Source organism: Pelobates fuscus, chromosome 1 (genome assembly GCF_036172605.1).
Source record: "Pelobates fuscus isolate aPelFus1 chromosome 1, aPelFus1.pri, whole genome shotgun sequence".
Classification (NCBI taxonomy): Eukaryota; Metazoa; Chordata; class Amphibia; order Anura; family Pelobatidae; genus Pelobates; species Pelobates fuscus.
This window is the reverse complement of record NC_086317.1, coordinates 288051319-288195497: the sequence shown is the minus strand read 5'-3', so window position 1 is coordinate 288195497 and position 144179 is coordinate 288051319. Positions and strand designations below refer to the sequence as shown.

The following is a 144179-nucleotide window of genomic DNA, read 5'->3' as shown; positions in this document are numbered from 1 at the left end:
CAGCCTTGCTGTTAACCCTCTCGGGCTGGTGAGGAGATCAGTGATCTCCCTCAGCAGCCCGCTGGCACTTAGTTCCAGCAGAGGGAGGGAAGAGCCTGGGAGGCTCTATGTTCCTCCCGCAGGAAGGCTGGTCAGAGCATTGCTGCGCGTAACCATGGCAATACATCGATACAGCCTGAAGAGATGCAAGTTAAAGTGAACATGCCACCACTGGACCACCAGGGCTTGCAGCATTATGTCCCCCCTCCCTGGTAAAAGGTAAGAAGCAGGGAGAGGGAGACATTAGGATAGATTTTCATATCTCACCCACTTACACACAAAAACATATACCCCTCACACATACACTACACCCATCTCACACACACACACAGACTTCCCCCTCACACACGCACTGCCCCCACACACGCACAGCCTTCTTCACACACGTTCAGCCCACACACACACGTTCTACCCCCTCACACACCCATAGCCCTCTTCACACACGCACTGTCCCTTCACACACGCAGAGCACCTTTCACACATGCACAGCACCCTTCACACACACACAGCACCCATCACACACACATCCTCACACAGTACCTCACAGACACACATAGAAAAAAGTGGAATAGAATATAGAAAAAAATAGATACATTTAAGTAAATATTTTTTTTAAAAGACCTCCTTTCCAAAAAAAAAAAATCAATTAAAAAAAACTTGTATTTGCGCTATAAAATTACTTGCTGCGGCACTGGTGGGTGGTAAGAAAATCCTACCATTAACAAATATACAAAAGTGGGTGGTATTACTTCTCCTGGATTAGATTAAAGAAAAAAAGCACAACCAGTAGCTATTGTATAAGTAGCTGTTGGGTTGTGCAAAAAAACAAAAAATCTGGCCAATGACAGTTCCTCTTTATAACAGCCAACCAATCATGAAATATAAAAAAAAATAACTTATGTTTACCATTATTTTTACATTCACAAAACAAAGCGTTATTTATTTCTGTTTCTTTATAGTACCGTACATTTCCCTGTAAATTCAGTACCATGTGAAATTTCCCTCCCCGTGGCTTCAACAAAAAGTACTTTATCATTCAGGATGAGTCTCTGGAAATTCTTGCTGGTCTGATTTTGCATTAGCAACGAAGAACTGCCCTGCAAGTGACAGTAGAAAGCACAATCATATTAGATCAAATCGACCAACACAAAGAGAACTGTCAGATTTTAAAACCAGGCTGTAATAAATAAATGGAATATGTAGCTAAAAGTGTTAAAAGGTACTTTAAGTTGTAGATGCATGTGAATACCTAATAGAGTGTTTGAATGCAGAATACAAAAAAATAAAAAAAATAAATATATATATATATATATATATATATATATAACATGCACCACCACTTTGAATTTTTTTTCCCAATAACTATCACAGTAAGAGATTCAGAGAAATTGATTAACTTTGTGTTGGTGATTTAAAAAATACATGGATTTATAAAAATATTTTTTGTAGATTTATGTCCTCTTAATAGAATGTGACGGCAGATAAGAACCATTCGGCCCATCTAGTCTGCCCAGTTTTCTAAATACTTTCATTAGTCCCTGGCCTCAGGGCCAGATTAAGAGCCCAGTGGGCCTGGTGCTGACAATTATGACGGGCCTAATTACAGAATCATATCGACCAAAAACAGTAAAACACTCCCAAGCGTCATGTATCTGATGGAGATGGTGCTGGAGAGAAAGAAAACAGCAGCTATAAGAAAACACATACCCTAGGCTAATCTCTCACTAATTTATGTTTTGATCTTTCAAGTAAATCCATAACCCCTAACAGCAGTGTCCAGTCAAGCAGGAAGTCAATGGGCGGGGTAAAAGGGTGGGCCACTGACACACATCACATAACCTGCCAAAAGGGGCGAACATGCCCAAAAAGAGGACATGTCTGCCCAAAGAATTAGAAGGCCAGCCTGGCATGAATGCATGTCAGGCTGCCTGCCAATCATGCAGCTGGCCAACTAAGGGCATACTATGCAGACAGCACCCTGAGCTTGGCATAAATGCATCTAATGATGCGCTCGCTCAACGCTTTCTAAGGACTGTCCCCTAGCACTCGCTGGTCCACTTACCTTTTTACTAGCAGGCAGAAGCTCCTGGTATAAAGTCTGGGACAGAGAAAAGCTGTATGTAGTGAGTGTAGAAGAAAGGGAACATGCCATAGTGTTAGAGAGACCAAAGGCAGCATTACCTTAAAGGATCACTTTAGGGTCAGGAACACAAACATGAATTCATGACTCTATAGTGTTAACACCACCATCTAGCCTCTTGGGCCCCTCATGCTTCCATAAGTATAGCAAAATCTTACTGTATTCAGGCCTGAAGCTGTAACTCTGCATGCTGTTAGACTCAGAAACACAAGCAGTCTGCTGACATCATTAGAAGTGGTGGCCTGATCCAATCACAGTGCTTCCCCATAGGATTGGCTGAGACTGACAAAGACGCAGATCAGGGGCAGAGTCAACATGATTCAAACACAGCCCTGGCCAATCAGCATCTCCTCATAGAGATGAATTGAATCAATGAATCTCTATGAGGAAAGTTCAGTGTCTGCATGCAGAGGGAGGAGTCACTGAATGTTTGGATGCATTTTAGGCAGCCATGACCCAGAAAGGATCTCTAACAGCCATCTAAGGAGTGGCCCTCACTAGGCTGTAATGTAAAGACTGAATTTTCTCTGAAAAGACAGTGTTTACAGCAAAAAGCCTGAAGGTAATGATTCTACTCACCAGAACAAATTCAATAAGCTGTAGTTGTTCTTGTGACTATAGTGTCGCTTTAACTATATTCATTTTCAGCCAGTCCACACAAGTTTTGTTCCCATACATCCCTCTTACATTTCCATACTTAAGTAAGAGTATGTGAAAAGTAGTTAGGGTTGCCACGTTTCTTGGAAAAACACACCGGCCTTACTAATTTGCATAATTTAATATGTATGGGTGACATCACATGATGTAAATCACAAGGAGTGACATAAGAGAAAATGCTGTAAAATCACCAAAAAACTACTTAGTTTGATTCTGCTGTATAGATGGATTCCTCCCAGTGCCCCCATGTCTCCCAGTGCCCTCATGACTCAGTGCCCCATGTGTCGATTACTCCAGGTCTCAGTGTTCCTATGTATCAGTGTCTCAGTGCCCCATGTCTTCCAGTATCCCCTAGAGTCGTGTCCCCAGTGATCCTATGTATCACAGTGTCTCAATGCCCCATGTCTCCCTGTGCCCCCATGTATCCCAGGGTCCCCATGTCACTAGGACACTAGGAAGACGGGGAGACCTGGGGACATGGGGAGACCTAGGGACACAGAGACACCAATGACAATGGGAGACTAGGGGACTCTGGCTGGGACACATGGGGACACTGGGAAAATAGGGGACACTTGAAGACATGGGGACACAGACACCAGGGACACATAGAAACATAGAATGTGACGGCAGATAAGAACCATTCGGCCCATCTAGTCTGCCCAGTTTTCTAAATACTTTCATTAGTCCCTGGCCTTATCTTATAGTTAGGATAGCCTTATGCCTATCCCACGACACTAGAGACACACAGACACTAGAGACACTGGCTGGGGGACATGGGGGCATTGGGAGACATGGGGACACTGAGACACCAGGGCCACAGACACTAGGGACACTAGCTTGGAGACATGTGGACATTGAGACACTTAAGGCACTAGTAGACATGGGGACAGTGAGGCACTGGAAGACTATGGGCACTGGGAGACTAGGGGTCACTGGGAGACTAGGGGGCACTGAGACACCAGGGACACTGGCTGGGAGACATGGGGACACTGTGTCCCCATGTGTCTGTGTCATAATGTCACCCAATGTCCCTTAGTGTCTCAGTGTATGTCTACTTGCAGCCTTCCCCCCCATTCCTTACTTCGCTGAGCTGTAGGCTGTCTCTGCAGGGTGGGAGTTGCTGTCTGGACTCTCTGTAGCTGCACCCCTGCAGATCAGTGAGTATAGATAGGCAGGGAGGGATATCCTGGAACTTCCTATCCCTGCCTGTCTCCACACACAGCGACCCCTACTGGCCAGTGCTGGTATTGCATAGTAATCTCTTGTTTATACTGAGAAAAATACCAGCATTTGTATTGCCAGTATCACTGCAATATTGGCACCAGCCAGGCAGTCTCAAATACTGGTTGTGCCAATAAAATAAAAGCCAGGTGGAATACCTAAGAATAGTGTAGAAAAAAAAAATGTAAAAAAAAAAAAATTTTTTTTTTTTTTTAAATCAATGGGCCTATTCCATGGGCCTGGGCCTGGAGCTGCAGCTCCATCAGCCCCTATGTTAATCCGGCCCTGCCTGGCCTTATCTTATAGTTAGGATAGCCTTATGTCTATCCCACGCATGCTTAAACTCCTTTACTGTGTTAAGCTCTACCACTTAATGAGTCGGGAACAGGTCAGCTTGCAACATAATGTAACTGATCTTACTGAAAAAATATAAATTTCCAAATATCAGTTAATTTAAAATATTCCATTGACAATATATTCTGTAGTGGTATAAATAAGATAACATGTTAATGTTTAGCTCTGCTTGTTTAACAGGTTGCATTATCTTCTCAATAACACAGCCAGTGTCTGGAGATAATAAATTAGGCTGTCCCTCCCATTCTTAATCATGAGACAATGTGACCTGGGAAAAACCCTTTGATTAAGGGAACAGTACATGACCTCATTCCCCTGATCAGGCTTCTTGTGAAAGTGAAACCAGAGGCCCAACGGTCTCATGCTTATCACCACCCCTGTAGTGTATGAGTCAGGGGGAACTGCAGATGATATCAGGAACATTCCAAAATAGACTGTTAGCAGTCATGATTATATTATAGTAACAGGACACAGCTGGACCTGCTCATAACTCAGATCCAGATCATGGATCTCAGATCAAATTAAATGAAAGTGCACACTGTGGCTATTAAAAATCTGTTTATAAAGATAGTGGAATAAAATTAACAGATGAGTAAGGAGTTTTACAGATTTTAAATGTGAAATGTATTTGCAATTATTATATATCATCTGTTGAGGTGGCTTCAAATAGGCAGTTCTCACTTAAAAAACAAAAGTATTTTAGTGTGTGTGTTGTGGTTGGATGGGAAACTACCCCTTTAGTCAGTTTTATGACGAAGTCATAAAAATAAACTACCATTATTTCCAATAGCAAAAGCCCCCTGCCTTGTGTGACAATGTGGGATTTTTTTTTTTTTTTTTAAAAATTCAAATGCTGAAAAGTCAATCATTCTACAGATCTATGTCTGCAGTGCAATGTCTGGTACATTCCTCCTTGACTGCAGTGTTCTGCTGTAATAATATGTAATTACAGAGGTGCTCTAATGATCAGGAATGATCTGCTCACAGTTGGACTGTGTGTCAGATCTCAGGAATGTGCCCATCCTTGTTCAGAGGAATAAACAGAGCCGTATGTACCGCAGTAAGGGGGAGAGAGAGCCTGGCAGCATAATCTCTTTCCAGAGAGAGACCAGTGAGACCCATGATGTGAGGGGAGGTGGGAGCAGGAGATGGTGCCAGCGATACGAGGAAGGTGAAGCAGCACATGCTGTGTTACGGCTCCAGATGTGAGCCAGCAGGGCATGGAAGTTACATGCTGCTTAAAAAAGCAATGCACAGCTTCCCCTGGTGAAACACCTGTTGCTACTGGCAATGCTGCCTAACCTCTCCTCTCAAACCGTGCATCGCTGCGGGCATCGGCAGCTGGAAATCAGGCACACCCGTAACATTACCCGAGGGGGGTTCGACAACTTAGAACCATCTTCATATGCTAGCTACAGCTACTGCCCCTGTGGTGCTAAACTTGAATAACTGTAAGGATGTGCTGTTACCACATCTCTCCGAATGCACACGAAGTTGTGTGAGGAGGGACAGGGGAGGGAAGTAGAGTGTGGCTGCTGAAAGTCCTGAAAGGTCAATAAATCATCCCTGCTGTTCTCCTCTACACTTAAAATCCTTAACCCTTTCTCCTTATAATCAACAAAAAGCAAGTCTGCAGTTTGTTCGAAGCAGATACAATTATCTGTCTTCTCTCTTTTACCATTCATTATCACCATCTGCAAATAATATATTCCCACTCCTTATATACTCTTGCTATATAATGTGTATTTATTAATCATTTCAGTTCTACTGAAATCACCACTTTCTGCCTTCCACATGGGACTGAAAGGCTTATTACATAGCACTTCTAATGACATCTCTGGAACTGAAAGGATTAATACAGGACTAATATACACACACTTTCACTGATGTGTCTTTAATAAAGAGTACATATAATGTCATGCTATACTTACCATTGATGAATTGCTCTTCAGATTTCATCTATATTTCTGTAAAAATATGGCTAAATTTGCATCCCACTCCCTCCTAGCAGACAGACTGTTGGCATAGACTCAATGCCAATTTCTGTCTGCCTGTGTACATGTCTCCCAGCTGTGTGTAGGCTGTTCTCATGGAGGTAGTGCTAACCGAGGAGCATGCCTATGAAGGTGGGATAGTGGCGGTGGCGGATCGGTTAGAGAGGAGGTGGGTATGCCACAAACTTCATGAAACTCAATAGAACTTCGAAGATTAATAACATTTAAAAAGTACATTTTTGGAAATATCACATAAGGAACGGGCTTAAACAAAGTGCAGTTTTCAATAACAGGTCACTTTAACCCTTTCATTCTCACAGGAGTCACTTAATTTTATCATCCTGATGGGACTGGAAGAGTTAATTGATGACCACTTTACATGGCATATCTGAGCATATTCTACAAATCTATACACATAACCAGTGCACACAGAGTGTATGCATGGCTTAGTGGGCAAACATGGTCTTCTGACCTCAATTAACAATATAATTACCGGTAACACATTAGATGGCTAGCCCACCAAGCCATTCATACTCTACATATAGAACAACAATGTGCATAGAATTGCATGATATAGTCTGTAGTATAGGGGTAATGTAAATTTAATGCATCTCTTATTATGCTCTGCTTGGGGAACACATGGACATATGAAGTGAGCATAATAACATTTTATCTAAGATATCCTTGAATCAACTATATTACACATTGGATGTTTCTATTGTTTTTATCTTCCCAGAGAGAAATTTCAACAAGAAATAGTGGTGGGATGCTGCCCTAAAAAGCATACCAGTCCAGTTTACAGAGCCAATAATATAGGCTCTTGAAAATATTTGTATGCAACGTATTCGATCCATAAAGATTCTGTGAAGTAATTCCTCAACATTTATAGCGCTCCACTTGAGGTATATATTAATTATACAGGGAGTGCAGAATTATTAGGCAAGTTGTATTTTTGAGGATTAATTTTATTATTGAACAACAACCATGTTCTCAATGAACCCCAAAAAACTCATTAATATCAAAGCTGAATATTTTTGGAAGTAGTTTTTAGTTTGTTTTAAGTTATAGCTATTTTAGGGGGATATCTGTGTGTGCAGGTGACTATTACTGTGCATAATTATTAGGCAACTTAACAAAAAACAAATATATACCCATTTCAATTATTTATTTTTACCAGTGAAACCAATATAACATCTCAACATTCACAAATATACATTTCTGACATTCAAAAACAAAACAAAAACAAATCAGTGACCAATATAGCCACCTTTCTTTGCAAGGACACTCAAAAGCCTGCCATCCATGGATTCTGTCAGTGTTTTGATCTGTTCACCATCAACATTGCGTGCAGCAGCAACCACAGCCTCCCAGACACTGTTCAGAGAGGTGTCCTGTTTTCCCTCCTTGTAAATCTCACATTTGATGATGGACCACAGGTTCTCAATGGGGTTCAGATCAGGTGAACAAGGAGGCCATGTCATTAGATTTTCTTCTTTTATACCCTTTCTTGCCAGCCACGCTGTGGAGTACTTGGACGCGTGTGATGGAGCATTGTCCTGCATGAAAATCATGTTTTTCTTGAAGGATGCAGACTTCTTCCTGTACCACTGCTTGAAGAAGGTGTCTTCCAGAAACTGGCAGTAGGACTGGGAGTTGAGCTTGACTCCATCCTCAACCCGAAAAGGCCCCACAAGCTCATATTTGATGATACCAGCCCAAACCAGTACTCCACCTCCACCTTGCTGGCGTCTGAGTTGGACTGGAGCTCTCTGCCCTTTACCAATCCAGCCACGGGCCCATCCATCTGGCCCATCAAGACTCACTCTCATTTCATCAGTCCATAAAACCTTAGAAAAATCAGTCTTGAGATATTTCTTGGCCCAGTCTTGACGTTTCAGCTTGTGTGTCTTGTTCAGTGGTGGTCGTCTTTCAGCCTTTCTTACCTTGGCCATGTCTCTGAGTATTGCACACCTTGTGCTTTTGGGCACTCCAGTGATGTTGCAGCTCTGAAATATGGCCAAACTGGTGGCAAGTGGCATCTTGGCAGCTGCACGCTTGACTTTTCTCAGTTCATGGGCAGTTATTTTGCGCCTTGGTTTCTCCACACGCTTCTTGCGACCCTGTTGACTATTTTGAATGAAACGCTTGATTGTTAGATGATCACGCTTCAGAAGCTTTTCAATTTTAAGAGTGCTGCATCCCTCTGCAAGACATCTCACTATTTTTGACTTTTCTGAGCCTGTCAAGTCCTTCTTTTGACCCATTTTGCCAAAGGAAAGGAAGTTGCCTAATAATTATGCACACCTGATATAGGGTGTTGATGTCATTAGACCACGCCCCTTCTCATTACAGAGATGCACATCACCTAATATGCTTAATTGGTAGTAGGTTTTCGAGCCTATACAGCTTGGAGTAAGACAACATGCATAAAGAGGATGATGTGGTCAAAATACTCATTTGCCTAATAATTCTGCACTCCCTGTATACCATACTCTTTTTTTTTCTATATTAATTGCATGTGGAATAAAGTGTAATCCACATTAGTGTACACAATTGTCACCACTAACACATCTGTTGTAGCACACATTCTCCCAAAAGGAGATTTTTGGTTTTATTTTCTAATAATATGATACTTATAATTTTGTGTCACTTGAGGTTCTAAATGCAGGTTAGCCCATCCAGACAGCATACAGTCTGTGTCTGAAACTAATATATTTATAAATGTATGGAATGAAAAGGGTAAGAGAGGTAATACATATTGTATTACCTGTAGTTTTGTGTTACTTGAGGTCCCAAGAGCAGGTTAGCCCTCCAACAATGCATGCACTCCATGTCGGCACAGAAAATGTGTATGAAATATGGTTGAGAGAACAGTGGTAATACCCACATTATATGTAATACATTTTTCCTATGACAGATCTGTAAAAAATGTTACCAGTAATTTTGGGTACTACATTGTGATGTAGTGGTTAAGGTGCCAGGAGTGCTCTGTCACCTTCCCAGGGCAAGTTGTCAAACTGTTTGCAAAAGGTTTAAAAACTTACCATGAATGGAAGCAGCCCTCTTACATCATACGGAGAAGCCCCTGCAGGATTACAAAAAATCAATAATGAGACACCTGATAAATGCAACCAAATCCCTAATCCCACTATACTGGAAGAAAGAGGACCCACCCACGACGGAACGCTGGACACGCAAAGTGGAGGAAATAAGAACGGCTGAAGCTAAGATAGCAGATCTTCAGGGAAGAGGAGAATGGCATACGGAGACCTGGAGGCCATGGCTCTTATACATAACGTAGTTGATGACGCACAGGTGGCAACGAAACGGAGCCCACATAGCGGAACGAGGAACGGGCCTGGGCGTGCCGAGGAGGAGAACCGCGCACCCAAGCCCCCACGGACACGCCAAACCCCCCCTTAACCCCCCTACCCCTCATCTTCCAACCGACCCCCCCCCCCACATCCCAGCCCACGCAGGGCCCGCACACGTACATCTGCACTCACGACACGGTACAAACCTCAGCAGAGAACGAAACACACGACACCGAGGTTACCTTGAAGGTAACTCGAGAGGAGACTTGAGACACAACAGGGGAACGACCCATGGCCTAGGTAGGTCCATCACAGACACGAAGGGCCACAACACCTCAACACGCCAAGAGAAGCTCAGGATACAGAGCACAATATAGGGGCACACGATCCACTATTGCCACACATAAGACTGGAGATAAGGACAACCACCGACACACATTGACCAACACAGGTGCGGACCGCTAGAAGATCGACAACATATCTATGGGATCCATCGAACACCCAAACTTAAACTTAACCTGATAGCCTCACTTGGAACCCCAATGGGCAACCACGCAACTGTTAGTCATGGCTACACACGACAACACTAGGCTTTGCTCGAAGGGGGGCCAATAATGACAGTACAAACTACAAGACGATAACGGCTGACACATGCTACTAGCAGTCAGAGACGAGGGGGAAGAGATCCCTGGGAATGGGAGTCACCTACAAAACTATGGAGGACTGAGTACACAATACTCAGGTAGCACATTACAACTAACGAATGCGAAACGAACACACATTAGACATCTTTTCGACGTGACGTTTCCCCGCAGTGCCAGTGAAGTTCCATAGTACGACACTAGCCCACGACCCTGTAAAGTGGTCATAAATCACGCATGGGAACAATACAACGACCTCACGTACCTCACGGTTGCTTATATAGAGCTCCCTAGCTTGCCAAAGGATGAAGCAACCTACCCTTGATAGACGACTCGTAGCACGAGGGACACGGGAATTCACAAGGGACAGCGGGACTGGATAAGATAATAGCCAAGATAGGGGTCGGAGGGGGCAGGAGAACCGCAAGGGAACCCACTACTAATGGAGCCAGCGAGCCCGTACAATGTTGTTATACCAGTTGCATTGTTGTATGCAAGCATACCTGAGACATGCGTGTCTCTCTGCTAAATCAATATGTTAACGCATATATGTTTTTCTGTCAATAAAAACCATATTTACAAAAAAAAAAACTTACCATGGAACTGGTCACTTTCTCCAGGCGTATCAGATGCTCCTGTGGGGAACTTCCATTATCCCTCCTAAAATAAGTCCTGCAGTGTAAGTTCAGCTCATTGGAGTTCATCAGCTGAGTGCTCAGAGCGTCAGCAAATCAGGCTAGCCCAGTGCCGAGAGCTTCTGACTCTCTCAGTACTTGGCTGACCCCAAGTTGGTTGTCCAACAATTCTCCAACCAACAAAGGGGTGTAGCATGCCCCAGCTCGCTAATGCTGCAAACCTCCCAGGATCCCAGACAGCAGCCGGAGCACTTCTACGGTTGATAACACATTACCCCGCACAGGGGTCCACCACCAAACATTTAAAAGAACCCCTTGTATCAGCATTGTACCGGAGACCTGCGCGTCTCTATTTACTGATTTGAGGATCTGCGTATCCAACCACTTACTTATGCTTAACTTTTGAAATGGGTACCTGTGTGTACCTCTTGACTTCACGTTCTCAATTTTTGTACTATTGAACTTCAAAAAACAAAAAATTACTTCTAAAAAACAGAAATTTACCCCAAAAAATACATCAGTGTAAGTTTCTATACATTAATCTTTTCAGTCTCAGAGATGTCATGTGAAGTGGTCATACATTAATACTTCCAGTTCCAAGGGGATGAGAAAATGTGGTCATTCCGTAGGACTGAAAGAGTTAAGAAAGACCCGCATTAATGAAAATGTGTGCATGTTGTTAACACTTTCACTCCCAAAGATGTCACATGAATTGGTCATGTAGTAATTTAGTCCTGGTAATTCAGATGGTAAGGTTGTGATTTTTGTGGGACTGAAAATGTTAATGAATGTTAATGTCAATTCATTTATTTGGTGATGTCATCCAACAGGTATGTTGGTTTGGAGTGTTTTGTTCCTAATTCAGAACCAGAAGGATAAGATGCAAGATTATCTGTAGCTCCTGTAATGGGTTATGGTCCCCTAAATAAAGAATATGGAAAACCCCTTAATTTATGCTTATGAAGAGACTGATGGTGAAGAAGAGTGTAGTAATAGACAGTGATAGCATATTTTGTACAATACAGAGTGAGGAAGAAGACGGATAAAGCCATCTTAGGCTGTCAACTGGAAACAATCACATCAGAAGTTTCCCTCATCCCCCACCTTACCAAAGGAAGAGATGAGTCTTTATATAACAGAGGTTTTGGAGAAACTAGCCAAAAGTACGGTTAGGGCATCCACTGAACATAACAACAAATTACTAAAGATTATTTCTGGTATCATACCAGTACCAGCTGGTGGGGAAGATTTAAATTTATGGAAGATAAATGCAACTGAAGCTATGAGAAAGTGGACTTGTACTGACGAGCAAGAAAGAAAGTCTACACAATGCTTACTGAGAGGAACATTAAGAGGAAAAGCTATGCCTAAAATAGGCAGCTACTGTTTAGCATGGAAAAGTAAAGCTTACCTCATACCTTGTCTGTTTGCAATTAATGCTGCCAAAGCTGTTTGAGAAAGTGATAATTGCTTCAGGCCAATTTGATGAGTATATGCAACCACAAGGTTTAAGGGGAACGCTACCTAGTAATCACACTCCATCAGCGTTGACCAGTTTTCTGCGAGCCAGAGGATTATTGGATTTCATAGAAATGATCAAGGAAGCAAAAGTCATAGAGAAACAGATTGACCAAATCGCCCAGCACAAATATACATTTCAGGGAAATCAGAAGGGGACTGGTTCTGAAACCAAATACTAAAAAAAAAAAAAAAAAGATCTTGGTGTTTATCAACTGGAGAAGAAGCAAGAGGTTAAATGTTTTAATTGTGGAAAGACTTGGTACATAGCAAACATATTTTCTATAAAAAAAAAAAAATATTTCAGTGTAGAAACACTGACCCTTGGCCTAGGCCCCAGAGCAGACAAGCATCAAAAGAAGAAACACAAGAAATTCATTAAAATAAGAAGTAAAAGCTCTCCTAATAAGAAACCTTGCATGCTTGGGAATCTTAGAACAGGCCCTAAATCACAAGCCTTATGATCGAAGAGATTTATGCTTTGGCCTTTTTTAGACACTGGGTCACAAGTAACTATAGTCTTTCTATTCTTTTATGATAAACACTTGAGTCACTTGCCAGTATCACCGGTAGATAATGTGAAATTGTGGGAATTTGGAATCTCAGGCTTACTCTGTCGAAAGGTTAAAGTTCAAATCATGATACCTCAATCGGATACTTTAATAGCATATCCCATGAATGTGGAAGCCTTGGTGTCCCTGAATCTAGGACATTTTGGGATTACCATAACATTGGGAACTACTACTCAGATAGTGCGGGATGTGCTTCGGGCCTACTTAAGAGGAGTTGGCAATTGCTTTTTAAATCAATTGGCAAAACTAGAATCTGCTCTATGGGATGAATTTTATCAATTTACATTGCAATCTAGAACTGATGAGTTCCTTTGGGACCCACAGCCAGTTGTTCTCCAGCTGGAGAAATTAGGTCTGTTACTGCATTAGCAGTCTTAAAGGAAGCATTATGTCTGTAGATTGTCTGTTTTGCCTAGAGTCACTTCCAGAGGAAGATTGCTGTAAAGGATGGATGATTATGGCAGAAGTAAAATACTGTAGAAACAGGAAAACTGATGTGTTTGGTGCAACTGTCTACAATAGATTGCCAATAGAAGTCTGCATAACTCACTGTCAGAAACTAGAGGTTTTAGGGAGAGATATCCCTTATATCCGACCATGACTCTAGAGATTAACCCCTTAAGGACCAAACTTCTGGAATAAAAGGGAATCATGACATGTCACACATGTCATGTGTCCTTAAGGGGTAGAGGCCTATAAAGAACTGAATTTTGACCTGAAAGGTTACAACTTGACAGAAGAATGGAAACAAAAGATTATTGCAAGCTCTCCACTCTTGAGAGGGAAATTTCTCTACAGGAGATATAGATGTAGGGTGTGCTAAATGTGCCATTCAGCTTTGTGACTCCTTTTCGAAAAAGATCTAGAAGAATAGCTCCGCAAGGCGTTGAATATGTGAGAAATATATTTCATGAAATGGAGGAAGCTGGGATCATTGAAGAGTCCATATGCCTCATCTATAGTAGTGGTGAGATAAATTAATGGTTCAGTAAGATTATGCATGAAAAGCAGTTATTGAAAATGCTAGATTGTTTGCAGAGAGAAGGCCTAAAATTGTCAATGGATAAGTGTAAATTTTCTCAGAATTCAGTAACATATGTTTAATACATTGTGTCAGCTGATGGTGTAGCCATGGGCCTTTCCAAGATCGAAGCAGTTGTCAACTGGCCTATGCCAAACAAAATTGAAGAGTTGCATTCATTTTTGGAGTTTTGTGGTTATTACCGTCGTTCTGTCTCTTACTCTAAGATAGCACAAAGCCTTTATGATCTTCTGAAAGTAGAACACTGCGGACTATATAGTGCAGAGGGGACCAGCAAACTCCATCTTCAGTTTCAGGCAGCTCCTCTCTCCAACTCTCGTGAACCCCAACCGTCAGAGCTTATCCGTGGGTTACCATGGCAAAGCTCTGTGTGAGCACGCAAGGTAGGCTCATGAGAGTTAGATAGAGGAGCTGCTGAAAACCACCGGACCACTAGACTGCCCCCCTTTCTGACTACAGGTAAGAGGCATGAAGAGGGGAATAAAATTACATTTATTAAAATGCATTTCAAAAAAAGAAGCTTTTTCCCTACAGATTGTGGCTCTTATGCTTCCCCACTTAAACATGCACTACATCCACTACACAAATGCACACTGCATACATAAACACACACTCGGCAATCCCTATATACACACAGCATCCATTACACAAACACACACACTGCATTCACTATACACACTGCATCCACTACACAAACACACATTATTTATCCATTGCATAAACTGCATACATTACACACTACATCTACTACACAAACACAATATGCATCCACTACATACACTGCATCCATTACACAAACATACAATCTACATTCACTATACAAACACAGATTCTGCGTGCACTATATACACTGTATCCTCTACACACACACTGCATTTACTACACACACTGCATCCACTTTACACACACACTCCTAACCGACTACACATCCTCCTTATCCACAACACATACACTCTAAATCCACTATACACATACTCTACCTTTGCTGGAGTGGATTCTTTACCTGGATTCCAGCGTAGGTGCTGGGCTGATTGGGTGGCTGCGCAGGCTCTTAGACTGATGTGCACAGCGAGCTGTAATCTTCCTGCTCAGCTTTCTTACGCGCCGCTTAGTGATGCCAGGAGCCAGAGTGACGTCAGGGAGCTGAGCAGAAAGAGCTCAGAGGAAAGCTCTCCCTCGCTGTCCGCCCACAATATTAGTAGCCACCTGTCTTGGGGGGGGGGGGGGCAGAGAGCCAGCTGTTAAGCCCCCCATGAAAGAGGCTAACAAGGCATGTGCCAGGGCGCTTAGGGCGGCATCTTTTTTTTTTAGTAATTAAGATTTTGATTTTTCAGTAGGTCAAAAGGGAGTGGTGGGTACAGAAGAAAGAGAAAAGGGGGGGTACATGGGAGGGTGGGAGTACATATCCAAAGCGGTATGGCACAACAAGGTCATGATATCTATACAACGTAGTACATGCAGTTTAATATACCAACATCTGTTTATAATGCGTCTGAGTTGTTCACACTAGTTGATACAATCTATAAGGAGAAATCCTGAGTTTTATGACAATTAACTGCAATCCAGTGTAGTAACATTTATGGAGTAAGGGAGCGATTAAGAGTTCTTACCATGAACTCTGCAGGTGGGTGTCATTTGTTTTACCCCTTAACGACGAGTGACGGACGAGGTCCGTCACTCAGGGGAATGCGTTAATGACGAGTGACGGACCTCGTCCGTCACGCGTTAAAATTAACGCCGCGATCGCGCAGTGCCGGCGATCGCGGGGTTAATGCTGTTGCTGGGTCCCTCCAAGTCAGGGGCAGACCAGCAGCAGCAAATCCAGATATCCCAGCCCATGTGATCGCTGTGACAGCCAGTCACAGCGGTCACAATGCTGCTGGGATATCTGATCCGCCTCCCTCCACCTCGTGTGGGTTTGTGAAGTGGAGAGAGACGGATCGGTGCTACATTGTGTCCCTGATTTATTGCAAAGTTATACTTAAGTATAAAATTCACTTTTCTGGAGTTAAAAACAAAATTAACCCTTTCCCTGCTGCTTGATCACTGCTAGCAGTGATCAATATACAGGTCACAGTACTCTACTGTGATCTATTTTTTTTTTTACTTTCAAGGGTTAATTTTTAGTTTTTTTGTAACCCTAAGGGGTTAAATTTTATTATTTGATTTTATTAATTTGTGATTTAGTTATTTTGGTGGGTGGAATTTAGTGGGAATTAGGGAATAAAAAAAAAAAAAAAAAAAAGTTAGAGTGTTAGAGTTTTGTTAGCTGTGTTAGCTGTATTAACAATGTTTAGAAAGTATAGCGCGGAGGAGGCTTATGCCCTGTTAGCGGCAGACTCAGAGGCGACTGACACTGCCTCAGAGAGTGAAGCAGGGAGTGACGCAGGGGATGCAGGGGACATGGACTATGTGCCAGATACTGCAGGACCATCAGGAGAAATCGACGATTCCCCTAATGCTGACCATGGCGCAGATGACTGGGTACCCCCTAATAATTTTTCCCCAGACATCCCAGTGTTTACAGGCAATCCTGGCATACAGGCGGACCTGTCTGCCTATAGTGCGCTGGATGTTATGCAGCTGTTCTTGGGGGATGAGATTTTTGGGGAGATAGTCACCCAGACTAATCTCTATGCGGAGCAATATCTGGCACGCAATCCAGACTCTCTTATCTCTAGGAAAGAGAGATGGTACCCAACCAGTGTGCCAGAATTTAAACAATTCTGGGCAATGACCATGTTAATGGGGCTAATTAAAAAGCCCACAATTAGGATGTATTGGGCTAAACATCCTATTTGCAATACTCCTATTTTTGCCGAGACAATGACAAGGGAAAGATATGAAGACATACTAAGATTTATGCACTTTAGTGATAACAACAAGTGCCCCCCAAAAGGTGATCCGCAGTATGATCTTCTTTACAAACTACGCCCTTTAATTGCCCACTTTAACAGTAAATTTGCCGCTATATATACCCCCAATAAAAACATTTCCATTGACGAGTCCCTAATGAAGTTTAAGGGAAGACTGGGGTTTAGACAATATATCCCATCCAAAAGATCCCGATATGGGATCAAATTTTATAAACTATGTGAAAGTGGCAGTAGCTACGTATACACCTTCTGTGCATACGAAGGAAGGGATAGCCACCTTGATCCCCCAGGTTGCCCAGATACGGTAGGGACAAGTGGAAAAATTGTCTGGGACTTAATAATGCCACTACTTAATAAAGGTTATCATCTATACATCGATAACTTTTATAATAGCATCCCACTGTTACAAATGTTGTATTGCTTCGAGACCGTGGCCTGTGGCACTATTCGGAAGAGTCGCACAGGTTTCCCAAAGGCTCTAGCGAACAAAAAAATGAAAAGGGGGGAAACAGCAGCTCTCTGCCAGAATGAACTGCTGGCACTCAAGTACAGGGATAAAAAGGATGTTTTCATCTTAACCACCATCCATGGTGAAAACACTCGGAGGGTCGCAGTTCGTGGCAGAGACGAATATAAACGGGTGCCAGTCTGCATACGGCAATATAATCGGCATATGGGGGGCGTTGACCTGTCCGATCAACTGATCAACTGGGCTGAAAAGCACTTTTCTTTCTTTCCAGTTTGAGCTAATTTCTAAGCTGCTAGAATGCCACACAAGGAGACCATCAGTGGAGCCTAGCAGAAGAATGGAGGCAGGTCACTTCTGCTTTAAGATTCCACCAACCCCTAAAAAACAAAACCCCCAGAAAAGGTGCAGGGTGTGTTACAAGAGGGGCGTAAGAGTTGAGACCAGCTATTACTGCCCTGATTGCCCCTCTCAGCCCGGCCTATGTATTGGCCATTGTTTTAAAAATTTTCACACCCAGGCCGAATAAGTAGACCAGTTTTGGGGTGTGATTTTTAGTCATCTGTCTGATTGGTTACCGAATCTTGGCTTTGTCTACCGTTTATCCTGTCTTCTCTGATCCTTGACCTCGGCTTGTCCTATCGTTGTTCCGTTTCTCTTTACTCCTTTGACCTCGGCTTGTACCTTGACAATTCTCTGCTTGTATAGCCCGGCCATTCTAAGGACCGGTATTACAAGTTTCTCTCTCTGTGTTCTCTCTCTTTGTGGTCTGTCTGTGTTTTGGTTTCGGAATCCATGACAGCTTTGCCCGGGACGCAGATGACTGTGTACTACCCCCGGATAAGTTTACCCCAACTATTCTGTATATGGGGGTATCATTGCACTAAGATGACATAGCTGAGCAATATATTAGGTGTTATACTGCCGTAGCACACATAAGGATAGCAAAATATACAGTAACATCTCCAAGTGTGTGTCAAAAAGGCAGAAAAAAATGCTAATTGCAACTAGACTTGGTACAAACTAACAAAAAAATGATCCTACACTAAGGTTTAGAATATACCTTTTGAAATACCCTGGGGTGTCTACTTTAAGAAATGGTAGGCCTTTGTGGGGTAGTTTGAATTTAATACCTGCTAAGATGCTTGGAAATTGCACATAGGCCCAGCGTCAAAATTCAAAGTTTGGTAAAAACTCATATGACATGGTCTCCAATGTGCCCCTTCAACATCCACATAACCATGAAAAAGGTACACATGTGGGTATCGTTGCACTAAGATGACATAGCTGAGCAACATATTGGGTGTTATACTGCCATAGCACACATAAGGATAGCAAAATATACAGTAACATCTCCAAGTGTGTGTCAAAAAGGCAGACAAAAATGCTAATTGCAACGAGACTTGGTACAAACTAACAAAAAAATGATCCTACACTAAGGTTTAGAATATACCTTTTGAAATACCCTGGGGTGTCTACTTTAAGAAATGGTAGGCCTTTGTGGGGTAGTTTGAATTTAAAACCTGCTAAGATGCTTGGAAATTGCACATAGGCCCAGCGTCAAAATTCAAAGTTCGGTAAAAACTGATATGGCTTGGTCTCCTATATGGCACTGTAGCTTCACAAAATAGTCCCAAAGACATACAATAGGGGTGTCATTTTACTCAGAAGACTTAGCTGAACATAATTTGGGGGGTATGAACTTAGTGGCACATGTGAAATATACAAAATGCCCAGCACAAATGCAATCCATATGTAAAAAACGCACAAAATAATTTTATACCACATACTTTGGCATCTATTGGTGAAAAAATGGGGGCATGTTAAGGCACAATATGCACCTTATGAGATACCCTGGAGTGTCTACTTTTACAAATGGTAGGCCTTTGTGGGTTTTTTTTGAACAGTCAAACTGTTATAATACCCCAAATGGAAGCATAGGCTCATTAAATCCGTCTCTCAAAATTCTACTGTGAGTACTGAAAAGGACAGGTCTCCTATATGGCACTGTAGCTTCACGAACTAGTGCCAAAGACATACAATGGGGGTGTCATTTTACTCAGAAGACTTAGCTGAGCATAATTTGGGGGGTTTGAACTTAGTGGCACATGTGAAATATACAAAATGCCCAGCACAAATGGAATCCATATGTAAAAAACGCACAAAATTATTTTTTACCACATACTTTGGCATCTATTGGTGAAAAAATGGGGGCATGTTAAGGCACAAAATGCACCTTATGAGATACCCTGGAGTGTCTACTTTTACAAATGGTAGGCCTTTGTGGGTTTTTTTTGAACAGTCAAACTGTTATAATACCCCAAATGGAAGCATAGGCTCATTAAATCCGTCTCTCAAAATTCTACTGTGAGTACTGAAAAGGACAGGTCTCCTATATGGCACTGTAGCTTCACGAACTAGTGCCAAAGACATACAATGGGGGTGTCATTTTACTCAGAAGACTTAGCTGAACATAATTTGGGGGGTTTGAACTTAGTGGCACATGTGAAATATACAAAATGCCCAGCAAAAATGCAATCCGTATGTAAAAAATGCACAAAATTATTTTTTACCACATACTTTGGCATGTAATGGTAAAAAAATGGGGGCATGTTAAGGCACAATATGCACCTTATGAGATACCCTGGAGTGTCTACTTTTACAAATGGTAGGCCTTTGGGTTTTTTTTTCGAACAGACAGACTGTTATAATACCCCAAATGGAAGCATAGGCTCATTAAATCCGTCTCTCAAAATTCTACTGTGAATACTGAAAAGGACAGGTCTCCTATATGGCACTGTAGCTTCACGAAATAGTGCCAAAGACATACAATGGGGGTACCGTTGTACTCGGCAGAAGTAACTGAACACATAATAAAACTTTGTACAGGAATAGCACACACCATCTTTACAAAATACACATGAGAAGTTCTTTGTTATAAGTTTGTGTGCAAAAACCCCCAAAAAACACAATTTTATAACATGACAGGAGGCTTCCTATTTTGCATTAACTCTCTTTACTAAACTCCATAGCAGTAAAGAAAAAACGTAAAGTAACAAGTAAATCACTGAGCAGCACAGTATATAAGGGTCATACTGTCTGCATAACTTCCTCTTTCTTTACTGCTCCATCGCAGACAGGTCAGAATATTTGCTCCTCTGGAGCTCTTATATTTATATTTATATTTATTATCATTTTCGTCCTATTTATCTGTTTATTTTTATGTATTCTATTTACATAACCTAAATTGCTGTTTACCTTAGCCTTTGTACTTATTTAGTGGGCTGTGGGACTAGGGGCTCTCTGTGGCCTTTCGGCCCTCTTCTCTGCCCCCTTTACACCTCCTGGGACCTTTCCCTGGCTTTATCCCGGTCCCCCAGGCCTCCCCACCGCCCCCCCCTACCTGGAGTGCCCTCCTGGGCTCCCTCCTTGCGGCCGGTTCCGTTCGCGACCGGTTCCGCGCCGGCCCGCTTCCACTCGCGGCCGGCCTAATAAATTTAGTCCCCGGCTTTGCGGCCTACCTCGCGGCCGCCATCTTGGATCGCGAATCTCGCGAGAATTTCGCGGCCATCTTAACCTTGCCTTGTACACCTCATTAGGGACTCAGTGTGCCTGTATTCACCTGCTATTGCAGCCTGCATTACGGTTTTTCACACCCTTTGTGTCTGAACAAAAGGATTACCTGCTCAATCACCTCTATATGCTGTTGTTTTGCTGTCTCATCATCTTCTATCAAGATATACTGTGGCTGGGTCAGTCAGGTCAGTGCTGCTGCCTGTTTATTATTACTGTGACCTGCACTTAAGGGTTCTACCCTGTGCAACCGGGGTGAGCCCCCATTATATTACGCTGCTTACTGGGAGACTAGCTGTCGCAGTTCTCTCTAACTGGGTGAGCCCCAGTTTATAAGGTCACTATCATACCCTGCTGGGGTTATTCTGGGCTTTTTCCCACCATTATACAAACCTGACCCTAAGCCTATTGTCAAGACCTGGGTGCCCGTTTTTTACTGTGCCTTCAGTGACGTACTTGCCTACCCTTGCCATGGAAGATTCCCAAAACCTCCCTGTGGACTTTCAGGCCATGATTAACGCAGCTGTCGCTGCCTCTGTGGAGAAGGCACTCTCTAAGACCCGAGCCGCGGCTCCTGACGTGCCAAAACGCAGACGTTCCCGCCACGAATCGGAATCTGAGTTATCCGACCCAAGGGACGATCCCCGCCCTAAAAAGCGCCATGACAAAGGCGAAGGTTTCACGCCAAAATTGACTAAGGGTAAGGCACCTGCCAAACGCAAGCCCTCTAAATTACTCGCCCCGGCCCCGCGTCTGGAATACTCTTCGGACGAAGAGCAGGACCCTGCCCAGTCCATGGCAGTCCTGGATGAATGGCAGGCTGATGCTTCCGACTCGGACTATGACGCTTGGGGCTCGGATGAGAAGTCTGTCTCCGCTTTCATGCGAGAGACCCTCCTGGGTGCTGCCCAGTCTGGAGGTACCGAGGATACTGCGGACGCAGAACCTCGCGACTCGGACACTATTTTGGACCCCTCGGGTCAAGCGATGTTCGACCCCCGTAACATACGGCACCCCAGATCGGGTGATTGGTCGCCTCCAGAACACCTTGCCAGGTTTATGCACCTGTGGCTTCGCAAACCTCTTGAGAAGGAGGTCCGCAGCCAACTCAGGTCTGAATGCCCACGCCCTTCCCTGCCGGATAAAGTCGCTCAGACCCCGGAATTCGATAAGGTCATGTCGACCTTCATGATGCGTAGTGGTAGAGACCCCCGCCGTGGGGTGGAGAAAGGCCTATGGGGTGCTCAAGACAACCTGCTGGATTCTGTAGGCCCCCTGGCACGCATTATGTATCTGGCGGACGACGCCTACGCAAAAGCCGACTCCTTCTCCTCCGAGGACATCAGGGAATGGGCACATGATGTTCGTGAATGGGCACAACGGTGTTTTTGTTTCATCGGAAACACCAATGTTACGCTCTCTTCGGAGAGGCGAAAAGCAGCGTTGTACCGTATTAACGGCAAACTGGCAGACCTTGGCACTAAGGAGATTGGGCCCCAGGCACAAGGAAAACTTTTCGGTGAACCGTTCCTCAAGGAACTCAATAAACACGTGAACGTGTTCACCTCCCTCAATAAGGCGCAGTCATCCATGCGCAAAGTTTTCCGAAGCAACCCCACCAGAGGGGTTTTTGGAAGGGCTGGCCGGCAACGGGGCCGTGCCGCCAGCCGATTTTGGCCTTCAGGCCCCCGCACCCAGCCAACACCATTTTACCCGACAAGGGACTACCGACAACAACCCTTCACGAGAGGCTCAGATAGAGGTTGCGGACCCCGCGGACGTGGACGTTCCCGCTTTGCCGCAGGTAAGAACCCATATTCCTCCACTGTTACCTTGTACCCGCACTGCGGGCCGTATTTCCCTTTCTTTCCAGAATTGGGCCGCCCTTTGCTCAGACACATGGATTCTACAGACTGTACAGGGTTATGTCATAGACCTAGCGGGGACTCCCTTTCAGGTTCAGCCCCCTCGCCCCATCCACATGTCAGCCTCCGACCACAACCTGGTCAACGCGGAGCTACGCGAGCTCCGAGACAAAGGGGCTATCCAACCGGCCCACGACAGGGGCGGCTTCTTCAGCAACATCTTCCTGGTTCGGAAGAAGTCAGGAGAATACCGCCCCGTCATCAATCTACGCGCCCTCAACGCATATGTGGTCTACCGCCACTTCAAGATGGAAGGCATCCACCTCCTACGAGACCTCCTTCGAAGTCACGACTGGTTCACCAGGCTCGATCTAAAAGACGCCTACCTGTCAGTCCCGGTACACCCGGACTGTCGAGCACTCCTACGTTTCCTCTGGCACGGACGTCCTTGGCAGTTCACTTGCCTCCCTTTCGGACTCAGCTCAGCCCCATGGTGCTTCACCAAACTCCTGAAGCCAGTGGTGGCCCACCTAAGATCCAGGGGCGTGAGGTGCATCATCTACTTAGACGACCTTCTCCTCTTTTGCTCCGACGAACACAGGCTCCGCCAACACACTCGCCTGTCAGTGTCCCTCCTGGAATCGTTGGGTTTTGTGGTAAACCAACAGAAGTCGGAGCTGACCCCTGCCCAAACTATACAATTCCTCGGCTTCGAGATCGACTCGACGACTTGCACTCTGAGACTACCAGCCTCAAAGATTGCAGCCATTCGCAAGGAGATTCGCAGGGTTCTCCGACTCGACTCCATTCCACTACGCAACCTGGCCAGGATTGTGGGTCTCCTATCCGCCTCCATCCAGGCCATATTTCCGGGTCCCCTCCACTACAGGGCCATGCAACGTCTCAAGACCAAGTACCTACGCCACAGGCCTACTTACGACCAACCCGTCCCGGTGACGACGGAAGTTCGCGAGGAACTCTCATGGTGGCTGGACAGCATGCAGGCCTGGAACGGCAGGGCCATATTCGGAGACACCCCAGACTTCGTATTGGAATCAGACGCCAGTCTGTGGGGTTGGGGTGCCACCAACGGAACCGTCTCCACGGGAGGAACATGGACAGCGCACGAGCTCTCCATGCACATCAACTGCCTCGAGCTCTTGGCAGGCTCATTCGCGATCCGCAGCTTAGCCAGGGAAAGCACCAACTGCTGCATCCTCCTACGCATGGACAACGTGTCCGCAGTCCAGTACATCAACCGCCTGGGAGGCGCTCGCTCTCGCCTGCTGTCGGATATCACGAGGGACATCTTCGACTACTGCCTTCCTCGCAACATCACTCTACAAGCGGAATACTTACCGGGAGAGATCAATCTCACTGCCGACTGGTTCTCTCGCCACTGGAGAGACGTCAGCGACTGGAAGCTAGACACGAGAATTTTCAGGGCCCTGGCAGCCCGGAGGGGTCCATTTCACCTGGATCTGTTCGCTTCTCGCAACAATCACCAGACTCCGGAATTCTTCAGCTGGCTCCCGGACCCGGAGAGCAAGGCGACGGACGCCTTTCTCCAACAATGGCCGACGACAGGAGCCTACGCCTTTCCCCCATTCTCCATGATTGCGAGAACGCTACACCAGATGCGGACGCAACGGATCAACCTAGTTGTCATAACACCCTTGTGGCAGAGCCAACCATGGTTCCCGGACCTCCTGGCCTCCTCCTACAGGGACCCTCTTCTCCTACCATCCTTCCCGGACCTTCTCACGGATCCCAAAGGGTATCTCCACCCTCTCCTACTGGAAGACCGGCTACCCCTGGTGGCTTGGTCTCTTTCCGGGGTTCCTGGCGAGTCAGCGGACTATCGCAGGCAGCTAGGGACCTCTTATGGGACTCATGGGCCCCGGGAACTAGACGATGCTACCTTTCAGCTTGGGCCTCCTGGTCTACTTGGTGCATGGAACGGGACTCCGATCCATTTACAGCACCTATTCCCATGATTCTTAATTTTCTCTCCTCCTTGTTCTTAGCTGGCCGCTCCTACCGATCGGTCAACGTCGTTCGTTCCACGATTTCGGCGGCTCACACCCCCGTCGGGAATCTCCCGGTCGGCAAAGACCCTCTGGTCTGCCGTCTGCTCCGCGGTATGCGGCTCCGCCGCCCCCCGGCCCCCAAATACCCCCACCTATGGGATGTGGGTCTAGTCCTTCGTTTTCTCAGGGATTGGCTTCCAAATGACCGCCTCTCCCTACGCCAACTTTCCGCTAAATTCGCTTTTCTCCTTTGCCTAGTGTCCTTTCGACGGGTTTCCGATGTTCGGGCCTTCGATGTTGACGCCTTTGAGGTGGCCCCTGAAGGGGTCACTTTCCGCGTTTCTCGTCGCACTAAGTCGGGATCGACTTCGGTTTTTTACCCCTTCTTCCCCGACGACCCGCAGCTCTGCGTCGTGTCCACCCTCCGCAGGTATGTTTCGGTCACCTCCTCACTCCGCCCCTCTACGTCGGGTCAACTCCTAGTCTCCTACGTACGCCCTCATGCACCGGTCTCGGTCACCACTCTGGCCCGATGGATCCGCTGGATCCTTTCCCTTGCAGGTATAGACCCCGTTTTCGGCGCCCACTCCGTCCGCGGTGCGGCGGCATCATCAGCCTTCATGGCAGGGGCGTCCCTTTCGGATATTCTCCGAACAGCGGACTGGTCTCGGGAATCCACCTTCCGTACATTTTATTTTCGCACTCCCCCTTCTGCTGGGATGTCTCTTCTTCAGCGTTAAAATTGCAAAATAGGAAGCCTCCTGTCATGTTATAAAATTTAAGATTATGCTAGCTTTAGTGTACTAATAATCTTAATTTTAATAAGGACAGGAGGCGAGTATTTTCCCTCCCTTCTGTTCCCTACCCTGACTCTTCGGGGGAGTGGATCGGAAGGCGACGGATATTGGGATTTATTTAGTGATTACTCTACCAACTAAACACATTCGGTATCTTTCCACCTCCATGCCCGTACGGCCATCTAGACAGACACTCTAGTCGTACAACATACTTACATCTCACACCCTTTTTTACTCTATAATCAGTTTACAATCAGTCTTTATTGAGTTAATTTACTCCATTCTGTTAAAACACACAGGCGTGAACAGTTACGGTTCAATACCTAACCGATTTTATACTCTCCTTTCAGTGTAACCCTCTTCAGGACCTCCACTGATCGCTGGTTGATTAACCTCACGACTCCGTAAGATGGGTTGACGACTTCGTTTTGGTCTTATCTCCTACCTCGTTACCAGGAGTCTACTCAAGTTCCGCTCGCCAGAGACCACAGTTACAGTTTCGTTGAGTTTCTGGACGTTCGAGCATCTATCTGGACTTGGATGTCGCTTCAAGAAAGAGGAAGTTATGCAGACAGTATGACCCTTATATACTGTGCTGCTCAGTGATTTACTTGTTACTTTACGTTTTTTCTTTACTGCTATGGAGTTTAGTAAAGAGAGTTAATGCAAAATACTCGCCTCCTGTCCTTATTAAAATTAAGATTATTAGTACACTAAAGCTAGCATAATCTTAAATTTTACTCCAATATTTAGCAGAGGTTGGCGGTAAAATGGCTACGTAGAAAGTGTCAAAACAACCTTAGGTAAATAGCCTGTGGTGTCTACTTTATATAAATATATACTTTTGTGTGGCAATTTTGTTTTCTTTTATGGCTATTAGGCTTACAAGACAAACATACCAAATTCTAAAATCGCTCCACATAAAAAGTTTATTTTACTCCTTGTGCTTTGTGACCTGTAACTACCAAAAAAAAATTAAAATCCCAGACACATTATATATTCTGTAATTCAGAACAACTAAATGAATTTATTTTTAATTACTTTCCTTAACCTGCACTAATTATGTACACATTATTATTGCAAAAACTGTAAAAAAAAAACACACGAAAATTCATTTTTTTGCATATTTCTGTATTTTTTTAATAATAAATAAGCATTTATATATATATGTGTTACATCAAATTAAAGCCCTTTCTGTCCTTTAAAAAACGGTATATAATATGTGTCGGTGCAATGAATTAGTAAAAAGCAAATTGCAGTTGAACGCAAATAGCAAAAAATGCAAAAAATGCCGTTGTCATTAAGTGAAAGACAAGCTTCTGAAGCTCTGTCCTTAAGGGGTTAAAAAAGGAAGGGTACAGAAAGTAGAAAGGGGTGTGGGGAACAACATTCCAGAATTGTGAGTTCAACCTCCTTGGACGCATATGGGTCCGTCCCTCTGTTTCAGTCCGCTAGTGTGTGTTTTTTTTTTTTTTTTTTTTATATTATTATTGTGAAATAAACGCTTTTATTGTCAGCAAGTAACTGGAGGGAGGGAGAGCTCAGCTTTCGATGAAGGGTGTCAATTATGTGTGCGAGAGTTCCACCGGGTTCAATAGTGGCATTGTATTAACAACGTCTCCAGTGTAATATATATGTTGTCAGCCATCGAATGGGAGGATAGTGTATGTTCTATGTGGCTAACCCGTATTGTTGTGCCGTTTAAATAACCGGTCGTGTTGGTGGAATTGCCTTGGCGTTGGGACGTTAGGCAACGGTACATGTGTCGGTGTGTGATTATATGTGTCAACCGGCTGAGCTGCCGTGGTCTGACGTGAGTCCCGGATGGTCAGTTGAAGGGATGTTTGTGAGCGTTAGTGAGGGTTTGCTTGTCCTGACGGTGTGGTTTCGTTCTGTTGCCCTTGGTAGTCTCTCAGGTCTGTGGGGACCGTTAGGTGTGTAACATCTTACCCTATAGCGTATCCAGATGTTGTCCAGTTACTGTGGGTTGGTATTATAGCTTTAGGTACTAGAGAGTTGGGAAGAGGATTTGGTATATGTGAGGGTTGTGTTCTATTGGGTGGGCGTATGGGTTGTATGAAGTTGAGGGCCGCTAGCATATGAGTGTGGGGTGGCGAGGTCGGGTGTTACAGCGGAGTGTAGTCGCTCGGAGTGTCATGGCTGTGGGTTGTAAGGTGGATAGGGGCATAGTTGTGTGATTGTCGTTTGGTTATGTTGCGTGGACTAGCATCCTAGTCGCGATAGTGGTCTGTTAGGAACTTATAGGATCGGGTTGGGGAAGAGGGGGGGGGGGAAGAGAAGGTAAACGGGGAGGTACCTGATCCGCTGCCCCCGGGGTGCATCGTCCCGTCTGTCGCCCTGGGTGTTTCGGTTCGGGGTGAGGGCGGGTTTTCTAGCCGGGCTCTTTATCCTTGCTGTCTATGGGGTTGCGCTCCCACCTGCCCCTACCACCCGGTTCGTCACATAGACCAACCACGGGAGCCATCTATCCGTGTGTTTCTCTTCCATACCCAGGAGTGTGGCTTGCACGGATTCCGCTGTGTAGATCTCGTCTACTTTATCCAGCCATTGCGTTACGGTTGGGATGGTAGTTTGTTTCCAGTACTGCGGTATCAGGGCTTTGGCTGCATTCAAGAGATGTCGGAGTATGGACTTCCGGTATGTTCCGATGGGGGTTGGTGTGGAGTGAAGCAAGGCTAGTTCTTTATCGAATTCGCCTGCGTCTCCTAGTATTGCCGTGGTTTCCCGTTGTACCTCTGTCCAGTACGTCGTGATGAGGGGGCAGTCCCACCATATATGTGTTAGTGTCCCTGGGCCCGTGCCACACCTCCAACATGTGTTTGGTATTGTCTGGAAGATTCTATGTAGTTTGTCGGGTGTTTTGTACCACTGGGTCAGGAGTTTAAAGTTTGTTTCTTAGTAATAGGTGCTGGACGAGCTTTTATGGTGCAGGATCAGTATCTTTTCCCACTGGGACTCAGTGAACGTCGTGTCTAGCATTCGTTCCCATCCTCTCTTGTGGGCGTTTTGGGTTTCCAGGTGTCCAACCAGGAGATGCTGGTAGAGGAGGGAGAGGGCTTTGTCCGGGGTAGTTTTATTGTCGCAAAGGCCCTTGAACCATGTTAGGTCCCGGTGTATCCTAGCCCTGTTTGGGAGGGTCTGGTAGAAGTTTTTGAGTTGCGTGTAGTGGAGAGTTTGCATAAGTGATGCTGGGGAGCCATCAGTCAGTTCTCTTAAAGATTTTAAGTTCGCGTTGCCTATAGCTCGGTATATAGGAATGTGATCGCCCTCGGTGATGAAACCCCAGGCTTGTGGGTGTGTTCCTCCTCCTATTTTGGGGTTGTGCTGCACTTGAATCAATGGGCTTGGGGCCGGCGAGACATTGATGGCTCCTCTGAGGCGGTCCCATACCCTCAGCATGTGTGCTACTATAGAGGTTGGGTCAAGGGTAGCAGGCGAGGAGTTACCCGTGTTCCATATCCTCGGAATCAAGTTTGGGTGAAGGTGTCCTTTGTCAAGCGCGACCCATTGTTTGTGGTGTGGGTGGGCATGCCAATCCAGGATTCTCTGTAAGATGGCCGCCTGGTGATATTTGCGCATGTCCGGTAGTGCAAGGCCCCCCCAGGGTCTCGGGAGGCCGAGGAGGTCGCGGCGGATTCTCGCCTGTCGTCCGTTCCAGACGTATCGGGTCATAGCGGTTCGTAGTGAGGAGAAAAAGGTTGTCGGCAGGGCCAGGGGCAGTGTTTGGTATAGGTAGAGTAGTCTGGGTAGCACGTTCATCTTCAGAACTGCTACTCTACCTATCCAGGAGATGTGGGGGTATGTCCAGTTCTTCAGGTCTTGTAGTATACGTTGGAGAAGGGGCACGTAGTTTATCCGGTATAGTTCTGACATATTCATAGGAAGAGCTATTCCGAGGTACCGCATGTGGGACGAGCACCATCGGAAGGGGTACCGGCTTTTTAGGGGTTCTTCGTCTGATGCAGGAACCGTGAGATTTAGTACCTCGCATTTTGCCATATTCAATTTAAAATTTGACAATTGTCCGTATTCCTCCAATAATGTCATCAGGCCGGTCAGTGTGGTCTCCGGTTTGACCACGTAGAATAGGAGGTCATCTGCATAGGCTGCCACTTTGTGTGTGGAGGCCTGCCACGGGAAGCCTTGTATCTCTGCCGTCTGCCGAACCACTTCCAGGAAAGGTTCTAAGGAAAGTGCAAAGAGCATTGGGGACAACGGGCAGCCCTGTCTTGTGCCGTTCCGTATCTGGAACGAGTCCGTGAGTGCGCCATTAACCCTGACTCTTGCGTTCGGTCCGTCGTAGAGTGCTTGGATCCATAGCATCATGTGGGCCCTATTCCCATTTCCCGTAGGGTGTTCATGAGGAATGACCAGTCTACCCGGTCGAATGCCTTCTCGGCATCCGTGGATAAGAGGAGGGTCTGGATCTTATGATGTCGAGCTAGGTGGTGGATGGATAGAGTGCGCAGGGTGCTGTCCCTGGCCTCCCTTCCGGGTATAAAGCCGGTTTGGTCGGGGTGTACAAGTTTTGGCAGTAGGGGACCCAGTCTGTTGGAGAGGATTTTCGTGAGAAGTTTCACGTCCACATTGAGGAGGGAAATTGGTCTGTAGCTGCTACAGAGTTCCGTGTTCTTCCCTGGTTTGGGGAGGACCGTGATGGTAGCCGATAGTGACTCGTGGTGAAAAAAGGCTCCGGTTGTGAGGGCGTTAAGGGCTAACGTAAGCTTTGGGATGAGTATGGTTTTAAACCTCTTATAGTATTCCAGTGTGAATCCATCCGGTCCGGGAGCGCGTCCCGTTTTAGCGACCTTGATGGCCCCAGCTATCTCTGCCTCTGTGATCGGGGCTTTCATGGCCTCCCTTTCGTCCGGTTGGAGCCTGGTCGTGATGTGCATCCTTAGGTAGTCTTGCATACGTCGTTGTCTCTCTTCCTCCCGCGTCTGTTGGTCGGGTTGTTCGATGTTATATAGCGCAGCATAGAAGGTCCGGAATTCGGTCGCGATCCTGTCCGGGAGTTGGGTAAGTGTTCCATCAGCTATCCGGAGCTTGTGCACCTGAGCCAATGTTTGGGGGCCCTTGAGCATTTTTGCCAAGAGTTTGTCCCCCTTGTTTGCGTGTTGGTAGAAGAACGCCTTCGAACGTTTTATTGAGCGGTGGTGGGCTTGGGTGATGAGGTCTCGCAGGGACCTGCGTGCCTCTAGTAGTGTAGCATGGGTCGAGATCAGTTGGGATCGTTGGTGTAGCGATTCCAACTCCGCAATTTTCTCTATGAGGTCAGTCATCTGTTGTCGGGTTTCCCTTCGCTTCTGGGCAGTGAGGCTAAGCAGTGTGCCCCTAATGATGCTCTTGTGCGCCTCCCAAACTGTGGTAGCCATTTGGTCGTCCGTTGTGTTCAGGTCGAAGTATGTGTTTAGTGCCTCGCCTACCTTGTCCCGTATCCCCGGGTCCAGAAGGAGGGAGTCTTGCAGTCTCCATGTTCTCGTGGCGGGGCGCATCAACGGCGAGTCCACTACCATAACAGCTGAGCCGTGATCTGACCAGAGGGCCGGCTCCATCGCCACCGATTGCAGCTTCGTTAGGTGTTCCTGTTGCATAAATAAGTAATCTAGTCTGGCGTGCCGTTTATGGAGAACTGAGTAGGGGGTGTATTCCTTATCTGTGGGGTGGGTTGCCCTCCAGCAGTCCACGAGTCTTAGATTGCGTAGGGATGTTTGTATACTCCTCAGGGCCCCTTGTGGGATGCTGCTATGCCCTGTGGAGGAGTCTAGCAGTGGATGTAAGGGGGTGTTGAGGTCCCCTCCTAGCATCAGGGTCCCCTCCGTGAAGGAGGAGAGTTGGGACAGGGTCCTGCGGATATGTTGGGCCTGGTTGCGGTTCGGCACGTACAGTGTCGCAAATGTGTATATACGGTCTTGGATTTCGCCTTTTAAAAAGAGGTAGCGTCCCTGGGGATCTATCAGTTTATCTAGTTCTCGGAACTGAAGTTTTGCCGCAAGGAGGATTGCCACCCCAGCCCGTTTTGCGGATGGGTGGTTGCTGAAGACACCTGTCGGGTATTCTCTGCTTTTCAGCGGAGGTGCATATCCTTCTTTAAAGTGGGTTTCTTGCAAAAAGGCCACCGCGATGTGGCGTCTGCGGAGGTCTCGAAGCAATTGTGTTCGTCTCTCTGGTATATTTAATCCCCTACAGTTCAGGGTCAGGATCCTGTATGGGTCCGGGAGGTAGGTCCTATGGGCTCCAGTTGTATGCGTGGTTCGTACCTGGCTTGAGGCGGTGGGCACAGCCATTTCACGCCGCGCCGGTGTCCGGCTTTCCAAGGGCCCGGGTAGCGTCCGAGTGAGCGAGCTCCCGGGGGCACGGCTGGCACCTAGGTTGGATGAGGGGTGGGGGTGAGGTAGGGCGGGGATGGGTATTGAGAGTGTGTCGGGGAGCGTCTCAAGAAAGAGACGGCTGTGGCACCGAGGGTCGGCGGCGATTGCCCTTCCCGGTCGGGGAGGGGTTTTGTGCGCCAGCGGCGGCAGCCGACGATGTGACCCACCAGTTATCCAACAGCGGTGTCCCACCGGCGGCTCCCCGCAGGGTTTTTAGTGTGCGCACGAACTGGAGTGGGGTAAGTGGTACCTTCTCCTAAGGTCGTACCAGTTGGCCCTAGTATATGAGCCCTATTGGTATAGTTGTATCGAGGAGTCGAGTGGTTGTCCACCAGTGCTCAGCCACCGTGTATGTAGCTGTGTTCCTGTGAGTGTTGCCTATGTATTCTATACTCACATTAGGGGTTGTATTGTGGATGTGTGTCGATTTCTTAATGGGGGGAGAGGTGGGGTCCTACGTCCCGCGAGGAGGATCAAAGGTGTCTCTATCTCTGTCCTGGGGTGGGCCCACCGTCCAGGGAGCCCTGGGGTAGTGATAGGGTTGTCTGTTGTGGCGAAACCAACTTCGCCACTGTGAACTGAAGAAGCCTGGTTGCTAGCCTCCTGCCCGCTGACTATGGCCCCTGGACATATTGCACTTTAAAGACTATATTTGGGCATGTAATAATTTATATTGCTGCTACTGGCCCTTTAAAATCAGCGATGGACATTTTGGGACTACTGTCCCTTTAAGACTGTGAAGCATATTCTATTGTACTGCCTGTATATTGTATATGTATTTATGTATGCAGTTAACCTGGGTTATATATATATGCAGCCTTCATCTGATTGTTCGGTAGAATCACTCCATTCCTTGTATTGAGGAAACTACCGAACAACCAGACCACCCAGGACTAAGTGTGCCTCCAATTACCGTTTGCAACAATGTTGCAAACGGGTAATTGGCAATCAGTGCAGTGTGGTCTTTGTCCTCTGGGTGGCCGCCATTCAGGAAACTAACACGTGGCGGCGGCCATCTTTAACTACCGAACAGCGGTGTTTTGCCGTCGAGTGTCTGGAACTGAAATCGGACACTCGACTAGGCAAACACCGCTGAGACCTCCAGACTTCCAGGATTTCGTGGGGAAACTACCGAACGGCCCGCCGTTCGGTAGAAAGAAACGTACGAACTAGGGGATTCATACGAACTCCCCTTAGTATCTATAACACCAGTAATTCGTATGTTTCATTCACCTGTTTGGGACCGACCGCAGGGCCAAAATGCATGGAACTGTTTTCGGATACTTTACCCATGCGGTCGGTCAATATTTTAAAGTCACATAACTCCCAAACCCTTTATCCGAATGGGCTGATTTTAACATATGTTGTTCCTCCAGACTAGGGCTATCTGGAGATATTGGATTTGTGGATGTACCCCAAGTATTTAGGGTACATCCAAAACTTGGGTAAAACTATGTCCCTGTTAATTGTGTTAACAGATATGTTGGAGGGAGGAGAGTTGGTGAATTCGTGCAGTTTGGGAGTTCGGGAAGTTGGTGCTTATGGTAGCTGCTGGTGTATCTAAAAGGGATTATCACCTAAACGGATTTTTCCCCTTTTATGCTGAAACGGTCCGTTACATCTGTATCGCCCATATCTGTCAGGGTGTGGTCAGTGTTGGCTGCCTGTCTTTCGCCCGTGAGGGCCGGAGGGGGGAGGGGGAAGGGCCCAGGCATGGGAGAGTGGTCCGGGGGGCCTGTCATAACTCGGGTGCAGCTGGTTGGTTGGCACAGTCGAGACTAGTGTGATAAGCTTCCGGTATTGGGTCAGTCATGTCCTCTGGTGTGCCCTCTGCGCTGTCGCCTTATGTGGTGCATGTGCAATGTACAGCGTGTGTCCTGTGTACCAGCGCCAGGTGGTTTCAGCAAACAGAGCAAACATAGGTCAAGTTGGCATATTAAGGGCAGTGATGCCTTCGCAGAGGCATGTTCTGTTATACCAGCAAAATATACAGTACATTTAAATATACAGTACATATTTCAAAATACACAGTACATATTTCACGTCAATACTGCATGAAGCAGACACCCTCTACTGTCTATACTACTATGTAAACCAGTTTGCACAGGTAGACCCTAAACATGTGAACTAGTCCCAAGGCACTGAGCACCCGTTCATCGGGGCGCGCTAGGAGACCAGCGCTGAGGCTGCCCCGGGTACAATAAGTGGTGTCACATGAACGGCTGTGGGTGTAACGTGTTGTTCGCATCAGGGCATATAAAAGGGCGGGTTCCAGGGGGGCACGATGGATTGTAAAAGCATCACTCGTAAGAGTGTGTGTTAGAGGTGGAGCGTATGCCCCTCAATATGTCGCTGTTATGTTCGGGTGTGTAAGGGTTAAGTGGCTCATTCTCCAGCCAGGCGCGTTCGCCTAGTGTGTCAGGCTCTAGTTGCTGCATGGTATCTGTGAGCTGGGGCAGCCTGTGTCCTCTGGTGTCGTGTTAAGTCATTATGTGTTGGTAGGGCGTGTGTCATGGCCTAAGGTATCATTTTAACATGTGCCCTCCATCGCGTGCCCCCCTGGCCGGGGACAGGTGTGTTGCCCGCTGCGCATGTGCACCTTATACTAGGAGACCAGACATCATCCCCAGGCTAATTTCGGAGCTGTCAACCCGGTGTTAACTATATCTGGTATGCCTGTTTGTAGATGAGCAGGGCGTTCATCCCACCCCCACCCCCCACCCCCCCCCCCGCTTCCCCACGTCCAGACTGTGTCTCCAAGTGCGACCTCGGCTCCCACCGGCCCCCCCCCAACCCCATACGGGAGGTTGTACCTTGCAGGTTGCAGGTATTTGCTTGGTGTTGCCGGGAGATGAGGGGCGAGGGGGGACCGGTCCCACCGTAGGCACCGAGAGTATCGCCCAGGCCCCCACCCGGTTCGACCGGAGTAGTCCCGCTGAGAGGGGGGGGGGGGGGCCCAGCAACCAGGTAGTGTCATCGGTATGGTCGCAGGGGTCGTCCCCAGTTATCTGAGGGGAATGTGCGGATCAGCTGCATAGCCCCCAGCAGTCCCAGTCCAGGAAACCCCATCCCACTCCCCACCCCAATATCTGTAGTTAGTGTGGCAGGTATGTGTTGTCAGGGCTACAAGGATGGGCGCATAGGGCGCGTAAAACTCACGGTTAGGCAGGGTTCTCCATGTCCGGACAGGCACCACCCCCATGCGGCCCGGAATCGATCTCCCGCGGGTTGATAGGAGATCCCCGGCTCCCCGCAGGTTATCACTCCTCCGGTTCAGTGGGGTGAGCAGGTGCCGGCGTGCGGTCGTTGTTGTTCTCCCCCAGGCCTCTGCGTTGGCCTCTGGGCGGCATCGGGGGTGGTGCAGTGCGGGAAACCGGTCCGAGGATCCAGTTCTGGACAGCGACAGGCTGGAGACCCAGGCGTTGCAAGAAGTGCGGGACGTCTTCGGGGCTCCGCGCTGTGACCCATTCGTTGTGGTGTCGGGCCTGGAGGCTAAACGGAAAACCCCATTTTTACGGTATGTTCCTATTCCTTAGTGCCGTGGTGACGGGCCTCAAAGCTCTTCTTGCTTCTAATGTCGTTGGGGAAAGGTCCTGGTATAGTGAGACCCACCTTGGTATCTCCAGGCCGCCCGTGTTCTAGCAGCTCGCATGATCTTTTCCTTTAACGAGTAATCCTGGACACAGCAGATGACGTCCCTCGGGTCCCCTTCCTGCAACCTCGGTCTCAGGGCCCGGTGTGCCCTATCGAATCTGATTTCCGCGGGTGCTTCTCCTCCGAGGATCAGACGGAAGAGGCCCACCAGCTTCTCCTCTACATTCTCTCATCGTCTGATTCAGGCATTCCCCGGACTCTGATATTGGAGCGGCGGCTCCGGTTGTCCAGGTCCTCCACCTGCCGTCTGAGGTTAAGCAGCATTGTGCCTTGGCGGGCTATCGCTGTATCTGCTGCAGCTGCCTGGTGTTGTGCTGAACGGGCCTGCTCTTCCAGTGCGTGGATGCGGCCTCCTTGAGTTTCCACCTCCATTCGGATTGCTGTAATCGCCGCGTTAACCGACGCCGTGATGGACACTTCTAAGGCGTGCAGGTCGGCTTTTGTGGCCATTACAGCTGCCAGCCCTCTGATTTCTGCCCTGATGTCGGCTAGTGTCAGTTGTTCCCGGTCTGAGGAGGTGGAGGCTGGCGATGATGGCGCCATGGCGGTGAGTTGGGCCTCGTGAGTAGGCCCCGGCGTGGAGTGCAGGAATCCATCCATCGGTCCCGACTGTGGGCCCGCGGGTGTACCCCTGGGGGTCTGGGGATTATCCATCTTCCTATTGCGCCCCATAATGTGTGAGTTTCGTCTAGGAATTAGCTTTTAGGAGCTTGGTGGCGAGGAGCTCGGGTTTTAGACTTCCATCTTGCTCGGAGTCTAGGCCACGCCCCCTAGAGCGGCATCTTTTGTCTCCCCCCTTAAAGTGCCACCCAAGGCAAATGCCTTGTTAGCCTCCTGGAAGATACAGCTCTGGCTCTTTGAGGAGCATATACAGACTGTCTGTGGTGCTTCAGAAACTTCACAGGACTGAGAGCAGCAAAGTTTATCATAGGTTAGCTATTATTTGGCACTGTTTATGTTCATTTGCATTTGTGTGTTTATGATAACTCAGTATATTATCTGCGCTTATTTTAAATTTACCCTCTTTGTTTAAGAGTGGTTATTTAGAATAGGATTCAAATCTACTCAGTGGGGTGGATTTCTCCGTATGCAGAATCACTGAGTGAAGGCACTGATTACAGCAAGATGTTCCAATCTCCAGATTTTGGTGGAAACTCACTGTTAGCGTTAAAGTTGAATGTAGCTGATGCCAATACTCTCCTTCCTCCAAATGCAGGTAAGGAAGTAGTTAAATTGTATAATTATCTATCTGTAAATCTGTCTATCTGTCTGTCTGTCTGTCAAGTTTTATTTGCAGGTGGTGATAGAAGAATAGTAGAGGAGAACAGACTGATAGACTGATACTTGTACGTGCTTAGGAAAAAATGCACTTATGTTTTTTACTGATGTAAGGTTATTGATGTAAGGTTCATTAGAGGGCCTACCTGCTTTTTGTAGTACTAAGTGTTAATGCTGTTTTGTGCAGGGGGAGATAAGCTGGAATAATGTATTGACCTTTCAGGACTTTCAGCAGCCACACTCCCTCCCCTTCCCTCAGCCTCCCTCCCCCTCCTCTCACTGCCTTTCACAGCCTGCGTTTGCTTTCGGAGAGATGTGGTAACACATCGTTACAGGGAACCAAGTTTGCGGCTGAGGGACGGAGCCTTGCTGTGTGGACCTCCCGCCGTCACAGCACCTGCTGCCAGGACTGCCTCATACACCTTGCCCGGACCGCTCACTACTTGCTCGCCATTGAGAGCGCTCCTCTGACAACTTCTCCCCCGGCTACAAGTTTCTGAGCCCGAGCTGGGAATCTCCTCCCGGGCTGCTTTGTGGGCTCTGACATTGGCTGGACGTCCCAGTACCTGCGTCCCCAGGTTATTACCTAGATCAGCCCGCGGGAGGGCAGTGTGCCAGCTGAGAGCCCGGCCAGGGAGGCGGCTGATTCCGGGGCAGGAGCCACAAGTGCCCCCTTTCCCTCCCATACTCACAGTCAGGCAGTCCGAGCATCTCCTCCAGTAGGACTATGGCAGCCGGTGCAGGGACCCTGCTGACAGTATGCTTGCTGTGTGCGGCCACCCTGAGGACAGGTATGGATCATCCTGGACATGTTACAGCTTCTCACTGCCTGTGTGTGCTGGACAGGGGCTACTGCTGGCTTACTAGGTTTTCTAGATTATTTGTGTATGATTAACATGTATTAGAATAACAGAATGAAGTGTGGCTCAGCATTGTAGGAGTTGCAGTTCCTCAATGGTTGAAGATCTAGCTTGGATTACATGTTTTACATGTCCTGGGGGAGTATCATGTAAGCAGGTTGTATGTGCACCTAGTGCAGGGATCTGATTGCTGCACAGCAGGTGTATACTACAGGCAGGGCATGCTGGCATGTTCGAAATGGAGAGAGAGAGAGAGAGAGTTGTAGCTACTATATTATAGATATTATCTAGCTCGATGGAATGAAGTATTATGATTTCAGGATTATACAAGGTTTAAGTGGGTTATGTACTAAACTGTGATTTGTGCAGAATTAAAATGCCACATGTATGCAATTCATAATGAAATTAGCGTTTGATGTGATTTGCAGTTTACCCTTGAGTATGAGCACGCTCTTTAGTTGGTGAATTAACCAGCTATACTATATCATTTACCCATGTTACCCTTTATCACCATAACAGTATTTGCCTGATATTAAATAAGGTCTTGTAGCATTTTTCCAGAAAATAATGATATGTATTTTCCAAATTGTAGGCATTGATTTTTGTTTTTTTGCCACTACTATACACATCATGTGTTTGAAATTGTTGATTGTCCATTGGGTTACTTAGAGTTCACAGCACCCTGGGTTGTCTATTTTGGAGCCCTGCTTCTTTCTGAGGCTGGTGCTTTTGGGTTATGTGATTTAGTCTGTGGCCTCATCTTCATCAGGCTGCACTGGACAGATGGTTCTATCTCCCTTGTACATTCGCCCTCCTACCCCAGTGTAGTAAGTGGTATTGCACAGGGCACACAATCTGTTGGAAGGGGTGGCTATTGCAAGTGCTCAGTGGTGGCTGTTGAATTAGTGCTCAAGCCTCAAAGTACTCTCCTACAGATTTTAGGCAGCAGGTATGGTTTTACTCAATCTACATGAGAAGGCGTCTCAGCATGCCTTAGAGTCAATATGCCTAGCCTTTGTTCTACCACTGTTACCCGAATTTAATCCATTCCACCCCCATTCACCCTACAGGGGAATCCATTGTCAGTGCATACTGGTATTATCTGTGCACAGATAAACCTGCTCTGTTTAAATAGTTAGTAATGGCCATTGTATATAGGAGTATAGCACTTGTGGATCACCTTCCTCGTTCCTAATGTTGGTATGAGGGCTCTGGGTTGCTATCTTGAGTTTATATCTATGCACACTAAGTGACAAAAACCTGCGGGTCATCCCTCATGCAGAGATCTAACTCTTTAATTCCTTATCCACATCCTCTGTCACTAGAACAACACTGGGCATTTTCTTTCTGAGATACAGCTGCAAGACGAACCTCATCCCATTATCCCCCATTGCAAGTGATTGCTGCTTGTGTTACTCTGTGAGCCTGTGAAATCCTTTCTATTAGTACTGATTGGCTCTGATAGATCTGCTGGAACTAAGTAGACTGAGTACTGTGAGAGAAGGACTAAATTGGTTTGCTGTCAGCACCACCTATGTGAAAATTGTTACAGTTATGCTTTTGTGCTGGTTGTGAGACACCAGAAACCTTAGTTATATTGTCAAAACCAATATTGGCACTTTTCACGATTGACTTGCATCTGGTTTAAGGGAAACTGGACAAAACCTGTGCTGGGAGTCCACAGAGACCGAATGCTAGAAAGGCTGTTAAGTCTTTGATACAGTTTGAACTTCTTTGAGAATTCTGCTGGTGTGTATGTTTATAGACTCCCTCCCCCACAGACTAACTGACCTGTGACTAAAAAAATGCTCTAAGCACCACCCGAGGTATTTACCATTTTTTTCTCTTCTGACACGAGATTGTTCAAACAAAAGGGCAGTGGAAACACAAACTGTCTCCCAGAGTAGTTTTTCTGGTTTAGTCAATAGTACCTGAAGCTATGTTGTAAATTACATTTTCAATGCCCTATGCTTGCGTGTTACCCAAGGAAGTTTTCTAAATCTGACTTAAATACCAAATATATATATTTATTTTTTTTATTTGTATTTTACTTTTAAAGTGTAATTCCACTACCATTGCAGTATAATTCCAGCAATTATGTACATATTGCAAGACTTATTCAAGATCTCATCTATTTGTGTCTTGTCAAATTTTATTTTAGTAACTAAAGAGCATAGAAGCCTGTGTATTCCTTAAAAGGGAGTGGCTGCGTCCTGAGATAACAGGCTGACTGAAAAATTCTATACCCCCCCTCCTTCTTTGAAAAGCACAGCAATCCTGAGATTTGTGGCTTTATATTTGCTGCCTGATCTTCCAGTGCTCTCACATCTCCAACTGTCTACGCTAGTGGGCCATAAAACAATTTTTATTTCAGAATTTAACAGCAGCATCCATCTCTTCAGTATTGTAAAGCAATTTGGAAGCTCTAATCTGTTGAACCAGCATAGTGTGAAGTTATTTTAGCAAGGAATTTAGTCTGCCCCCAAAGAAACAGCATGGCTCATTTTGCAGTAATTGCATAAATATTGTATCTTAATTATTTACTTTGAAGGAAGAAAGAATGGTTGGTGTTTGTTTAATGAGCATTTCTTATTTAAGATCCATGTTTCGGTTTGGAAACACATCCATTTGATCGAGATCCGTTGTTGAAAACTGCTTAATTCCATTAAACATTCTAGAGCTGGGAAAGTTGGAATATTTTCCCTGTAGTAACAGTGCCGACCTGTGGAGATTTTCTGCATGACATGCATATTTACTATTGGAAGACAACGCAAGCTGCTAAATTTGACTTCTTACCACACCTTTCATGCCTTGTTGGGTTAAATTACTGTAGTGCTTAGACTTCGACTTTGAACACCTAATGGGTACAGTCTAAAATGCAGTTTTTCAAGTCTATGAAGAAAACAAGTGATCTGATGTTGTTCTGCATGAGGTCCCAAAAAGAATTCCTGACATGTTTGTAGCAACCTTTATTGTTCTAGGTGAAGTCTCTTGCCTTTGAAAACATAGAACATTAATTACACCGTGAATATTTAAAATCGATCATTTACACTTTAGTGTTTTTTTTCTAAGGTTGTGGTGCGTAGAGAACTGTGCATTCTGATGTTTATAGGTTTGTTCACTAAAGTGCGAATTACAGGGGGTTCAAAGTGAATTTAAAGTTTAAGGTCAAAGTAGCTGAACTAAACACTTGTCCTGCTCAGCAATGCTTTCAGTTTGGCTACTTTGGCCTTAAAGGGACACTGTAGGTACCAAGACCACTTCAGCTAATTGAAGTAGTCTGGGTGCTGTGACCCTTTTGCACTTAGTGCTGCAATGTAAAACATTGCAGTTCCAGAGAACTGCAATGTGTACATTGCAGCTCCAAGTCTGCCCTCAGTGCCACTAGAGGGCTTCCGGAATCCAAACGGACGTTATCTGACGCTGGGCGTCCTCATGGACTTTCAGCGTCAGATTTTCCCCATAGGAAAGCATTGAATAATGCTTTTCTATGAGGGAGGTTTAATGCGCGCTAGTCATTGCCGCGCATACACATTAGGTCTCCCCCGCTGGCTGCCGTGGGTGGGGGAGAGGGCGTGGGCGGAGCCTGACCCAGGGAGGGGGGCCCTGAGGTAGGGGGGGGACCTATTAACCCTATCGTGCCAAGAAAACGGGTTTGTTTTCCTGGCACTAAAGGATTCCTTTAAATTTGAAATCCACGTTGAATTCTCCTGTAAAATAATGTTTATAGTGAGGCAGCGATGTGTACCTGTTTATATATTTGAATTAAGTTTTGTATTTATTTGTTACGATTTGATTTTTTTTCTCCAGGGAGTGTTAGTCTTGTAGCAAAATAGTCCATGTGTAATATCTGTGATACTGACTCGAATGACTGTAAAGTCAATAAGACCCAAACCTGAGATATGCATGTTCCAAAAAAAAATAAATAAAAATGAGCATCTTACTTTTTCTTTCATGGGCCATCTTGGTCTACTTTTATTTTTCTTGAATGCGCTAGTCAGACTTGAACATTTCTCAGGGCTATTTATATTTGAAGGTTGTATCTAGCTTTATTGAAAATCACTGAAGCATAAGCAGTTCAGTTTACTTTCAGTATCCTTCGTAGGGGAGCAATAAGTGTGTGAAATAGCCAAGCTCTGGCAGTAGGGAAATATATTCCTTTACAATGCCTTGGTAATTAACTGTGACAAAAATGCCAATACAATTTAGTAGAAGTGGAAGGATTAAAATTCAACACTGTGCAGTAATGTGACAGATGTAACTAAAACATCAGTAGATGGACAGGAACATTAATTTGGTAAGCTGTTGAATGTGAGAGAATGATTAGAAATTACTCTTGGCATTAATCGGAGTACAGTGCACTGGAAAAATAATTTGTTTGCACTTTCAATATTTTGACAAGCCATTATTATGTTTTAATTTTACTCATAAAATGTTTGACCGACATCATGCTACTTTATAAAATATTTGTAGAGAGAAAAAAAATAGCCATCGTGTTTTTAATAACTTAATGAAGTTCAGTACATTTGTGTCCCTAACTAAAACGATGATTTAAAGTGGCACTGCCATCTGAAGCATTTCCTTAAATCCTTTTAAAACTTCAACTCTAATGGTTTGACATTATTTTCAAGTAAGTAAGCTGTAGTAGTTAGATCTTGCAGTTTTTTTAGCCACCTTTTGAAATGTATTACAATGTTGAGATCTCTGTTAATGACTATTAATGGGGGGAAAAACTCCTAGCAGAAAGCCGGAAATAGTTGTGTTAATTCTCTCGTGTTACATGCCCAAATTAAGATGGAGATGGTTCATATATAATCTATATATGTCAGCACAGGCTATGGATCATTTTTAAAATGCTGTATGATATATCACCAGTACTACTTTAAATGGTGTGTATATATATATATATTTTCTAGCAACAGAATCTTACTGATTTTGCTGATACATTCTATTATGTATAATTCTGTTGTTTAGAAACGTACAATCAGAAACGGCTCACAGACTAATGCAGCTCATTTGTCGTATATCTGTTTACAAGTACTCTTCGATAGAATTTCTTATGTAACTTACCATTATTAATACTGCTCCTGTATTTTTATCAAGTACCTGCGATTTCATCAACACGATGTAAGTGTATGTATAACAGCATGTCAACAACATTGATATCCTGTTATACATTATGTATCCCAGTTATTTCATGCACACGCTTTTTGAAGTCTATAATGTGGGTTTTCAAGTCAAAGGGACAAGTGCAATGTTTTTGTTAATAAATGGTCCATTACTATATATCCACAAGAAAACGAATATGCCTCAGGAGATGGCAAACGCAGGTGAAGCATTTGTCCACTTTAGGAAATCTGAGTAGCAAACATGTAGCCGAGAGTAAGTGATGGATGAGTCTAATGGAGGCATTTGTCGTGGATTATTGTAAAGGAAAGGTCAACTGGGCGGGGTTTGATGTTAACCATTATCAGGATGGTGTTGATTTAGATCATATATTGGTGTGTTTTTTATTTTATTTTATTATTTGTTGCTTTAAATTAAATCTCTACCCGGTCCCCTTCTCTGTGGAGTACAAAGGTGTTTCTACTCTGCTTTTTTCCCATGTTGTGACCTCCATGGCTGAGATGATCAATCTTGATGAGCTCCGCCAATCCTTTCTCATAGGAATCTGTGCATCTCTTTGGGGAATGTTCAGCCTCTCAATGCAGAGAATGGAGATGCTGAATGCCACTGCAGCACTGACACAGGAAGCACCTCTACTGGCCTTCTGGCTGCCTCTAGAGGTGCAACTAGGCTGCAATATAAACCCTGACTTTCTGACCCTGAGTTTTAAGTTGAAAAACTTGCAGGGACAGGCTATAGACACCAGAATCACTATATTAAGTTGTAGTTGTTGTGGTGACCTTAGTGTCCATTCTAAGCACTTTAGTAGATTGTCATCATACCCATTTTTAAAGAGGAATTATCACACTTTCATAGAATTGACCATTCCTCCTTTACTCACCCATTACCAGTATTTTCAGCATATAGTGGGTGAATAATGCTGAGCAGTTCAGTTACTTACATCTTCTGCATGTACACTTTGCAGTGTCTCCACTGTTCCATAATTCGACATGCATGCATTTTCTCCAGCAGTGCTGAGGGACCTAACTAATTCACTTAATTTGCCAGGTCTTGACCAGCAAAGTATGTATTAATAATTATATAAGTTGCAAAAATATAGTATTACAATTTTTTGCTAGCTACTCGGTTGTGGTAAAGTCAACCAAATAACAATTTAATGAATAAATGACTGTGCTGTAGCTACATGCTATGCCTATCCCATGCTGCTTTGATTAGAGAATATCAAATATCGCATTAATGATTATATTTAACACCCGTGTGATGTAAAAACTTCTTGGAGAGTCGAGCAGGATTAACCAGAATATAACTCTAGGCAGCCACCTACGGCCCAGAAATTAGACATTGACCCGGAACCAGGAATTTGCTTGGCCCCATTTACTATCCCTTAAAGGGACACTATAGTCACCTAAACAACATTAGCTTAATGAAGCAGTTTTGGTGTATAGAACATGCCCCTGCAGCCTCACTGCTCAATCCTATGACATTTAGGAGTTAAATCCCTTTGTTTATGAACCCTAGTCACACCTCCCTGCATGTGACTTGCACAGCCTTCCATAAACACTTCCTGTAAAGAGAGCCCTATTTAGGCTTTCTTTATTGCAAGTTCTGTTTAATTAAGATTTTCTTATCCCCTGCTATGTTAATAGCTTGTTAGTCCCTGCAAGAGCCTCCTGTATGTGATTAAAGTTAAATTTAGAGATTGAAATACAATTATTTAAGGTAGATTACATCTGTTTGAAAGTGAAACCAGTTTTTTTATGCAGGCTCTGTCAATCATAGCCAGGGGAGGTGTGGCTAGGGCTGCATAAACAGAAACAAAGTGATTAAACTCCTAAATGACAGTGAATTGAGCATTGAAATTGCAGGGGAATGATCTATACACTAAAACTGCTTTATTTAGCTAAAGTAATTTAGGTGACTATAGTGTTCCTTTAATGCAAAATGAAGGGGGTAAACTGTAAACTTGCCTATGGACTAGTGAGATATTAAAGGATCACTATAGGGTCAGGAACACAAACATGTATTCCTGACCCTATAATGTTAACACCACCATCTAGCCCCCCTGGACCCCTCATGCCTCCAGAAATATAGCAAAATCTTACTGTATTCAAGTTTGAAGCTGTAGATCTGCATGCAGTTTGCCTCAGAAAAAACAAGCAGTCTACTGACATTATCAGAAGTGGTGGCCTGATCCAATCACAATGCTTCCCCATACGATTGGCTGAAACTGACAAAGAGGCAGATCAGGGGCAGAGCCAGCAGGATTCAAACACAGCCCTGGCCAATCAGCATCTCCTCATAGAGATGAATTGAATCAATGAATCTCTGAGGATAGTTCAGTGTCTGCATGCAGCGGGAGGAGATACTGAATGTTTGGATGCATTTTAGGCAGCCATGACCCAGGAAGGATCTCCAACAGCCATCTGAGGAGTGGCCAGTGAAGTTATCACTAGGCTGTCATGTAAACACTGCATTTTCTCTGCAAAGACAGTGTTTACAGCAAAAAGCCTGAAGGTAATGATTCTACTCACCAGAACAAATTCAATAAACTGTAGTTGTTCTGGTGACTATAGTGTCCCTTTTATCCTTCTTTGTGAGAGAGGAGTGGAAGAGTGTAGTCATACCTCCAAACTCCGTCCATAGAGGGGGTGATCCAGTGATGCCACTGCGTCACTGACTCCACACCAAAAGGCACTTCCGCTCCTTTTACAGGCAGGTCAGCCTGGTGTATATGCCTGCCCATCATGCAAGGCCAGGCCACTAATGGCAGATCATACAGTGAGCACTGTTTCAGTTTTCTCTGCGGGATGCAAGTGCATTGAACATAGTGCAAGTGCATCTTATGATACTCTAGTGCTATGCTTGTTGAGGAGCAGGACACCAGGGAACTAGGTCGGGATGGCAAGACAGGACCCAAAAATCAGGACTGTCTTGCCAGAATCAGGAAAGTTGGGAGGCATTGTGTAACAAATATAGTGTTTAATGCTTCCCTCGCACATTGTCTTTTGCCTAGAAACTTAGTAAGTGTAATATGGATCTTGCTTTGCCATTGAAATGCTTGCTCCGTCTCCTATAATGATCAGGAAGTAATAGTCAAACATTCTCAATATTGTATACCATGAATATATTGCTCATTAGTGTAAAATTAAAAGTGTATTGTGCAAAAGAATGTCTTTTAATATAGATTGTGCAGTACTTGATAGGGATAGCTTGGCACCCTATCAGGGGGTGCCTATTGAGAAAAATAGTACAGACTACATACCTAAATAACCTTAAGTTATCATGGGACTCTGAGCGTTCCTTTAAATGGTTTGGTGTCTGGAGTACATCTGGAGTGCCCTTATTAAGTCATGTAATGTAAGCCAGTAATAAGTGACATTTTAAATAAATAATGATGTATACTTTTCAACCATGGGAGTGCTGTGTTTACTCAATTTTCAGTATGAATAGCAACGTGAACTTGCAGCATAAACTGGTAGAAATGTACATAAAATATTTTTACTTTTTTTTTTTTTTTTATTCTTTATTTTACTTGTGCATAGAGTAACAGATTTTTGTAGCCCCACAACAGCGGGTACAAGAACAATAAAGCAGTAGCAATTTGTAACATGGCAGATGAGACAGCACATTTTATATTTAGTGAAGGTAGTGGTCCAGAAGTTTGTAGGTAAATCACAGTTTTACAAAGTTACATCTGTGTGTTGTAAACGTAGGCATGTAGGGAACATAAGGTGTAGTGCCCAATATGTTTATAATCCAGCCCTTATAGGATGAGCTATCCCGTCGTAAGGTAAATGTGTTATTCTCTGACACAGGTAGCTAAATTTAATGGGAATAGAGGATCGGACTAGAGGATGTTAGTGTGGATCCTTAGTCGCATTTCTTCTGGGGTTGTGGTGGTCTGTTTGCTAGTCTAGCTTGTGGGGTTCTTGCCCAGGTGTGTTGTGTGGGCCTTAGTTCCCCCGATTCGCGGGGTGGTATATGGGGGAGGATAAGCAGGTGTCGGTATCAGACAGTCTCGTAGGAGTGAGTGAGTGTGTGTAGTGGCTGAACAAGTGGTTGGGCCTCTGAGGTCGTTTGTATAGTAGCGTCAGGAGCATGTGAACATAGCAATGTGGAAGCGGTCAGCGTGTGTTACACAAAAACATTAAACAAGAACATTAAACAAGATTGCTTATGGGGGTAATTCCAAATGCGTTAATATATGTAATGGCATATGGTGGAAAATTTTGAACAGTTGTAGTATCATTTAACTAGAAACCTTATACAGTCCAGGTCATATTCAAGTGACAGTGTCCCATTCCCCTCCGGGAATGAAAGGAGGTATGTTGTCCACGTCCGATACTCTTTGGGGTAGAGTCGCCGGATCGGGCACAGGCAGGCCTAGGGCTTGTAAGAATTGCGGGCCCTCGGAAGGGTTGGTAGCTTTGAAGGTTTTTCCCTCTTTGGTGCACAGCAGTGCTCTTAAGTTCGTTCATCTATAAGGGAGGCTAGCGATTTGCAGGGGCTGCGTGATAGGGCGCATTGTTTTCCGCCACAGGAGTGTGGCTTTACTTAGATCTTGATAAAATGTGAGTGAGTGAGTCTCGAACTGGAATGGGGTTTTCCCTTGGCTGGGAGTTTGGCGTTTGCAAGGGTGTTGCGATGCAGTATTGTCAGTCATAGGCGAACTGTTTAGCGTGCTTGGTTGAGAGGATGGCTGAGGTGAGTCGCCTGATGAGGTGAGGTAGTTCTTCTGCTGGTACAGTGTCCTCTACTCCTCTTATCTTGATGTTGTTTTGTCTGCTTTTATCTTCCAATGCATCCATTCTGGCTGCTATTTGGGAGTGGGAGGTTTGTAGCTGCTTTATAGATTCCCCTTGGGTGGCCATGTGTTGCTTTATGTCCGCAGAGTCCTCCTCAGATACTCGGAGGTGTTCAGTTATAGCTTGCATCTCTGCTTTAACCAGGTTGAGTTCTGCAAAGAACCTGTCCTGGAAGTGTGCCAGGAGATCATAGATGTCCCGTCTTGTCACAGGTGGTTCCGTTTCAGGCGTAGCCTGTGCTCCATTCCCTGGTACCTTATCCACCACTGGGTCAGTTGTAGTTTCCCGCCGGGGGGATGAAGGCTCTCGCGTGCGGGGCGTCGAGGCCAGCATCTGGCTGATATCGTGGTTTGAGGTAGCCGTGGCCGGAGCCGGTTTTTGTGATTTGCGGCCCATCGAGTGTTTGGGTATGCCCCAAGGTATGTCGGCTGCTTGTGGGTCTGTGTCCCAGTAGTCTCCGTCCCAGGAGGTAATACGTGGCTGCCGCGGGAGTCCCGCTTGGTAGGCCCGAGGCACTTTGCGACGGATTTTCGTGCCCGACGGGCATAAAAAAGGCATCCACAGGTCCGGTATGCGGACCCCAATGCAAGGATCGCTATTACGGCTCTGGATTTATGGCGTGACGCCGAGTATTGGCGATTTCCTGGGCGATGATCGAGGAGCTGGTTGAAATGGCGTCTGCTCCTGAACTCCGTTAGCTCATATTTTTACTTTTTGTAACCTATCTACACGTCCTGTAAAATCCATGCAGTTTTGTTTAATACATGATTGTTTATAGAAAAGGTAATGCAAATTGTGCTTCTGGCAGAATGGTATTTCCTGATATGACAATACAAGTCATTCCTTCAGTGTTTTAAACCCAGAACATGTCTGGTAATGTTATTGTTTCCCTTCACAGGTAAAGGAAGTTTGAAAGGCCTTTGTAAGCTACTGATTTTTTTTTTTTTTTTTTTACACTTGAGTGAAGACATGCAACAAGGGGGTTTATTTTTGCTGTGCTCATGTTCGTATGTGTATAGATGAACGTCTACTCATAAATTGTTCATGTTTGGTCCAAGTATATTGTATTATTTTATTTTAAATATCTAGTAATGTTATCAATGTGAATACTTGTGCAATTCCTTTTAGGGAATATGCTTCCAAAGTTCTGATCTGCATGTCTGTGCTGCCAACATGATTGTGGGAATGTGTTAAGGGACTGATGTATATAATCGGTATGTAATTGAAATGCAGACTTTCAGCTTTAATTCAAGGGGTTAAACAAAAATATTGTATGAAATGTTTAGGAATTGCAACCATTTTCATACACAGTACCCTTATTTCAGGGGGCTCAAATGTGATTGGCCAAATTAACACAATACGTAATATGATTATTTTTAATACTTTGTTAAATCCTGTGCAGACAATGACTGATTTAAGTTTGGAATGCATGGACTGCACCAAATGCTGGGTTTCCTCCTTTGTGATGCTTTGCCAGGCCTTTACTGCAGCTGTCTTCCGTTGTTGTTGTTTGTTCAAGGGTCTTTCTGCCTTAAGTTTAGTCTTTAGCAATTGATATGCATGCTCTATCAGGTAATTGGCCGAGCCTTTGCAGAATATTCCACTTCTTTGCCTTAAAAACTCCCGGATTGCTTTCGCGGTATGTTTTGGGTCATTGTCAATCTGTAAAATGAATCGCCATCGAATTAACTTTGCTGAATCTGAGCAGACAATATATCCTCTACACTTCAGAATTCATCCGGCTGCTTCTGTCACATCTTCAATAGCACGAGTGACTCAGTGCCATTGGAAGCCATGCATGGCCATGCCATCACACTGCCTCCACCGTGTTTTAAATGATGTGGTATGCTTCGGATCGTGAGCTGTTTCAAGCCTTCTTCATACTTTTTTTTCTTCCCATCATTCTGGTACAGGTTCATCTTAATTTCATCTGTTCTCAGGATGCTGTTCCAGAACTGTGCTTGCTTTTTTAGATGTCTTTTTGCAAAGTCTGGCCTTTCTATTTTTGAGGCTTATGAATGGTTTGTACCTTGTGGTGAAACGTCTGTATTTGCTCTCGTAAAAAATATTTATGGACCTAACTATATATTATATTACCTCATACTCACACTTTTGGGTGGGGTATTTCAAGTAGTGGACTCTTAATGTAACCTTATTATATATTATACCTCACTGAAAACTGAGACACTTTAATGTTAAGTGCAAGTTTGGCCATGTGTGTAGAATGTGAGATATGTGCATGCAAAGCATTGTATCATTCAGGATGTAGCTGAATTGTGGTATTTTTGGAATTCAATTATGGAATTCAATTATGCAAAGCATAACATAAAATTAAATGTTCCTTTAATTAACCACGATACACAGTGCCTTGCAAAAGTATTCACCCCCTTGGCATTTTTTGTGTTTTATTGCCTCACAACCTGGAATTAACATGGATTGTTTGAGGATGTGCATCATTTAATTTACAGAACATGCCCAAAATGTTGAAGTTGGTGTGTTTTTTTTTTTAATTGCGAACTAAACAACAAATAGGACAACAGAAAGTAAATGTGCATAACTATTCACCTCCCTAAAGTCAATACTTTGTAGAGCCACCTTTTGCGGCAATCACAGCTCCAAGTCGCATTGGATAAGTCTCTATGAGCTTGCCACATCTTACCACTGGGATTTTTGCCCATTTCTCCTTGCAAAACTGCCCCAGCTCATTCAAGTTGGATGGTTTGCGCTTGTGAACAGTAGTCTTTAAGTCTGACCACAGATTTTCTATTGGATTGAGGTCTGGGCTTTGACTAGGCCATTCCAACACATTTACATGTTCCCAGTTAAACCACTCAAGTGTTGCTTTAGCAGTGTGTTTGAGGTCATTGTCCTAGCCTCAAATCACGCACAGAGTGGTGTACAGGTTTTGCTCAAGAATATCCCTGCATTTAGCACCATCCATCTTTCCCTCAACTCTGACCAGTTTCCCAGTCCCAGCTGCTGAAAAACAGTGCAAACATGGTGTTCTTTGGGTGATGTGATGTGTTGGTGCCAGACATAGCTTTTTCTTTGATGACTGAAAAGTTACACTTTAGTTTCATCAGACCAGAGCACCTTCCTGTATACATTTTGGGAGTCTCCCACATGTCTTTTCACAAACTCAAAACGTGCCATTTTGTTTTTTGCTAAAAGTAATGGCTTTCTTCTGGCCACTCTGCCATAAAGCCCAACTCTATGGAGCGTACGGCTTATTGTCGTCCTATGTAGAGATACTCCAGTCTCACCTGTGGAACTCTGCAGCTCCTCCAGGGTTACCTTAGGTCTCTATGCTGTCTCTCTGATTAATGCCCTCCTGGCCCAGTCCGTGAGTTTTGGTGGGCGGCTGTGTCTTGGCAGGTTTGCTGTTGTGCCATGTTCTTTCCATTTGGTTATGATAGATTTGATGGTGCTCCTGGGGATCTTCAAAGATATTTGGATATTTTTTATAACCTAACCCTGACTTGTACTTCTCAACAACATTGTCCCTTACTTGTTTGGAGAGTTTCTTGGTCTTCATGGCAGTGTTTAGTTAGTGGTGCCTCTTGCTTAGGTGTTGCAGCCTCTAGGCCCTTTCAAAAAAGTTGTGTATATGTAATGACAGATCATGTGACACTTAGATTGCACACAGGTGGACATCATTTCACTAATTATGTGACTTCTGAAGGTAATTGGTTGCACCATAGCTTTTTATGGGCTTCATAACAAAGGGGGTGAATACATACGCACATGCCAATTTTCTGTTTTCTATTTCTAAAAAAATAGTTTCATGAGTATATTTTCTTATTTCACTTCAGCAACTTAGGCTATTGTGTTCTGATCCATCACATAAAATGCAGATTAATAAAACATTGAATTTAAGGCTGTAATGTAACAAAATAGGTAAAAAGTCAAGGGGGTGAATACTTTTGCAAGGCACTGTAAATGAGCACTCCATAAAAATGTAATTGAAATTTAAGTTGTTTTGGTGCCAGGAGGTCCCTGGCTCACCTTAAGGGATTAAAACCCCCAAGTCTTGGTTCCGGCTCCGCATCCACATGCCTCTTCTCTTCCCCTAGAAATAACTTTATATCATTAGCATTTCCCCAAGCAACAAAAACAAAACACCTGTCAACTAAAATGCCACTTTACAGGGAGAAAGAGAATTACCATAAGATTGCAGGTTAACGATGGTTGGCAGCAATTAACACTTCCAGTCGATCTGTTATACCCAATAGAATGAATTGCCATATTACATATCTTTCAGTATATCTATCCATCCCTGGATATGTATACTATTTAGATTCGTCTTCTTATTGAGCCACATAAGGCCTCCTTTCATTCTGCACTGGAATAAGAGTTGACTCTTCAGGCTTGGCTAGCTTGTTGTATCGTTTGATTTCCAGTGCCGAGCTAGAAGGAGTTTTGTGGCAACAAAGAAATGGATTGTCATTAGTGCTTCTTTTTGGGATACATCTGGCCAGTTTTAAATGCAAAATTCATATTTTTTCTTTTTTTTTTTTTTAAATCTGAAATCTTCCTAAGGTCTGAAGTTTATCAAATGTTGATGTTCCAAAGATTATCCATAAGTTTACAGCCCCACCACATATGAAGGTAATACCCACCCTGTTTATTGCATCTTCAACATTTACTATTGGGGTTAGGGGCAGTGGTTTATTTTGGATCTGTGCTGCCCTGGGCATGACGGAACTCAGGCACCCCTAATTTAAATTTCCCCCACCCCTTCCTGTCAAGGCCACACCTCCTCCTGTTAAAGACTAAAACACACTCACTCACTGATTTGATACAATCTGACAGACACGCACACACTCACTGACAGACGCGCAGGCTCCATTACAGACATGCACTCAGACACACACACACATTCACTGACAGACACACACAAGCAATCACACAGGCTCCCTCAAAGACACACATTTACAGACATACACACTCACTGACACACATATTCACTGACCGACACACACACACACACACACACACACATTTTAATTTAAATCCTCTCAGCCTGCCTACCTTTGGGGAAAGCTGGGTGGATTTTTTTTTTTTTTTTACCTGGGATCTAGTGGGGCTGCTGGCTGGGCTATTTGGGCAGGAAGACAGGCAGTCGGCTAGTTGAGGTCCAGGCGTGCCGGGGAGGGAGGGAGGGGAGGAGTCGGAGAGTGGTGCAATGCTAGTTTATTCAGTCATCAGTTTTTTGTGATGACTAAATAAACCACCATGGCACCAAATATTTGCCTGGTGCTGAGGATCTTCTTTTAGGTTTTATGTTTTAACCTATACAAAGCATATGCTTAAGCAACTAATCTGGGATTTATTTTACCCTACATTTTTCTTTTCCCGTGTATTTTTCCTTATAATATTGTTTAGTAATCAGAGCTGGTATATAATACTGGTTTTGTATGGCTGTCCCGACGTTTATGACATACAGTATAACCGTTATTCAGCCTTGTAAAAGCGAGCCTCACACATGAGACTGTCCAGTAAGAGCTAATACACCTCATTGTTGCCATGCATGAATGTGCGTAAAGGGCAAATGATTGCAGGTGCAACTGTCCTCTGTATTGTTTGCATTGGGGGTCCACCAACATGTTTTTCCATAATGCCTCGCTTCTGAAGAATAACACTGTGAAGTCACACAGTCGTGGAGAGTCAAGCTATTTAACAAATTGTATTGCCTATTCTATACAGCAGTCATCATGCAGTGCAAAAGTGGCTGCGCCGTACCTTCTATGTCAGCCATCACCAAGGAAATAACAATGAAAATGTAGCAGCCAAGCCAATTTAATGTTCAAGGCTGTAACCCTAACATCAGAGAATCTCGCAACCATTGCACACTCAGAGCAGCACTCCTCACTGAGTGTGAGTGAGGAGACGAAGCAGGAGGAAGGGCCGGAGATAAATATCGATCTGACAGGATCTTCTAGATCTGCAAGTATGTGTCTCTCCCAGTCTCGGGGAGCTTTGGCAGAGATACTTGCAGATCTGGGAGAGCCTCTGAGTTCCAGCAGACAGAAATATCGGCCACTGTATTGCCGGTATTCATGCAATACCGGCACCAGTCACACAGCCGCAAATACCGGCTGTGCGGATAAAATACCGGTCAGGTGGCAACCCTAGTTGGCAATCTGTAAATGCGAATAATAAATAGTGTGTGCATCTGTGTAAATTATGGATGTGTGTGTGTGTGTATATATCTGTGTCTAGTTGGCATACATTTTTTTTTTTTGGAAGGGGCCCCAAGGTTTCTAATGGCAGCTCTGGGTAGGACGGAGTAAAAATACAGCAAAACATATTGATTTTCCACAAAATATACACAACTGAGTGTGAACAAAATCGTGAGTTTAGGTCAAACACTATAAAATATGTAAAGGTTGTACTTAATGCAATAATTTAAAATCCCACTCTATCCTGACACGTCTAACTGCCTCTAGACCGGAGTCTTGCTTGTTATTTTGCATTTTAAAAGCTAGTGATAAACAGTGTCGTGTATAAACTGTAGGCACAGCATCTAGCTCTGAAGATAGGATGTGTGAGTGGCGTGTTATTGCTGTTTTCATTTCTTTTTTTTTTGTTAAAGCACTTGCTGCAAATAAACGAGCCACTTCAACTTAGCCAAGTCATGATACAATGAAGTTTCAGTTTGGCCCAACAGTGAATGTATTTTTCTTAGTCTGCTCAATGCTAGTCAGGGAAACGATGTCTCAGGATGCAAATACAATGGAATTTACATATTTCTTCTTTGACAGTCTAACATTTTTCTTTTAGGAACTTTTTGGTCCTAGTAACCTACATTTTACCATTAACTTTACTCTAACATTATTATGAGTAAATGTGTTTTATCATGTTTCCTGTGTTAGCACATTCAATCTGTGCATTTCTGACAGTTTTATACATCTTTTGTTTGTTTACAATTTGCATTTTAAAGAAATGTTTTGGGCTCATCATTATTTTATATAACCTGGTTACCTCATTTTTACTAACATGAAACTGTTGTGACAAGTTCACTTAAAGGGACACTATAGCCCCCAAAACAACTTGAGTTCAACAAAGCAGTTTTGGTGTGTAGATCATGCCCCTGCAGTCTCCCCGATCAATATTCTGCAATTTAGGAGTTAAATTTCAATTTAGTGAGTAGGAGATAAAAAAACTTTTTAGTAAGTTAGCAAGTGAGTTAGCTCAGTTAGCTAAGCATCGTCAATTAAATCTATTCAACCTTTGGAAGTCACAGGGTTTTTCTGGCAGGGTTGACTCAGGCCTACATCCTTCCGAGGTAGATTACATGAATACTATTAAATTGGGTAATAGTAACATTCCCAGGATGTACCTTTCTGGTTAAACACTTTGTTATTGTTTTATTGGAAATTAAACCATTTTGTCCATGCAGGTTGTGTGAATTACAGCAATGGGAGGTGTGGCTAGGGCTACATAGACCAAAACAGTTATTCATTCCTAAATGGCTGAGAATTGAAGAGCGAAACTGCAGGGACATCATCTATACATCAAAACTACTTCATTAACCCCTTAAGGACACATGACATGTGTGACATGTCATGATTCCCTTTTATTCCAGAAGTTTGGTCCTTAAGGGGTTAAGCTAAAGTTGCTTTTTGTGCCTGTAGTGCCTTTAACTCCATAGTGCAACAAAACTGGTCGTTAATGACCTCTGACATACCTGATACGTCCACTGCGAATTAGAGCGCCAGAAGCGATCATCCTTGCCCTCTGCCGCTCTGATGGTATTGCAGCAATACCCCCCTTCACACTGCCGGACCACTGGGTGATCACTTCCCGGGATCGATCACTTCCGGCAGTGAGGCAGAGCATCAGAAGTAATCAGGCAGGCTTCCAATGCTCTGCCTGTGCTGATTGTCTCGAGGGGTCAAGACACTCAGTGAAGAATAAAATAATTTAAAAAAAAATGTAAAATGTAAAAAAATAATTTAAATAAATTAACCCCCCTTCTCTCCCTCCATTCCTTCCCTCTCCCTCCATTCCCATGTAAATACCCGATTGCTGCCGTTTCAATGCTGGCGATCTGTGTTTTTCCTTACTGGGGGGGACAGGCCCCCCTCAGCAAAATAGGACCCAAGGGCCATGTGATGCAGTCACATGGCTGCAATAGGCCATGTCCATGTCTAAGTTTAATAAACTTAGAAGAAAAATAAATAAATATTTAATATATATATATTTTTAATTATCAATAAACAGCAAACGGTATAAATTCACCTGTGTGCAGACAGCAAACACACTTAGTGGGTATTAGGTGAGACAAACACACAAATTACCCTTAATTAGCTGTATTGTAGATAAAGGATTCCTCTTATATCCTCAAGGCAATAACAACAAAACACCAAAAATTGGCAATCTACAATACAGAAATAATAGAGACGGACATAGTGCAATACTGTTGAGAAGTTAGAAGTTATAAATAATTGCACTCACAAAACCAATTTGATTGAAGGCATATCAAATATAATGATGTGGAAACTTCAGGACTTGTGGAAGATCAGTATCATGCATAGGAGGAAAAAAGATAATAGTGCTGAGTATCCACTTAAAAATTAACACGCTTTATTCACAAATACACTTACAAAATAGAAGTGTCAAATAGGCACATCAAGCTCAGATGGAGTAACAAATCCCAGTGGAAGAATCCAGTGGAGCAGGAAAAATTTGATTTGTACATCTGGTTTTCCTGCTCTACTGGATTCTTCCACTGGGATTTGTTACTCCATCTGAGCTTGATGTGCCTATTTGACACTTCTATTTTGTACGAGTATCATGCAAAATATAGCTATAGCTTTCAACTTGTAGGGACATTCCAATTAAATTCGTAATGCATACCGTTGTGTTGTTTGTGTGTGTTTTTTTTTTTTTTTTTTCTACCTTAATTGGTTGGTGTCTTTCTTGGGATGTAGGTTAATGATACTCCAGTTTTTTTTTTTTTTTCAAATTCTTTATTTTTGGAGTGACATTGGTATTTCTGCGTATAACATATCATCAGTTACATTACAGGTTCCTTTGTTGACAATGGTATGGGTACAATTAGCACTGGAACATACCGCGTCCGCGGTTTAGGTATAGTTTCTCAGATTCGTTAGTGTTAGCTAATTGGTGTCACAGTTATACATTATATACATTGTACATAGAAATAGTACAATGAGAAACGATAATATTCATAAAAGGAAAACGACAAAAAGAAAGAAAGAACATATTAAAGGTGCACGCTATAGAGATGTCTAAGTATAATCGGTTAAACCATGTAGTATCCTGCCCGGAGGGACGAGCCACGTAGCCCAGATCTGTGCTCTGAGCGTGGGGTATCCACCCCTGTAACATCAAACATGATACTCCAGTTTTAAGTACATGTTATTTACAAAATAAATATTGGAACTAATCGTCCATACCTGTGCATTATGATATGTTGGTTGCTGTTCTCCTGGACATCAATCTAGCACACAACTGATTTGTTGATGTCAATGAATTTTGAATATATTAAGGAAAAGTTAACATGACACACTCTTGGCGAAATTAAATAGGTGCATGGTAATGAGCTCCAGAGTTACTTACTGTTTGATTTATTCGCAGCAGTAAAAGTACATTGGATGGGAGCATTATACCATTTGAAATTGGATACAGATGAAATGATTTCATCACAGACTGAAAGTTATGATCCTTTATGAATTTTCTAAAATGTTTGCCTTTTTTGGTCTTTTTGCTATGAAGCAAAATATACCACATACACAGGATAGTCATTGTATCAATAACAATTGTTTATAGTATGCATACTTGTATGGTAATATAATTTGGTGTGTGTGTGTGATAGAACTACCAAATGTGTGTGTTTTATAAAGTTGATTTATAAATTCCTACTGTATTGTGTAAGTATGCATACAAGAAACCTTAATGAAATGCAATACCTTGAAGCATTAAAACCATTTTGGTAGTCAGTCGTAAACCTAGGTGTGTGTACATTTCATAGCAAGTCATATACATACAGTGGGTGGTATATGACTTGCTGTGATTTTTAGTGTGGATAGAGAGGTTACCACACGGGTGTTTTGAGTGTTTTTGGTATCCATTTGGGTAACACGCTGTGACTCTGTATTTTCATTTGTGTATTGTGTACATTTCATGTTTATGCATTCTAAACCTCTTTAGCAACTGTGCACATTTCATCTATTCTATAGCATCTGTAAAGTCTAGTTTTGCAAATAATTTTGTCCATTATATTGTGTGCTGCAGGCCTGGTTATTTTGTAGTAAAGTCTTGAGAGGTGAGTTGCTGTTTTTTTGAGCTGCCACTACACTAAAGGGAAGGCGGTTTCCAATGTCCGCTTATTCTTCATAAAAAAATAGGCCTAACCTGTATAACTGGATTTTATATAGTCTGTAAGTAGTCTGCCTTTCTTGATTGTAAGGACAACTAAACATTTGCATTTTAGACCGCATTTGGCTATTGGAACATTCTTAGCTTAACTGTGGGAAGTGCCGCAATGGTGGTGAATTTATTTATTTATTTATTTTATTATACATTTCTATCTGAATCCAGTTACCATAAAAAGGTAACGTGAAAATAGTTTTACACACATTAGCACTGGATTGCTTTTACACATGATCATTAAATATCTAAAATAGTGATCAGGGCAAAATAAAGAATATTCTTAAAAATGTTAATTGGAATCTTCTCTGTTCAGCGTGATCACATTGGAGACCAAATAATATGGTACAAATGAGAAATCAAGTGTTTAAAATGATTACTGTATATAATACATGAAATGATATTACTGTGACAGGTTCTCACAGCAAAACATGGCAAAACTAAACCAGATGATTCCCCCTAGACCAATTTGGGTTACACGTATATTTTTTAAATTTTATTCTTTAATAGCGTGCATGCCTAGGGATTATTTATGCAGATATTAAGCAGGGGGACATTTACCCATGCATTTATGTCCTTGTGGTGACCTGCTATGGTCCTCAGAAGCGTGTTCTAAAAATCATGTTCTTATAGTGCATATTTTTAAACCTTTATTTACCGACAATCATACAGCTCTTTTTATAATGTAACATTTATAGAAAAATTTGAACTGTCATAGCAACTACAAAGTTGGCTCACATCCTTGGGATATGCATAGCAGTGCACTATTAAGATTTTAGCTTTAATATAACTGGACTACCCCATTAACTGTACCTTGGTTTTTGTTCATGTAATCTGAACGCATTGTGTGCTATGTAGTAAACTGTGCCATTGACTTTAAGAGTGCACTGTTGTAGTTTTACTATCCATTTGTAATAAAATTGTTGGCTATATGCACTTTTATGTAGTGTTAAACATTATCATTAAAATTAACTGCGGTGGTAGGGATGTGGTCAGATAATTTATGAATTTGAACCAATATGTAGCATTGTGCAAGTAACAAGAAATGAGCATAATGCTTTAATAAACTATAGTGGAGTCTGTAAGTATGAATCCATAATGGAACTAGCCTCAATATGTCTATTTTACAAATTATTTTATTTTAGTTTGCATATTGTTTCTTTTTAGTGTGGAAATAAAATGTATCTTAAAAATAAAAATAAAAAAAAATAAAATAAGGAATGGTGATGCACTCAAAACCACTGTACAAGCAGATATACAAGTGGATAGTACAGAAGTGCAAATAATAAAATAAATTCAAATAATTTGCTATACATTTTAGAGCTCAATTTATTTGTACTGGATAGTAGCCAAAATAGCACAAGTCTGTGCTATTGTCTACCTTCATGGTGCCATTTTGTATACATCTTGGTGCTTTGGCTGTTATATATTTCATTTACTTCTGTCTAACATCATACGTTCAAAGACACTGTCTTTACGTCTGAACATTTTTTTTAAATGTAATTATCTACCCTTTGTGCCACGTACTAAGTAATTTCATAATGCGTAGTATTTAGAGAGTCTCTATTCCATGCATTGTTTGTGTTCAAAGAAGAGGACTTGGCTTCTGTTTATATTGTAGCAATGTTCATGTTATGGAAAAAAAGACCAGAATGAGAAGAAAAAGAAACAATAGTGTAGCAGATGTTTAACTATATACAACATAGCATATTGTCTTACCAACGCTAATATGACCTTCACAGGGAAATTAATTCATTTGGCATATGAAACATCCAGAAATGTGGCAAAATAAAATATTGAAATAGTGTACATTTAAAAAACAAACAAATTTTCTTTAACTTTTTGATCACCTTCTTGAGGTATTATGATGTTTTATGTGGTTCCTTTTCAAGCCATATGTAATACTAGTCCTATACCTATGCCACTGACACATTAAAATAGTTTAATTTAATGCAGTTAATATACACCCATACAGAGGCTCTTTATAACGTATCATGGATAGAAAAATGTATTGTGTGATTAAGGACGTACATTATTTTACATTCCTAAAGTCTATCATTTGTAATACCTGTAATATATTTTTGATATGGTAATATCATAATGCAGCAGTAATAAAAGGACAACTCTTTGGAGCTGGTCGCTACAAGAGCCCGATTAATAATTGACTAATAACTACGCATCCTCTCCCGAAACCAATAACTTCACACTTGGCTTGATTTCATAGCTAGGCGTGAAATGCTGTAGATCACATTTCTGCAACGTTTGAGCATTGTCAATACAACTCTTAAGATGATATATCATAATGTTCTTCTGTCGTCATTATTTGGTTCATACTAATTTTTGTAGAACCCCAGTACATAATTTTTCACATCTATTATGTTGCTTTTAATACAATATTGATTCGCTCTCTCTTTTGAATATATTTAAATATGTATGTGTTTTGAAATATGTAACAGCTAAATATCAGAGTATTAGCAATTTTATACACATAACATGGGTCCAATGAGCATTAATGACTTTATTTGTGTTCAGTGGGTATGCAATGTATATCCATTTTATGGTGTTCTAAAAGGTGCCTTGCTTTATAAGGCCTAAACTAAAATAGACAACTTATTTGGCGTTGATTTATTCTAAAGAAGAAAATCTAAACCTAGAAAATCAATGTAATATTACTTTGTGACCCAAATTCAGGAATGTATGTATTTAAAAATGTTCGATGTGTTACTGTGGCATAGCATCAATCAAGCTTAACCATAAATGTGAGGGACAGATCTAAATATACAAAGCGTTGAGAAATCGGGTAATGGGCAAAACAACATCTCTAATGTTGGGTTGTAAAGAAACAATCATAAACAGGCATTTACCAACAGAGACAAGCACAATAGAATCAATTACACCCGATTATGATACAGGCATTTATGCCATAAATCCACTCACACTCTCTAAAAAAGAAGTGCTTGTAAAAAAAATAATACAATTATAAACAAGGGCCAACGTGGACTTAGAATCAGGTTTTTTGAATGTGTTCTGGACTGAAAAATAGAATCACTCTGTCCTAAAAGGCCAACAAATGGTGTATAAAATGTTGTAGCACCAAAAACCTCCTAAATGAGACACTTTTGTTATAAGGACATTTTATACTAAGTAAAAGTAGTAGACTGTAGAAAAGTAAAACCCCACACTTCATATAGTCAACAATCTATATTTGTAACGGAGCTTCCTGTAGCCCGGTTGGCTACCTCTGCCGAAGGATGCTCCTAGTGCTCACCGAGGAATCCGAGCACTTCTCCAGACACCATAAGCACTGCAGACCCCACAACCGCTGCAGCTTGGTTGGGGTCTCGCCGTCTCCTACTCACCCTGGACCTACGACAAGGCTCCAGGTTCCAGTGGGTGAACCTCTCTTCCTCCAGAGAGTCAAGCCGGAACCGCTCTTACAAGAGCTCAGAGAATCCAAGGGAGTATAATGATTATAGCAATCCCTTGTAGTGATATAGCAGTTTCCCCCAATAAGAGACAAGACTCTAGATTGCATAAGTGAAGTAAGTCTGTTTTAATGGAAGCCACAGAGGGCCTTTTATGCAGGTTTCCCAACAAGGCTTGACGCCCAGTGTACAAACCAATGTTAACAATGTGACCATGAATGACACTACCACATACAGTACACAATCCCTCCGCTCTGCCTGTGATATAATTAATGCAGATAACCATTAACTTAATTATCCCCAGGCAGAAAAAAACACACATTTTTACAAAGTCCAATAAGTACCCCAACACACATTCCCTGATTGCCCTGATCTGGTTGAACAACATATCCAAAAATCACACAGATCGGTTCAGGGGTTTAGGAATTTCCTGGAAGTCAAAGTTTTTACCCACCGTGCACATGGTCCCATGCCCAAAACAGTTTCAGAGAATTCGGGCTAACGGTCAGTCTCTCTGTCTGGAGTACAAAAGTACATACTGCACATGAACAGGGCCTTTTAAAGTGCACTGGGCAAGGTATATTGCAGGGCCCATAGTCCTGAAGCAAGAGGCTGGCCAGCAGGCCTCTCCAAAAGCCAGTGACAAGGTTACTTTCATCACAATACTATTGATACTTACTACTACTACTACTACTACTACTACTACTACTACTACTACTACAACCTACCTTAGTCAGGGAAAACCAAACTACGCAGCTAGGATAGAGAGAGACTGCTGCAGGCCCTTGGCAAATGGGGATTTCTGAAGAGCTGACAACTTATGCCTTGACTACATTCTAGACTCTAGAATGTATTCAAGGCATAAGTTGTCACCTCTTCAAAAATCCCCATTTGCAATCTAGACAATCATGTTTATCGGAGGTTTTTCAAATCCTGACAAGCCATTTACTTTTTATCTGGCTATTTCCCACCATGCAAGTCCCAATCTGCTCGAAGCCCTCAATGAGCTAACATGCATTTTTTTTTTTGTTCCTTATTTATTTATTTTTACCAGCCTTTTTTGTGATCTGGTCTTATAGGTTGTATTATTGTTTTCATTTTGAAAAAAAAGTGCAAATTTCTGTAGAAAGTTATAAATTAAAGGGACACTATAGGCACTCAGACTACTTCAGCTCATTGGAGTGTTGTAGGTGCGCTGTTCCAGTCCCCTTAACCCTTCAATTCCCCAAATTAAGAATTTATAATTAAATGTTCATTTGTGGTTTATCTACTAAACATTGATTTTATTTATTCTGTAATTGGACAGTAAAGTGTACACTTAACTTTACATTATGTATGAATATTACTCTGTGAAACAGCAGGGAGCTCCTTTAGTGGTAGACAGCCACTTAAGGCAATCTTAACCCTGCAATATAAACATTGCAGTTTCTATGGTAGGGTTAAGAACACTTCAATGAGATGAAGTGGTCTGGATGCCTATAGTGTCCATTTAAGTGGATGGGTTTAGGAGAGTGGATGTACAGCGTATGATCAAGTTGGGTTTCTGAGTGGTTGTATAGCGTATGATCAAGGTGTTCCTGTACTATTTTTTATGTAAAAGTATTCTACAGTATGGGCAAAGATGGTGGAGTTATTTGTGTTAGTTTTTTGTTGTTGTAGAAAACATGCATGTCACATCCTTCAGATAACCAGGATCATATTTTGCTTTGTTGTTAAAACCTATACAGATACATAAATAATATACCGGTAGTTGGAAATTGAATTTTATATGTTTGCTTTTTCGTTCATTATAGGTTTTGGTCTACATACATCAAATGCAGTATATGGAGAAACAATTGTTATGCCCTGTGGTCAAACAATAGTTGATCGTCTCTTATTTGGGAAATGGAAATATGTAAGTATTCCTACTATTTGAAATGCCTACCTCTTAACTAGCAATGCACTTCCATGCTTTATAACTGAAGCTGTTATATAAATGATTTTCAGCACATTATGGAACTCTGTCATTTTAGAAGAAACCAGCCAGGCATGATAGTCGCATTTCCTTTTTTACTTGCTGTGCTTGGTTGCTCTATTTAAATTAAAGAGGAACAACATTAGATAAAACAAGTAAGAAAAAAAATAAATCACATTTTACAGTGTGCAATGTTGTAGTAAGCTGCAACAATTTTAGCTAAAAGAGGTTTCCCTCCTACTCAGCAACGTATAATGGTTAACCAGCTTCTTTGTTTTAATTACTCTCATGGTTTCATTTGTTGAATCTAAACATAAATGACAGTATTTACAATGATAATATAAATAATTGTATGAAACGTACAGCGAGAAATGTGCTTGGTGGTTGTAAATTAATGATTTGGACATATGCCTTGTCCTAACAGTGCATTGGACACCTTTTTCTACAAAAATAATTTAGACATTCAGGATTATTCATTAAAGTGAGAATTCAAAATTAATTTTAAATTTAGGGGCATTATAACTAAGCTGAAAATTTTCTAAGTCAGGTAAAATGTGCTTAGAATTCACTTTAAACTCACTTTAGTAAATAACACTGTTTTTTTTAATAGAGTTCATAACATACACATTGAATACATTTCACTTAATGATATGTGTTCATTCTTTTAAGTGCTACTGAAATCATGCAATTCCTGTTTCATGCCAGCCATGTATCATATCACTATTTCCCTAGAGTTGATCTTACAACCCAATTTTGTTTACATACGTCTTCCGTACCGTAAAATCCTACTCTACACAATAATCTGGGAAATTAATTATTTAAGCAGACTGTGATACGGTAATATAAATTACTTTTATTTACAACGACACATGGCAGCTCAGATATATATGTACACATTAAATCTAGGCTATTTAACTTTCATACTGCTGGAATAAATAACGGAATGTTTATAGTTAAAATCGAGGCTGATCAAGCTAAAGGCTAAATACCTTCAATGAAATGGAGACTTTTAGAAGCAGTAAAGTTGGCCAACTGTATAACATTAATTCACATATTCAGTTTCTATAATAAATACATTTGGAGATGTTCCAACTCGAGATGAAGCATTGCTATACCAGTAGCATAAGCACAAGCACATGTGGCTCTTATCACATGTCCTCTAAACTGTATTAAATTAAAAGTATTGTGCTTGTTAGAGTAATGAGTATTCTTAAATGATCGTATGAAGATCACATTTCTTTTCGAACATCCGGGGCAAACAATTCTTCTGTTTTTTAAAGTAGCACTTAAACCGCCTTTTTCTAATTCCGTTTAAAACAATAGTTCCAATATGATAAAATTATTTTAGTTCTAGCAAGTTAAGTTGTAAGTAGTGAAAAGGTCTGAAATTCTTTCAATGTGGAAAAGTTCATTTTTGCATTATATCACAATATGTATTTCTAAACATTTAGTGACATAATAGAGAGGTATGCGAAGGAGAAATGAAAATGGGAATGTAGAAGAAAGGGGAGTAGTTACATTAAAGATGTTGCGTTATATGATTGTATGGAATCCATTTAAGATTTTTGTCTAAGCTTTTCAAATTATTTAATATTTTTAAAATGTTTAAATGCTTTTGAGATGGATATATATAATATGAATATTTTTGTCAATGTTTTTTGTTTAAAAAAAAAAATATGGAGGTATTTGTATTAGAAATATATCAGGCAATATAGGATTTGACATGAAACAATTGTGAGTAACAGATGCACATACAGATTAGTCATACCTTATTTTATAATTATAAGTAAAATAAACAGGTTAAAACATTAAATGCGATCGATCTGACATCCACAGATAATGTGGATTATAATGCTATGCTGCAAGTGGTCATTATTGGAAAATCGTGGTAGCAATGTACACAATACAAGCATAAGAGAAGTGTAATAACAGGTCATGAATACCATAGATCAAATAATGATCATACATAACTCATGTTATCTCCAATACCACGAGGTGTCAGAGGCCTGATCTCCCACTGGGACATCGGTAGAGTATTTGACCAACTGCAATTTCCAGTGACCGTGCCTTTTTCAGTAATTGAAACTACAATGTTTAACCCCTTAAGGACACATGACGTGTGACATGTCATGATTCCCTTTTATTCCAGAAGTTTGGTCCTTAAGGGGTTAAAACTTCTTCTTTGTATTTAATCAAGCACCTAATTGCATAATGCCCAGCATCAATAACTCTAAATCAGTTACTCAAGTACATAACCTGTTTGAAGTAATAAGTACTAACTAGATCATTTTTCCATTAATTGCTTTCTTTTTAATAGACTGGTGTTAAAGTAAGAATTGAAACAATTTCTATTTCTATGTCAAAACCTACACTTGGGTGTTCTAAATTAGTGTAATTGTTCTCCCATCCAAACACTCAATCTCCAATTAAATTAATGTGCTTGATTCCTATTAGATGTTACTTAAAGAACTGGTATAAAATGGCACATTTATGGTATTTTAAAAAGGTCTAAACCAGTGATGGTGAAACTTTTTGAGCCGGAGTACCCAAACCACAAAACATGCCAACTTTTTTTCCCCCTCAAAACCTAAAAAGGCAATTCAACTTTCTTGTAATCCAGTGCCAAGACAGATTTCTACCAGCAGCACTTCACCCACAATGAGAGAGACAATCATGATGATCTCTAATCCAATAATTCTTCTCATAGAGGAGCATTTTTGTTTTTGTAAACCCATTGGGAATTTTCCCGTATCAAACATAGTGAATGCTAGGCTCTGACATACCCCCCATGAATAAAATAAACTTTTTTTTTTTTGGCAACCATAGAGTGTGTGTAGCGTTCAATTTTGTTGAAATACAACACTCATGATTCAAATTCGTACAATTTTAGCAAACCAATGTGACATTTTCTAATGACACTCATGTGAAGCAACATTGGCTATGGGAATTATTTCATGACAGAACCTGCCAAGTCTGATGGCCTTGTTATACCTGCTGGGGTGTCTGCTTTTACTTGTCACTTGGGGTGGACAACTAGCTGGATTAAATATTGAATAATCTTTGAGATGTAAGCACTTGCAAAATGTAATGGACAAAAAGGCAATGAATATTTCTTAAATCCCTTGAAACTGGTTACCTTGATCTGATTCAACTTGCTTAAATATTAAACTCAATATGGTAAATATTATATGATAGATGTTTATTGGAGAGCCAAATGTAATTATATTAAAATTAGAAATCTTTAAATAAAAATTTACATTTGTTTTATGTTAGGAAAAAGCAGATGGAACTCCAGTATTTGTAGCTGCCCGGTCAGCTGTAAAAAACAAGACAAGCTATGAAGATGTACCAGAATACAACGGCCGTCTGAATTTGTCTGAGAACTATACATTGTTCATCTCGGATGCAAAAATCAGTGATGAGAAGAGATTTGTGTGCATGCTCGTAACAGAAGAGAATGTATTTGAAGAACCAACAGTGGTTAAAGTTTTCAGTGAGTATATATGGTAATTGGATCATACTTATGGTTCTTTAATAATGCAACATGGAAAATGGGAAAAAGGTCCCATGCATAAATGGAACATATTCAATTTCCATTGGCTTTCCCTGATCCAATTTTAACTTCCTATAAGTGATGAGAACCTCACAGAAAACTGGTCATCTCTATATTTCTCAGAAATATTTGCACAGTTTATTTTTTTTCTCCCATACCAACTATTGTCTGAGGGAATTTCAGAGAGTTTCTTGCTATTGTGGACTAATTGAAAGCTATTTAGAACCTAGATGCAGGAGGAACGGGGCAAACAAATCAGAGCTAAAAGCATTACAGCATTCATAGTGCAAGCCAGCAAATTACAAATGCGCACTGACCTAGTCACACTGGATCACACTGGTGGTTTGCTCAGGAGGCATGGGCGTCCGCAGGAATTTTTCTGGGGGGGGGGGGGGAGGGGGGTGCATAATTGTAATGACATCTATGCCTGGCCCCTTTTTGACAGTGTCATGAAGGGGAGGAGCATAGTGATTATCACATAAAGCCAGGGTGAATAGCAAATTAAAGGAACATTCTGGTCACCATAACTAAATTTAAATGAAAATGCTATGATGCCAGGAAGCCCCTTGGTGCTCTTTTCTTTAAGGGGTTAAACTGCTCTCAAATGGTTTGACCCCATAGGCTTCTTCCAGCTCCAGGTCCCTCAGTGGTATTCGGCATCTGAAACGGAGTGTCAGGAAGTGCAGATTGACGTCAGGCATGGGTGACGCTGATTGGCAAGAGTTGACAGTTGACGCTCTAAGCCAATCGCTAGTTCTCGGTTCATAATTTTTTTTTACTTTTTTATGAATGGGGAGCTACTGATTGGCTTAGAGTGCCAGCTGACCGCTCTAGCCAATCAGCAACACCCCTACCCAGCGGCACTCTGTGCTTCCTGACAGTCAGTAAATAAAAGTGAACCCATTAACACTGATATTTTTTTTTACCTGGGGAGATGAGAAGGTCCAGAGTTTCCTGCCAGGCCCAGGTACCAAAGCCTTATGATGTGGTGTCCAGAATAAAGTGGAGGGTTCACTTCATTTGTCCTTCCTGCTCCAATCTCCTTTTCTTCTCCTTCATTTGACAGTCTTCTTTTTCTTCTGACACGGTCTTCTATATTTGGCTCCTTTCTGCTTATTTTGCGCCCTTCTGCTCATTTCTCATTCTGATTCCTTTCTGCTCCTTCTCCTACTTTAGCTTTGTGCTCCTTGCTGACCCTCTCTGCTCCTTCTTCAACTTTACCTTTGTGCTCCTTCTGATTCTTTCTGCTCCTTTACCTTTGTGCTCTTTCTGTCCCTTTCTGCTCCTTGCTGCCCCTGCCCCTTGCTGCCCCTTCCTGCTCCTTGCTGACTCTTCATTTAGCCCCTCCTCCCCCATGCCCCACTTGCCTAATCTATAGGCTGCCCCCCCATGCCTCACTTGCCTAATCTTTAGGCTGCCCCCCCCCCCATGCCTCACTTGCCTTATCTTTAGGCTGCCCGCCATGCCTCACTTGCCTAATCTATAGGCTGCCCCCCCATGCCTCACTCCCCTAATATATAGGCTGCCCCATGCCTCACTCCCCTAATATATAGGCTGCCCCATGCCTTACTCCCCTAATATATAGGCTGCCCCCCATGCCTTACTCCCCTAATATATAGGCTGCCCCCCATGCCTTACTCCCCTAATATATAGGCTGCCCCCCCCATGCCTTACTCCCCTAATATATAGGCTGCCCCCATGCCTTACTCCCCTAATCTATAGGCTGCCCCCCCCCATGCCTCACTTGCCTAATCTATAGGCTGCCCCCCCCCATGCCTTACTTGCCTAATCTATAGGCTGCCCCCCCCATGCCTTACTTGCCTAATCTTTAGGCTGCCCCCCCATGCCTCACTTGCCTTATCTTTAGGCTGCCCCCCCATGCCTCACTCCCCTAATCTATGGGCTGCCCCCCCATCCCTCACTCCCCTAATATATAGGCTGCCCCCCATGCCTTACTCCCCTAATCTATAGGCTGCCCCCCATCCCTCACTCCCCTAATATCTAGGCTGCCCCCCATCCCTCACTCCCCTAATATATAGGCTGCCCCCCATGTCCCTCACTGCCCTAATATATAGGCTGCCCCCCATGTCTTACTCCCCTAATATGTAGGCTGCCCCCCCATGCCTTACTCCCCTAATATGTAGGCTGCCCCCCCATGCCTTACTCCCCTAATATGTAGGCTGCCCCCCCATGCCTTACTCCCCTAATATGTAGGCTGCCCCCCCATGCCTTACTCCCCTAATCTATAGGCTGCCTCCCTATCCCTCACTCCCCTAATATATAGGCTGCCCCCCCATCCCTCACTGCCCTAATATATAGGCTGCCCCCCCATCCCTCACTGCCCTAATATATAGGCTGCCCCCCATCCCTCACTGCCCTAATATATAGGGCCCCTGCGGACGCCCATGTCAGGAGGTTATTCTATGTCATTAGCAAATAGGAAAATAGTTGTTCATATTAATGGTACCTTCCTCACACTGCTATACTTCCCTACAGTCTTGTGGTTTACTTTTGGTATGTTCTGTAGCCCACCCATGTTTCCATTTTGGAGTTATTGTGTGCATATGGGAGGCTTTTCTGTCAGCTCTGGCACAGCATATTCTCTTTACAGAATTTACCAGGTTCAGTACCCTGGTATCTATTCATTAATCCTGTCAATAAAGGACATGAATGATTCCTCATATCCGAGCACTGGAATTGTTTGAGTTAACGTGTTTCGTGAGTATCCTTCTCTATCTCTCTAGAAAGTTGCGTCACAGCAACAACATGAGAGTAGTACTAAAGTCAATAGAAGGACCCAGCAAACTAAATTGTATTTACTACTTTAATATTGCTCTATATGAATCAGTTCTTCAAGGAGACAGACTCCTGGTCTAGGGCATCATTTTGCCTCTGCTTGTTAAAGTAAGCCTTCATTCCTTGCACAGAAGTTTAAGGTAGAGGTTATTGTTTAGATCAGGGGTGCCCAAATGTAGATGTAGAGATGTTGTTGTAAAACTCCAACTCCAACAATGCTTTACATGCCTTTAGAATGACAAAGCATCATGGAAGCTGTAGTTTTAAAACATCTGGGGATCTACCTATTGGACACTCCTGGTTTAGATCATTTTCATTGTGAACTTTAGTATTTCCGGGGGAATCCTGAATGCCTATGTAAAATGTAAGTAAATAATTGCCTTATGCTAGCTAGAACTTCACTTATTAAAGTGAGTGATTAAATATTGTAACTTACCACTTGATGATCTACATCAGGGGTAGGCGACCCTCGGCACTCCAAATCTTGTGGATTACATCTACCACCATAATGCTCCTAAAGCCACAATGCTGGCAAAGCATCAAGGAGGATGTACGCCACAACATATGGAGTGCCAAAGCTTGCCTACCCCTGACCTAGATCATGTATTTGTGTAAATGAAGACTTATTCAGTGTGTTTCCTTTAAACAAAGATGTAAAAGATTTAGCTTTTTATACTTTTTGCAGCTTTTACAGAAACTTAAAAAAAGAAAAGAAAAAGATGAAAAAAAATGGTTAAATTACAGCTAACAGAAAGATCTTGGCACTAATAATGTTCAGTGTACCAAAGCATAGTACAAAACAGCCCTGTCTGTCGGTAAAAAAAAAACAATTATGACCTATGTAGCGGAGAGGTAGTATAATCCACGGTATCTCCGCTAGGTAACCGGAACGGCATAAAATAATCCAGATAAATAAATACAGCATACAATAATCCCGGTAGCGTTGGAAGAACCCTTCCTTCCCAAGAACTAGACGACACATAGGCTGTGAGTCAACTGAGCTTTTAATCACAGGTCACAGTATTTATGGGATTCCCCATGCAAGGGGTTTCCCTACTGATATTACAGGGGTTGTACAGTAGGGGACTACATGGGGAACTCAACCACCTGGACATTTCTCCCATCATGCACTGCTGTACGAGAGGGATACTCCCACTAGAACATACAGTTAAGTGGATTATCCATCCGTGCAGCAGAACTGACATTTTACATGAAAATGCATAACTTTTACATTATTCATTATATTTAAACGAATGGATGTTCGGTAGATGAAGAAGAAAAAATATATTGTGTACTAATAAAAAGTATCAGGGAGAATGATCTTATTATGGTACTAAATGGCTCCAAAATAGATATGGGAGTCTAGCGTACAGATATGGAACTAGAACCACTAAAGAAAACCAAAAATAAAAGTTTTTAATACAGTAAAAATTGCACTAAGCAATCACCCACAGTGCTACACACTAAAACAATAGTGAAAACCTGAAAATTAGTAAATGAACATTTAATAAAGAGCATGGTAGCTCAGTATAAAAATCTCTGTGAACATATAGTTGATAAGTCATCAGCAGAAGCACACGTCTGTGCTATCAGGGAAACTATAATAGAAGTAACTGGATGTGATACTAATATTGGGGGGATATAGAGCCAATAGTAGTCAGAAAAAATAGCATACAGCATATAAATACTACATACTGTGAATACATGGATACAAGTGTGGAATGACCGTAATATATGTAGTGAGCTATAGTATAATGCACCAGGTGATGCGCGCTGCCAGATTACTAGTGCAAAAATAGCATAGTCAACTGTATTCAGATGAAAATAATTTGTCTAGTAGTATATATGATCTAAATATATATATATATATATATATATATATATATATATACTGTATAAGTGAATTTTAATAATATACATATATATAAATATCAAAATACACGTAAAATGGTTATAATTATGAAATAAATCTAGAAATGTTAAAAAGTAAAAATTAAAAAAATATAGATTTGTGTAATTTCGTTCTAACTGTATTTTTATATATATATATATATATATATATATATATATATATATATATATATATATATATATATATATATATATATATACACACACACACATACATAATATTTTTTTTTTACTCTGTATTTAACTTTTATTGAACTTTATTAAAGGTAGCAGGGGGCCTACCAGTCATTCCTGGCACTGGTATGGACGGCTATTCCGTCCATGTGATTGTAATGTCCTCGCAAGGACCTCGCGATCACAGGGCCCAGGAGGACCGAATCAGCCGCAAGGGGATTGCCTGGGGTGCCAGGTAAGTCCCCTGGATGGCGGAGACGTACTATGCTGCCGGCTGGCATAGCACGCCCGCCGTCCTTAAGGGGTTAAAGGGCATCATATTTTAATCTAAATTAAATGTGAACTCTTACCTTTAGGGTTAAAACATTCTCGAACGGTTTAACCCCAAAGTGATCTTTCAGCGCCAATTTTCCCCCAGGCATGCACTGGGTTGAAAAGAAACATACTTTTTTCAAGATAGTTTTGTGAATGTGGAGTCACTGATTGGCTGAGAGCTTTCAGCTTATGCTCTCAGCCAATCAGTGGTGCCACTGCCTGACGGCACTCCGCACTTCCTGAAACTTAGATTTCAGAAGCCAGATGCTGCCTGTGGGAACCTTAGGATCAGCACTAGTGGCTCACTTTGGGGTTAAACATTTTAACCCCTTAAATGAAAAGTGTGCCCTGGGCCTCCTGGAACCATAACAAATGGCCTCTGTATTTTGGAACTGCAGATATATAAACAGAACCAATTTGTTTTTTAAAATATCCAAGGGTTAGACAGTTAAATAGTCTGAGAGCTGGGCAGCAGGAGCTTTGACACTGTGTGTGACAATCATCCACAAGCAGTCTAAGTTGTCTGGGGATAGCATACAATGTGTGCCGACAACAGACACACAATGTGTGCAAAATCAATATTAAAAGTCAGCAATAGTTTATTCAAATTAGCCGATTGAGAGCCTAGAGATGGTCCTACACATTTATGGACAAAACTCAATTCTTCTGGATTCCGTCTCCAACAAACAAATGTATGTTAGACAAATAATTCCATGCCCATAATTGGCTCAAAGCACCCAAATACTGTCAAGTCCTATGTTTCGACTGAATTCCCTTATTTGTCACTCATAATCAATATTGCTGGGTAGCCTTGAAAGATTTAAGTGTAATTTGTTTGTGCTATGTTTGTTTTTAGGACAGTATATATTTTATGTAGCTTTCTTCTTGTACAGAATAGGGAATGCAGTTAACAAGGGTGTAACAAAATGTATGCTTTCCTTTTGATATTTTATTTAAAAGGCAGTTTAACTGGACGTTCTGTTTGTCTGATGTCAAACTAAACCACTATTCCATATGCCAATCACTGGCTATTGTTGCATCCAATCTAGATTTAATTAAACCTTTATGTTGGTTGGCCTGTCTTGTATGTTTAAATAGAAAGTATGATCTGCTGTATGTGAATTACATAGGACACTTCATAAAATAACCTTCTCACTCTCTTTTTAATGTTCCAGAGCCACCATCCACACCTGTGATTATAAACCAACCAACATTCATGGAAACAGGAAAGCTAAACAAGGTGAATTCAGTTGCAAACATATTTTGTTCTTTATATAACCACATATTTTCCTTTTTTCCAAGCAGCTTTTACAGAGCATGTGTTTTTAAAATTTTCAAATGTACTGCAAACGTTATGATACAGAAAAGTGTTTCTTCTATTAGAATTTCTATGCAAGTGCATAACAATGAAGGCCACTAAAGTCTAATAACAAATACCGGTATGTTTATACCATAGCCAGAATTGGCATAAAGCCAAATGTTTACCTGTAGCTCGTAACCTCAAAAGCACTTACTCTCCATCTGCATCACTTGCAAAATAAAAGCTGTTCTGAGCGCAAAGTCTCTGGATATCTGGACCATGTTTGTAAACTTTTACAAAAACAAACATTCTAGTTCCATAACATGATCCATTATCCAACTGCCCCCTGTGCTTATTTGAAATTTTTAAATCTGATTTTATTAAGAGGCTTCAAGAAATATGCACTTAAAATAAGAAAACATTGTGATAAATAGAAATTCTGGGGTTTCACAGATCTGTTGGCAAGTAATATATAGACAATAGAAGGCATAAAATAAATTTAAGGACGACTCCAATGGAAATATTTGTATTTTTTCTTTTTTTATATAATTTAGTAGATATTCCCCCATTAAAACATGCATGCATTTAATTATAAAAAAGTCTCATTGGGGTATATCTAAAAACACCTTGCAAAAGCTGCAGATCTATTGTCTGCAGTCTTTACAAGCCCTCCCACACTAATCCAGACCATGTTTGTTTGTTTTTTTCGCTGTCCAATGCAACTCAATAAGAAGTTTTTGCAAGGCAGGTACCCTGGGTAATTGCCTGCCTCTTAACTTTAGCTCCACAGAGCCAACCAAACCAGGAAGTAATCATGTGTCTAATTGACAGTTTGGTGGGGGGGGGTGGGGTAAGAAGGCCAATTTTCATTGAAATCTGGACTTTTGTAAAATGAAGGACACACTCTTCACACACAGAGCACTTTTAGGTATGTGGAGTGCCCTTTTAAGGCATATAACCATCCCCAACCCAGCTGAAGCAATCTATATGAAAAAGCATTCCCAACAAAGGCTCTAGATGGTTAAATGTATACTGAGAGAGATCACATTAACTTCTATCAAATAGGGAAGACCAGGGACAAGTAGAAAGGAATGTGAGAGAAGATCAAGGGCTTGAAGGTGGAGAGGGAACAGATACTGGGATGAAGAGAAAAAGGAAGATGTAAGAAGCAATAATTTGCTTAAGTCAATGGTGAACGTTTTGCACTGTTTGACCTGATCATAATTGTATATTCAAGTCAGTGGATATTGACAAGTGGTGGCAGTCATATATAAACAATGTGGGTTTGTAGCACCCCTTTCTAGAAAATCGAAGCACAGAAAAACTAATGTGAGGGTCATTCCTCAGCCTGCAGCAGGAAGGTGATGTACTCCCAACAAGATATAACAAATGGCACCATGGGGGCGTGGCCTGAGCTCTGACCGGGATGGACGCCAAAGCTGTGAGCTCCGTACCGCCAGCGAACTAAATAGCCTATTAATCAGCTCTTACTAGTGCTTATGGGGTGCCACAGATGCACGGTTACCCCCCAGACCCCGAGGGGCTCCCAGACGGGTCAGCCACACGGCCCGATTGACGGATTTATCCAGTCCCAACCTGACACGAGCGGGGAGGCAAGTGGATCCAATATGGCGCCGATGGCCCCATCCCCCAGGGAACCACATGGTGCTGCGTTAGAGAGGATAGGAGAAGAACTCCGTACTATGGCTGCAGCCATGGCCACAAAAACGGACCTCCTAGTCCTCACTACCACCATATAAGATGCCCTCCGTGCTGAAATGGCGGGAATCCGGGCGGAGGTGACGGCACAGACAGGCCGCATCCAGGACCTGGAACGCTCGCACGGAAATTGGCAACAGACACGGCCCTTACATGCCAAGGGGAGCTGATACTGCAAATGAGAAGGTCAGTCGAGGATTTAGATAACAGGGGGCGCAGGTGCAATATCAGGGTCCGCGGGGTCCCCGAAACTTACAAAGGAAGACCCGACACATCACACTAGACCAGACTCCTGACATTCCTATAGCGGGAGAAAGTAGCCTGACAGCGGACTAGATTGCATTACCTTGTATACTCAACACAAACCACCACAACACATCTAGACAAATCTCGAACACCACGTACCAGCTACTCACCCACTCCGCTACGACTAGGAAATGCGGAAACCAGGGAAGGACTCTTCTAGGCCTACGTAACCTTTCTCCCCATTTCACTTGTTCTTTCCACAACAATTACCCCCCCCCCCCCCCCATTTAACCTATCCATGACACAGGAACGCAAGAGCCACACTTGATGTCTAAAAGCGGTGTATACAAACACACAGAATGTTGTGATAAGAACATGGAGTGTAACCAACGGATACACACAAGGTTCCAACCCGAACCTGACCATTGGGAAAACACCCTCACACCATGGAAATACACACCGCATATGCACCAGCCATGTCTTATACCTTTCTCATTACGCATTACCTTAAAGTTGCACATGCTACATATCGCAACATTATGTCGTATTTTATAGTCTGATGGATAATATATGTTATAATTTACCACAATGTTTTACATGGAGGCCTGCGAGCCTCATTTTCTGTGTCTCCTTTTTCTATTGAACTACCTCAATAAAATCAGATTTACAAAAAAAAACGAATGGCACCATGTACTTGTTTGTTCCATTTCTAAGGTCAAGACTCTAATTTTTCAACTTATTTTAAACCATAACTCTTTTTTGACTGCTGTCTCTTCCACAGTGATAGCATAATAACTTTAGCTGCATTTCGGAGATGGTCTAAAAGATGTAGGATTATTGAAAACAAACACTGTGTCAGGCTTACATTTACCTGCTTCCTTGCTGTACGCCAACAAAGGAGGCAGGGCATTCAGAATCAGACTGCTCATGAGGCATCCGGGACTTTTTGCAGCAATCCCTTACTTCATCTGGAGAAGCATACTTTCCTGGGAGGAATGGGGTGTCCAGCTGTCTTACGCCAGTGCCCAGCATTGTCTTAAGCCTGCACCCAGCAAGTTGCTCAGCCGTTCTATGTCAGTGTGTTTCAAGTGTGACTGTGTGTTTTGGATTTACCCTTGTGTTTATACACTTCAGAACTACTGCCCCTTTGAACTTTTGACATTGCAATAGATTTTGACTTTGCCCCTTATTTTCCAGTGTTCTGCATTTATAGCTCTAATGTTTACAACGTGATACATGGGGTATATAATGCTAACAATTAACAAAAAAAAGTTTAATTGATCTTTAACCAATTACATTTTGCTCAATTCACTATGACTGATGCATTCTACATTGTCCAAATTAAAGTCGCATTACACCCAGCATTTAGTTTTTTTCAGCTGTATCTCTTGTTAATAGTGAGGTTTTGTAACGGATCCACTGGCACCCCGACTTGGTACCTCCGTTAAAGGATGCTCCTAGCGCTTCCTGAGGACTCCAAGCACTCTGGCAGACACCATAATCACCGAATCCGAGAAACCTTTAAATTCTCCCAAGCGTTGGAATGCTGTAGACCATTGAATAGGAACCATACGAATAGGCTTGTACTCCTAGCAGTCAACTGGAACAGCATACAATAAATCCTTCCCCCAATAATGAGACGACACATCACTTTGAGGGTAAAACAGGAACTCTGGACTGGCTCATCCAGCCTGGCTTTTATTACACTAATCCACATACAGGCCACACCCAGGGGGAGGCATAAAATAACCAATCACATACATGGTTCAGCCCACACATCCCCTCCCCTCAGATAACATTAAACTCAATTATCCGGTACACTTTTTCAGCCAAGTTCTGGATGTACCCCAAAACCCGGGGGTACACCTTTAAATCCAGCATCGGATAGCCTTTATTCAGGGGGACAACATATTCAAAATTCAAGTCATTCGGATGAATGGTTCGTGAGATATGGGGTTCCAAAGATTTGACCGACCGCATGGGTAAAGTATCCGAAAACAGTTCCATGCATTTTGGCCCTGCGGTCGGTCACAAACAAGGGAATGAAAACAGGCGAATTGCCTGTGTTATAGAGCCTGGAGAGGGTTTGAATGAATTCCCTTGTTTATGGGGTTCTTTCTACCGAACGGCGGGTCATTCGGTAGTTTCCATACGAATTTCTGGAAGTATGGAGGTCTCAGCGGTGTTTGCCTAGTCAAGTGTCCGATTTTAGTTCCAGACACTCGACGGCAAAACACCGCTGTTCGGTAGTTTAAGATGGCCGCCGCCACGTGTTTGTTTCCCGAATGGCGGCCACCCAGAGGACAAAGAATACATTACATGGATTGCCAATTACCCGTTTGCAACATTGTTGCAAACTGTAATTGGAGGCACACTTATTCCTGGGTGGTCTGGTTGTTCGGTAGTTTCACTCAATATAATAAATGGAGTGATTCTACCGAACAATCAGATGAATGCTGCATACATATCCCAGGTTAAACTTAATACACATATAATATTACAGGCAGTACACTAGAATATGTATCACAGTCTTAAAGGGACAGTAGTCCCAAAAGTCCCAATATGTCCATAGATGCTGTTAAAAGGGCCAGTAGCAGCAATATACAGTACAATATGCCCCAAATAACCCAGGGGCCATAGTCAGCAGGTAGGAGGCTAGCAAACAGGCTTCTCCAGGGCCCAGTGGCGAGGTTGGTTTCGCCACAGGTTTGTTTAATATTGATAATGGCTTTCAATCAAATGATTTCGTGAAATTATATGAAAAATATTTTAGGATGTGCTGCATTTTTAAAAGTGTTATATTGACTTGGGGTTCAAGAGGCTTAAGAGATCTAGTTTCTGTAAAGGAAAGTGGATTGTAAAAAAACTAAGGCAATTTGGTTGCGATGCAGAATTACGCGGAAGCAGCCCCGTCCTACATTCAGGCACCACTGTATTTTTGGTGGCCTACTTGCTTATGTGGCACTTAAGACACCCACCTGTAGCCGACCTAGTCTAGTGATTTGAATTTACTGCCCTCTTTTTCCCCTCCCACCCCCCTTTGGACTGGTGGGCTTTTTTTCTGGTCCCAGGAGTTCTACTACATCTTATATAATGCATTCCAATACGTGGCCAACAAGTCTAGCGGCCGACAAGATGGTGGTGTCTGGCATGATCTGCACACTTGGCATACGCAAGCAATATTCTTAGTAGATGCGACCATATTTTTGCAACCTTTCTATGCCAGATCTTGCAGAGGAGAACACAACCAGTGAAATATTTGGGTTGCGGGGCAGCTCAAAAACCTAATTTCCAAAAAAGTTAATGCATACTTATCCAGTTGATACAAAGCCACATAGCCACAATACCTTTGCTTTCCTTTATGGGATGTTGGAGGTCCTGCGCCTTTGGGCGACTCAGTTTTGAAATGTTGCTCGCCCTAAAGATGGGTATTGGTTGATCGTCCACTGTTAATTAAATATTGCCGATTATTTCATTTGTATATCAACACGCCCTCCTGGTTTGCTCTGCTTTGTTTTAAAACTACTTTTATTTGCTTTAGTTTTGTTTTAAAAAACGTCGTTCCAGTTTGTGTTTCTCTAGCTCTGTCATGTATTTATATCTGGTCTAGTTGTTTTTATGCAGTACATTACAGCTATGTGTCTTCATGTACAATGTATACTGAATTGGAGCACGATATAAATAAAAAAATAAACAATATTAAATTAACTTGGTGTGTACACCAAATGTTATATTCCTGCAAAAATCATCCCTTAATAATTTTTTAAAGAAAAAAGTATAACAGTAACTACATCATTTTCCAATAAGGGCCTCAATTTAATATATTTGGATAAACGTTTAAATCATTTAATATTTTGATAGTTTTTGTGACATATTTTTGAGATTTTACTATTTTGAAGAAATTACCGTAGTTGAAAAGCTTATCCAAAAATATTAAATCAAGGTCAAGATTGGATTTAGTTAGTATTCAATCACTAATCATATTTTTTTTTTTTTTTTTTTTTTAAAGGTCCAAATATGTGCAGTAAATCATATCCAATTACCTTTAAAATGAAAATGGCATATAAACCCTGTTGAAAAGTTACTCTATCATTCTTTGTTACAGGTTGGTGAATGTGTTGCAATGGAAAGCTATCCAGGTGGCAACATCACATGGTATAGAAATGGAAAAATCCTTGAACCTGTGGATGAAGGTATTTTTAAATTATTTTAAGCTGCACATTAACCAGATCTCTTTATCTTACAGAAGATAGATTATAATGGCTTTTTGAAATTCTGCGTCCATTTAAAATTATTTAATAAAATTTAATTATTTAATGAAAAACAACAATAAAAGGATGTAGTGCAGTTTAAAATAACCTCTGATCTTTAGCCTTGGGCTTTGCAGTTATTTAGTTGGCTCTTTTGTAAGTAACAGAATGGGGCAGACAGTCGATCAAAAAAGGAGTGTGTGAGACCATGTATTTCCTGTACTTGGGAGGCATTGACATATTCACCTTTAACTTAAAAAACCTCAATGGAATTCAGTGTAGTAGATGTTAAATTGTTGTCCTAGATTTTGTGAAATAATTTCCTGTAAGAAAAAAACAAAACATAAAACAAAAAAACAAGTTTTTACAATTTATTACATATTGTAGTTCTGACTTTCAAGTCCTATACTTTAAATCGAAATATATTCAAAATATGATCTTAGTTTCATAAATATTATGTATTTCAGGTGTTTTATACAAATGTGTATAATATACAGTTTGGTATAACATTGATTCTATATTAATCATAAATACTATGTTTTGTTTTATTATATGTTTTTTTTTTTTTTTACTTGAAATAGTAGAACTAAATTATTCCGACTGTGGAAAATAATTTGGCAGAAATAGAAATGGATTGCACATATTAATTTCCACCCTGTTTTGATTGGTTCCATGTGCTTTAAAATGTTTGTTTGCAGCTTGCTACTATGCCTTAACATCACATTGTTAAATAGAAATTCAGATTTCTTGTTCTGCGAGGCTTTAAGCCACTTGTTCTACTCTCTGGCTTATATACCTGGTAGATATTAGGCTTCATATTTTCTGATACCTATAATTTTTGAAATACCGGAAGTAAATGAAAAGAAAAATATGAATTTTACAGATTATCAGAAAACACATCTTATTGGTTTTAGACTGTTTGATCAATAGATACTTGTTTAAATGTACTTTTTTTCCCCCCTTTGTTTTGTACAGTCATATCCATAGAGTACATAAAAGCGAGAAATTCAACTAGTGGTCTTCATAACATGCAGTCATCACTACAATATATGGCAACTAAAGATGATATAGATGCAGAGTTCTCCTGTAAAGTAACTTATTATATGCCAAATGGACAAATGTCATCTGAATCTGACTTGGCTGTCTTCGATATTTACTGTAAGTATCATATTAAAAGCATGTTTGTGTATAGTAATGTCTTCTCTAAAATGACCATATGTTTATTGAATTGAATCACAATAGCAGCGTGACTAACTGTGGTGCAGCTTTGGCTGGGAACAGAAATGCCCAATAAAGAGAAAATATTGAAACTCAAAGATAATTACTTAATAGGCAAACCTACAGCCCAAGTTCGTAACTTCATGAATATATTTATTAAAGTGGGGCAGTTGTGGGAGGAGTACAAGGGAAGTGGTTAGATTGGTGGGTCGGTGGAGTGCTGGTATAGGGGAATCTCTAATTTTATTTTCCCCCCTCTCTCTGACTCTTACTTACCCCTCTCTATCTTCACATTTATATTCTTTATACGTTTCCAACTCTCTCACTATGACAGTGAATGTATAAAGACAAGAGACTGGAATAGTACCACAAATTAATATTATATTAACAAAGACATGTGTTTAGTATTTACTGTTTACTACAGATGTAACACAGAACAAAATTTATATTTCACTGTGTTAACTACCAATTTGTGTGTAACAATTTCTCTAAGCTTTGCCACATGCTAATTTATGCCTTTAATCACTCCTGTTTCCTGATCTCTCAAAGTAAAGAATTTAAAATTACCATATGTGGGAACTGATCTCATTAACTCTGGGTGCAGTGAGGAATCCCACCCTTATTTTTCTTATCACAATACACTTCCTACTATTATCATGAGAATAACTGGTTTAGGAGACCACTCCATGGTAGCCCATTGAGTTGTCCTTTGGTGATGATTCTGTTGTATGTGATAAAGTGGATTAAATAGGGTCTTATGTTCTCATCCTTTGCTTCTGTTATGCTGTGTTTACCGTTATTGGGATAGTTTAAATTAAATGGACATCCATCTCTCTAAGACAACTGTCTTATTTAAAAGCTTTAGATTTGCATGAGACCGTTGCCTCGCTCTGCAGGCGGAGAAAAGCAGGCAATTATGACTTTTTTCATATGTACCTGCCTCTTCTTTCTCATGCTTTCCCCACCCACTCCAGGTGGAACTCTGGTCTAACCAATCAGTTAATCTAGAAATGCTGGAAAATGGCATTGGGCATGCCTTACAGATTTAGACATGTGCAGTTGAAAGATCTCTTCACCTTGCCAAATCCTGACAAGGGTAGAAGAAAGGTGTCTGATCGGTGTGATCTTTAAGAGCAGGCTCTGGTGTCTGGTTTCTCTTTCCACATGCTACTCAATGCCTTGTTTCTGTCATAAGTGGACTAATCTGAAACTGAGATGGGTGGTATGAAGACTGAAAAAACTCTCCTATTTGGGAGTTGTTGTTTTTTTGTTTTTTTGCTTTGATTTGGTTTGTATATTTACTTAATGTTTGCTTGATGGTTTTAAAAAAAAATATATAATCTTCAAGAGACGCAGGACCCTTTAATTTTGTATTTATGGAGAAAAATGTCAACATTTTAATTAGATTTTGTTACTTCAAGCATTCTCTTGATGTTTAAGAAATAAACCTTCTTTTAGTGTGTCTTGGCTTTTCTGATCAAACTAGCCTCTACGGAGAATGCATTATGCACATACAAACAATCTGGTTTAAATATCCATCACTGGTGTATTCTGGTGAATGTGATGTCATGAGAGGGACATCAATTTTCGTGCAGTTTATTGAGGCATGCTGGATGGGGTTTAAAAGGATTGTGCAGTGAAGCAGTCAACATTGGTTTCACAATAAAGCTGATGCCCTTCTTGCTGCAAAGAAAAATTGTTTGTTGTGTCCATCTTTGAGTTGATCCAGTGGATTAGATAAGAGATACTTTTTTCATATGCAAGCTCAAATGGTCATTTTTCATGACCACACATTATATTTCATTGTCCACAGATGCAGCTCGCCGTCAGTGCTTAAATACAAAGGGTCTAGTGTGTTAGTACAACATACAATTGTGCTAAAAAGGCACATTTTCTGTAGTTGTATTGAGCTTCAGAATGCAACTTCCCAAAGAGTGTCTTTTGTCTGATTTTGGGGAGAGGGGGATGGGGTGATTTTTGGAGAAGAAAATAAAGACCTATTAATTGAACAGACTGTAGTAAAAATTGATTATTTCTGTATTTTGAGAAGTAAATCTAGTTATGTAGTGAATATATCCGATATTAACATGCATAACAGTCTTGGTTTAGAGTCCCTTTTTCATCTAAGCATCTCTAAAGTATTTGTCGATTAAATAAAAGCTGATATTAAACATAAATTAAATAATTGATAACAAAAATAAAGAAATATTAAAACTGCTTCAGGTTGAATTAAACTTGCTATAATTATTTAGATCCAGTCTTCAAAATTTTAAATACTATCCACAACTTGGATTCTTTACAACTGAGATATTGCAAATATTGGCAAAATGTTAATTCAAATGGGAATTACTAATCACCATCACCAGTAAACAATGCTGCAGTGCTTAAAGTGACTTCAAAAGACAATTTATGTCGGCAATTTATGTCGGAAAATTGATATTGCCAAAGTATGAGAATGTCTTCTTGAGCAATATTGAAGGAAAACAGGCACCCAAGGGCGAGTGTCAAATCATACAAAAGGCCACTGTAGTGGTAATTGTGCTTGGTGTCCCTTTTATGGAATAACATTTTGTGAGTGCTTTTGCAATTCATTCTTTAAAGAGAGTCATTTTTACTTTTAACATACTTATTTGTTGAGAAATTGTTATACAAGGAAAAATACAATGACATTTCTATCATTTTCAAATGTATCCTGCAAGGCTGGATATATGTAGCCGCAAAAAAATACTTAATCTGCGTAAACAGTAGATGAGCTTCATCTAAATAGAATATTTAAAGTAATGCTGTTAAAATCCAGCTTAATGAAACTCCCACTGTGACATTGTTCCTACTGGTCCCTTTGTAAAGAAAAAAGTAATGGTTTATGCTGTACTGATGAAAATGTTCTTTTAAAAACATTTTGTTTAAGAGTTGTATATTTTTTTTGTGTTGTGGGATTTCTTTGAAGAACTCTTTAATTAGGAACAGTTCTCAGTATAGAAAGTACCCATTAACTTCAATCCATGTATAAAGAATGCATTAAAGCAATTACCTTGCCCTGCTTAATGTGACAATGCTGTATAATTCACTCATTTCAAATTGCACACCATGTACACCATAATTGTGTACTTGACAGTTGTTTTTATATGTCCATTCTCTTCACAGACCCTACAGAGAAGGTGACAATTCAAGTCCATTCACCAAGGAAAACAATAAAAGAAGGTGATAATATCACTCTGAAATGTATTGGAAATGGTAACCCACCTCCACAACAGTTTTTGTATTACCCTCCAGTAAGTTTTTAAATCATTTTCTTGAAATATAGTTTACGGAGTATCTACACCCCTGCCCCAAATAATTACATACTGCTAAAGTTGTACGATAATAAGACTGATGATCATTATTAATGAAACCTGCTAAACGTGTTGATTGAAAACTTGGGTAGCTGTGTAAAATTAATAATAATAATAATGTGCAGCTATTTTTGTGTGTGTGGTCTAAACACCTAGAAATTGTATTGCGCTTGAGAATTTGCATATATTGGAGCGCTCTTAAATAGACATTCTTAAATAGACATTCTGTCTTTTAAACCAGTTTTGATTTCTAAAAAATATACCACTTATCTAGGCAGATTCTTTTAAAATCCGTTTAATGTGATGAATTTCTTAAGCCACTACCAGTTGGAAAATGTTTTGTTTTGTATGATAACATTGCCTAATTTACATAAAGAACAGTACATCACCATATTTTATTCACTTGTATTGGGAAAAAGCAAATATATATTTTCTTTTCCCAATTTTATACGTAGCCTCAGATCCACAAATGTAAAAATATTACTTGGTACGCTTTAGAAGTTAATTCTGTAGTATGTTTTTTTAGGTTTTGTTTTCTTTTTGTAGTTTAATATTTTTACTCAGTTTTTATATACTTTACTTTGCTGCATTTGTATGTCATGAGCGTTTATATCTGCGTTTCTTTCATAAAGGGCCAAGTTGAAGGGATAACTGGTTCAAGTACCTATCCGATAACAGACATACAACGAAATGCATCAGGGGATTATAAATGTTCTTTGTTAAATAAAAATATGATTGCATCAACAACAGTAACCGTGCACTGTAAGTAAATGTTTTTTCGGTCTGATCCAAATTTGTTTTTATACAATTAAACTGCTTAGAAAAATAATCATGGAATGTAGTATATATTCTTTTTTTTTTTATTACATGTTATGGCTGTGTTAGGGAAAATACATAATTCTTTCTACGTTCTTTCTACGTTTGTCACTTGCAAAAGTGCTTGTACTTGCCGTCTCTTGGTTTTTTTTTTTATTTGTTTTTTTTTATCAGCATTGACGACTAAAAGTTTGGCAATTACTCGAAAATCTGTAAAGGTTCCCATGTTTATTTTCTTAGAGAAACTAGATATGATCATAGGGGACATTTATAAAGCTACAAATTCTGTTATTTTAAATCTGACAGAAGCATTTATCACTACCTGTTCTGGATGAGTAAGACTAGGATGCTACCTGGTAATAAAGGTTAACACTTTTTTTTTTTATTTTTTTTTTGTGTGTGAAATTTTTTTTATTTTCTTTCTCTTTTGATAAAATTCATGTCGTGATATGTAGGATAATGTGCCTCTCAACTGGATAAGGGAGAAACAGTCATAATACAATCCTTCCAAATGCTGCTCCCAAGTTAGCTTCTCCCCTAGAATTTCTCTGAATTTCTCTCATCCACTTTTTAGTCCTGTGTGGCTCAGTGGTTGACCAAGAAACACATGATATTGGCAAGATTCTCTTGTTGTTTTGCCTGAACCGCTCTGGGTAACTATCTCATATTCAATCCAAAGATGCTTCAAATTGATTGTTTATTTAAACAACAAACTAAGTATATTCTGTTTGTTGAGGGCATGTGGGGTCACGTTAAATAAGTGCCAGATTCTGTCGTGGTTCCTATTGGCCTCCTTGTATCACCCTAGAGTGCAAGGAATGACCTTGGATGCTCTACCTTTCCTTCATCTGTACTGGTTAGACAGAGAGAAACGTGCTGAAGCTAAAAGTTGAAGTTACTTTTAACTCATCTGGTTTCAAGGGACTTTATTTCATAAGTCCAGAGGAAAGTTTATTTGTCCAGTAACAGACTATTTTTTTTCCCCCAAAAGTATATTCTATAGTTGAGATGGTTTTAGAATATAAAATGTTTGAATTTTAACCAGGATATATTTCATAACCATAGCATTTTAGTGTTCGATTTAGGTTTTATGTCTAATGACATTCTTCCAGTGTACTTGGTGTACTATGCAGTACTGCCTAAGACAAATCATGTTCTTGTGTTTTTTCAGACTTGGATTTGTTTTTGACCCCGAGTGGGGAGATTACCAAAGAAATTGGAGATACTCTTTCTGTGACATGTAGAGCATCTGCTAGTAAAGATGTTTCAGTCACTTGGATGAAAGTAAGTATTCTACAACCATTTACTTACTAGCACATATTTATTTAACTAATTCCCTATTCAGTTGCAGTAATGTGATGTTGGCCAAGAGAGTGGACTACATTGATGCATTATGAAATGTATTTTGCCTGGATATGTTCTTTGTTACATTGCACATTTAAACATAACATTGAATGCAACAAATAATATTAATGTGTTATGACAGGATCATAAAACACTCCTACGGCCATCATTTACAAACCTGCAGTATCATGATTCAGGACTTTATGAATGTGAAACTGTCCTATCTGAAGTTGACGGTCTAAGGCGAAAAGAGACTCTCAATCTAATTGTAGAAGGTAAGAGCATGTTATTGTGTTTTGTTTTAATATATTTTGGACTTGTAAAGGCATGTGTCAAATAAAGCGTGCCATCACCTAAAAATTGTAAAACTCTTCATGATGGGGGAGAAAACGTAATTTGTATTACTTTAAAAGAAATATTCATGGATTGTTTTTGTCTAATTTGTTAAGTAAATCTATCTAATAACAGAAAATGTTAGTGATGTGGAGACCAAAATGAATGTTGGTGCCATTTCACCTTGCCTCGCGTTAATCAGCCTTCATGTTCCTAATTACTTGCCTCATGTCTATATGTATTCTAATATTGTGATCTGTCCATCTTAATCTTTTTGTGTAACTTTTGTTGAGCTTTATGAAATGAAACTACCCAAATTTCCAGTGCTGCCTCTAAGGGATTTTCAAAGCACGTAAATGACTTAAACATAACCGTTTATACAGTCCATATAGAATAATTTCAATATTGTGTAAGGCTAGTTAAATAAAAGTAAGCTCTCATTATTTTTATTGATAAATTGCAACATATACATGTTGCAGTTCAACATCAAATTGGAGCTCACGTAGAATTTGCCCATATTTAAAGGATTACTCTAAACACCATGACCACATCAGTGTTTTGAAGTGGCCATGGTGCTTGGCGCCTGTATATGCAGTGTTAAAGTATGAAACGCTGCACATACAGACCAGTTTTATATTGCACCACAGATGTAACTCCGGGGAACGGTGTCAAGATAATATTTCCATCATAATCACTACAACTGGCTGCACTGGTTATTATGATGTATAGAGTGATCCTTTCAATTAGCTTTTTACATTTCTCTTCTGGACCGCTCTTTCTGGGCAAAATTCATATAATGTGATGTGGCATGGGTCAGGATATTTATGTAATAAAGAGAGCTATGCTTTAGTGTGGACTCCTCAGGTTTGAAAGAGTTCTCCTTAAGTCTTATTCTGGGTAATATACATTTTGTGAACTCTATCTGTGGACAAAAAAGGTTACAGGTTACATATGCTAGTTAATGTGCTGTCACACTCTTTGCTTTTCATTTAACAGACTCTGTGAACATCTTTTTATTACCATTTCTTATGCAAGTTTTTTTTTTTAGTTTCTAATTACATATTTTTTCTCTTTATATATCTGGATGATAGGGCTGTCCGTAGTTAAAATGGCATTTTCTTTTAGCCTTGTGTTTGGTGTTTCACCTAATATTATATTATTTTATTATTTATATAGCGCCATCAGATTCTGTAGCGCTGTACAATGGGTACCTAATGATATGCACTGTCCATTAGAGCAGTTACAAAACTCCTGTATTGTTATGGACATCGGATCATTGCCTGTTGGGGCACTTGTTAAAATGTTCAACTATATTCTGGTATATTAAATACTGTGTAAGTTTAAATTTAAATACATGTCTTTGAATCAATTCCTTTGAAGGCAACCCACGACTCAAACTATCAAAAAAAGTTAACTCTGATGGGAAAAGAAAAACTATCATTTATGAAGTGGAAGGTTTTCCAAGGCCTGAGGTCCAGTGTACCAGTATGAGCAATGGATTATTCCTAAACAAAGTATGTTATTGCTTACATTATTTTGAATATTAAACATGTGTTATTGGGAAAACATATATTTATCTCTGATGGTCTAATTCATACAAGTTTCTAGTATGTAAAATGCGTAATCCTTAAGTGATTGTGCAAAGCGCATCAAGCAGTATTTTTATAAGACCTGAAAATTCTTTAGAATGAGCAATAGTCCTTAAAATCCTTAATAGCATTTAAGAAAGGGGAAAAACAATGTTAAAGACTACAAAAGTAAAAGACCACTCAAGTGAGAAATGTTAGGATTTTAAACCAGATTCCTAATTTTAGGCACACCGTCTAAATTGGAAGGAAAGCTGAAGTAAAGATTTTTTCCAATTCCGCTATTTTGTTCTGCAAATTGAAATTCCCTTTGAATAAACTTGTGTTAACAATTCAAATTTTGCTAAATAATGGGAAGTATGTTGATAAAATACATACATAAGCATAATCAATTTGTGGGGGGGGGGAGGAAACATGAAAATTGTCCACAGAAAAAAAAAATAAAACACTGTTATACATGCACTCAAGAAAGTTGTCCGCATGGAAAAATATGCACATATCGTCTATTATACTCTCAAAATGCTTAATATTCATATACAACAATTTGCGTTGTGGTTTTATATTGTTTAAAATATCTGTAATATCTATTCATGCTCATAAATAAGATATATATCATTTTAAATTGTGCATGCGTTTTCACCTTTACACATTTTCACATTTGCAAGCTAAACCATACTACACATGCATATTATTCTATGTGGGCATTTTTCCACAAGGGCAATTTTTCCGTGTGCTCATTTATGACCGTGTTTTGTTTTATTTCTGTGGGCTTTTTTCATGTATGCTTTTTTCTGATCACTTCTGATAACTTGTGCTAAACATATACATTGTCCTATTACATATACCATCTCCCATAAATTTGCATATCATTGATTCTTCAGCAGACCGAATTTCGACAATACATAATTTGTGAAAAGTTCATAAATATTTTCTAAAAGGCAGACATCTGTGGCTTTCAATAATACATACTATACAAGGAATATAACTTTTTTAAATATATTTTTCACTCTATATAGACAGATGAACGACCACTGGGAAATGCAAAGTATTCAGCTGAAATTATAATCTCCCCAGAAGAGAATGTCACTATAGTCTGCACTGCTGAAAACAGACTTGGAAGAGAAATCCGTTCTCTAAATGTATCAGCCAGTAAGTTAAGAATTTCACTGTGAAGTTCGTTATGAAGACTCCTGCAACATGTTTGTTTTTTCCTGCCAAATTGTAGCCACTGCACTACGCATTCGCATTGTCTTGCACATCAGTCTACCCATTGCCAAAGTCAGCATTTGTTGTTGCATTTTTTTCCACATGTCGGTCCTTGACAGTACTGCTAAAGGCACTGCTATATTTGTATGCTGCTATTCTCTTACAGTACTTACCACATATGTTGCCATAATTCATGCCGTGAATGTAGTATAAAAGAATAGTTCTGAATGTAGAAGAATGGTATAAAGCTACATTTTGTTTTGGATGGGAAACATGAAGAGAACTTGTAAGGCTGAGTGACTGGAATAATTGGGCATGCCTGTTAATAGAAAGTATGTATATAAATGGGTAAAAGCAAATATTTCAAGCAAAGCTGTTACTTCTTTGTAGGTGACATTTCTACGTTCCTCCCATACAGAGCAACAGAAACATACCTACCTCAGCTGCACTTCTGCTGTCTGGGAAACTTTGCTTGAGTACACTCAAACACTATATATATATATTTTACATTGCAATAGGAAGAAAGAGCAGCATATATTCACCAATAACACTTTAACAAATGGGAACATGTCTAGTGGGCCTCATTTACTTTTGCTCAGTTCACAGCAGAATCCACCGTAAAGTTTAGATGCCAGATGAAGCATGCCCAATATGGGCAACAGCAAGTGTAATGTAAACCTATTTTATGGCATCGCTAACCAGTCATGCTTAAGAAACCTTAAGAACTGTTAATAAGTGGGTCATACCTACTAGTACAATATGTCATGGTAAGTTTCTCACCGCCGCGTCCTTCAAAAGCTGCTTCAACTAGTTGATACTTTTAAAAACAAAAATTTGATGAATAATAAACTACAATACTATGGAGGTTTATAGTTAAAAGCCTCTGTAAAAAGCATAATATTTAACAGGAGTGTGAACTGGCCCAAACTAACTATACTTATACTTAAAGAGATATTATAGGCATCAAAACAACTTCAGTTTATTGAAGCAGCTTTGCAGTATAGATGTAACTGCAGTCTCACTGCTCAGTTCTCTGCCATCTAGGAGTTAGATCACTTTTGTTTCTGTTTATGCAGGCATAACCACACCTTTACCTGGCTGTGACTCTTACAGCCTGCAAAAAAAAAGTTTAATTTTCAATCAGATGTAACTTGCTTTAAAAGTTATTTCATGTTCTGTAAACTTGAATTGAACTTTAATTACATACAGAAGGCATCTGCAGGGTCTAGCAAGCTAATTAACAGAGCAGGAGATAAGAAATTCTAGATTAAACAGAATTAGCAATAATGGACGTATAAACATTTGATGCCTTTTTACATGAAGTGTTTAAGAAGTCTGTATAAGTCACATGCAGGGAGGTGTGACTAGGGCTGCATAAACAGTTATTCAACTCCCAAATCGCTGAGAACTGAGCAATGAGACTGCAGTGGCATGATCTATACGCCAAAACTACTTAATTAAGCTAAAGTTGTTTTGATGCCTGCAGTGTCATTTTAACATTGTCATCATATAGTGGAGGATTCTTCTCTGAAGATTGGGTCACTATTTGACAACTATATTTAATTCAATTATTATATTAAATTACAATTTTCAATTATTTAACTTTCACTATGGGCTGAGTAATTTTACTGTTTTAAGGTTAAAGGCACATTCTGATGGTGAAGGTTACTTTCATACATCATCAAAAAAAATATTTTTTTTAATTTCGCCTCTCAATTTTTTTATTTCAGTCTACATCCCAGACCGAGATGAGCCTAATGGTAAAAGTGGTAAGTACTAGTGCAAGGAGTTTCTTCCCTCAATAGCTTCCTCATGGCAAAATGGAATTATATGCAAAACAAAGATCTACACTTTTATCTTTCTGTTGCATTTAACCCTTAAACCCTTGCTCTTTTGAACTAAAGAGATATGAGATCACTTTATAAGGCGGACTGTGAAATATGTATAGGTGAAACTTTGTTAATAATACTATATATTAATGTATAATTAGCATACTATGGCAATAAATCTGTAAACAGGAATGTATGTGAAAGACCGTTAGTATGTGCCTGCACTGCAAGTGTGACATAAAGCAAGATTCTTGTCATCCTCCATATTTCGCTTCATAAATGTGCAATCATAAATGTGAAAAAAAAAACTGGACAAGCTCTGATTTCTGTCTTTTCAGTCCAATAATGCTGTGTATAAATGTTAAATATATATTTCATTTGTTGCAATTTTTTTTATTTTTGCAGAGGACAGTAACGACAATGCAAAACTCATTATTGGAATTGTTGTAGGCCTGCTCCTAGCTGCACTTGTAGCAGGATTAGCTTACTGGATATACATGAAGAAATCAAGGTAAATCCAAGTCAATTTAAATTCATTCTGTTTTACCTTAACCAATTAAACCAATTGAATGTTGTGTACTGCAATAATGTTACAAATATCATTTAAGTAACAAGTTTTATACATTTTTAATAAATGTTAAACTCATTTTAATAAAGTATCATTTGTAACCGTTATGCATTATATAATTACCCCCAAATAGTTGTGAAATTACTGGCAATGTTGTAAGATCTTTATATGGTGGGCATTCCAGATTAACAATAGTTTGAAGATCTGTTCAAGATCTGATCTGTCAAATCACAAAATGTTAGTACAGTTATTGCATTATGTATGTAACTGTCTTGTATGAAGTTTTGTTACGAATAATAGTAACACTAAAGTGCTATTAGAAGTAATTGCATTTAATCATATAACTGGAATTTGGAAAACTTTCCATTTAAAGATAACATTTTACCATTTAATAGAAGTTGACTCTAATAATAGCTATAATGTTGCCAATAACATAAGATAACTGCACTTTTTTAAGAATGTTGTACAATAAATTGCTGAAAAGTAGAAACATGAAAAGTAGAATTGAAGTGTTTTCAGTTTATCTACACTTAAAGTAACAATCCAAGCTCCAAAACTACAGTGCATTGTAGTGGTTATGGTTCCAAGAGTACCCTGGCGCCCCTCCATTGTTGGTAGTAAAGCCGGTCGGAAGCTTCTGTTTAAGATCTTCTATTGGCTCTCCTGAGCGAACATGATTTAACTTCTTGCAATTATAGGGGGAGGGGTGCCAGAGCCCTCCTATAACCACTACATTTCACTGTACTGTTCCTCTGATGGCTATGCTGCTGTTATTTTTTTTTAAAAAAAAAAATAGAAGTGTTTTCAAAATACATAGCCCTTTGTGGAGTTGTGTGATTTGCCTTAGTATTGGTATCATGGGTAAGCTTAAAGACAAACATCCTTATTGAAACCCAAAATGTTATGTTTTTAGGACTTTATATATTTGAGGTATGTGGAAAAAAGGGCAGTGGTTGTGGGTTCTATGCTGACTTGTTTGCAAGTGTATATCTAAATAATGTGTTGGCTATTTTGCTTGCATCTGGTAGACATAATAATAAAAGATGAGATTTTTTTTTTCAGAAGCTTTTTAGGCGGTCATAGATTTTCTATATTCTGATTCTGCTATTTATCATGATTACAGTTTGCAGGGCTGGTGCAAGGATTTTTGGGTACAAAATTTTTTCCGCTCTCTCTCCCTCTAGATAGTTAGACATAGTAACCATTCAAGCAGGCCTCCCAACCTTCCTGATTTTGGCAGGACAATTCCAATGTTCTGGTTTTGGCCTGACTTTGTTCTCTGGTGTCCAACTTTTAGGGACAACGGTGCTCCCTGTATGTCCACTGTGTGTGGGCTGGCCTCCTTGATTGACAGGCAAACTGGCATGTTTTCATACATGGTTGACTTATAAAAATTTTTTTTTTTTGTATAAAGTCATGGTTCAGATTTTACTGTTTTGTATACATAGAATATTGAGAAGTAACAATTATCTGTATGCGTCAAATACATAGAAAACAAGAATTTGTTGATAATTGTCTGTATGGTTTGTGAATCAAGATATGTTTAAGTAAATACAAGAACAAAGATAACCCTGGTAGAATGGTATGGAGTGTATGTTGGAAGTTTTCCCCTTCGGTTAGCTTGCCCATGCTATTGCGTCTTGCCCAAGGGTGCGTGTGGGATCCCCCCTCATGAGGAATGCTGAAGATACGTGCAGCACCTGGACCAGCTAGATGTGTAAGAGTGGTATCTGTCTGAGAGGGTGTAGCAACTTTTCTCCATATTCCTAGTTGTTTCCACTCTTTGAATCCAATCTCTTATGGGCGGCGTTTTTTTTTTTTTTTCCCCAGTATATAGGGATCAATTGGTTTGCTGCTGTTATCAAATGTAGAAGTAGTTGTGTTTTTTCTTTGGGAAAGTTTGGTGGTGGGAGAAGGAAGATGAAAGAATCTGGGGTTGGGGTCAGTTTTTCTCCCAGTATCGTGTGTATGAGGCTAGAAATGCGCCTCCAGTAGGTTTGTATTTCTGGGCAGGACCACCAGATGTGTGATGCAGTGCTTGAGGGGTGATTGCATCTCCAACATCGATCAGAGGATTGGGGGAATATGGCTCTTAGTCTAGCTGGTGTATAATACCATCTAACTATTCTTTTATAGTTACTCTCTTGGGTCTCTCATCAAATTTTATGTCTGGACCTATCCCTATTTCTACAAACACATCACTAGCTTGCCCCCTTTTAACTCTCCTACCTGATTCCCGCATCACAGGATGCTGACGTTAAGAGTTATGCATTCCAGGTAATTTTCTCATTGTAGTGTGACATAGATTTTCGAACCCTATTTAAACCTTTCATAGCAAACCAAAAATATATTTTATCTTTTTTGTGACAAAAGCAAAAGTAAAAATTTAGATGGTCACATTATTTGGAGAGCATGGCATTTTCAGTGATATATATCCCCATTGCTGTCCCAGATGGCATTTTATTAAGATATTTACTCTGATAAGGTTATACAGTCCACCGTAAAATGTATCTTTTATGGTGCGTTTTCAGACTGATCTATATGATTATTCATTAATAACAATACAAGTGTTGGGATAGCTGCTTTTTTAACGGCAACCTGATGGAAAAATAGCAATTGAATATTTAAAAAGGATCATAGTAGACAGCCAAGAGATGATTCAAAATGCTACAAAAGAGGTACAAAAATAACATTTTAGGAGCCATAGCTACCAGAGTTCGGGATTTGTTCAACATTTGTAGAAAGACTTACAGCAATAAAAAAAAATCTGTTTGATACAGTAGTTGCCTGCCCATGCTATATTCACATTAGAGTAAGCCATTCTAAAAAAAAAATATTGAGAAAGAGGTTAATAATGGAATGGTCTGGTGTCTCACTGATAACCCAGCAGCCTTTTTCATAGACTGCCTGCTGTATTGGCTGTTCAAGCTCAAATCCTTCTTAGCTCTATGGATTGCAGCCTGTAAAAAGAATCACATAGCAGCAGGAAAGCATCCACAAAACTGCACTAAATCTAGCCAAAGTCAGCAGCATACATGAATTCAAAGCAATTACCTTTTTGACTTCTAATAATATAGGTCTAGTAAATTTCCTTATGGTGACTGCATGCATACCTTCAAGTTTTTTTTGTTTTTTGTTTTTAATTAATTTTATTACTATAAAATGTAGATTGAGAAGTATAGTATTGTCTGATGACCATGATTTCTAAAATATATATATTAGTTTATGAGGTGCAGAGGAGGAGAAATAGAAACATTGTTTAATTTCTTCCCTCATCTCATTCTCCATGTTGACCCTATGTACAAAGAACAGAGCATATAGCAATGATTATTTTTTTCACACCTCACAATTACATATTGGTTACATATAGGTGATAAATAAACATTTTTAAAAAGCCTGGGGAGTGACACTTCCACTTTAAAAGGTCACTCCAACCTGCTTTTTAGAAGTGGTCATGGTGACAGGAGTCTTTATGTTTTAAATGTTGCACATAAAGAGATATTGACACCTTTGTACAGGTGGATAGTTGCACCTCTGGCAAACATTAGTTAGGCAGGCCCCTGTCCTGGGCTAACTAATGTCAGTTCTGTGACAAAATTAAGTTTCGTCAGCATGCACAGTGTGCTGCTAACAGACACCAACAAGGGGTCCTCCCATTGTGCGCTTCCTCCGTAAATCCCTTCATTGATAAAAATAAGATTTTTTTTAAAAGACACTTCCTCCCCTATCCGGCACTTCCAATTAAATGCTTCTCTTATAAACATTTGATTGGCCCACGAGCAGGCAGTGGTGATATTGATGGGGGTGTGGAAGCTTACATGGGGAGATTTGCCCGGCGCTGCATTCCAGGAAAGTTTTGTTTATTTATTTTATGCAGAACCCTAGTGAATAATGCCAAATAGGGCATTGTAAACATAATAATTTGATTACAAAGTAACTCTTAAAGCTTTGTTCCAACATTCCAAACATGCTACTAACATTCTGAAATGAATCTGAGGTGTAGTGTGACTTCCCACATGGATCGAACTTCATCTTGTTGAATCAGTAGAATAGCTCATGGATATCTGATCTCTGGTCACAATCCGTATAAAGTGTGTGTGTGGTGTGTATTAATTAAAGGACCACTATAGTGCCAGGAAAACAAACTCGTTTTCCTGGCACTATAGTGTTAATAGGGCCCCCTCCCACCGGGCTTCAAGAGGGGTTAAGGGGTTAAAATCTTGCCTTTCTCCAGCACCGGGCTCCCTCGGTGCTGGGGACTCTCTTCCTTCCGACGTCATTGGCTGAATGCACACATGCAGCAAGAGCCGTGTGTGCCTTCAGTCAGCCCATCGGAAAGCATTCTCAATGCTTTCCTATGTACGCTGGCATCTGCTCACTGTGAAAATCACAGTGAGAAGCGCGGATGCGCCTCTAGCGGCTGTCAGCGAGACAGCCATAGGCGTGCGCACGGGGTGTGCCGGGTGTGCCTGGGCACACCCTAATCCCCGCGGCACGCCTATGTATTGAGACCGGCAGGGGAGATCTCGGGATCTCCCCTGTCGGCTCATGCAGAGCCGGCGCTATCCGAGCGCCGGCTCTGCTCTAAGCCTCCCTCCCCACCGACCCACAGGCAGGGAGGGAGGCAGGAGAGGACCCGGGGAGCTCTTGCCAGCAGCTCCGCCGGGTCCTCTCGCGGGATTCTGAGCGTTGCCGCGGTTACCGCGGCAATGCACAGATCTCGCGAGAGTGAACTCTAGCCTGCAAGGCTAGAGTTCACTCTCCACTGGACCACCAGGGAAGGCAGCAGCAGAAATGATCCCCCCTCCCAGGCATAATGTAAGAAGGGAGGGGGGATATTAAGAAATCTGCCCCCACCTCCACTGGACCACCAGGGAAGGCAGCAGCAGCAAGGTCCCCCCTCCCTACATAAGGTAAGAAGGGAGGGGGGGTATTTACCAAACGGCCCCCACACAATACACACAATCCCCCAAACATACAGCACACACACACAGCACCCACATACAGCACACAAACTGCACCCTTACACATACACACTAACAGCACCCTAACACACACATCACCCTTACACACACACACACACACACACACATACAGCGCCCTTACACACACATACAGCACCCTCACACACACATCACCCTCACATATACACACTAAAAGCACCCTTACACACACACAGCGCCCTTACACACACACAGCGCCCTTACACACACACAGCGCCCTTACACACACACAGCGCCCTTACACACACACAGCGCCCTCACACACACAGCGCCCTCACACACACACAGCGCCCTCACACACACACAGCGCCTTCACACACACACAGCGCCTTCACACACACACAGCGCCTTCACACACACACAGCGCCTTCACACACACACAGCGCCCTTACACACACAGCGCCCTTACACACACAGCGCCCTTACACACACAGCGCCCTTACACACACAGCGCCCTTACACACACAGCGCCCTTACACACACAGCGCCCTTACACACACAGCGCCCTTACACACACAGCGCCCTTACACACACAGCGCCCTTACACACACAGCGCCCTTACACACACAGCGCCCTTACACACACAGCGCCCTTACACACACAGCGCCCTTACACACACAGCGCCCTTACACACACAGCGCCCTTACACACACAGCGCCCTTACACACACAGCGCCCTTACACACACAGCGCTCTTACACACACAGCGCTCTTACACACACAGCGCTCTTACACACACAGCGCTCTTACACACACAGCGCTCTTACACACACAGCGCTCTTACACACACAGCGCTCTTACACACACAGCGCTCTTACACACACAGCGCTCTTACACACACAGCGCTCCTTACACACACAGCGCTCCTTACACACACACACACACACACACACACACACACACACACACACACACACAGCAGTATATATATATATATATATATATATATATATATATATATATGCGGCGTGTGTTTTTGTGCTTTAGGGTGCACACCCTTATACAATAGGCTGCGCACGCCTATGGAGACAGCCACTAGAGGCTGGATTAACCCATATGTAAAAATAGCAGTTTCTGTGAAACTGCTATGTTTACAGCAGGCAGGGTTAAACCTAGAGGGACCTGGCACCCAGACCACTTCATATTGAGCTGAAGTGGTCTGGGTGCCTATACTGTGACTTGCTGCTAATTTAATTTGTCATTTGCATTATGAAAAACCATGAGCACAACATATTTCTGTCAAAGGTGTTTTTTTTACATTTGGTAAAGGATTGCCAATTAAAGGGTTGTGTTGCTATAGTCACCAGAACAACTACAGCTTAATTAAGCAGTTCTTCTGTATAGTTTATGCCCCTGCAGTCTGATCAATGCTATGTCATTTAGGAATTAAAGAGACACTATAGTCACGAGAACAACTACAGCTTATTGTATTTGTTCTGGTGAGTATGATCATGCCCTTCAGGCTTTTTGCAGTAAACACGGTTTGTTTTTTTGAGAAAAGGCAGTGTTTAAATTACGTCCTTGGGGTTCCTCTACTGACCACTCATTATATGGCTACTACAAGGGCTTCCTGGAGCAGTTCTGCACAGTGTCTCCACCCTCTGCATGGAGACACAGAGCTTTCCTCATAGAGATGCATTGATTCAGTGAATCTCTATGAGGATATGCTGATTGGCCAAGGCTGTGCATGGCTTGTGCTGGCTCTGCCCCTGATCTGCCTCCTTGACAATCTCAGCCAATTTAATGCTTTCCCATGGGGTGATGCTTTTCCATTTCTGATGTCAGCTAAACAGGCAGGTCAGGGGCAGAGCTAGCAGCAGCAGACTGAAATAAAAGTAAGATTTTACTATAGAGGGGCAAGGGGAACAGGGGGACTAGATGGTGTTTTTAACACCATAGGATCCAAAATATATGTTTATTTCCGTGACCCTATAGTGTTCCTTTAAATCACTTTGTTTATGCGGCCATAGTCACACATCCATGCATGTGACCTTACAGCTTTCCTAAACACTTCCTGTGAAAAGAGATCTAAAGTTTCCGTTATTTTGCAAATTCTTTTTAATTTATGATTTCCTGTCTCCTGCTCTAATATCTTGTAATTAAAATTTAATTTACAGAGCATGAGCTAAAAACATTAAGTTATAACTGATTGAAAATAAAACCATTTTGTTTTCATCCAGGCTGTGTTAGTCACAACCATTGTAGGTGTGGCTAAAAATATTTAACTCCTAAATGATAGTAAATTGAGCAGTGAAACTTCAGAGGAATGATCTATATACAAAAACGGCTTCATTAAGCTAAAGTTCTTTTAGTGACAATAGTGTCCTTTTAAGAACATTTCCGGAAATTTGTGCTGTATAGACAAAGTGAGAGTAGCACAAATGTTATTGGTCAGCACTGTTATGGAGCGTCATGTCTAATAGTATGTGACCAGAATCCACATGGAGTGAGCATTTTTGATACGGTTATAGAGTTTCAGTGATAAAATTAAACTGCTTCTCAATAAACATTCCTCCTCTATAATAAAGCTCACTTAAATAGGAAAAGTACAAAATTACTTATTAGATCTAAACTTCCCACATGCCAGTGGAATTGTAATAGTGTGTGAGCATTTATAACTATTCAAGTACAATTTAATGCCACATAAATGGCAACAGCTAAAGTAGATGGTAATCTTTTTAAAGTAGGATTAGAGAACACCTAATAATACCTCTTCTATAATTTAAAGCGATCAATAAATTAAATATATATTCTTGTAGATTTGTAACATTAAAGGGACACTATAATCACCAAAACAACTACAGCTTATTAAATTTGTTCTGGTGAGTAGAATCATTACCTTCAGGCTTTTTGCTGTAAACACTGTCTTTTCAGAGAAAATGCAGTGTTTACATTACAGCCTAGTGATAACTTCACTGGCCACTTCTCAGATGGCTGTTAGAGATCCTTCCTGGGTCATGGCTGCCTAAAATGCATCCAAACATTCAGTGTCTCCTCCCTCTGCATGCAGACACTGAACTTTCCTCATAGAGATTCAATTAATCTCTGAGGAGATGCTGATTGGCCAGGGCTGTGTTTGAATCATGCTGGCTCTGCCCCTTGTCTGCCTCTTTGTCAGTCTCAGCCAATCCTATGGGGAAGCAGTGTGATTGGATCAGGCTACCACTTCTGCTTATGTCAGCAGATAGTGGTGGGCAGGTCTAAAGGAAACAGGGACAGAGCCAGCAGCTCCAGACTTGAATACAGTAAGATCTCTATATTTAGGAAGGCATGAGGGGCTCAGGGTGACTAGATGATGGTTTTGACCCTATTGGGACAGGAATACATGTTTGTGATCCTGACCATATAGTGCTCCTTTAAGTTGTATTAGAAATGATAAATATCATAAGGGATGTTATCTTAACCCCTTAAGGACCGGCCTGTTTTTGCGATGTTTGTACTTTAAGGACCAGAGCAGGTTTAACACTTTTGTGGTGTTTGTGTTTAGCTGTAATTTTCTGCTCTCTCATTTACGTTTCCCATTCAAGTTATATATTGTTTTTTTTCAAGACAAGGAGGGCTTTCTTTACATACCATTATTTGTATTATGTCATATATGGTATTTTAAAAAAAATAATAAAATATGGTGAAATTTTTTTTTAAAAACATGTTTTTGGACTTTTACTTGAAAAATCTTTTACTTATCTACAAAAGCTAATGAAAAAAAACTGCTAAATAGATTCAAAATTTTGTCCCGAGTTTAAAAACACCCAGTGTTTACATGCTTTATTGATTTTTTTTGCAAGTTATAGGCCTATAAATACAAGTAGGAAATTGCTGTTTCAATATATATATATATATATATATATATATATATATATATATATATATTTGAAATGTATCAATAGTGACATTGTAACACCGTTATGTCATAAATCCCCGAAACAAACCTAGCATGTACATATTTTTTTAAAGTAGACAACCCAGGGTATTCAACATTGGGTATGTCCAGTTTTTTTTAGTAGCCACCTAGTCACAAACACTGGCCAAAGTTAGCATTTATATTTCTTTGTGTGTTAAAAATGCAAAAAACGCTAACTTTGGCCGGTGTTTGTGACTAAGTGGCTACTAAAAAAGGCTGAACACATACCCCATTTGCAATACCTTGGGTTGTCTTCTTTTGCAAATGGTATGCCATCATGGGGCTAATTCTCATTCCTTGGCTACCATACGCTCTCAAAGGCAACCTAACCAATCCGACAAATTTCAATAAAAAAAAAAAGTAAAATCAAGCCTTATATTTGACCCTGTAACTTTCACAAACACTATAAAACCTCTACATGTGGGGTACTGTTATACTCAGGAGACTTCGCTGAACACAAATATTAGTGTATCAGAACAGTAAAATGTATCACAGCAATAATATCCTCAGTGAAAGTGCTGTTTGTGTGTGAAAAATGCAAAAAACTTCACTTTCACTGACTATCATCGCTGTGATATGTTTTACTGCTTTGAAACACTAATATTTGTGTTCAGAGAAGTCTCCCGAGTAAAACAGTACCCCCATGTACAGGTTTTAGGGTGTCATAGAAAGTTACAGGGTTAAACACAGTGCTAGCAAATTAAATTATCTGGACTTTTGGCCTGGGTTGGCAGGCAGGACCCTCAAATTGCAATCATTAAAATTACTTAATTAGGTAAAAATATTACATAAATACGCACGTAGAATTTTAATATATATGCATATTTATATATTTGACGTCTACGTGTATATTTATGAAATTATTTGTTATTTATATGGACATATGTATATTTCGTATTTGTATTTATTTATTTATACATAGATATATATATATATATATATATATATCATTACATATATTGCCTATATATAATTTTTTTTAAATTATTAAAAATTCTTTTTATTTTTTGTTATTTCTTTTTATTAACATATTATTTGTATTTTATAATATATATATATACCATATATATAGTAATTATATATATTGTATATATTCGTGTGTAATTTAAATATAAGTGTATTTTTATATTAATATACGTATATATAAATATAAAAATACACTTAGTATGACATTATATATGATACATATACATATATTATATATAGATATAATACGTGTGTGTGTGTGTGTGTATATATATATATATATATATATATATAATACATACATATTATTATTATTTTTTTACACTGATTGCTTTATTTTTTTTACTTTTTTTATTTTCCACTTGCAGGGAGACTGCCTGTCAGCACAGACAGTCCCCCTGCAGGCAGACACATGGACACCTATTGCGTTCATGTGATCGAGTGATCACATGGCCGCAGGGTCCTGATCTGCTGAGGGGGGACTGCCCAGGAAGACAGGCAGTCCCCCTGGACCGGGAGGAGAGCTGATCGCCGCCGTGGGACCGACGGCGATCAGGTAAGTAGCCCCAAACCGTTATGACGGTTCAGGACCGTCAGCGGTCCAAACGCACGTTTTACCGCTGACGGTCCTGAACCGTCAGCGGTCCTGAAGGGGTTAAAAATACTCTAACCACCAGAGCTTATTGTGATGGTTATGGTGAAGAAAGTCTTTGGACCATAAGTACCACAATATGGACTTCTACTGCCGTTGGTATAATATGAGAACTTAAGTGAAAATAAAGACGTAGTAATCTTGTTAAGAATGAGAGAAAGTATGCAGCAAAGAACGCAAAGAAAAGAGAAATGAAAGTAAGGATAAGGTTTAGAAATGAAATAATGAAATATGTATTGTAAAACATTTCAGCCAACACATAGATTTTCTCATTAGTCAACCTGTGTAGATTGAAAATGTAAATGCTTTATTGAGAGAGAGAGAGAGAGTCTGTCTGTCTATCTCTCTTCCCCTCTTCCCCCCTGGTCACCACTAAGACAGCAATATATTATTTTTTTTTACCGATTATGTTCTTATTTACTTTTGTTTGTATAATTTTATAAACTTCATTAAAAAAAAAGATATTGCACAGTCAGTTTAAAAATTCTTAGCTATGACAGTTAGTGCTACCATTTTAACTAGTCATGCTGCAGTAATTCCTAACAAACTCCTAACCTCCCATCCGCAGATAGGGTTCAGATAATCATAGGTATCAGTTTTTGACTCAATAATTTGTGTCTGAGACCACTATTAAGTTCATGAAAAACAGGTACATGGATTTGTGCTTCTGTACATACATATCCAAAGCTCCTAATTATGCATACTGGTCTGGTCTGGTCTCCAGTCTCCTCTTTCCTATCTCTTAACACTCTTATGAATACAATAAAATGATAAGGTGCGCTGTGTCTTTAAGACCCAAGTGATACAAAGTGCAACTAGTGCAATATTTTATAATAAAGTGCAAAGTGTTTCAAGTGCACTCAAATGTGTAATAAAATGTTATACATACATATGTCCTCTCGAATTATACATGAAGGAAAAAGAGAGACATAAAGAACACAATAGTGTAAAATCGTTTTTTAAAAAAATAAATATAAATACCGTAATAAATATCTTAACACTCTTGTTGATCGGAACTAGTTGCTACTGGGCTCATCCGTGGCCCAAAGTAATCAATCAAAGATAGGTTTAAATACCTTGGATTTTAGGCTGACTTTTATTGAAGCATCAAGGTAAATTATCATTCAGTCAGAGTTCGGTTGACCGGAGTTAGGGAGCAAAAGGAGCCTGTCACTGTATTGCAAAATTTTACAATTGGGGCGGGGCCGGGCCGCCAAGCTGAATGGCAGCAGCACCTCATGTCTCCCAGCCTTGAGCCCAGGAAAACGGCTAAAAAGAACACACAAAATACGATAAAGCGGGATCCCTCTGCATATTACTGACGAGGAACAGATCAGCTACCTGACGATACCACACTGAACCCGGTACTGAGATGGGAACATCGAAACTCCTAAAGCGGGCCTACACGCCAAATTAAGCCTGGACATGCACGGCACCTGTAGTAACACGGATAGCAGCCCAACGGGCCAGGGACATCTGAACCCCGGCAATTCTTCGCTGAGGACAGCAAAAGCCGCAAGGGGGGGCCCGGCCCCGCTCCCCCCCCGGCCGGTGGGGGTAATCCCGGCCGTATGGGGACGACACACTCCAGGGCGGTAGATACCGCGTGGGGTCCACACGATCCCCTACACAGGCAAAGGCCACCAGACAGGGGCCCGCCTGCAGACCTATCCCACAGGAGAGGGAACACAGAAGACTACACAAGGGAGGCTGACCGGAACACCGCGTGCGGGCCCTGGAGGTTCAGGGCACCAGACGGACCCCCGAGCTAGGCCCCTGACCGCTAGTGGAGTGGGCGCTTGAGCCTCCGGGTCTGTGGGGTCCCCGGAGAGCTTTTGTCCCTGATGTCGCGAGCCCGGTGGGGCGGGACAAACGCTGCCCCTCCCGACGGACCGGTGGTCGGGGGGGATAGCCACCAGCGCCAAATATGAGGCCGGCAGCGGGTGAGACAGCAGAGTGCGCGCTCCAAGTGGACTCACGTGCAGCTGGGGAGGTGCAGGGAGCGGTCGACCCGCGGATTTTGTGGTTGGGTCCAAAGGCCGGTTTGCGCTCCTGAGTGCCCACAGTGCCGCGGGGGACCCGGCTGGCTGGCGGGAGTCGGCTCAGGGGGGACGAACGGAGGCCTGGCGACCCAGGGACAGTACGATGGTGACACAGTAAGAGACTCCTCACAGACGGTCACGCAGGCCGTCATGCTGTTCCAGCCATGTACAGTTACCTCACCAAGCCTTCTCACCTCCATATATGAACATTGCATCAGCACCCATTTCCGTGGGGAATTAACGGAACATGTAGGACTCTAGTTTAAAAACGCATAAGCTTTGTCTAAGTTCATATCCCTTATTACTGCTTAACGATGTACTGCTCCTTAGTATATACATATTCAGCTAAAATGTGCTGTACAGGGCGGTACATTAAGTAATTGCTCGGCTACCAAGTTAGGATTCGTTTTGCCTAAACAGTTAGACATTCACAAAGGGAAAGCTCCCTGGTAATTCATATCAGAAACATTTTATAAGCAAGTTAAGTTCTTACTTTTTTCTATGTTAACCTACAATGCTCTGCCATAACGTCCCTAGGAGCCAAGGATAGATACTACTTATTGATGCACACATACTCACAGATTGCTGCATAATAGGCTGTAAAGTCGTTTCTAACCGCATACTTAATAACCAGACAGCTGCATTGAACAGTAAGTCACCACAGCTTGAAATCGTATATGCCCCTCATGATAACAGATTGATCATTTTTAGTTTATTTAATTTCTTATTATATATTATTCTTTTTGTACATTATTTCATAGCATTCGCATAGTACTATTAATCAGACATTGTTATAATACTAACTGACAAGATTTATCATCGCCAGACGGATGCAATACCTCTGCCATATATGCTTACCGCACCGTACGATTCAAGCAACTAGTTGCGCCTGTATTTGCTCTTAACATACGTTTTTATTTTTAAGCTCCCCATTCAATATGCAAGACAAATAGATTACTAGAGGCTATAATTGACCAGCAGTGCAGCACTGAACTTAAATGCTAGGGTAGTACCGATGATTGGCATCCTGTAAAATCATACTGGACCTCTGCGTAGGCAACAGCTTATTCACAAATTACATTTCAGCACACTGAGCCTCTGCGCAGGCAATACTGCAATTAATCTTATAAAGAGCCTCTGCGCAGGCAACATTATGTTTAATCGCAGGTTTGCGATGTCTTTATGTGATAACAATAAACATATTCAAAACAAAATTTTACAATTACATATTAGGTTTATATTTTTCCTAACAAAGTTTTCCACCATGGACTATGTATCTGTAAAAGAGTGGCTTAATAATGTCTATCTATATCTGTCAAAGCAGTAATTTTGGCAATGTTGCTCAGACTCCACAAATAAATCTAGAAGAAAGTGCCTTTTTCTTGTGTGAATGTTTTCTCATGTTTCTTCATGTGATTTGTCACTCCTTTAAAAACACCTCGGAGGAATGTATTATTTTTGGTCCTCGGAGTCTACCACTAGTTTATTTATCTTTACATGTAGTATTATTTATCTCATGCCCCTAATTCTAGAGCTTTTTATTTAAATGCACTGTTATATGGCTCAGAGATAAAATTGATGTATACAGTGCTCTGTTTTCAAACATTGATATCCAATCTTTTTAAGATTGTCTTCAAATTGATTCAGTGGATATGATAAAGGGAGCAGATTTTTATTTATTTTTTATTTATTTTAAAATTTTTCGAAGTGCAAATGTGTGTCTGCAAGACGCATTAAATTAAGAAAGTAAGAGTTGTTTTTTTATGTAAAATGTTCTTCTAAAATATTGGCTATTCTGTCTTTGTAATTTAATTGATGGGATTCTACATGTCAAACTCCTTTCTAAAATAGTTTTCAAGTGGCACAAACTATTTCAGATCCACTCATTGAGAATGCAATATTCCAACCCTAAAGGTATAGAGGTTGTATAGTAACGGACTGTTATTGATTAGTTGAAATGGTGATCATCTCACCCCCAAAGTACAATTATTCTGCTTAATAGAATAGGTAGTGTGCTAAAATTAGTTGTTTTCTTCTGTTGCATTAAAGTGCACTGACACACTGAGCAATTTATCTCTCACGCCTTTAATTCAAATTACCGTATATACTCGAGTATAAGCCGACCCGAATATAAGCCGAGGCCCCTAATTTTACCCCCAAAAACTGGGAAAACGTATTGACTCGAGTATAAGACTAGGGTGGGAAATGCAGCAGCTACTGGTAAATTTCTAAATAAAATTAGATCCTAAAAAAATTATATTAATTGAATATTTATTTACAGTGTGTGTATAGTGTATATAATGAGTGCAGTGTGTGTTTTTGTATGTGTTGCAGAGCCTTGGGGGGGGGGGGGGGGGGGGCATTTTTATTATTTTTAAAAAATTATTTAAAAAAATAAAATTATTTTTTTAATATTTTATTATAATTTATTTTTTTTCGTCCCCCCTCCCTGCTTGATACATGGCAGGGAGGGGGGCTCTCACTCCCTGGTGGTCCAGTGGCATGGGTTGTGTAGGAGGGGGCTGGCAGAGAGCATTTACTTACCTCTCTTGCAGCTCCTGTCAGCTCCCTTCTCCTCCGCGTCGGTCCGGTCAGCTCCCTCTGCAAGTCCCAGTGTAAGTCTCGCGAGAGCCGCACTATGACCCCGCGGCTCTCGCGAGACTTACACTGGGAGCTGACAGAGGTGCTGAATGGACCGGCGCGGAGGAGAAGAGAGCTGGCAGGAGAGGTAAGCGCTCGCTGCCAGCCCCCAGTCTGTATTATGGCAATGTAAATTGCCATAATACAGACATTGACTCGATTATAAGCAGAGTTGGGGTTTTTCAGCACAAAAAATGTGCTAAAAAACTCGGCTTATACTCGAGTATATACGGTAGTATCTTAGCAGTGGAAAGTCATTTTATTAACTGTTTTAATGCTTTTATTTGCAGCTCAGCGTCAAAGCATGTAGGAAAAGAACTAGGCAACACTGAAGAAAACAAAAAGCTGGAAGAAAACAACCACAAATCAGAAGCTTAAGAAAGTGTACAGATTGCAGAGTACTCAAGGTGGGCTTGTAGTAAATGTTTCAGTATTCCAAATATTTGTGTAATTTGAAAAAACACGTAGGAGATCACAAAACAGAGATTGAAATGTAACATCCGTCCAGAAATAACTTTGCTTTTTTTTTTTAGCACACCATGAAAGCTCCTTTCACAAACTTGTCCTTGCAAATCAAGATGTAGTTGGTCTTCATAGTCCTAGTTGAAAAAGCTTTAAATTTCACATTGCGGGTGCTTGCCTCTGACATGTGTTAATGTTTTAATTACATTTGCAGTTCTGTCTATAGATTACATATGCATTGGCAAGGTAATGGCAAACTAGAAGGTCGCCCACCAAGAATGGGTGAATCTATGAACTAGTGAAGAAATATAGCGGGGGTTGATTAGAGCTTTGAAGTTAAGTTAATATTTTGGATTGAATCCTATAGGGTACAGTAATGGTTTACAGAGGAAGGATGGAAGAGAAAAATGAATTGGCAGTATTATTCATTAGACTGTAGGGCGGGAGTATGGTTTCTGATGAGACCAATTAGGAGAGAATTACAGTTGTGAATGCGAGAAATTTCGAGAGCATGAACTTTCTTACCAGCATCTTACTCAGATAAGTGGTGGATGTGGGCAATGTTTTTAATATAGGTTTACAAGAATTGTATCCATTCTTTTACTTTAATATCAGGTATTGCTGCTCTGTGAGCATTGCCAATGACACATTAAGACAGGGACTACATTTAGCCTGTAACTGTGCCAATACTTTTAAGGAGACTCTGCTCGCAGGGAAGTTATTTGACTGTGATGTCCTGTCATGTCTTGATGGTTATATCAGGTTGCCTGTCGTCTATATGAGGCACACGCTTTATTTTCCTTTTCCACTTGTTATCTGACAGGGAAAGATGTATTTTACAGCTTGTAATACGATCACTGGACCTTTAGTTCAAAATGATTTGTCACATTCAAACTTCCATTTATTTTTGAAGATAGAGGAGGTCTGTATGTATGCAAACAGGTTTATATGCCCCACATATAATGTATACTCTGATCACCCAGCATGTTGTTGGAGGGGATGAGGAAGCAATTACATACAGTTCCTCTATAGGTTATGAACTCAAGATTAATTTACTTTCCAGTGATCATTTAAAACAAACAGTCTTATCATGATTTGGAATATTTCAGAATACTTGTTTAACAAACTGGCTTATTCAGTAAAGTGACAATTGCCAGGAATGTAAAGTGAATTGCAATTATAAGGCCAAAATGGCAAAACTTTAAGCTTAAATTACTCAATTTTTCGAATTTGGCTTTTTTTGCTCTAACTTTTAATTTTTTGAATTCCTTGCAATTCTCACTTTGGTAATGATTTTCATGCTTTCAGTCATTTTACTGCCTCTTTATTTTCCTAATCTGAATAAATTAGAGTGGATTTAGATTTTGAGACTAGATCATTGTTTATTGTATTTTTCCCAGACATTAAATAATCTGTTTGGTCTATGTAATTGTTACTTTTCGGTTACCTATCACCGCAGTGCCAGACATTCAAAAACATTTATGAGTTCTGACTTTATTAAGTAATTATGTGTGTCCCTCTTTTACTTTGGTAAGCCTTTTTTAGTTGATTTAAGGTGTAAAATGTATAATAACATTAATCATTTGTCTATTGTAAAAAAATAAAAATTGTGTGTTTTTATATTCATAGGGAAATAATAATGACCAGTTTGAAGCATGAATGTGGACTGTAATTATGGATTATGCGAAGAAACTGCGACTATTCATGGTTCAAGTATTACAAAATTTGTACCAAGTTGTCACAGGATTACAAGGAAATTATCCCTGCAATGGATCAACAAAAACTGTTCCTACAGCCATGATGATAGCTTACCATGTTGTGTTCTGTTATTTTTTTATGTAAATGTCTGCACTGAAAATTTGTTTTGTTTGCCTTTTATGTAAATTTTTTTACGTAGCTATTTTTATACACTGTAAGGCTTTGTTCTGGGAGTTGCTGTTAATTGGATGTATAGCATAATGTTATTATTTTTATTACACTATTTGATGCACAGGTACGTTTCACATCTGTTTGCTATCAGTGAAACTGCAGAAGGAATTAATTGCAATGTAAAGGCTGGTTCACAATCATTCAAAGAACAGCTTCAATTTATCAACATTATTTCAATAATTAAGTTAGTTGAGATCTGACTCCTTGGCGCAGAATGGGTTATAACAATACTTAACAGCATAGAGTTTGCCCACCCCCCACCCCGTTTTTTTTTTTTGTGTTTTTTTTTGTTTTTTTGTTTTTACAAATGCATCAAAAAGAAATGTGCTTTCATATTTTAAGAATTTTAAAAGGACTGGAATTTAGTTGTATTTGTTATTCACAGCCTTACAGCTTGCTTTTTTTTTTAATTATTTTTTTTGGGTGGGGGGGATTATAAACCATTACAAATAAATTTGTGTAAAATATAAATATATATATATATATATATATATATATATATATATTTATTTATTACACACACCACACACATATATAGTTTCAGCTGTCACTAAAAAAGCTGCTTTTTGTGCCCAGTGGATTTTTTTCCCCCATATAATTTATATTGCATACTGTTACTTGTATACATATTAATTCTTTTTTTATGGTTATTTTTGCTTATTGCAAATATTCCGTCAATTATAATTTAGCTGTAAAATGGCTTTCATAACTTTTACTTTATAATTTATGTGTTTTCAGTGAGACCACCTTATGTAAGTTACCACTAAAAAAATGTTTTTTTTTTTTTTTGTGTAGTCATATTTTGACCATATTTAGCCATATCTTAAATTATGTCAGGCAGCAAGTTATAATGTTGCTAAATGCTTCTTTTACAAAATCTGGATTTTTACAATATTTTACAAGTGGGTATGCTGCTACAAAGTTTGAAGCATTGGCAGCTGCTAATTCTTTTCTAGCTGTTAACATTTTAAGGAACTAGTAGAAGATGGACCCCAGTTCTAAGAGTTTTACTGACTCCCCAATTCTTTATATTGCATACAGATGATTAAATGGGAGAAAGAGATCAAGTAATTTATTTTTGCATTAGAAATAAGAGCCTTCGAGTTAGAACTGGCTGTATATCCCCCTGCTTTGCAGACAACCAGAGGATGAGCACTGGAAAGAGACTTTAAAAATGAGCTTTTTGCCCCTATTTTAGTTCCAACCCATACAACCTTAGAGAGCCAATGTTCACATTTGGCAATTCACTTAGCTTGCAGCATAACGCAATTTGGTGCTCCAAACTTTAAGTTGTTTTGTTGTTATGGCAACTGCTTCGCAGTGCGTTGCAGAATTGGGTTTAAACTGTTTATTTTAATCTTGTATTAAACCACTACAGATAATGAATGCACCTTCATATCCCTTTGTGTTAACTGGTACGTAATTTATCAACCATTATATAAACAATAAAATACCCAAGTATTTTTTATTTTTGTTACATATTCAGTTTGCAACTTTATAAATTGTAGACTCTTCAATATTCCTAAAATGTTATTAAAAAATGATTGACAACTGTAATGTGAGAAAATGCAGAGAATTTTTTTTTTTTTTTGATCTTCTGCAAAACAAATACTGTGTTTACTACAAAAAAAGTCAATGTTTGTGGTGGTCTCAGGAATTGCAAAGCAGAAATGTTACGTGACTGTCACAGATCACTTGGAATTTAAAAAAAAAAATATGATGATTTTCTTTTTGTAAGTGTGTTTTCATTTGTCTTTCTGCTCTTTTATTTACTGATTGCAGGGATGAATAATGGATATGCCACACAAAAAAAGTTTTCTGTAATGCTGACTTTTTTACAGGGTACAGGAGCTTAAATTCAACCTAGTCATACTCGGCTATAATTTAATGGTGCAAGAGTTATGTAAGTGTAAACACGTCTGTCAAATAAGCCAAGATATGGTATAAAATATACCTATTAGTCGAGTGTTATATGGGTATAACCTGTGCAGGGGTTTTTACTTAACCCACACATTTGGTAATATGGTGAACGTCAAATACATAAAATAAAAAAAAGAGGGACAAGAATAGTGCAGATGGTCAAAAAGCCACAATAGATTACAGATAAGGCTCAAAAACACTCACATGTAACGGAGCCTATACATTATTGGCTCCGTTAGATAAACTTTTATGATGTTAAGGCAGCATCACACCACTTCCTCTGTAACATCTCCTCCAAAGGGGATAAAAAGAGAGAAGCAACCAATGTGTAGGATTTTAGATTAAAAATGGGTATTAAGCTCACTTTTTTTTAGTGCCTTCAACTCCTGACTCTAAGGACAACAAGCAAAGTGCCAATTTTCTGGGGATGGCACCACCCCAATGAAGATTTTTGAAGCTTCAGGTGACTTGTAAAAGGGTGGTTCACTAAAGTGAATCATGCAATCGGCCCTGACCAGAGGGAGAGGACATCCCCAGAAAGGGGGGCAGGTCTGCTCTAAGAAATGGAAGGTTAGCCGGGCGTGAATGGAAGCTGGTTAACTAAGGGAGTAATATGCAAAGCACTCTGAGCTTGGTACAAATGTGTCAAATATTGCACTTGCTCTGAGCTTTCTGGGTCTATCCCTTAATACTCACTTGTCCACTTCTCTTCTCTCCTTTCCTTCTTACTAGCAGGCAGTCTGGGACAGAGAAAAGGTGGATGTCGTGAGTGTAGAAGAAAAGGGACACGCCAGAGTTTTAGAAATACAGAAATAGCAAGAGCCTTTGCACAATGTGCAAAGTTATCTTTATCTTAACTTATTTCATTGTCAGCCAGTCCACACACGTTTTGTTCTCCTACATCCTTCTTGTGTTTCCATACTTAATTTCTGTAGCACAAAGCAAGAGCATGTGAAGAGTAGTAGGAAAATAAAATGTATTTTTTCATTATCAATAGACCTATTCTATGAGCATGGGCTTAGCGCTTCAGCTCCCTCAGACCCTATGTTAAGCTGGCCCTGTAAACATCCCAAACTTAAACCGTTTGTTCACCAACAAGGTTATTCACTAAATTTGTAAATTGAATTTGAAAGGAAAAAAACAGAGTCAAAAAGAGCTAATCTGGGGCAATTTTCTAACACTATTTATGCCTTGGTTTTGACATTTGGATTTATTTAGGAAAAAAAATGCAGAATTTTGTGAATTGCAGTAAATGAGTAAAAAAAGTGCTTTTTTAAAAAAAAAAAAAATCTAATTCTTCTGCGCTGCAACAGTTGGAGCATGCTATTTTAGCTTAAATTTTGCATTATAGAATAAAGTACATTAAAGCAGATGTTAATGTATTTTTGGTCATTGTTTAAATACACTTTTTCATTTATGTGGCCTGTTTATGCCTTGCTCTACATAAATTGACAGGCCAACAAATGGCAAAACTTCATCTAAGCTACAAATGTTCTATCAAGGGAAGTAATCAGAAACCTTTAATTTATTTTTAATATAATTTAATACTCTCAAACATCTAGTATCTCGTAGTTTTAGTGCAGTTAGCCATTTTAAAGTGATTCTGTCATTATAGGTTCACTTCAAGCCGTAACATCTTCTTATGTAAAGTACATGCAATTTATCATAGTAATGACATGTTAACTAAATATATCCTCCAGCAACTTGCTCTGCATGGGAACAATCTCCAAGCAGGGTGCATCATCCCAATGATATGGCTGCCAGCTTATTGGTGTCCCAAAAGAGTGTAATCTGTCATTCTGCTTGAGAAATAACAACTGTTCTCTAGGCAAAAAGCAGGAGAACTGCTAGTAGGAACGTTTCCCTTCCCTACCTTGTCACTCGTTTGTCAACATATAGGTCTGCCGTTAGACTTGTGTGCAGTGGAAATTTGTGTAGGTTAAATCACTTTGACCGAAAGTAAGGAAAATTTAAGGAAGGCAAAAATATGGGCAAAAGGGCATGGGAATGTGCCAATCAGTGTACTGAAAATCACATACACATAATATTAGTATTATGCAATATATTTAGCAGTACGCGGATTGTTGCATTTTCCTGCCATTTGGTTCACAGATCAAGTGAGAAAAAGTAATAATAGAGGGATAAAGAAGAGCAGTAATTAAATAAATATATATTCACACATATTTAAAAATGTTTTTTGGGGGGGTCCCCCCTCCCAGTCAGTCATTTCTCACATGAACATGCTAATCCATTGCGTGAGTGATTAGTCTATATGGTGGTTTTGAAATCCTTCATTTGGATGATCACCCACTCGGCCAAAATTCAGATGAGTAGCAGTTCATAACCAACTCTACCATTGGCAAACAATCTATTTATCAGAAATTAATGATCGGTAAGGGATCAGTTTTGTTTTATAATTATTTTTGTTAATTACAATTTATATGTTTGCTAGCAATTATGCCAGCCAGCACAATGTGTAGATGGGATTATATGTTTTTTAATCTCATTTAAATGTGTGCATCGCGAAATGTACACTTTAGCTCTAGCTGTCTGATCAGTTTCTCTGGTTTTAAAGCCATATGTTATGATGGGAATTCAGATCTAAAGCAGGTGTAAGTTTCTAATACATTTTTATGTCAGAATTTTGCACGGTAACCATGTTTGGGACAGATGTGTCCATTAAATAATAAAAAAATCTATAAAATGGGACCAGGTACTGTAATTCTAAATTATACACATAGAAAAATCATGCTTATCAGGGTATTGCTTTATTTATTGTAGCAGGTGTCCAGTAGCCATTGGCTACTGAAATAATAAACATTGTATGAAAATTGCAGCTATAAATATTAATTGAATGGATAAGGAATGGTCAAATGTACATTTTGTAAACTATTTTGTCTAGGCAGTAGTTGCCAATGTTATATATCTACTGCAAAATATTAAACAAATGAATACTTTCAATTAAACTTTCCTCTGTATAAAATACTAGGATGATCTGTTACAAAGCCGCTAATTGTATCATTGCCACTACAGGTGTTGAAAGAACTTGATTCAATATTCAAGCCAAAGGAAAGTGGGGAAAAAAAAAACAAAGTAATTTGTGGTGCATGACTTTATTATTAGTCTGTTAATGTACATATTGTAACTTTTTAGTATTTTGTTATACGGAACTAAAACTTAAAATCTTGTTTAAAAAAAAAAATAAAGATAAAACATAAGAACAAGTATTCTTAAGCATAAATATTCTTCATTTGACACATGCAACACAAGTGTTGTAATATATTATCCCTTCAGGACCATCAAGAAAAAAAACAATGGATTTGCTAAGCAATGGAAAGAAAACAGAAGTGTTTCAGCTTAACTCCTATTTTATTCCCTTTTGTGCTGCCAGATTGTTTATTAATTTAATTACATACATTTATAATTTAACTTGAAAACGATTGTCATGTTATTTTAAAAGGAAAATTAGAATGGTATTTATTCAGATTGCAAAGACAAAGTGTTTTGAGAGGTTTCAAGTCTAAACAAATGTATATTGGTGAGACCCATTTTAATGTTGATAAATATAAACAGTTACTGCAAATCAAACCATTATCACTGCTGAGTGAACATCTGGAACGAAGCCCATTGATAAGATTGCTGGGTTTTATGTTATTTGCAAAACAAGTTTGGAGTTGACAAATATTAGTATAATTTAGATCCCAAAACAATGCAATCCTAAAATTAAGTGCATTAACAGTTGTTGTACTCAATAAGTAAAAAAAGTGGCGTAGTATTTAAAGTGCAAATAATTTAAAATATCGGTTAAAAATCAATTCCTTGTCACTATTAAAAAAAAAATTAATAATAATAATATCTGTGCTGCAACCATTAAAGATCTTGGCAAACAAATCTATATCAAAACAAACACAAAACATTGTGCACAAAAACAAGAAGTTTCATATAAATATTAATAATACATAAATAATCCCATATTGTAGCTGTTGTGTATATCATTGTGCACATATGAAATCTGAAAAACCGTGAAATAGCAATGTGCCAACAGGTAATTGCAAATATAACTAGTGATCTATACAAATCATGTATACATTTTATTAAAAAAAAAAAAAATCATAGCATATAACATATACTTGCTAAATCTTACTTGTAGTTCAGAGTAATCCACAGAAAAGAAAGCAAAAAAAAAACCCAACCAAAACAGTCCGATATTTTAAGGTCTATATATATATATATATATATATATATATATATATATATATATATATAGAGTAGTGTACAAACAGTACATGGATATACACTCACAAGTATAGAGTACCACTTAGGGTTATCCAGCTCTGGGTGGATCAGCTTCTTGTAAATGTAGGGTCCAATGAGTATAAGCTGAAGGACTCTCCATCATCAGCGCCTTTTTCTTTTATTACAATTTTTTTTTTTTTTTTTAAAGTTTCTAGTGAATGAATTAAAACAAAGAATGTATAGAACTTTCTAAGTTCTCATTGTTTTGACCGAGATTGAGTCCTACGGTCTACTACTTGTAAGCTTTGCTTAACTTGAGTGTCCAGCATAGCTACTTCCGGATTGGCAGAGGCACAACATGTATCGCCCCGCTTCTTTGGGCTTTTCCAGGCATGAAGTAAGTACCACTAATTTCTGTATTTATAAGTCCATGAAAAGAGACAGAGAAGAAATTTATAAATTAGAATATCCCAGGGACGTGGCTTGGCCTGGCCAAATGACAGGATAGACAGTTTCTGAGAGTGCTCCAACAGATAGTGGATTACAAAGTGTCAAATATATCAGTAACCGTTCAGCAATAAAAGTAAATCATACTGATTATGAATAAACAGGAAAAAAATGACTTCTGCTATAGAGAAAATGTGGGAAGGTACCTACTAAGACCACAACCATCCAGTTATTTAATGTCAGCTGATAAACTCCCTGACCCCCCCCCCCGCCCCCCCCCCCCCCCATCTGCGGAACATATCTTGGAGATATGCAATCAACCTAACCGAATGTGTAAATTCATTGGAAGCACAAAAGATTTGCGAACTTTGGACTTTTAAGATTGGAGTTGTCGAAAAAAAACAAAAAAAAAAAACCTGACTTCATGGTATTTCTGATATGATTTTAATGAATTAACTGGCTGACTACTTAAACGGAATCATTCAGTTGATCAGACAGAATTCAAAAAATTCAGATCTGACAGTTGAGCAGATCCACAGGCTCCCTAAGCCAAATTTAGCTCCAAAGGATGTTATAGCCAGGATTCACTTGTATAATGTAAAATAATAATTTGTAGTGGAGAGCTGATCTCTCACAGCTTAACTCCACCAATATATCCAGAGGATGCAGGAACAAGTAGTAAATCCAAGAGCATATACAGCACAATCAGCAGTAAAATCCAATAGTATCCCATCACCTTTCCCAATCACTGGATGACACACCGTATCAGGAGTAGAACCGAAGTTTAATGGCAACATTCCTGCTTTTATGAGATTCTCCCATGCAAGGGAGGGATTCACATTAATTACACTTTGCACCAATCATACAGACGTTACCTCCCACACATCTCCTCCCCTTAGCTTAACAGATAATACGATTATACTGTACATACTTTTCCCCACTTTCCAGATGGACCCCAAATATGTATGATATACACCCTGGTAGCCCTGATCTGGGTGAGCAACATATCCAAAAATCACCCAGATCAGACCAGGGGTTCGGAAGTTATGGGAAGGTAAAGTTTTGACCGACCGCATGGGTAAAGATGACGAAATTAGTTCTGTGAAATCTGGCCCTGCGGTCAGTCTCTATTCGTGCCCCAAAACTCCCGAAAGGCTATGCCACACATAATCCTAGTTCCTGGGATTCATCCTACCGAATGCCGGGCCGTTCGTGAGTTATATTCGGTACTTTCTGCCATCCTGGAGGTCTTAGCGGTGTTCGGCTAGTCGAGTGTCCGTTTTCAGTTCCAGACACTCGACGACCAAACACCGCTGTTCGTGGGGTTAAGATGGCCGCTGCCACGTGTTCGGCTGCCGAAATGGCGGCCACTCAGGGGATACAGCAGTGAATTCGTATAAACCAAGGGAATGAGAGAAACGATCAGGGAGGTAAATTGCATGATTAATGTACATCAGGGTGGTCAGTTTGTTCGGTATTTTGTTTGTATACCAAACAAAGTATGGCCATAGCTGGTGCAATGTCAATCTGTATAATCCAGGCATGTAAAACCTCAGCAGTGCCAACAAATAAAACGATAAATAGGACAGCCAAAAAGGGGTTCCGCTACATAATTCTTAAAAGCTTTCAGATGCATTCAATTCGTTCAAACTTAAAAATTGAATTCCCACATATAAAAATATTTCATGGTTTCTCTCCTTTGCCAATGATGAGACGTAGAGAATTTATGCCATTTACCACTGAACTACAAAAGTGCAATATTAAATATTAATTGCAATTTCCGGTCAAAATTCTATTCTGCTATAATAGACAAAATATTACTATAATTTCACCGGAAGAAGGTATAGATATCTTAAATACAAATCACTCGGAGGGTCATCAAATTCTGCAGACTCCACAACCACCACAGAAGATAGGCAGAAAGGGTGCGATGACGAAATAGGAATCTGAAGTTATGTTACAATACAGTTAAAGTTTGTCTTTACAAAATGTTTGTTAATTAACAGTGACTTAGTTCTCTTTCTACTTTGGGTAACTGAACATTCCTTTCAAAGTAGATCTTTTTAAACTAAGAGAATGAGAAATGTAGTAGTTCTTCATGGATACAGACAGTTATTTATTCATAATGGAATTTAAGAGTTCTCTTTGTTTAAATTATGTTATGTTAACGTATTAATGTACTTTTATTATGCCATATCCTTTCTCTTGCTCCTCCCCTTTCCCCCCCTTTATTTTCTGATCTCCAGAAAGGACTACTTTTTCCAGTATCCTTACTCTCCCACCAAAACATAGTCCTGTATATATTAGAAGATATGATATTTTTTAATTTCCCTCTCAAGGGATTTTTTGATGTGTGTGTGTGTATATATACAGGTGATACTCGAAAAATCAGAATATCGTGCAAAAGTTCATTTATTTCAGTAATGCCACGTAAAAGGGGAAACTAATATATGAGATAGACGCATTACATGCAAAGCAAGATAGTTCAAGCCGTGATTTGTCATAAGTGCGATGATTATGGCTTACAGCTCATAAAAAAAACCCAAAAGTCTTCAAGCAAGACGAAACGTGTAGACTTGTCCTTTACCCTCATTCAAGTTCCAGCTTTTATTTTATATTTCGTGATCTGGATTACGGCATTCTGACCTACTCCCTGCCAAAAAACAACCATTTTTCACATATCTGGTGGGTGTGGACCGGTGTGCTCCTCTACCCGACTTCTGGCGCGGCGAACAGGGTAAGTAAACTGGGATACTCCCAGAGCTTTTTCAGGCTTGGGAGATTTCTCAGTACACCCTTAGCAGGGCTATGATAGCCAGAGGGGTTTAAGAGCTCCATGTCCCATCCTCCCAATTGAATCACTCACGCATGCATTCACTTTTTATTTTTAAACTCAGAGAATTCCGTTTTTAAAAGGCTGATTACATATATTTTTATTTATTATTATTATGATTATTTTTTAGATACCGTATTTTACGCTCCACAAGACGCACTTTTCCCCCCCTCAAAAGTGAGGGGAAATGTCTGTGCGTCTTATGGAGCGAATGTGAAGCTTTACTTACCTGTCTTGTAGCGTGGGCCGGCAGAACAGCGTGCACCGCGGTACTGGAACTTCAATTTCAGGTTCCCTCCAATCGAGCTCAAATAGATGAATACTTAAAGCGGCGCTGTCATGCCGAACTTGCCTTTCTTTAATCGATTCCTCTTTTCTTCCTCTGTAAGGATCTGTTCTTCATTTCTTCCTGTCTGCTCTAGTTTTCTTTAACATATAAGACAAAGTAGGGACTACTTTGTCTTATGGAGGTTTCCTACGCTTTGACCAGCGGAGGAGCCAACCATTGCCTTAAACTGCATCCCTGCTGTCTCCCCAATAATCACATGGGAACCTCCTAAAATAGTGACTAGTGGACACCTAATAAAAACAGGTTCTCATTTTTCTCTGGATAAGGATAGGGGAGATTACTCACCGCATTCAATTAGAATTACATCACAAGTGCTTACATTCTCTGGATCACTATAGGCTACTGATTGGATTGTACTAAGGGATCTGTTAATTGCAAAAGCCAAAAGAGCAATTCTTTTAAACAAACATTTTTACTACATTCATGGTGAGATATCAATCAATTTTCATGAGGAGGTAACATTAGCCATTCTAAACCTGATATAGCAAAGGTGTTCCACAAATTCAACTCAATTCAAATTTAATCTCTATAATTCTGGGTCCACAACGGCTACCAATCTAGATCTGTGCATTTACATAAGGATCTACCTGCATACCACCTTACCACGCAAATTTTCTTCCTTCCTAGATGAACCAATTGCACTGGTCGAGGTTAGGGTCGTCTTAAAAGCTACTCCTTAAAGGAAAGCCCTGGCCCAGATGGCTTTACTGCCAATTACTACAAAGTATTTGCTGAAGACCTAGCACCACACTTCCTGCACATGTTTAATAGGCGTAACACAAAACCCTCTGTTCCTCCTTCAATAACAGAAGCAGCCATAAATATCCTATAGAAACAAGAATGTGCAATCTCCAATGGTGCTAAGGAGGGGCCGCCAGTCCCTATATGGGAATTAATCACCCAATTCCCCAAATCAATACTGTGAAGGATTTTTCATGTACTTGCCTGTGGGCCCTCAGTTAAACCCTCTCCCTGCTGTTTTAATGCCTGTATCCATTTGGTTCAAAATGTATGAAGGAAATGTATTCGTTTACCGAACAGAGACCACACACCCTGGGTAGCAATTAACATTAGAACACAGAGAAACCGCAACTTAACTGCTACTAGGTGGCCGCCATTCGGCATACGAACACGTGGCGAGAACAAAGGATGGCGGCCATCTTGGAACTCACGAATGCGGTCAGCGGGACTTATGCAGGGATTGCCTGGAACTAATTTCGGCACGGCAACCATGCGAATGCCCGGTCCCCACGGAAGTCCTGGATGAATACGTTTCCCTCCACAAATCAAACTGGCGTTCGGTAGATAGAATCTACCGAATGAGGGGAACATTCACATGTAACCAGCTGCACCATACGAACGGAGGTTTTCGTGTAGTTAGATGCGAACGGAGACCGGCTCTTGCTACTGATTCTATGGAACTCTAGATCGGATACCTCCACATGGCAAGCCGGCCAAACTTCCACACGATGCAACACGGAAACTACCGAATGGAAATTCGTGAGATTTGGATATGTAACTACCAGTATCCTCAGCTATCCAGGGATGTTAAAAGTATAATTGTATGTCTTATAGAAAGTATGCTTCTGAAATTGTTATAAATTGTAATGTTTCTGGCCAGCAGATAATTGAGCTTTGTGTATTGTAGAAACTCAATTATCTAGCCTGGCCCAGAGGAGGAGTTTTGTGTTGCATAAATTGTGAGTTCTGTGTGCCAGTAAATCAGTCTTGTTGCAGCATTAAGCTTTGGCTCATGTGTGGATTATTTGGCGATACCAGCAATTTATTACTCTGTGGATTACTTGGTGATTTTATTTTATGGGAAGAAGGGAATGCTGACGGAGTAACGGATTGTACCGTCACAAATACAAATACATAACACAGAAAAACACAGAAAATTAGCAAAGGGTGTTTGGGTTGCAGATTGTAGCAAATGTGTTCATGGTAATATGCTCATACCCTAATCCATATCAGATATTTTTATGTAGGTACACTGGTGCAAGCTACTAAGACTCTATTGGTCAGAAATAAAGGATTGGGTGGCGCACTCTACATACAATCATAACAAGAGTGCAAGTGCAGAGTAAATAATAAAAGTATTGATCAGGGCTATCTTTATCATGGGGCAGCTGCCCGGCCCAGTTACTCCTGGGGGGCCCAAGGAAGCTGCTCTGTGGGCCCCACTGCCCTCAACAATTTTTTTGGGCCCAGCACTCTAAGGAGCCCACCGGGTGGCCCATGCACTAAGGGGCACCCGGTGGGCTTCTACCAGCAAAGGCCTGGTTGGGTGCTGTGGCCCTTTAACAGCACGGCTGGGCCCTTGCTTTTCGGCAACATGGGAGAAAGTGACTGCCGCAAGTCAATTCCTCTCATAAAGAGAGCAGATGCGCAGGAGAGAGCAGGGAAGCCACCCTCCAGCAAAAGGTAGTAAACTGGAGGGTGGGTTTAAAAATGTTTTTACATGTGGGTCAGTATGTCTGTGTGTGTCAGTATGTGTGTGTGTGTGTGTGTGTGTGTTTCAGTATGTCTCTGTGTATGTCAATATGTATGTGTGTCAATGTGTGTGTGTCAGTATGTCTCTGTGTATGTCAGTATGTGTGTGTGTGTTTCAGTATGTCTCTGTGTGTGGCAGTATGGCGGTGTGTGGCAGTATGTCTGTGTGTGTGTGTGTGTCAGTATGTATGTCAGTGTATGTGCCTGTGTATATGTCAGTATGCCTGTCTGTGGGTGTCAGTATGTCTGTCAGTGTTTGTATCTATGTCTGTTAGTGAATGTGCCTGTGTGTTTATCAGTATGTCTATTAGTGTTTGGGTCTATGTGTGTCAGTATGTCTGTCAGTGTATGTGTGTGTGTCAGTACGTCTGTCAATGTATGTATTTGTGTGTGTCAGTATGTCAGTCAGTTTATGTGTCTATGTATCTGTAAGTTGTTTGTGTGTGTATCTGTATGTAGTCTGTGTGTGTCAGTATGTCTGTCGGTGTATGTGCGCATCAGTATGTCTATCAGTGTATGTATGTGTGTCATTATGTCTGTCAATGTATGTATTTGTGTGTGTCAGTATGTCAGTTAGTTTATATGTCTGTGTATCTGTAAGTAGTCAGTGTGTGTATCTGTGTATTTGCATGTGTATCAGTGTGTCTGAGCACCAAAATTATATATAAACACACATTCAAAAAACAACACTACACATAAATGCACACTTGAAATCAAACTCCAACACCACATACAAACACATTCAGACAAACATACTTCATACAAAAACATGCTTACATACCAACAGTGCAAAATGCAACCCTGCAAGCATGAGAAATTGTTAGAACCCCACCTGTCAATGCATTGTTAGAGTTGCATGACAGATAGGGTTTACCTTTTGTCCAACCTTGCAATTGGGGGGCCAAATAAAATTATTGCATCAGGGATCTTTATAGTTTAGTTCCGCCACTACGTTGGGGTGGAGGGCTTAATTGCATGTAAAGGATTGGGGGGGGGGGGGGGGGGCACGGTCTATGGGGCCATAGCAAATGCTTGCTCAGGGTCCAATCATTATTAAAGACGGCCCTGGTATTGATACCTAATCAGGTTTAGTTTTCCACAAATGGCTGTAAGGAATAAATAAACTTGATATAGAGTAGTACAGTCAAGGAAAAAAACAATATGATATCTATTATAAGGAGATATATTCACATCCCACTCACATTTATTAGAGCCTGTATGGGCTGGCTCAAGTAAAAATGCTTATGAAGTGGTGATGGTTTTTTAAAATCGCCAATCTGGCAGATGACCTCTCTCCAAACAAATGCAAATGGAAAGGCCCCAGATTAAATTCAAGCATGTAGTTTATTAAACCATAAACAAGTAAAATCTTACATGGAAGCACAGTCTTCAGCCAGAAAGTCCTTGTGCAACACAACGCTTTTTCGACCTCTTAATGGGTCTTCATCAGGTGAAACACTATCCCACAGTTCTATTTGAACATTTATACCCCTCTAAATTAGCTCTGAACTTTGTACACATGTGATAAAGAGCCCTCCCATCTTTACCATATATGGTTAGTGCTGTATGTACATTCCGCCACATGGCGGACCTTCCGACCGGGACCATAGTCAGTCCCACATAATATCGGTATGTGAAATATGATGGAGCGCTCAGTTTCCTATGATGCGCTCCTGCCAACATCCAAAATGGCGCCTCAGGAACTTCCTCTGACGTACTTCAGCTTGGCGTCCTCCATATTTTCATAATACGTACTTCCGCTTGGCGTCCTCCATATTTTCATAATACGTACTTCCGCTTGGCATCCTCCATATTTTCATAATACGTGCCTCAGCATGAATTCAAAAGGAAGTGCACGTCACGGCTCCCCGCGATTCTGTCGTTACATAGAGGCTACATCGCAGCAAACCGCTGCCAGACTTCCTTCTATCCCAGTGCCCAGCAATTACGGCGTTTCTAGAGACGCTGGCTGCTGTGGTTCCGGTTTTAATAAGAGACTTACCTCCGCCCACATCAAAGATGGCGCCAACGTGCGTGCAACGTCATAGATGCGCACGCATGTTTTAGGGTCAGAGGTAAAAGACCTAAGGATAGAGATGTCCCGAATAGTTTGCTGGCGAATAGTTCCTGGCGAACATAGCTTGTTCGCGTTCGCCACGGATGGCGAACATATGCGATGTTCGGTCCGCCCCCTTTTCGTCATCATTAAGTAAACTTTGACCCTGTACCTCACAGTCAGCAGACACATTCCAGCCAATCAGCAGCAGACCCTCCCTCCCAGACCCTCCCACCTCCTGGACAGCATCCATTTTAGATTCATTCGGAAGCTGCATTTTTTTTTTTTTTATTCTTTATTTTTGAAGTGCAGTGAACATACACGTAGTGACAATGACATATGGTGCAATGCAAAACGTTGGAATACAGACTTAGAGTTATGAAACAAAATGTCAAGAGGAACTGCACATTTTTAAAATATAAAACAATCATGCTAGGTAAACTTGTCTTGATATAAGTGAAAAGCATGGCATAGGGAAATCGTCAGACATGTTGAGAGTGTTCGTAAGTTTGAATACACATGCTTGAACTGAAGAGGGGTAAGGGGATTAACACCACCAGTTATAGATCAACATGTGTGAATCAGAATACCAAAACTAGAAATAAGTAGACTAAATAACCTCTTAGTGAGTGCTGTTAAATGCTAGACAACTGACTACACCTCACAGCAAGGGCATTTTAGATTCTCAGCAGCAGAGATGTTTTAGCCAATTCCTCTGACATGCTTCAGAGAGTGGTCGTCTCTACTTGCATCCATGTGCCGTTTAGTAGTGCTTCCGGGTGCACTAGAGGATCGCTCAGACCACAAGGGTCAGCAGGTCGGCGCATCAGCACCCTTGCTCCCCGAGCCCAGTCCACTGTGGAAGAAGATGCCTGGTCGCCCCCAGCCCTCCAGCTTCAGTATAAGTAACCTGTGAGGTTCTGGGATCGGTCCTGTTCAGTCGTGGGCGGCTGGTTGGCGTGCCATCCCCCCTGGCTCTCTGTTCCGAAGGAGAGCACAATGCTGGGGCACTTCTGGAGATCTCTTTCATCCTAGGTGAGGTGAGTAGCAAAGACCTCTGTCGTGGTTCAATCAAAGACTGCACAGAGAGCATCAAAGGCTGCATGGAACTTAGCTTCCCAGTGTGGGCTTGATTAATCTGTCGGAGTGGCGGCCATCTTGGCTGTGACACGATGGCTCGTCTTGTCAGGGTGAGTAGTGGCCATTTAGCCTTGTGGGTTACTTTAGCCTTTCCCTGGTGGGGACCGGGTCCAGAGGGAGGGGAACGGGGCTGGTCCAGAGGGGGGGGGAAACGGGGCTGTAGATATGAGGTGAAGACACGATGAGAGCTCCAGGCCGGGAGATCGGCCGCTTCTCCCTGCCACAGAACTCCCAGAGCAGATAGGCCGCAGGACAGTGCGTAGTCATAGGCTGCTACAAACTTGATCGGTTAACCTCCCTGGTGTTCAGGAACTGGTACGTGTTCAGTGAGCAACCTCCAAAGGTATTATTCCCTCTGTGGGCCTCACTTTGCAGGCTGTATGCAGGGAGCTCACTTCATGCATGTCAGTCCGCCATGCTGGCCAGGCCCCCCCCCCCCCCCCCGGAAGCTGCATTCTTAGTGAGAGGAGGGACAGTGTAGCTGCTGCTGATTTAATAGGGAAATCGATAGCTAGGCTAGTGCATTCAGTGTCCACTACAGTCATGAAGGACTCATCTGATCTCTGCTGTAAGGACAGCACCCCAAAAAGCCCTTTTTAGGGCTAGAACATCAGTCTGCTTTTTTTTTCCTGTGTAATCTAATTGCAGTTGCCTGCCTGCCAGTGTGTTTATCAGGCTCACAGCATATACTGTGCCCACTTGCCCAGTGCCACCACTCATATCTGGTGTCACGATAGCTTGCATTTAAAAAAAAACAACAACAAACTTTTTTGACTGTAATAAAATAGCAGTCAGTTTCCTTCACACGTGTGCGTTTCAGGGCCTGCCAGGGCACAGTGTCACACCAGTGCAACTCATATCTGGTGTAACACTAGTGTACATTTAAAAAAAAAACTAGAAATTTGACTGTGAAATAATAGCCGTCAGTTTTCTTCACACGTGTGCGTTTCAGGGCCTGCCAGGGCACAGTGTCACACCAGTGCAACTCATATCTGGTGTAACAGTAGTGTACATTTAAAAAAAAACTAGAAATTTGACTGTGAAATAATAGCAGTCAGTTTTCTTCACACGTGTGCGTTTCAGGGCCTGCCAGGGCACAGTGTCACACCAGTGCAACTCATATCTGGTGTAACAGTAGTGTACATTTAAAAAAAAAACTAGAAATTTGACTGTGAAATAATAGCAGTCAGTTTCCTTCACACGTGTGCGTTTCAGGGCCTGCCAGGGCACAGTGTCACACCAGTGCAACTCATATCTGGTGTAACAGTAGTGTACATTTAAAAAAAAACTAGAAATTTGACTGTGAAATAATAGCAGTCAGTTTCCTTCATACGTGTGCGTTTCAGGGCCTGCCAGGGCACAGTGTCACACCAGTGCAACTCATATCTGGTGTAACAGTAGTGTACATTAAAAAACAAACTAGAAATTTGGCTGTGAAATAATAGCCGTCAGTTTTCTTCACACGTGTGCGTTTCAGGGCCTGCCAGGGCACAGTGTCACACCAGTGCAACTCATATCTGGTGTAACAGTATTGTACATTAAAAAAAAAAACTAGAAATTTGACTGTGAAATAATAGCAGTCAGTTTTCTTCACACGTGTGCATTTCAGGGCCTGCCAGGGCACAGTGTCACACCAGTGCAACTCATATCTGGTGTAACAGTAGTGTACATTTAAAAAAAAACTAGAAATTTGACTGTGAAATAATAGCAGTCAGATTCCTTCATACGTGTGCCTTTCAGGGCCTGCCAGGGCACAGTGTCACACCAGTGCAACTCATATCTGGTGTAACAGTAGTGTACATTAAAAAACAAACTAGAAATTTGACTGTGAAATAATAGCAGTCAGTTTCCTTCACGCGTGTGCGTTTCAGGGCTTGCCAGGGCACAGTGTCACACCAGTGCAACTCATATCTGGTGTAACACTAGTGTACATTTAAAAAAAAAAAAACTAGAAATTTGACTGTGAAATAATAGCCATCAGTTTTCTTCACACGTGTGCGTTTCAGGGCCTGCCAGGGCACAGTGTCACACCAGTGCAACTCATATCTGGTGTAACAGTAGTGTACATTTAAAAAAAAACTAGAAATTTGACTGTGAAATAATAGCAGTCAGTTTCCTTCACACGTGTACGTTTCAGGGCCTGCCAGGGCACAGTGTCACACCAGTGCAACTCATATCTGGTGTAACAGTAGTGTACATTTAAAAAAAAAAAATAGAAATTTGACTGTGAAATAATAGCAGTCAGTTTCCTTCATACGTGTGCGTTTCAGGGCCTGCCAGGGCACAGTGTCACACCAGTGCAACTCATATCTGGTGTAACAGTAGTGTACATTAAAAAACAAACTAGAAATTTGGCTGTGAAATAATAGCCGTCAGTTTTCTTCACACGTGTGCGTTTCAGGGCCTGCCAGGGCACAGTGTCACACCAGTGCAACTCATATCTGGTGTAACACTAGTGTACATTTAAAAAAAAAACGAGAAATTTGACTGTGAAATAATAGCCGTCAGTTTTCTTCACACGTGTGCGTTTCAGGGCCTGCCAGGGCACAGTGTCACACCAGTGCAACTCATATCTGGTGTAACAGTAGTGTACATTTAAAAAAAACTAGAAATTTGACTGTGAAATAATAGCAGTCAGTTTCCTTCACACGTGTGCGTTTCAGGGCCTGCCAGGGCACAGTGTCACACCAGTGCAACTCATATCTGGTGTAACAGTAGTGTACATTTAAAAAAAAAAAATAGAAATTTGACTGTGAAATAATAGCAGTCAGTTTCCTTCATACGTGTGCGTTTCAGGGCCTGCCAGGGCACAGTGTCACACCAGTGCAACTCATATCTGGTGTAACAGTAGTGTACATTAAAAAACAAACTATAAATTTGGCTGTGAAATAATAGCCGTCAGTTTTCTTCACACGTGTGCGTTTCAGGGCCTGCCAGGGCACAGTGTCACACCAGTGCAACTCATATCTGGTGTAACACTAGTGTACATTTAAAAAAAAAACGAGAAATTTGACTGTGAAATAATAGCCGTCAGTTTTCTTCACACGTGTGCGTTTCAGGGCCTGCCAGGGCACAGTGTCACACCAGTGCAACTCATATCTGGTGTAACAGTAGTGTACATTTAAAAAAAACTAGAAATTTGACTGTGAAATAATAGCAGTCAGTTTCCTTCACACGTGTGCGTTTCAGGGCCTGCCAGGGCACAGTGTCACACCAGTGCAACTCATATCTGGTGTAACAGTAGTGTACATTTCAAAAAAAAAAAAATAGAAATTTGACTGTGAAATAATAGCAGTCAGTTTCCTTCATACGTGTGCGTTTCAGGGCCTGCCAGGGCACAGTGTCACACCAGTGCAACTCATATCTGGTGTAACAGTAGTGTACATTAAAAAACAAACTAGAAATTTGGCTGTGAAATAATAGCCGTCAGTTTTCTTCACACGTGTGCGTTTCAGGGCCTGCCAGGGCACAGTGTCACACCAGTGCAACTCATATCTGGTGTAACAGTATTGTACATTAAAAAAAAAAAACTAGAAATTTGACTGTGAAATAATAGCAGTGAGTTTCCTTCACACGTGTGCGTTTCAGGGCCTGCCAGGGCACAGTGTCACACCAGTGCAACTCATATCTGGTGTAACAGTAGTGTACATTTAAAAAAAACAACACTTTTTTGACTGTGAAATAATAGCAGTCAGTTTCCTTCACACGTGTGCATTTCAGGGCCTGCCAGGGCACAGTGTCACACCAGTGCAACTCATATCTGGTGTAACAGTAGTGTACATTTAAAAAAAAACTAGAAATTTGACTGTGAAATAATAGCAGTCAGTTTCCTTCATACGTGTGCGTTTCAGGGCCTGCCAGGGCACAGTGTCCACCAGTGCAACTCATATCTGGTGTAACAGTAGTGTACATTTAAAAAAAAACTAGAAATTTGACTGTGAAATAATAGCAGTCAGTTTCCTTCACACGTGTGCGTTTCAGGGCCTGCCAGGGCACAGTGTCACACCAGTGCAACTCATATCTGGTGTAACAGTAGTGTACATTTAAAAAAAAATATAGAAATTTGACTGTGAAATAATAGCAGTCAGTTTCCTTCATACGTGTGCGTTTCAGGGCCTGCCAGGGCACAGTGTCACACCAGTGCAACTCATATCTGGTGTAACAGTAGTGTACATTAAAAAAAAAACTAGAAATTTGGCTGTGAAATAATAGCCGTCAGTTTTCTTCACACATGTGCGTTTCAGGGCCTGCCAGGGCACAGTGTCACACCAGTGCAACTCATATCTGGTGTAACACTAGTGTACATTTAAAAAAAAACCTAGAAATTTGACTGTGAAATAATAGCCGTCAGTTTTCTTCACACGTGTGCGTTTCAGGGCCTGCCAGGGCACAGTGTCACACCAGTGCAACTCATATCTGGTGTAACAGTAGTGTACATTTAAAAAAAAACTAGAAATTTGACTGTGAAATAATAGCAGTCAGTTTCCTTCACACGTGTGCGTTTCAGGGCCTGCCAGGGCACAGTGTCACACCAGTGCAACTCATATCTGGTGTAACAGTAGTGTACATTTAAAAAAAAAATAATAGAATTTGACTGTGAAATAATAGCAGTCAGTTTCCTTCATACGTGTGCGTTTCAGGGCCTGCCAGGGCACAGTGTCACACCAGTGCAACTCATATCTGGTGTAACAGTAGTGTACATTAAAAAACAAACTAGAAATTTGGCTGTGAAATAATAGCCGTCAGTTTTCTTCACACGTGTGCGTTTCAGGGCCTGCCAGGGCACAGTGTCACACCAGTGCAACTCATATCTGGTGTAACAGTATTGTACATTAAAAAAAAAAACTAGAAATTTGACTGTGAAATAATAGCAGTCAGTTTCCTTCACACGTGTGCGTTTCAGGGCCTGCCAGGGCACAGTGTCACACCAGTGCAACTCATATCTGGTGTAACAGTAGTGTACATTTAAAAAAACAACACTTTTTTGACTGTGAAATAATAGCAGTCAGTTTCCTTCACACGTGTGCATTTCAGGGCCTGCCAGGGCACAGTGTCACACCAGTGCAACTCATATCTGGTGTAACAGTAGTGTACATTTAAAAAAAAAACTAGAAATTTGACTGTGAAATAATAGCAGTCAGTTTCCTTCATACGTGTGCGTTTCAGGGCCTGCCAGGGCACAGTGTCCACCAGTGCAACTCATATCTGGTGTAACAGTAGTGTACATTAAAAAACAAACTAGAAATTTGACTGTGAAATAATAGCAGTCAGTTTCCTTCACGCGTGTGCGTTTCAGGGCCTGCCAGGGCACAGTGTCACACCAGTGCAACTCATATCTGGTGTAACAGTAGTGTACATTAAAAAAAAAACTAGAAATTTGACTGTGAAATAATAGCAGTCAGTTTCCTTCACACGTGTGCGTTTCAGGGCCTGCCAGGGCACAGTGTCACACCAGTGCAACTCATATCTGGTGTAACAGTAGTGTACATTTAAAAAAACAACACTTTTTTGACTGTGAAATAATAGCAGTCAGTTTCCTTCACGCGTGTGCGTTTCAGGGCCTGCCAGGGCACAGTGTCACACCAGTGCAACTCATATCTGGTGTAACAGTAGTGTACATTAAAAAAAAAACTTGAAATTTGACTGTGAAATAATAGCAGTCAGTTTCCTTCACACGTGTGCGTTTCAGGGCCTGCCAGGGCACAGTGTCACACCAGTGCAACTCATATCTGGTGTAACAGTAGTGTACATTTAAAAAAAAAAATAGAAATTTGACTGTGAAATAATAGCAGTCAGTTTCCTTCATACGTGTGCGTTTCAGGGCCTGCCAGGGCACAGTGTCACACCAGTGCAACTCATATCTGGTGTAACAGTAGTGTACATTAAAAAACAAACTAGAAATTTGGCTGTGAAATAATAGCCGTCAGTTTTCTTCACACGTGTGCGTTTCAGGGCATGCCAGGGCACAGTGTCACACCAGTGCAACTCATATCTGGTGTAACACTAGTGTACATTTAAAAAAAAAACTAGAAATTTGACTGTGAAATAATAGCCGTCAGTTTTCTTCACACGTGTGCGTTTCAGGGCCTGCCAGGGCACAGTGTCACACCAGTGCAACTCATATCTGGTGTAACAGTAGTGTACATTTAAAAAAAAACTAGAAATTTGACTGTGAAATAATAGCAGTCAGTTTCCTTCACACGTGTGCGTTTCAGGGCCTGCCAGGGCACAGTGTCACACCAGTGCAACTCATATCTGGTGTAACAGTAGTGTACATTTAAAAAAAAAATAATAGAAATTTGACTGTGAAATAATAGCAGTCAGTTTCCTTCATACGTGTGCGTTTCAGGGCCTGCCAGGGCACAGTGTCACACCAGTGCAACTCATATCTGGTGTAACAGTAGTGTACATTAAAAAACAAACTAGAAATTTGGCTGTGAAATAATAGCCGTCAGTTTTCTTCACACGTGTGCGTTTCAGGGCCTGCCAGGGCACAGTGTCACACCAGTGCAACTCATATCTGGTGTAACAGTATTGTACATTAAAAAAAAAAAACTAGAAATTTGACTGTGAAATAATAGCAGTGAGTTTCCTTCACACGTGTGCGTTTCAGGGCCTGCCAGGGCACAGTGTCACACCAGTGCAACTCATATCTGGTGTAACAGTAGTGTACATTTAAAAAAAACAACACTTTTTTGACTGTGAAATAATAGCAGTCAGTTTCCTTCACACGTGTGCATTTCAGGGCCTGCCAGGGCACAGTGTCACACCAGTGCAACTCATATCTGGTGTAACAGTAGTGTACATTTAAAAAAAAACTAGAAATTTGACTGTGAAATAATAGCAGTCAGTTTCCTTCATACGTGTGCGTTTCAGGGCCTGCCAGGGCACAGTGTCCACCAGTGCAACTCATATCTGGTGTAACAGTAGTGTACATTTAAAAAAAAACTAGAAATTTGACTGTGAAATAATAGCAGTCAGTTTCCTTCACACGTGTGCGTTTCAGGGCCTGCCAGGGCACAGTGTCACACCAGTGCAACTCATATCTGGTGTAACAGTAGTGTACATTTAAAAAAAAATATAGAAATTTGACTGTGAAATAATAGCAGTCAGTTTCCTTCATACGTGTGCGTTTCAGGGCCTGCCAGGGCACAGTGTCACACCAGTGCAACTCATATCTGGTGTAACAGTAGTGTACATTAAAAAACAAACTAGAAATTTGGCTGTGAAATAATAGCCGTCAGTTTTCTTCACACATGTGCGTTTCAGGGCCTGCCAGGGCACAGTGTCACACCAGTGCAACTCATATCTGGTGTAACACTAGTGTACATTTAAAAAAAAAACTAGAAATTTGACTGTGAAATAATAGCCGTCAGTTTTCTTCACACGTGTGCGTTTCAGGGCCTGCCAGGGCACAGTGTCACACCAGTGCAACTCATATCTGGTGTAACAGTAGTGTACATTTAAAAAAAAACTAGAAATTTGACTGTGAAATAATAGCAGTCAGTTTCCTTCACACGTGTGCGTTTCAGGGCCTGCCAGGGCACAGTGTCACACCAGTGCAACTCATATCTGGTGTAACAGTAGTGTACATTTAAAAAAAAAATAATAGAAATTTGACTGTGAAATAATAGCAGTCAGTTTCCTTCATACGTGTGCGTTTCAGGGCCTGCCAGGGCACAGTGTCACACCAGTGCAACTCATATCTGGTGTAACAGTAGTGTACATTAAAAAACAAACTAGAAATTTGGCTGTGAAATAATAGCCGTCAGTTTTCTTCACACGTGTGCGTTTCAGGGCCTGCCAGGGCACAGTGTCACACCAGTGCAACTCATATCTGGTGTAACAGTATTGTACATTAAAAAAAAAAACTAGAAATTTGACTGTGAAATAATAGCAGTCAGTTTCCTTCACACGTGTGCGTTTCAGGGCCTGCCAGGGCACAGTGTCACACCAGTGCAACTCATATCTGGTGTAACAGTAGTGTACATTTAAAAAAACAACACTTTTTTGACTGTGAAATAATAGCAGTCAGTTTCCTTCACACGTGTGCATTTCAGGGCCTGCCAGGGCACAGTGTCACACCAGTGCAACTCATATCTGGTGTAACAGTAGTGTACATTTAAAAAAAAAACTAGAAATTTGACTGTGAAATAATAGCAGTCAGTTTCCTTCATACGTGTGCGTTTCAGGGCCTGCCAGGGCACAGTGTCCACCAGTGCAACTCATATCTGGTGTAACAGTAGTGTACATTAAAAAACAAACTAGAAATTTGACTGTGAAATAATAGCAGTCAGTTTCCTTCACGCGTGTGCGTTTCAGGGCCTGCCAGGGCACAGTGTCACACCAGTGCAACTCATATCTGGTGTAACAGTAGTGTACATTAAAAAAAAAACTAGAAATTTGACTGTGAAATAATAGCAGTCAGTTTCCTTCACACGTGTGCGTTTCAGGGCCTGCCAGGGCACAGTGTCACACCAGTGCAACTCATATCTGGTGTAACAGTAGTGTACATTTAAAAAAACAACACTTTTTTGACTGTGAAATAATAGCAGTCAGTTTCCTTCACGCGTGTGCGTTTCAGGGCCTGCCAGGGCACAGTGTCACACCAGTGCAACTCATATCTGGTGTAACAGTAGTGTACATTAAAAAAAAAACTTGAAATTTGACTGTGAAATAATAGCAGTCAGTTTCCTTCACACGTGTGCGTTTCAGGGCCTGCCAGGGCACAGTGTCACACCAGTGCAACTCATATCTGGTGTAACAGTAGTGTACATTTAAAAAAAAAAAATAGAAATTTGACTGTGAAATAATAGCAGTCAGTTTCCTTCATACGTGTGCGTTTCAGGGCCTGCCAGGGCACAGTGTCACACCAGTGCAACTCATATCTGGTGTAACAGTAGTGTACATTAAAAAACAAACTATAAATTTGGCTGTGAAATAATAGCCGTCAGTTTTCTTCACACGTGTGCGTTTCAGGGCCTGCCAGGGCACAGTGTCACACCAGTGCAACTCATATCTGGTGTAACACTAGTGTACATTTAAAAAAAAAACTAGAAATTTGACTGTGAAATAATAGCCGTCAGTTTTCTTCACACGTGTGCGTTTCAGGGCCTGCCAGGGCACAGTGTCACACCAGTGCAACTCATATCTGGTGTAACAGTAGTGTACATTTAAAAAAAACCTAGAAATTTGACTGTGAAATAATAGCAGTCAGTTTCCTTCACACGTGTGCGTTTCAGGGCCTGCCAGGGCACAGTGTCACACCAGTGCAACTCATATCTGGTGTGACAGTAGTGTACATTTAAAAAAAAAATAATAGAAATTTGACTGTGAAATAATAGCAGTCAGTTTCCTTCATACGTGTGCGTTTCAGGGCCTGCCAGGGCACAGTGTCACACCAGTGCAACTCATATCTGGTGTAACAGTAGTGTACATTAAAAAACAAACTAGAAATTTGGCTGTGAAATAATAGCCGTCAGTTTTCTTCACACGTGTGCGTTTCAGGGCCTGCCAGGGCACAGTGTCACACCAGTGCAACTCATATCTGGTGTAACAGTATTGTACATTAAAAAAAAAAACTAGAAATTTGACTGTGAAATAATAGCAGTCAGTTTCCTTCACACGTGTGCGTTTCAGGGCCTGCCAGGGCACAGTGTCACACCAGTGCAACTCATATCTGGTGTAACAGTAGTGTACATTTAAAAAAACAACACTTTTTTGACTGTGAAATAATAGCAGTCAGTTTCCTTCACACGTGTGCATTTCAGGGCCTGCCAGGGCACAGTGTCACACCAGTGCAACTCATATCTGGTGTAACAGTAGTGTACATTTAAAAAAAAAACTAGAAATTTGACTGTGAAATAATAGCAGTCAGTTTCCTTCATACGTGTGCGTTTCAGGGCCTGCCAGGGCACAGTGTCCACCAGTGCAACTCATATCTGGTGTAACAGTAGTGTACATTAAAAAACAAACTAGAAATTTGACTGTGAAATAATAGCAGTCAGTTTCCTTCACGCGTGTGCGTTTCAGGGCCTGCCAGGGCACAGTGTCACACCAGTGCAACTCATATCTGGTGCAGTAGTGTACATTTAAAAAAAAACTAGAAATTTGACTGTGAAATAATAGCAGTCAGTTTCCTTCATACGTGTGCGTTTCAGGGCCTGCCAGGGCACAGTGTCCACCAGTGCAACTCATATCTGGTGTAACAGTAGTGTACATTAAAAAACAAACTAGAAATTTGACTGTGAAATAATAGCAGTCAGTTTCCTTCACGCGTGTGCGTTTCAGGGCCTGCCAGGGCACAGTGTCACACCAGTGCAACTCATATCTGGTGTAACAGTAGTGTACATTAAAAAAAAAACTAGAAATTTGACTGTGAAATAATAGCAGTCAGTTTCCTTCACACGTGTGCGTTTCAGGGCCTGCCAGGGCACAGTGTCACACCAGTGCAACTCATATCTGGTGTAACAGTAGTGTACATTTAAAAAAAAATACAATTTGACTGTAATAGATTGAATAGCAGTTAGTTGTCTGCAAGCGTGTGTGTCAGGCCTACAGCGTCTACTCTGCCAACTTCTGGCAGTGCACAGTGCCACTCATATCTGTTGTCACAGTAGCTTGCATGCATAGTACCACTAATCGAAAAAAAAAATGACAGGCAGAGGCAGGCCACCCCGCAGTGGCCGTTGTGGTCGTGGTGCTGTGTTTCCCTTTGGCCCTAGAATAATGCCGAGTGTTCAGAGGCCACGTTCTGAGGACATAGTTGACTGGCTAACACAGGACACCCAATCTTCTACAGCTATTGCTCGGAACCTTGACGCTCCATCCTCCTCCAGCTTAGCTTCGGCACCTCTCAAGTTACCACTCGCCCACCTGCCGCCACCACCAACACTAGCACCACAGCCGCTTCACTTGATCTGTCAGAGGAGTTATTTACACATCAGTTGGAAGAAATGAGTGATGCGCAACCATTTTTGCCAGAGGATGTAGATAACAGGGATATGTCTCAGTCAGGCAGCATTACACACATGGACGTACGGTGTGATGATGATGTTGTACCCGCTGCTGCTTCCTTTGCTGAGTTGTCAGATACAAGTGAAGTGGTTGATGATGATGATGTGTCCGTGGATGTCACATGGGTGCCCGCTAGAAGAGAAGAAGAACAGGGGGAAAATTCAGATGGGGAGACAGAGAGGAGGAGTTGACGAGTTGGAAGCAGGGGTAGGTCGTCGCAAGGAGCTAGTGGCACAGTCAGACAGCATGCATCGGCACCTTTTTTGACTGTAATAAAATAGCAGTCAGTTTCCTTCACACGTGTGCGTTTCAGGGCCTGCCAGGGCACAGTGTCACACCAGTGCAACTCATATCTGGTGTAACACTAGTGTACATTTAAAAAAAAACCTAGAAATTTGGCTGTGAAATAATAGCCGTCAGTTTTCTTCACACGTGTGCGTTTCAGGGCCTGCCAGGGCACAGTGTCACACCAGTGCAACTCATATCTGGTGTAACAGTAGTGTACATTTAAAAAAAAAAACTAGAAATTTGACTGTGAAATAATAGCAGTCAGTTTCCTTCATACGTGTGCGTTTCAGGGCCTGCCAGGGCACAGTGTCACACCAGTGCAACTCATATCTGGTGTAACAGTAGTGTACATAAAAAAAACAAACAAACTAGAAATTTGACTGTGAAATAATAGCCGTCAGTTTTCTTCACACGTGTGCGTTTCAGGGCCTGCCAGGGCACAGTGTCACACCAGTGCAACTCATATCTGGTGTAACAGTATTGTACATTAAAAAAAAAAACTAGAAATTTGACTGTGAAATAATAGCAGTCAGTTTCCTTCACACGTGTGCGTTTCAGGGCCTGCCAGGGCACAGTGTCACACCAGTGCAACTCATATCTAGTGTAACAGTAGTGTACATTTAAAAAAAACAACACTTTTTTGACTGTGAAATAATAGCAGTCAGTTTCCTTCACGCGTGTGCGTTTCAGGGCCTGCCAGGGCACAGTGTCACACCAGTGCAACTCATATCTGGTATAACAGTAGTGTACATTAAAAAAAAACTAGAAATTTGACTGTGAAATAATAGCAGTCAGTTTCCTTCACACGTGTGCGTTTCAGGGCCTGCCAGGGCACAGTGTCACACCAGTGCAACTCATATCTGGTGTAACAGTAGTGTACATTTAAAAAAAAACTAGAAATTTGACTGTGAAATAATAGCCGTCAGTTTTCTTCACACGTGTGCGTTTCAGGGCCTGCCAGGGCACAGTGCCACACCAGTGCAACTCATATCTGGTGTAACAGTAGTGTACATTTAAAAAAAAAAACTAGAAATTTGACTGTGAAATAATAGCAGTCAGTTTCCTTCATACGTGTGCGTTTCAGGGCCTGCCCGGGCACAGTGTCACACCAGTGCAACTCATATCTGGTGTAACAGTAGTGTACATTAAAAAACAAACTAGAAATTTGACTTTGAAATAATAGCAGTCAGTTTCCTTCACGCGTGTGCGTTTCAGGGCCTGCCAGGGCACAGTGTCACACCAGTGCAACTCATATCTGGTGTAACAGTAGTGTACATTAAAAAAAAAACTAGAAATTTGACTGTGAAATAATAGCAGTCAGTTTCCTTCACACGTGTGCGTTTCAGGGCCTGCCAGGGCACAGTGTCACACCAGTGCAACTCATATCTGGTGTAACAGTAGTGTACATTTAAAAAAAAATACAATTTGACTGTAATAGATTGAATAGCAGTTAGTTGTCTGCAAGCGTGTGTGTCAGGCCTACAGCGTCTACTCTGCCAACTTCTGGCAGTGCACAGTGCCACTCATATCTGTTGTCACAGTAGCTTGCATGCATAGTACCACTAATCGAAAAAAAAATGACAGGCAGAGGCAGGCCACCCCGCAGGGGCCGTTGTGGTCGTGGTGCTGTGTTTCCCTTTGGCCCTAGAATAATGCCGAGTGTTCAGAGGCCACGTTCTGAGGACATAGTTGACTGGCTAACACAGGACACCCAATCTTCTACAGCTATTGCTCGGAACCTTGACGCTCCATCCTCCTCCAGCTTAGCTTCGGCACCTCTCAAGTTACCACTCGCCCGCCTGCCGCCACCACCAACACTAGCACCACAGCCGCTTCACTTGATCTGTCAGAGGAGTTATTTACACATCAGTTGGAAGAAATGAGTGATGCGCAACCATTTTTGCCAAAGGATGTAGATAACAGGGATATGTCTCAGTCAGGCAGCATTACACACATGGACGTACGGTGTGATGATGATGTTGTACCCGCTGCTGCTTCCTTTGCTGAGTTGTCAGATACAAGTGAAGCGGTTGATGATGATGATGTGTCCGTGGATGTCACATGGGTGCCCACTAGAAGAGAAGAAGAACAGGGGGAAAATTCAGATGGGGAGACAAAGAGGAGGAGTTGACGAGTTGGAAGCAGGGGTAGGTCGTCGCAAGGAGCTAGTGGCACAGTCAGACAGCATGCATCGGTACCCGGGGTCAGCCAGACAGCACGCCAATCAACGCATGCTGTTTCCACCACCAGAATGCCGTCATTGCAGAGCTCAGCAGTGTGGCATTTTTTTCTGTGTCTGCCTCTGACAATAGCGATGCCATTTGCAACCTGTGCCAAAAGAAACTGAGTCGTGGGAAGTCCAACACCCACCTAGGTACAACTGCTTTGCGAAGGCACATGATCGCACATCACAAACACCTATGGGATCAACACATGAGTACAAGCAGCACACAAACTCAAAGCCGCCATCCTCCTCCTGGTCCAGCATCTTCAGCCACGTCAAGCACTGCTGTCCTCCTTGCCCCCTCTCAACCATCCACCACTCCGTCTCTCGCCTTGAGCAGTTCCTGCTCATCTGCCCACAGTCAGGTGTCTGTTAAGGACATGTTTGAGCGTAAGAAGCCAATGTCACAAAGTCACCCCCTTGCCCGGCATCTGACAGCTGGCTTGTCTGAACTCTTAGCCTGCCAGCTTTTACCATACAAGCTGGTTGAGTCTGAGGTGTTCCAAAATTTTTTAGCTATTGGGACACCGCAGTGGAAGGTACCCGGACGAAATTTCTTTGCACAAAAGGCAATCCCCAACCTGTACTCGATTGTGCAAAAGGAAGTAATGGCATGTCTGGCACACAGTGTTGGGGCAAGGGTCCATCTGACCACTGATACCTGGTCTGCAAAGCATGGTCAGGGCAGTTATATAACCTACACTGCGCATTGGGTAAACCTGCTGACGGCTGCCAAGCATGGAATGCGTGGCTCTGCAGAGGAGTTGGTGACACCGCCACGACTTGCAGGCAGGCCTGCTGCCACCTCCTCTACTCCTCCTACTCCATCCTCTTCCATAACCTCCTCGGCTGAGTCCTCTTCTGCTGCTGCGTCTTGCTCCACATCAACGGCACCCCCCCAGCTCCCCAGGTACTATTCCACATCCCGGATACGGCAGTGTCACGCCGTCTTGGGGTTGACTTGCCTGAAAGCAGAGAGTCACACCGGACAAGCACTCATGTCCGCCATGAATGCTCAGGTGGATCAGTGGCTTACTCCGCACCAACTGGAGATCGGCAAAGTGGTTTGTGACAACGGAAGAAATTTGTTGGCGTCATTGAATTTGGGCAAGTTGACACATGTGCCGTGCATGGCACATGTGTGTAATCTGATCGTACAACGCTTTGTGCATAAGTACCCAGGTTTACAGGACATCCTGAAGCAGGCCAGGAAGGTGTGTGGCCATTTCAGGCGTTCCTACACAGCCATGGCGCACTTTTCAGATATCCAGCGGCGAAACAACATGCCAGTGAGGCGCTTGATTTGCGACAGCCCGACACGTTGGAATTCAACAATCCTAATGTTCGACCGCCTGCTCCAACAAGAAAAAGCCGTTAACGACTATTTGTATGACCAGGGTGCTAGGACAGCCTCTACGGAGCTGGGAATTTTTTTGCCACGTTAGTGGACGCTCATGCGCAATGCCTGTAGGCTCATGCGTCCTTTTGAGGAGGTGACAAACCTAGTCAGTTGCACCGAAGGCACCATCAGCGACGTCATACCATTTGTTTTCTTCCTGGAGCGTGCCCTACGAAGAGTGCTGGATCAGGCCGTAGATGAGCGTGAAGAGGAAGAGTTGTGGTCACCATCACCACCAAAAACAGCCTTATCAGCATCACTTGCTGGACCTGCGGCAACGCTGGAAGAGGATTGTGAGGAAGAGGAGTCAGAGGAGGAATGTGGCTTTGAAGAGGAGGAGGAAGACCAACCACAACAGGCATCCCAGGGTGCTCGTTGTCACCTATCTGGTACCTGTGGTGTTGTACGTCCCTGGGGGGAAGAACATACCTTCAGTGAGATTACTGAGGACGAGGAACGGGACATGAGTAGGTCGGCATCCAACCTTGTGCAAATGGGGTCTTTCATGCTGTCGTGCCTGTTGAGCGACCCACGTATAAAAAGGCTGAAGGTGAACGACCTGTACTGGGTGTCCACGCTACTAGACCACCGGTATAAGCAGAAAGTGCCTGAAATGTTACCGAATCACCGCAAGTCGGAAAGGATGCAGCAGTTCCAAAATAAATTAAAAAGTATGCTTTAACAGGGGAAGAGGTGAAAGTAATCCTCCTCCTCCCACGACCACGCCGGCAAGGACAGAACACTTTACAGACGTGTTGTTGATGGAGGACATGCAGAGCTTTTTAATTCCTACGCATCGCCACAGCCCTTCGGGGTCCACCCTCAGAGAATGACTCGACCGATAGGTAGCAGACTACCTCGCCTTAACTACAGATATCGACACTCTGAAGAGCTATGAACCCCTTGACTACTGGGTGTGCAGGCTTGACCTGTGGCCTGAGCTATCCCAATTTGCGATAGAACTTCTGGCCTGCCCCTCTTCAAATGTCCTGTCAGAAAGGACCTTCAGTGCAGCAGGAGGTATTGTCACTGAGAAGAGAAGTCGCCTAGGTCAAAAAAGTCTAGATTACCTCACCTTTATTAAGATGAATGAGGGATGGATCCTGAAGGGACTGACAGTGGGCGATACATACGACTAAAAAAGGCATGATGAGGGGGACGTAACATGGATTAAACTGATAAGAATAGTACTACTTAACACACCACTCCTATCTGGTGGCACATTAGATTGCACGCACAGTGCCCTAAATTTGAAGTAGGAGGACCGACCAAGCATCTTTTTCTATCTCCCGGTTCCTAAAATCGATGCCATGTACACGTCCCCTGATAGGGGACATAACAGGGATTAAACTGATAAGAATAGTACTACTTAACACACCACTCCTATCTGGTGGCACATTAGATTGCACGCGCAGTGCCCCAAATTTGAAGTAGGAGGACCGACCAAGCATCTTTTTCCATCTCCCGGTTCCTAAAATCGATGCCATATACACGTCCCCTGATAGGGGACGTAACAGGGATTAAACTGATAGGAATAGTACTACTTAACACACCTTATAATAATGCAGAAAGAGGCAATGCAGAGAGAGGAGTCTGAAGAAGAGGAGTCAGAGGAGGAAGGTGGCTTTGAGGAGGTGGAAGACCAAACACAGCAGGTGTCCCAGGCTGCTTGTTGTCACCTTTCGGGGACCCTTGGTGTTGTACGTGGCTGGGTGGAGGAAGAGACCTTCAATGACATCAGTGAGGACAAGGAACGGGACATGGCTAGCTTGGTATCCAACCTTGTTCAAATGGGGAGTTTGCTGTTGTGCAAATGGACTGTTTGCGGTTGTTTGCGGTGCGTTAAACGGGGAGTTTGGTCTGTCACTATGAAGCGGGAGTAACCCTTACACTACCTGATCGATACAACATCATACCTGATGTTTTAAAGCACGTTATTCCAAACAATGTATTAATGTTAGGTGATTTATGCCCTTTATGGATTAAAACCAGACTCTGCATCAACTATGTAATTTTCCATGGGAGTTTTGACATGGATCCCCCTCCGGCATGCCACAGTCCAGGTGTTAGTCCCCTTGAAACAACTTTTCCATCACTGTTGTGGCCAGAAAGAGTCCCTGTGGGTTTTAAAATTCGCCTGCCTATTGAAGTTTATGGCGGTTCGCCCGGTTCGCCCGGTTCGCCCGTTCGCGAACATTTGCGGAAATTCGCGTTCGCCATTCGAACGGAAAATTTTATGTTCGCGACATCTCTACCTAAGGAGAGTTATTTAAACCCAAATTACCTTTTTGTCAGTGCCCTGTTATGGTTTCCACTAGCTGTTTATCTGAGAGTGTGTTCCTGATTGCATTTTTTGGTATTTTGACTTTGGCTTCGTTTTGACTTCCCTGATGTGACGAACTGGACTTCGTCACAGGTTCTGTTTTTTTGTGTTTGGAGATAATTGAGTTTAGTATAGTACTTGACTCAATTATCTCCTAAGTAAAGGGGAAGGCTTATTGTATTATGTATGGGAGTAGAAAAAAGAGAGAAGGTGAAATAAATCCCACCTAATGGGGGCGCTAAACGCTAGAGATAAGTTGTGTCCTATGGGAAACCAAACATACAAGAGATAATACTCTTTAAAAACTAAGAAACTAAGAAAACTAGGAAAATATAGATTAAAAAAAATAGCATTTATAGAGTATTATCTCTTGTATGTTTGGTTTCCCATAGGACACTACTTATCTCTAGCGTTTAGGGCCCCTATTAGGTGGGATTTATTCCACCTTCTCTCTTTTTTCTACTTTTGTCTCTATAGGTTTTGTAGTGTACCTAGAGGGTGGCAGCTTCTTGTTTAGAGTTTCCCTTGTTTCTGGTTTGATTTTCAATTTATACTTATGTATGGGAGTGCCTTAGATTGTAACTCTATTGTGATTGGTGTATACATTTGTGTCCCTGTCCCCAACAAGGTCCATGTGGGTGTCACCCTTGCTTTGGAACTTGCAGGCCAGTGTAGCTACCATTTAACAGTTCCTGCTTAACCCTCAACACGTAGCCTCATCTCGTGATTGTGGGGAACCTGCTATACAGCTATACAACTAGCTCTTATACAAGCTTCACAGCTATTCTCTCTTGAAGGAGAGGCCTTCCCACTGAGTCCCTGGATCCAGGAGTTTGGTCCAGGATGGGAAGGGACGGCAAGACCCCAACCAAGTTGCGGCAGTTCGTGGGGTCTACAGTGCTTATGGTGTCCAGTGCATTGCTCACGGTCCTCAGCGTCAGCTAGGAAGAATCGATTGGTGGAGGTACCCAGTCGGGGTGTCAAGTGGTCCATTACAGACGGCAAGACCAAGCTGTGGTGGTTCTGCCTCTGAAACAATGGTCAGGTTCGTGGGGTCTAAGGTGTCCGGTGCGGAGCTTATGGTCCTCAGTGTCAGCTAGGAAGCATCGAATGGCAGAGGTACCCAGTGGGGGAACCAGGCGGTTCATCACACCTGACTTTTGGTATCCTTGACGTCTGGCTTTCCTCACCATTGTGTCTCTTTCTGTGTCCCTGACCTCGGCAAGTATTTTGACCATTCTCAGGTACGTTAAGTCCAGCCATTAGACATTATCCTTAGTCCTAGTTGTGATACTATTCTGCGTGCTGGATCAACTATAATCCTGACATTACGACATGGCCATAGAGCCTGCAGATTTGTTTCAGAGAAAGCTAGAGGACAATGATCACAGTATGGATCAATTTGCCCAGGCTTTCAATACGCTCTTATTACATACGGCTCATTTGCAGCCTGAAGTTCCTCCGACAAGTACACTCCCGCCTACCATTCCTACACCTACAGTCAGTGGTGTATCCTGGTTTTGTGCTGGATACAGGCGCCCCCCCCCCCCCCCCCGCGCGCCACCCCCACCCAACCTTTACCCCGCCCCGCATTCTAAATACACACACACACATTCACTGACAGATACGCATACACTAGCTAACAGAAACACACACTCGCTAACAGAAACACACACACTAATAGACAAACTCACACTCAGTAACAGACAAACTCACACTCAGTAACAGACACTCACTA

At 41.4% G+C, this 144179-nt stretch overlaps 1 protein-coding gene across 2 annotated transcripts; it reads left to right on the top strand.

Annotated features, from left to right (window-relative positions):
* Window positions 1-37343: 37343 nt before the first annotated feature.
* ALCAM (activated leukocyte cell adhesion molecule) lies at window positions 37344-110119 on the top strand. Of its 2 annotated transcripts, XM_063444609.1 has the most exons (16): window positions 37344-37849; window positions 63467-63567; window positions 66901-67120; window positions 73552-73616; window positions 79747-79834; window positions 80867-81049; window positions 84254-84381; window positions 85074-85203; window positions 86429-86541; window positions 86744-86876; window positions 88315-88448; window positions 89537-89669; window positions 91457-91495; window positions 91961-92066; window positions 107617-107733; window positions 109418-110119. In XM_063444609.1, exons 1-15 carry the CDS (start codon window positions 37786-37788, stop codon window positions 107702-107704), a joined length of 1725 nt encoding a protein of 574 aa, XP_063300679.1. In that variant the 5' UTR covers window positions 37344-37785; the 3' UTR covers window positions 107705-107733; window positions 109418-110119. The 2 variants fall into 2 exon arrangements, with proteins under 2 accessions (XP_063300679.1, XP_063300680.1); XM_063444610.1 differs by lacking the exon at window positions 91457-91495.
* The last annotated feature ends 34060 nt before the right edge of the window (window positions 110120-144179 follow it).

Bases quoted from the DNA above. Each gene is read 5' to 3' on its own strand.
- ALCAM (XM_063444609.1), top strand. From the start codon at position 37,786: ATGGCAGCCGGTGCAGGGACCCTGCTGACAGTATGCTTGCTGTGTGCG. The intron at 79,835-80,866 runs GTATTTTTAAAT...TGTTTTGTACAG, and splicing joins CCTTGAACCTGTGGATGAAG to TCATATCCATAGAGTACATA. The intron at 85,204-86,428 runs GTAAGTAAATGT...GTGTTTTTTCAG, and splicing joins AACAACAGTAACCGTGCACT to ACTTGGATTTGTTTTTGACC.